This window comes from Aotus nancymaae, unplaced genomic scaffold, assembly GCF_030222135.1.
Source record: "Aotus nancymaae isolate 86718 unplaced genomic scaffold, 86718_ANA_hifiasm-v0.15.2.pri h1tg000064l_1, whole genome shotgun sequence".
Taxonomy (NCBI): domain Eukaryota; kingdom Metazoa; phylum Chordata; class Mammalia; order Primates; family Aotidae; genus Aotus; species Aotus nancymaae.
Window position 1 is genome coordinate 22991173 of NW_026988479.1, and position 144179 is coordinate 23135351.

The following is a 144179-nucleotide window of genomic DNA, read 5'->3' on the forward strand; positions in this document are numbered from 1 at the left end:
AATTTTTGTATAGAATATAAATAGTGCATTTATATTTCTGCTACTGGTGTTTTTGGCTAATGCTACACTTGTGAGATTTTGTCCATGACTGTTTATATATATATATATCACAGTTTTATTGCCATGTATTATTCTACTGTTTGAATAAATCACAATGTACTAATGTAAATCTTTTATTGACAAACATTTGTATTGATTTAATTTTTTTATTTTCCTCTTCTTTTGGAAAAAAATTTATTTAAATATTTTTATACACATTTCTCAGTGCAGAGGTGCAAGGATGTATTTGAGACGTATACATAGGATTTGCTTTTTTTTTTTTAGGTTGTGTGTACATTTTTGACTTCGATGGATAGTGTTGTTTCCCGTAGTGTTTTTGGAATGGCAATTAGTAAAGCTTAAACCTTTGTGTTTAGCAATACTATTGGGAAGTAAAGCTGTAAATGAAGGTTAGAATCAGACTGTACAGTAAGTTGACATGCCAAAGCATTTGGATTGCATTCCATAGATAAAGAGAAATGATCAGTTTGACACCCCATAGGTTACTTACTTTATCTGAATTTTAGTTTCTTCTTCAATAATTTTGGGACAATATCTTCCTCACAGACTTGTGAAGATCCTGGCATGTAATAATTGATACTAGTATTGTATGTTAGTATTAGAAAAAATTGTGAACTAGGTGTGACATAAACAGATTTGTATTTTAGAAAGCTAATGGCAACTGGGTATAGAATAGACGTTTGCAGAAAGACAGGAAGCTATTGTGGTCATCCAGCTGGCAGAAAATCTTCATTAACCTTTTAAGATCTAACTCCAGGTTTCTCATTCTTGGAACCATTGAAATTTTGAGCTGGATAACCTTCTGCTTTGAGGGTGTTGTCCTGTGGATTGAAGAAGATTTAGCATCATCTCTGGTCTCTATCACTTGATGCCAATAGCCACCTGTCCCCTACAATTGTGACAATTAAAAATGTCTACAGACATTGCCTGGGGGATAAAACCACACCCATTTGCGAATGGATGATCTAATTCCAGTGTCAACTCCTTTATGAAAGCTTTCTTGTCTCCTTTTAGAAAGATTGAATTGTTCCCTTCACAAATACCTTGTAATGGCATCTCCTCACATAGTGTTAGAATTATTTGCAGACTTTTCTACAAGACTAAAGTTCTCAAAAACAACAATTAATAATTTTTGTATTTAAATAATTTAGAATATGGTAGTAATTAATGTTGTGGTTTAAGATATAAATTGTCAAATAAATGATTCAACAATGATTTTGAGGTAATATGGGAAGAATCGGGTAAAAGAAGAGTTTTCCAGGCAAAGGAACTAACAAGAGCAAAGTCTCTGAGTTAGACAAGAGTTTTCTCTGTCTTAGAAACAGTGAAAGCAAGTGCAATCAGAGCCAAGTGTGCATTGAATGAAAGTAGCACATGATAAGAAATAAAGTAGATGAAAAAAGAATTGATCTTTAAACAGCTATGCTTAGTAACCTTCAGTAGAGTTGTGGGGAAGAAGCTAAACTGAATTCGTTGAATAGTAAATGAATAAATGAGAGGCAGGGAAGTGAAAAACATAAGTAGATGCTACTCTTGCCAAGAGCTTGGCAAGACAGGCAGGGGACAGACAGCTGAGGTAATACAATATAGGAGAAAGATAAAGCATGTTTGTGGGTTAAAGGGAAAACATCCTGTTGTGGTAAGAACACAATAAAGAAATTTGATAAGACAATGCATTGAAGATGTGGCAGTGGATGGAATGTAGAGAGGAGGTGGAAGATTAGCCTCGGAGAATTGTAGTTACTCTTCACCTGGGGTGTAATGGGTGGGGGGGAAAGTTGCCTGAAATTGTGAACATATTTTGAAATGAAAAAAGAGAACATAGCATGAAATTAGTAGCCTTCTCCATGAAGTTAAATAGGGTAGTGTTCATTTTCATTCAACAGATACTCATCTTGCATCGGTTTTTGTCAGGCAGTGTATTCTATGTGGAAGACAGGGCAGTTCATATGCCATGCATATAGAACTGAGTCACCGACAGGTTGAATTAATGATCTTAGGTCATAGACAGCTGATAAGTAGCAAAAATGGAATTCAAAATTAGATGTTCATGAATCCAGAGCGGAGTCTATTTTCTTAAAGACTGACCTTTGTTGACTAGGGTTAGAATTTTGCAAATGGAGTTGTAGAAGTCATGATCATGAGGGACCTAAGGTAATATCATGTGAAATATGCTTGAGCATTGAAATTATGTTGGGTTAAAGAGATAGCAAAGTTAGAAAGGGATATTTCACAGAATACAACATAGAAGTAAAGAAGGGACCTTAGGTGTGATTAATGAGAAGAGCAAGTTGAGTGGAAGTTGGAGACCGGGAAAGATAGAAAGAAGGTGATATGATCAGAGAGGATACTTTAAGTGTTGTATCTTGGGGTTGAGAAACTGTGCAATGATGTGGGCAATGATGGTGAGGCTATGCATATAGGTTGCTAAAGTAGAAAACTGAACAAAGAAAGGTTATGCGAGAACTCAAGATAAACTCAAGATATACTTCAATTTGGGGTTAAAATAGTGCATGGCAAACAAACTCATGTGCCTCAATAAAATCCAGAGGGTATAACTGTAATTTGCAAAATTTTTGAGGATAGATTAAATTATACAGATTATTTTTTATTCAGGGAGGCAAAATGTGTGTGTACAGATTTTTAGAATGTTTTCCTCCTGAACATGGATAAGCCATATAGCATGTAGGGAGCCAATTCTAAATTATTTAGAAATCTCGACCATATTAAATAACATATAATCTAAGTGTTTGCTTTACTGATACCACCTTCTTTAAAATTATTCCCATTCAATTTATGTGTATCTAATGTGTTAATCCCAATTGTTCAATTGAATCTTTTGTTACAGGTGTCCAAGTTGGCTGTATTATTTGTTGGGTAAGGTGCGGAAATCCTCAGATTCCCAAGAACCTTCTCTACTTAGTGGTCTCCTATTTGAGCTTCCCTTCCACTATGTCTGATAAACATTGACCTCCTCCAGATAACTTCTTGGGAAATACCCACCCACATTCCACCTGAGAATCTCAGCTTCTTCCTTCCTACTCAGATCTTTTTGATAGTTCCATAAACATCTCTTTATCATCTAGCTTTTCTATTTACAAGTAAAATTTCTGACATAATAAAAGCAATAACAAATATGTATATATACAGTTTTGAAAAGGTTCTACATGTACATATTTGGTTCTCATTCTAATAATGTGATAAAGCTGAATTATTTCCAATTTTCTGACTGATGAGAGTGGTCAGGAGACTTGTCCAAGGTCATTTCTCCTGGTAAGTAAAGGTGTCCATTTTAAGAACATAGTCCTTCTAAAGTAAAATATCACTCTCAAAAGCTTCATACTTTTATAAAAATACATATCTGAGAAGTGAAAGGAAAAAAACTTTGGCATCGTCTATTTTGACTTTCAATGTATTGCTAAAATTTCATCGACTGTATCTTTGCAGATGTAGGCAATACATTACCTCTTGTGACAGGTTAGTTTATTTTGGATGATTTGCTTTCTTTATAATGAGGTGATATTGGTCTCCATATAGCTTCTATTCATGAGTTCTAGTCCATCATCTGCAGCTATTCAGACTAAAGGAATAAGCACTCACTTTTCCTAGACAACCTTTCAGTATTTTCAGGTATTCCACTCTGGGTGCCATGTCACTATTTTATTATTATTATTATTGTTTTACAGTACATATTTTTCAGGCTCTTTTGTGGAAGTCACTCTCTTCTGGACCTGCCTTATTTCATTAATCATAACTCTAAAACATGAAATCTACACTTGAGCATGTCTTAGATGTGTTCTGTTTAGTGGAAAACACAATGTAATGATCACCTCCTTTGTTCCAATGATGTGCTAGTGTAAATATGTTCAAAGTTCATGTTTTTAATTTTGGGTAGCCAGTAATGATTAATATTGAACTTAGAAATCTGAATGATTGCGTTTCTTGTGATAATTCTATAGCGATCGTGCCTCTCAATCCATATATCTGGTAAAGGTCCACATGAACTTTCTAGTAATAATTACTGAGCATGGAATGATGACATCTATAGACTCTGAGTTTAAAAGTTAGAACATTATGTCTCATTCACATAAACTACAGTAATTCTAGGTGTTACACATTACCTATTTATTTTTGTTTTGCTAATTTGATTACAAGTTCAAAGTAATATTTTATATTCTCCGGTTTTTATTTTTAAAATAGTTTAAATTAAAAAAATTTATTATAGTCCAATGGAAAATTTCAGTGTTTGAGTGAGTCATTTACCATAACAATTATCCTTATAACGAGTCACTTCTCTGTTGTCCTTTGCACTTCTGAATGTAGCATAAATGCATCTATTCACTTTCTAAAAAGCATTTCACTAGAATTTTGAATGCTATTGAATTTACATATTAAATTCAAAGATACTTAAAATGTTTACAGTATCAAGGCTTTTTATTTGTGTGTTATATTTCTCAATTTATTTCACTCTAATTTATTTCAGATACTGTTTCATAGTTATCAGAGTAGAGGTTTTACATATCTTTTTTTTCTGACTTTAAGATTAGAAGTATATGCGCAAGATGTGCAGGTTTGTTACATAGGTAGACATGTACTATGGTGGTTTGCTGCACAGACCATCTCATCCCCTAGGTATTAAGCCCAGCGTCCATTAGCTATTCTTCCTGTTGCTTTCCCTCCTCCCATCCCCACAGCCTCCAACAGGCCCCAGTGTGTATCATTCCCCATCTTGTCCATTTTTTTTACATGTCTTTCATTATATTCATTCCTAAAACTTTGACTATTTCTGATGCTATTGTAAATGGCATTTACATCTCATTTTCTGCTTATTGCTATTTTTTACAGAGCAACAATTGATTTCATTAATTTTAATTTACAATTTGATGGTGTGTATTTGTTCTTTATGTATACCTCTATATTTTGCTATTTATAGACTATTTAGTGATATTCTCCCTTTAATTTCTGATAATGATAATTTGTGTTTTATTCTCCCTTTTTTGGTCTGTTTTGTTGCACAGGGGTTTATTCATTTTAGTGAACTAGTCAAAGAACTAATGTTTGACTTTGTTGTTTTATCCTACTGTACACTCATTTTCTATTTCACTGATTTCTGCTCTTTGTTATTCCTTTTCTTTTGGTATCCTTAGTATTTTCTGTTCATTTTCTAAAGTTTTTGAAATTGAAGCTTATATTGTTGATTTATTGCCTTATCTTTTTAAAAATAATTATCTGTTTAGGCTATAAATTTCTTTTAATTTCATGTTACTTGCATTCTCAAGCAGCTTTCTCTTCCTTATCATATGGTACAAATATTTCTATCTTTTTCTATGAATATTTTATTTGACCAATGTATTCTTTAGAAGTACATTTTTATTTCTAGGTAATTCAGTTTTGTCTAATTATTTTTATTTTTTTGGTGTACATAAATATTTGGGGGTACAACTTTGTTATATACAAATCATACACAAACATCTTGATGAATATACTTATTTTTAACTATTCTTGGACTTCATGTAAATAGAATAAGATAGCATATTTATTTTTTGATGTTTGGCTTCTTTCACTCAGTATAATGTTTTTGAAGTTTATTTATTTGAATATATATGTATGTTATTATTTATTGCTGAGTAGTACAGGTTGAGTATCTCTAATCCAAAAATTTTAAATTGAGAATGCTCCAAAATCCAAAGCTCCAAGATCCAAAATTCAAAGAATTTTGAGAATTCTCCAAAATCCCCAAAATTGAGAATGCTTCAAAATCCAAAATCCAAAGAGCACCAACATGACACTCAAAGGAAATGCTCGCTGGAGCAGTACAGGTTTCAAATTTTCAGGCTAGGGATGCTCAACTAGTATAATTCAAATATCCCCAAATACAAAATTGTCCAAAATTTGAAACGCTTCTGATTCTATGCATTTTGGATAAGAAACATTCAACCTGTATTACATTGTATGAATATACTACAATTTTTCCACTGTACTGTTGATAGACATTTGAGTTTTTCTGGTTTTGACCTGTTAGGAGCTAAGCTGCTAATGAAGACTCTTGAGTATGTTTTTTTTTTTTTTTTTATGGACATACACACCAATTTCTCTTGAGTTTATACGTAGGAGTACAATGGTTGGGGCATAGGGCAAGCAAGTGTTTAGCTTTAGGAGATATTGCCAAATAGTTTTCCAAAGTGGTTGAGTCAATTTATACTCCCAGCAGGAAGGTATGAGAGTTCAAGTTGCTCATTGTGCTCTCCAATACTTGACGTTGTCTGTCCTTTTAATTTTAGCTCTTTGAGTAGGTGTGTTATTCCATTTCAATATTAATTTGCATCTATTTGATTATAATTCTTTGTATTTTTTGATATGCGTATTGGCTTCATGGGTATTCTCTTTTTTGAAGTTTTGGTCAAGTCTTTTGCACTTATTAATATTCTTTTTTAATGAGTGCATATGTTATATATGACATATATAATATGTTAAATATGTTAGCTATGTCAGAATTTATGTATTGCAGGAGTGATATTCAGGCTGTGGATTACCTATTTACTTTCAGAATAATATTTTTTGACAAACAGAAAATTTTTAATTTGCTTTGTTGATTTTTTTCTTTTGTGATTTGTCCTTTATATGTTCCTCCTATTTTTTTCCTACCCCAAGCTCATAGAGGTATTTAACCATATTTTCTTCTGGAAGCTTACTTACTGGCTTTCACATTCAGGGTATGAGCCACCTCACATAAATTTTGGGTTATGCTGTAAGTTCAGAGTCAAAGTTCACCTTTTTTCTCATATATATATATCTAACTACTTCAGAATAAAGACCATACTGTGGCCACTGAAGAGAACTGGTGCTTTTACTGAAACCAAGTGACTGTTTATGTGTGATCTCTTTGTGGTTTAATTATTCTTTTCCATTAATATGTCTTTCTACCGTTGCACCAAATCCATACTGTCTTAATTACTGTAGCTTTCTAGAACACACTGGAATATCGTACTTTAAATCATCCATATTTCTTCCTCTTCTTTAACATCTTCCTGGTTATTTCTACATAAACTTTGGAATCACATGTCAATTTCCACGTGCAAAAAAAAAGGTCGACCTTTTTGATTGGGATACATTGTATTTATAGATAAGTTTTGAGATAATTGATATATTAAATATTTAATTTTTGACTCATAAAAGTGGAATACTTTTTTATTTATTTAGGTTTTAACATCTCTCAGCAGTGCTATGGTACTTGCACTACTTTCTTAAGGTTTACTGCTAAATGTGTGGTTGTCTAAAAGTGCTATTGTAAATAGTTTCCATTTTGACTTGTTTTTCAATTATTTACTGCTAGTATATAGAGATACAATTGTTTTTTGTTATTGACCTTGGTCCAATGACCTTTATCAATTGATTTATTGATTGTAATATTTTGTTTTATATTTTATTTGATGTTTTATCTTCACAATTACATCATATGTGAAAAAAAGGCAGTTTTACACACTCCTTTCCAAACACTGTAACCTTTTCTTGACTTATTGTGATGGTTAGAACTTACTTTATAATGATGCATAGAAATAACAGCAGCTGATGTTCTTTTTTATTTCTGACCTTTTGGGGCAAGTGCTAGCATTTCACTATTGACTGAAACAATTTCTCTCTCTCTCTCTTTTGTACTCATCTTTTCTAAAAATCAGAAAGAGTAAATTTCCTATAGTGCCATCTTCTAGTTTACCAATTCTTCATTCTATTGTGTCCAGAAGTTTCCTAACTTCATGCATTTATCTTTTTAAGTCCTGGAATGTCATTTGATTAATTTTAAAGCCTCTATTTATTTGTTTAAGTTCATGCTTTCATTAATTTGTTCATGTTTTCTTTCAAATAACAAATATATTAATCACAGTTAACCAAAATTCTTTTTCTACTAATTACAATATCTGGATCATTTTTACTTCTGTTCCTTTTGCATATTTTTTCTCTTGCTAATTGGTTTCATTTTGTTACCATGCTGCTTGTCTAGTATTTTGTAAAATAGTATTTTGGACACAGTATATGATGTAATTATATTCTCTATCTAGATGATACTATTTTCCACCAGTACTGTCGAATTCTTCCTCCATTTCATTTTTCTTTTTTTTAGACAGAGTGAGAGCCTAATCATATAGTTATAATCTGGGATTAAATTATCTAAAACTGGGCTGGGCAGGGTGGTGCACGCCTGTAATCCCAGCACTTTGGGAAGCCGAAATGGGTGGATCACCTGAGGTCCAGAGTTAGAAACCAGCTTGACTAACATGGTGAAACTCTGTTTCTACTAAATACAAAAAAAAAAAAATTAGCTGAGTGTGGTGGTGCATGCCCATAATCCCAGCCACTTGGGAGGCTGAGGCAGGAGAATAGCTTGCATCCAGGAGGGGAGGTTGCAGTGAGTGAGTTGAAATTGTGCCATTGCATTCTAGCCTGGGCAACAAGAGCAAAACTCTGTCTCAAAATGATAATAATAATAATAATAATAATAATCTATAACTAAACAGTTTCAGTGAAACCCATTCTACACTTGGATTGTATTATAGTCTTTCTGGACTTTTGATTGAGAGACCATTGGGTGTATGCCTTTAAAAACTAAGGGAAATCAAATTCTGTTTTTCAAAGATTATCAATGTAATCTTTTATGTGGTCAGAGAAAAATACTTTCCATGATGAAATCTTTTCAAATTTGTTGAAATTTGTTTTATAGTACATAACATGATCTATCTTAAAGTTGTTCCATGTGCACTTGTAAAAAATGTAACGGCCAAGTTGGTAATAGTAGTAGAATCTTCTATAGCCTTTCTGATTTTCATTTACTTGTTCTACTTATGACTAAGAAATGGCTGTTAAAATCTCCAAGTATAATTGTGATTTGTCTATTTTTTTCAGTTTTATCAAAATTTGCTTCGTGTATTTGATACTGTTAGATGCAAACACATTTAACATTATAATTTCTTTATGACTTAATTTGTTTTTCTTAATGTAATTTTCTCCTTTATCCCTGCTACTATTTCTGGATCTGAAATCTATTTTGTCTAACATCAATATAGCCACTGCAGATTTCTTTTGATTAAAATTTACATTGTAGATATTTTCCATCTTTTTACATTTCGTCTATGTTTTTATAGTTAAAGTGGATTGGCTTTAGATATTATACAGTTGTAGCTTTGCTTTTTTATTCAGTCAATTTCTGCTTTTTATTCAATAAATATGGCCTAAGTGAAATATTTAGACCAGTTACATTGAAGGTAGATACTCATCATAATGGATTTGTGTCTATGATTTTACCATACATTTTATAATTTTTTTTGTCTTTTTTTTGTTCCCTTCCCTGCTGTCTTTGGAATTTTTAAAAATGATTTTCCATTTTATCCCCACTATTGGCTTAATAGTTATATATCTTTTAAAAAATTTGTAAGTTTTATTTTAGTGTTTACAATATATATCTTTAACTTGTACAGTCTACTATTAAATATTATACCATTCCATTTAGTACGTAATAATTTTACAATAGCATACTTTCATTTTCTTCCATGCTTTGTGCCATAGTTGTTATATATTTCACTTCTCCCATTTGATGAACTTCAAAATGTATTTAACTACTTTTTCTTTAGAGTCTCACATCCTTTAAACTTATTAATAATAAAAACAATGTTTAAATTTGAGTTTGGGGGTTAGTAAAAGTGGAATCTCACTCATCTCATTTCATTTATTTTTACTCCAGTTATCCTTGGACAAACTTGATGCTTTCCCTCATCCTTGAAAAACAGATGGCTCTTCCTTTCTATTTATAGCAAGATGTTGAGATGATCACTGAGATCTACAAAAGATTTATGTTTCTCAATAAAAATATTTTCATAAATTAATGAACTTTTATTTATTGCTGCAATATGTAATTGATAGTTCTTGAAGTCTGTCTATGGATAAATTCCAATGAAGGAGGAAATGCCCCCTTTCAGAGGGCAACTTATGGTTTATTAACTCAATGAGAGTAACAAACTGAAATTTTATTAACACAGCATAGTTCCCAAAGGATATAGAAACATTCTATCTAATCTATATTTCTGCTTTGTGAGATTTTAGTAAACGTTCTAATCCGGAGAGGATTTAGTGATCAAATGGTTTTAGAAAATGCTACAAACCTTTATTTTCCTGTAGGAATTTCATTTAGCTGAATCCCTTTGGTCTAGAAATGTTTATTAGCACTTAAAAAGAAATTCTGTAGACAAGCAAAGTTACTTAATTTGCTTAAACTAAAATTGGCAAACACATTGGACTCTAGAAAGCCTTTTTCCTTTTTCTTTTTCCTGAGACAGGGTCTGGCTCTGTCACCAAGGCTGGAGTGCAGTGGCGTGATCTTGACTCACTGCAACCTCTGCCTTCAGGGTTTAAGCTATTCTCTTGCCTCAGCCTCCTGAGTAGTTAGAAATGCAGACATGTGTCACCACTTCCGGCTAATTTTTGTATTTTTATTAGAGATGGGATTTCGCCATATTGGCCAAGCTGGTGTTGAACTCCAGGCCTCAAGTGATTCACCCACCTTAGGCTCCCTAAGTGCTGGGATTACAGGCGTGTGCCACTGAGCCCAGCCTAGAAAGCTTTTTTCTAATGGTACAACTGTAAGTATCTCATTTTTTATTGAAATATTTTGAGAATTACTGATTAAAAATATTCAAATATTTTTCATTTTTATCATCCCTAGATTCAGAAAGGGTAAATAATGTGTTATATTTAATTCTGTCTATCCATTCACCCTCTTAAAAATCAATTGATTTTTAAGTCATTATGGCATGGAAATGTAAAATCTAATTCTAGCTTTTTCTGTATCACATGATCTTGAGTAAATTTGCTCTCTGCTCGTTACCTCAATTTTCCTTGTCTCCAATTCTAAATGTAATTTTAAATGTACCAGAAAAGCATCTCTAGGTATTAGTCAATAAAGAATGAAATTCAGACAGATGTCATAAAATATAGGCAGGTTTTTTTCTTTTCATTAAGGCAAACTCTATACATTAAAATTTGCATATCTTAAGTATACAATTTGATGATATTTATGTAGACATGCATCTGTATAATTGCCATTTAGATCCAAGTATAAAACTTTTCTATTGCCTCAAAGTTTTTCTTGTGCCTCGTTATGGTCATTGCCTCTTTCCCCCAGACATAGACATTGCTGCTGTTTGAGCTTCTATTACTATAGGTTTGTCTTGCCTGTCTGGGACTTCTTATAAAAGGAATTATATGCCATATAATCTTTTGTGTCTTGCTTCTTTCACTCCATTTAATGTTGTTGAGAGACATTCAAGTTGCTACTTACTGTTTTAATGCCAGTAGGGCTTCAGTTTCTTAACCTAGAAAATGAAAGGGATTGGACTAGATGAACTCTAAGGATTTTTTGAATTCTGAGAGTGAGAGGCTCTTTCTACTGTTTTGCAATAATTAACATGCAAGAATTCTGACCTGAATCAGTTGCCATGATACCATGACAATATTGGGAATGACAGCTTTGAATCATCTAGTGAGTGTCATCCAGTGAGAGGATGACATTGCATGTCTTGGCACGGAACATTTTATGCACCTCTGTTATGTAAGGTCAGAAACTACTGTAGCTCAAGATGCCCTTACTGACTTCTGAGCCCACCCACATCTAGCATTCTTCCTCAGTGACATATTAATTGAATTGTCTATATCACATTTCAAAGAGTCATTGATAAACAGGCTTAAAAGAAGACTTTATGCAAAGCTCCTGCCAAATTATGTTTTGGCAATCTATATGCGTAGTGTTTAGGCGTCGTCTATGGGATCAGACAGACTCATATTCAAATCCTGGTGCTTCACTTCTATCTATGAAACCTTGGGCAAGTTGCTTAAATTCACTGAAGCTGTTTCCTCACCTGGAAATGAGGGGAATGATAGTTACCTCACATCGTTATTACAAAGAACTGAATGAGATAATGCATGCAAAGTGTTCACAGTGCCTGGAACTTGAGTATTGCTCAGTCAAGGACAGCTATTAGTGCTGTGGCTTCTTCTCAGCAAAATCTGTTATCTTGTGCTCCTGCAATTCCTCACTGAAGTTCCCTTCCTGTGCCAGTCCTGTGTGTTGGCACTGACTGGGACAAAAGCAGGTGTGAGCATTGAGTAGTGAACAGCCACAGATTTTTAATCAATCCTGTGAAGAGGGAAACTTTCCATAGAGAATGAACTGGGGCAGTTAAATGAGAATGAGCAGTGACCTAGAGGATGGGAGCCTTAGGTTCTAACAACTTCCTTAGTAAGGAGACGTTTCATGATCTTGATTGTGGCACTAAATCTCTTTAGAATAAACTAAATAGTTTAACCATTTAGAGCACTGATCCCTAACCCTCAGGGCCACAGACTGGTACTGACCTATGGCCTGTTAGGAACTGGGCTGCACAGCATGGGGTGAGCAGGGGTTAAGCAAGTATATATAGGTTTATATACCAGTGTATAGATGTATATAGTGCTTAGAATGGTTCCTGGCCATCATAAACTCTCAATAAGTATACTTCTATATACACTTACTATATATGTAAATAAGTATATACATACTTAATTTTAATTATTTAATTATGACATAGCTATCATTAATATCCAGAATTTATATAAACTGAGGCAGGCAGAAGTAAAATAACTTGTTCAAATTTACACAGTTAGTGACAGATGCGAAGCTAGGCATTTACCTGCAGAATCTGTGCTTTTAATGATTATATGCTACTGACAACCTACAAGACATCTGGTTGGTGAATGTTTCATTTACATAAAAAAAACAGCATAAGACAGTATATGTGGTTCAGGTATTAGAGACTCTAGTAGTTCTGGAAAAATACACACAAGCTGAGTAAGTCAGTATTGATTTATTTAAGACTTGATTGAAATACTGAAAGGGAAAATTCTTCTCTATTCTCTGTATTTCTGTTCAGATGTCTTTATAATCAGAATATATATGCCTTAGCCAGAAAAACTGTCATCCTCATTATCACCATCACTACCAACTACTGAGTGCCTATTATGTTCTGGGCCCTTAGCTATAAGCACTGAAGATAGTATGACAGTCCTCGAATTACAATAACTTTTAAAAGAGGAATCTAGGTTAAGTGAAAAGATCCCATAGGTATGAAGTGGTTGAGTCTGTTTTCAAACCCAGTCTGCCTAACTTTAAAATCTTTACTCTTCCCAAAGTGGCAAATAAAGGAATAAGAAGACACATTCATAAGCCAAGATGGTATCAGAGACAAAGAATCACATAGGCTTACATATACTTAGACAATAAGCAATAGTAAAATTATCTGGACTTTGAAAAGCAGAGATGAGTAGAAAGATCTTGATTCTAAGGTTGGAAGGAGTCACTGGAGGATTTTTGTGGATAGAAGTCACAAAGTAGATTAGTGTTTTGAAGGAACTATTGATAGTTACCACTTATTGAATACCTATGGAATCCTAAGAATTTTCAAATATCATTTAATTAATGTAATAACTTTATGAAATAGTTTAATCTCACTTGAGGCTCAGAAATTTTAAGTAATTTGCTAATGCTTTCATGGTTGGTAAAGAGTGGATCTAGAACTTAGGATTCTGATCTAATTGTAAAGTTCCTGTTCTTGCCTTCCCTGCTTGTAAATGTTATAGGGATATAGATCAGACCACACTGCCAGATTTGAGAGTGATGGAGGCTGGGCAGTGTGACAGCAACTGGCAGTAACAGCCAATACCAATTTCATTTCACATCAGGGGAAATATAGAAACTCATAGTTTTCTGGTTGGCTTTTTCTTTATTTTCTTTAAAAGGCTATAGATGGCACATTCTGAAATTCTCTGAATTTTCTAGCAGTATGTTGGGAAGCTTGAACCCATCTTATTATTTTTTTTTAATGTGAGCTTGGTACATGATCAAGAAATTTGCTTTTTAAGTGTTTGGAGGAAGAAAATCTTGCATCAAAAAATTGGGAAGAAAATGATGGATCGACTAGTCTTTCTCCCTCATTCTACAACTATAGAAACTGAGGCTCAGAGAAGGCAATTTTCATACAATCTAACTTTTTAATGATAAAATCAGTACTCAATTCTAAAGATATCTGACTTCCAGATCATTGTGCCTCACCACTTCTTCCCTTTTCTGTAGGTAATTGTTTCCCTGGAAGATCACTGAAAAGTGAGCTGTATTTTGTTTATATCACAGTTTATGTCCATGCAATTTGATTTAAGATTTGACTTGTCTGTCTCAAATACCTTTTAGAACAAGATGGGGTGGAAATAAATTAGTAAGTGAGCATAAATAAACATGAGTAGTCCTGGATAAAATGACATTCTTTAAATCTAAGGAAATCCTATGGGATGAATCATACCTCATGCAATTCACAATTTAATTTGACCTGGGAGAGTTTGATGAATTTTAGGGACAATGTTATTTAATTTTTAAAAAGGAGATGATGGCACCTGGAATGAAGGGGAAAGAAGACAATTATTTATTGAATACTTTTTATTTGCCAGTTACTGGGCTAAATTTCATTTAACCTTAATTCTCAAATTATTGTATGACAACAATGCCATTATTTCTCCTTCCGTATCAGTGACATACCAAAGTTTGTGCACTTGTAAGTGGAGAAGGCAGGCTCTAGATCATGTGCCCCTCCCCTGCACTGGTTTTCTTTGTACAGTCTCCAGACTGGATGGGATGTTAGGTTTCCTCATCTATAAACAGTAATGATACCAACTTTCTCATCTGTTTCTCACATTAGAGCAAGTAAAGCAGCCTTATTATCCAAATGGGCTAAAGATAGAATATTTTGAAAAACGTTGTCCTATTGTTTTCAGTTAGTAATAGGGTATCACAGACCTTCAGGACTTTAAAGCTGAAACGGGGCATGATGGCAAGGCTCTGTGGGCAAACCTTTTGGGGTTTGAAGTGTGTTTGTGCTACTCCTTAGTTTCATGGTTTGGGGTAAGAATTTTATCCTTCTGAGCCTCAGTTTCTAATGTTAAAACGGGGACAACGATAATTCATAGGCTTTGCCATTGAAAGTAATGGCAAATAGCATAATTACTTTTGTACTAACTTAGTAGTGTGTTGGTTCCAAGGAGAAGAGATTTTACCCAAGCTACTTCCAGTAATGGGAATGTATCATGAGATAATACATGGCAATCAGAAAGAAAAATCCTAGAGGGAAAATGGGACACATACATTCATACAATGGAATACTATTCATCCATAAATAAGAAGGAAATTGTGTCATTTTACAACATGAATGGTCTTTGGGAGCTTTATACTAAGTGAAATAAGCCAATCACAGAGACAAATACTGCATTATCCTACTTACTTGAGGAATATAAAGTAGTCTCATGGAGACAGACAGTTGGGTGGTTGCCAGGAGCTAAGGGGATTGGGAAGCAGGAAGTTACTGTTCATTAGGTATAGCATTTCATGATACAAGTTGCAAAAGTTCTAGAGATGAGGCGTACAACACTGTTTAGAGTCAACAATACTGCACTGTGCACTTAAAATTTTGTTAAGAAGATAGATCCCATGTTATTTTTTTTTCTACAACAATGAAAAGAAGGAGGAGGAAGAGAAAGAAAAGGAGAAGGAAGAAGAAGAAGAGGAGAGGTAGAAATCCTGGGGCAACTCTGGAATGGCTTTACAAAAGTAGCTCAAATCAGTGTCGAATAGCTGATAATGTGCTTTAATTACTTGTAATTAAATATCAAAACCTACAAAGCTGAGGTATCAGAATTTTTTTTATAAAGGTTTTGATATTTCATTACAATTAAGGTAAAGTCATTAAAGAAAAAACAAGTGTGTTTAGGCTGCTGAACACATATTTTAGTGTTTAGTAATTCACAATTTTGAATTCCATATTCTATAGAGAGTGTGCCAATATAATCACAATATTTGGGATTTTTGCCTTCCTCTCTGGGAGCAATAGATATTTTTTTTCTATACCTTTTACTATCTCTTCTGACTCTACTAATCTCCTGGCCTTGGTTGGCTATCTTGTTTTCTTTTTTTTTTTTTTCAGACTGAGTCTTGTTCTGTTGCTCAGGCTGGAATGCAGTGGCATGATCTCAGCACACTGTAACCTCCGCCTCCCAGTTTCAAGCAATTCTTCTGCTTCAGGCTACCTAGTAGCTGGGATTACAGGCACCCACCACCATGCTGGGCTAAGTTTTGTATTTATAGTATAGATGGAGTTTTACCATGTTGGCCAGGCTCGTCTTAACTGCCTGACCTCAAGTGATCCACATGCTTCGGCCTCCCAAAGTGCTGGGATTACAGATGTGAGCAACTGCATCCTTGGCTATCTTTTTAAGTCTTATTTTATTTTCTTACTGCCCGTTTATTGATTTTCTCCATATTATATAACTCAAATTCTAGCAGGGTGGAGGGTGTTGTTTAGTTAAAATAATATCCATTGCCCTATTCATCAGAAGTCTTTGTGCACAGCATTTTCAGCCTGTGGATAGACTGCCCTTGGACTAGGTATCTACCCAAGTGCAATTAGTGGCTATTCATCCTCATGCTCAAAAAACAGCCCAGAACTTCTTTTCATCAAAGAAATCAGATGAAGTGAGGTAATTTCCCATAGACATGTCATCTCAGGCATCATAGAAGATAAAATTACTATTATTGTCATTAGAAGTCTTTTGGTTGATTTTCTATAGTGAATAAATAAAGCATCTCTGTCAAGAGAGGAATGTAATTAGTCTAAGACCAGATGACTTGCAGCCAAACTTATAGAACACATTCTCTGGATTTTCAATTTCAATGTTTCTCCTATACCAAGTGTTATGAGCATGATAATCAGCCTTGTTAAAAATAAAATAAAAACAAAAACAAAACTAGCCAGAGTCAAAGACTTTTTCTGAGCAGAACCAGAAAAAGTTACATTTCTTACAGCAACTGTTATCACCAGTGAATATTTGAGTAGACAGATAAAAAAGATAAGTATAGATGGATATAGACAGATACATAGATTTGTAGATAGGTTAAGAAGCACAAGCTTGCAGAATTCTTTATAAGCAACTTTGATAATTTTTCGTTTTACTTTTTTCAAATTATTATTTGTACAGCTGGACTAATTTCCAATAAAATTGTTTACTGCAGTTGCATTTTACAATGTAATTTGTGTTAACTTTGACCAAACTTTTAATAAAGACATATCCATACTGATGATGCACAATTGACAACTGTTTCCACTGATTGTATTTTCTAACTCTGGAGGTAAGTTATGAAGAGTTTACTCCTCAGTTTGGCATGCAAGAATTTGGCCACACTAAGTAAATATTCAAAGCAGAATAGTTAGCCAAGATGTTTGTTTCAGTATAACGTTAGCCCAGTATATTAACTTCCTATAAAGAAGAGATTTGCTAACAGAAAATATCAGACAGAAAAAGCCATGAGAAATAGGACAGAATCAGCCCCTATGATCCATGTATTGTTTCCTTTGCATTTTGGACTTAAATTTTTTTCTAAGCATATCCATCATTATTTTTATTCACCTTTCTTACTGTCTAATTAAACACTGCAATATCACTTTTCCCCCAAATATCCTCCTCCTGAGACTTACCCACATATCTGTGTGTTCAGATCATTCATCTCTTAAGGTTTGTGTCAAATTTTATTTCTCCTATCATTGTATCTTTCAGCTAATAGTAAATTCCCCAGTCTGAATTCCCATGGAACTTTATCTTTTGGCAGTTATAGCTTTTCGTTTCAAAGAAGTTATATTGGAGATATGCCTTCTCCATCTTATTGTAAGCTCCTTGAGGGCAAGGCTTGTATCTGATTGATGTCCAGTAATTCCCACAGGACTTTAAAATCGATGCTCAAAAATTACTGAATCAATGAATGAGTAAAGGTTTTTGTTAGAGAACATGAAAAATGAGAAGTGGATTTTTAAAATAAAGAAAGGGGCAACAGGTCTGAATAATGTGTTCAGTGTGGGAAGGTACAATTCTTCATAACATGAGAAATATTCAGCTAATATATGACATACCTCAGAGCATTTGAATACAGGAGAAAACGTGGCAGGGAGAAAGTGTTCACAGTTGTCATCACTGTGATTTTCAAACTGCTTACATGCCTTTTTCCTTTTTCATTTTCACCAGTTAATCAATATATCAATAAATATGTACATACCTCTTTGCATGTCCTTATTGTGCTAGATCCGGGATAAACACTGATGATTTAAAAAGTTATGTTCCCTGAACTTGTGATAAGGGAGGAGGCTGGATGAAACACCCTCTTCTCATCTCTGCTTGAAAACATAACACTTCTATTTATTATGTAAATTACGGTTGTATTTAAGGTGTTATTTGAGCACATTTTATTGTTTAAACATTAAATTAGATACTTTAAAGGCAGAAACATTGTAAGTCTCAGAAAAAGACCAGAAGACACCTAGAAATGTTCTAAATGAGCAAGCAGAGAGGAAGTTAGGAATGTAAGCCTTGGAACCCAAGTTTGAAATAGACCATGATTGTAAGAGTAAAGAGTTAGAAACACAAATAAAGCTCTAAAATGTGACACACTGTGGATCTCTGAGTAGCTTGTTAAAGTTTTAGCATAGGCGAGGATCCATTCAAAGAAGAAAAGAAAGGGTTTGGAAAGTAGATCTCAGAGAAGTTCAGCTGTAGAGATGCTAGAAGACACAGTAATGATCAGAAAACTTAGAAAAGACAGAAAGACCAAGGTGAAAAATCCAGTGCTCTATATCTTCTTTTGAAATGGTCCTATCTCTGGCTGAAAAGGGTAATTAATAGATTCAATATTTTTAAGGGGGCATTCTGCACTCACTAGAGTAAGGATTTGATTTTTAAAATCAGAGATGAGAAATTTACCAATTTGATAGATTATTCAAAAATAAGTGTTGCCTGGACACAGTGGCTCATGCCTGTAATCCTGGCACATTGAAGGCCAAGACGGGCAAATCATGAGGTAAGGAGTTTAAGACCAGCCTGGCCAACGTAATAAAACCTCCTGTCTACTAAAAATACAAAAATTAGCCAGGCATGGTGGCGGGCGCCTGTAATCCCAGCTACCTAGCAGGCTGAGGTGGGAGAATCGCTTAAATCGGGAGGCGGAGGTTGCAGTGAGCCAAGATGGTGTCACTGCACTCCAGCCTGGGCAGCAGAGTGAGACTCCATCTCAAAAAGAGAAAAAAAGTGTTACTTGGTCTTTTCTATGGGTGCCTATATCCCCTCTGAGTAATATATCAGAATCCCTTGTTACAGAATTGACTAATTACCAAGATAATTATCAAAGCTTTGAAGCTAATTCTGGTTCTTAAGCACAAGAAAGAATTTCTTTTCTCACCCCTCTATCAACATTTCAAATGGGATAATTATTTTTTTCTGGGATAAGGGGGTGTCCTGAGTATTTTAAGGTGTTTAGCAGCATCCCTGGCCACTATTCACCAGATGCCATAGCACCTCCCCTGTTGTGACAACCAAAAATGTCTCTAGACATCACCAGATGTCCCCTGAAGGGCAAAATTGCTGCTACTTGAGAGGCACTGGAATGGAGCAAAGCTAATAAAAATGCAGTCTGAAGATTAAACCCATGACATAAAATGCTTCATATGAGATGAGTGTGTTTGTCCCCTGGAATTGAGGGTGACGAAAGAAGAGTCAATCCCCAAAATCAGGCATCAGTGGAAGATTGAAAAAGAAGCTGTAGTTTGGGAAAAGCATCTACTAAGGCTCATTTTAGATCAAAGGCTGTGGTAACTTTGTGACTCTTCATAAATCTATACTTGGTTCTTTGGGTACCGAACTCTCTCTATAACCATACTCTCAAGAAGGCTGAGTGTGTTTGCCTGTCAGAGCCCAACTAACAGGTTTTCCTTGTTTCTTTTTTCCTTGTCTCACTAGACTCATTCCTGTATTCATCCTCACTGCTTAATGAGAAATGGAGGTAGAAAGCGTGATCTGGCGAAGGCAACTATTTTGCCCTAAAATGGTAGTCATTTTTCCCCTTGAAGAAGAGGCCTGAGGCCAAACGGTTTCCCTGGAGTAATCACTATTTTTTTTTTAGCTCAGAAATATAATCTAAACAGGCAAGGAATCAAGAGTAAACTTTCACGGGAATTACAGATCCCAGATCTCTATACATGCCTCTCTTAGAAAACAGACGTCAGAGAATATTCACTACTTCCTCCATAAGTAGGCTGCCATTTTCCCATTGCATCACAACTCTAAGATGAGAGATTACTTTGACTCCCAAGCTTTGTTTTCCAGTTCAGCTTCATGCATACCAGTTAATTAGGCAACATGGCAACAGGGTGGAGTGATACTTGTATTCTAGATGTCTCCACACCCACAGTGGATTTGGCTGGTGCCACTGCCAGGCACCCTCAGAGCAGTGGCATCTTACAATGCAACCACACCCAGACAATACAACAAATTGTATTTTTTAAAGATTCATGTTAATTAAAAATTGTATATTATCAATCAATCTATGGGCAAAAAAAGAAAAATTTTGGCTCATTCTTTCCTCTTCTCATGCTCTACCTGTTTTGAGATTTAGAGGTACAATAAGTTAGCCATGTAGGTGAGTATACCTGATGAAGGCAGGAGTTGTGGTGGCTTGACCCACACAACGCCGATTTGGACTAACCCAGGCTTTTGGAATATCAGGAATAGAGGCTAGCTTTTGCTTGGCACCTTAGAATTTGTGGAATACGTTCATTTACAGTTTGTTTTGTTTTGTTTTTGACATGGAGTTTAGCTCTTGTTGCCCAGGCTAGAGTGCAATGGCATGATCTCGGCTCACCACAACCTCCACCTCCCGAGTTCAAGCAATTCTCCTGCCTCAGCCTCTCGAGTAGCTGGGATTACAGGCATGCCCCCCTATGCCAGACTAATTTTATATTTTTAATAGAGACAGGGTTTCTCCATGTTGGTCAGCTGGTCTTGAATCCTGACCTCAGATGGTCCGCCAGCCTCAGCCTCCCAAAATGCTGAGATTAAAGGCGTGAGCCACTGTACCTGGCCTCATTTACAGTTTAATTACATTTTCATGACAAAACTTCTATATAGGTGGTACTATTATTTATATTTTATAAATAACAAAAGTGGGCTCAGATATAAATAAAAGTGTCAAAAATCACACACAAGTTGAGAGGCCCAGTTTTGGCCTCAACTTTCACTCTTTTGTCACTCTTTTCATAGCTATTTTCTATGTAACTTAATGGTGGAATGTTCTGGTCTAAGATGTCATCTATTAATTCAGTATATATTGAGTACTATTATGTTCCAGGTACTGCTACCCACAAAGGCAATGTTTTTATTACATTGGCTGATATACTTGACAAGTATGGTTTAATTTGTCTATCTCTTTTTTGTCTCCTTGCTCCATTTCCCAGTGTCCCTCACCTCATGAGTAATTTAGGAATGTAATCTGTACTCACAGTCTTGTGAGGGCTGAAATTAAAACACAGAGTTCCTAACTCTGTAACAAATATTATTTTGAACACAATCATGACCTTGCTAGAAAGTTAGAGAAATAAGAGGGATTGATAACAGCATGAAAAGACATATTTTTTTCAGTAAGACATTTCTTCTATTTAAATGTTTGAACATTTAAGAACTTAAAATGAGCTGTTTGATTTTCTGAACTATCTGAAAAGGTGTCATTTTTTCATGACTCAAGTGACCTGTCAATCTCTCCAGCCATGTGTGGCTATTTTTCATTGAAGGTGAACCAATTCCTTCCAAGGATGTCACCATTTGTAGTACAATAAACTCCAAAAGAAGGGGCACTAACAAGTAAATGATTTCTCTACCCTGAGGGCTACTAATTTGTACCCTTAAAATTAGGCATATTTTTTGGCACTTCCCACAAAATATTCAGCACTTCAAGAAACCTAGAGGTGAGCTGCCCCACTATGTTCTCTAGTTGAATGTAATCAATAGGCTAACAATTAAGAGACTTGTAATAATAGCTAACATTGAGCATTCCTCATGTGCCAAGTACCATCTAAAGGCATTATAACATGAATGAATGAACTTAATCCTCATGGCAATCACGATTACACCTCTCAGTTTAGTGGTGAAGAAATTGAGATAGAGGATTTAGGCAAATTGCCCATCCTCACCCAGAAAAGAAGGCACCATTTGACCCTGGCAGCATTGCTCCAAAGCCAAACATTCAGCTTCTGAATTATGCTTCCTTCTCAAGAAGGCTTGATTATGTACAACTTGACTGTTACCAGTAATAAGAGTTGTTTCAACTCTGTAATGTAATCATCCCAATCTGCTCAACAGTCCTATCAAGGGGATGATACTCAAGGTGATTTGCCTGAGGTCAAAGTTTTTAGCATTTCACATATTTACAAAATGTCATTGGCCTATATATGGTGCAGACTGGAGAAGTGATCTCTGTTGATGCACTGTCTGGGTGAGTCTGGAGAAGATGGTCCAGGAAAATCCTGAAATACAGTTATTCCTCAGAACAGGCCAGGATTGATTTCCAGGACCCCCACACATCTGCAGACTCTCAAGTCCTACAGCTACCCTACTGAATTTGATGTGTTAAGTAAGTCCTTGGTATAGGCCAATTTTGCATCCTTCAAATACTGTATTTTCAGAAATGCCTTTCAGTGAAAAAAACTCTGTGTATATATGGACTTGTGCAGTTCAAACCCAGGTTGCTCACAAGTCAAGTGTACTTTACTTTGGAATTATGGTGTGGGAGTTTTCAAAGGATAACTATCACCCTTACTCCCCGTCAAAATAAATCATGACGTTTGTGGTTGAATCATATCAGGGAAAGGTGGCATTGAGGGTGTAGGCTGCTTATTTTTAAACTTCAAATAATGAGGAAATGCACTCTATTTTTCTTAGTTCTCCTATACTCATCTGTAGACTAAAGGAAGGAGGTATACTATATGAATTTCAATATTCTATCCAGCCCAAAAAATATATATTCACTTAGTTAAAAGTAACATTTTTGTTCTTAAAAGTAGTACCCAATTTGTGCAAAAAATTTATCAGACAAGAAAAGTATGAAGAGAAACATAAAAAGTCATAAGTAATTCTACCCATCAGAGATAACAAATGTTACGATTTTTTAAAAAAATCCATTTCTGTCTCCCTTAATACACACCTATATAATGCTTTAAAATAGTATGAAATGAATATGAATATTTTTCTAAAGTTAGGTTTACTGAGATACATTTTATAAAAGCAAAATTCACAATTTGGGTGTGCAGTTACATGAATTTTGGTAAGCATAATCACTTATGCAACCACCAGCACAATAAACATATAGAGTAGTTTCATCACCCCAAAAGCTCCCATGTGTACCTTTGCAGTCCGTCCCCTCCCCTGATCTCCAGTCAATGTCATTGTTCTGATTTATGACCTTAAAATTTTGTCCATTTAAAAATGTCCTATAAACAGAATCCTAAAGTATGTAACATTTTGTGTCAGGCTTCTTTCACTTAGAATAATTCTTTTGAAGTTTATCCATGTTGCAACAGGTATAGTATTTGCTTTTTAAAATTCTTGAGTAGAAATTCATTGTATAGGTGTGCCAGTTGGTTGACCTATTCATCAGTTGATTTATATTTGTCTTGTTTACAGTGTTTAGTGATTATGATCCAGGTCATTATAAATATTCTCTTATGGGTTTTGTATGGACATATGTTTTAAATTCTCTTGAATAAGTAACTAGGAGTTAGGTTGCTAGGTCACATAGTAAGTGTATATAGGATTTTAAAATCTTCTTTTATAAAAACTTGTTTTTAAAAACGTAGATATACAGGAATTTGAAAGATGGTGTAGAAATGTTCTGTGTACTCTTTTCTGAGTTTCCTCCACCAGTTAAGTCTTTTCTTCTTTAGATTCCTTTATTTATAATACATTTCATTCACAAAATGTATGGATGTTAACTACAGCAGTTACAGTGATATTATTCATACTACACAGAAGAAACATTGGGTCATTAATTGATAACATCAAAGCCTCATTCACCTACACTGAATTCCTGAATCTTTTATGCCAACGGCCTAAAATGCTAAAAATGTAGACTACTACAAATTAAAAATAAATACCTTGATAGGCACAAATGACCAAAGTAAAACTAAGATTTATAGAGTCAGTTAATTAAAAATCTTCCAAAACGAGAAGCCCAGAGCCACATGGCTTAACTGACAAATCCTATTAAACATTTAGTGAAGGATTAATGCCAGCTCTTCACAAACCCTTCCAGAAAATAAAGTAACACTATTGGGAACACTTACCAATTACTTCTGTGAGGCTGGTATTACCCTAATACTAAAGCCAGAGAAAAGCATCACAAGTAGACAAGTATGGATAAATATCCTTGATAAATACACAAAGAGAAATCCTTTAAAATACTAGTGAAATGAGTCTAGCAACATATAAAAATGACTGTACACCATAACCAAAAGGATCATTTCATGAATGCAATGTTGACTTAACCTTCAAAAACCAATCAATGCAATACACAAAAATAGTAGGATAAAGAACAACAACAATAACAAAAAGATCTCTTCAATAGACACAAAAGAGTGTTTGACCAATCCAACACCCATTCATGATTAATTTCTCTGGAAATTAGGAATACAAGGAAACGTCTTACATCTGTTAAAGGGAGTTCATGAAAAACCTATAGCTAACACTATAATGGTGTAATACTGGTCATATTACCTTGACATTTGAGAACAAGACAATAATTTCTCCTCTACTATTATTTATCACAGAACTAGAAATTTTTTGAAATTATATAAGAAAAATAAACAAAATCCTCCACATTGGAAAGAAGAGGTTAGAATTGTTTTTATTGCAGATGATGTATAAAAGTTTTAAGAAATTCACTAAAACCCACTAGAACCCAGAAATGAGTATAACAGCATCACAAGATAAAAGACTGATATACAGAATTCAGTTGTACTTTTATACATTAATAACAAGCAAATCTGAAAATATTAAGAAAACAATTTTATTTGTAGTAGTAAAAAGTAAAATAGTTGAAAGAAAAACTGAGTAAATAGACATGAATGTTTGTTTAGTTTAAAGTATTTCATTGTCAAGTGTATCAGTTTAAACTCGAGAATAAATAAATATATATATATATAAGCATTATTTTTATTAGTAATAAACAGGGGTTAACAGAAAACCCATGAATAAAATGTAACTAATTTTATATCTTCCAGAGTATCCCATTCTATTTTTTTCAAAGTCACATCTACTGTAATTCAAATAGAACTTGTCTCATAATTCTATAATGGATCTCAAGATAAAATCATATTTGCTAAATATGCAAGATGAATTACAAACTCACCAAGGAGTTCTTTGCTCAATATGGGAATTCAGAGAGCATGAAGTTTCACAGGGAAAAGTAAAGTTTTCTTTACTTTTGACTATAGTAGAAAATAATGAGTCCTGTTTTTATCCATTGACACATATATTTGTACATCAGGACAAACTGTATCTAATTTTGGACTTTGATTCATATGAATCAGCAGTAAGTTCATATTTATGAGAACTGTTCATTCACTGCAGATGATTTTGTCTCCTGGCAGGTGCCATAATTTTTTCTTTCATAGGCTACTCCAAAAATTCTATAATGCTGGTAAAATTCAGTGAAGTGGAGCCCCCAGTCCACCCACTCCCTGCTTCTGCCAGCAGCTGGTGCCCACCTTGAGCATGATGAGGTAGGGCATCCCATTAGGGCCTGCCTTGGTGCTGTTCAGCTCCACATGCTAAGTCACTCTACAGCTTTCAGTGGAACTCCATCTTGTTGCCCAGCACTGCTGTCTGGTTGGCTGGCAGCCCAGCCTAGCATACCTGCCGAATGCCACCAAACTTGTTCTCCACCAGGCAGGTTTAGTGGTCATGGTTGAAGGGCATCATAATCTCCATGACCAGTTCTATTGCTGGTGTGGCAGCATCATGTGATGCTCTTCCTGGAACTCCTTGCAGTTTTCCAGACAGGAGATGGAATGAGTGAGGTGGCCAGGCAGTGGAAGCAAATGGATTGGTGGCTGACAAAACCAGCAGTTTCATGTTCATTCACTAAGGCTGAGCTCAATAAGGGGCCTCTGTGCCTTCAGCCTCATCCTCTCATTCTTCTCACCTCTGGAGGATGAAGCACGATTTTCTGTCTTTGGGGATGTTCCAGCATCCTGCCTACGGATGTCCCAATACCTGCAGGTCACAGGGCAACAGAGGCTGTGGCAGAGCCACATAAGGTCTCTCAGAGTGAATATAGAGCAAAGGAATCACTTTAGAGCCAAGCAAGCAAGTCAGAGAGCCAACAGTGATATCTTAATTAATTATAGTTCAGTATTAAAACTAAGAATCTGACTTTAGTAGAATTTATGCATGTATTCAACGTCATTTTATTGCATGAATACATATAATTACTCCTTCAATCAAGTTGATAGAGTTTGGATGTTTGTCCCCTCCAAATCTTATGTTGAAAGATAATGCCCAAAGTTGGAGGTGGGGTCTGACAGGAGGTATTTGGGTCATGCAGGAGGATCCCTCCTGAATGGCTTCGTACTGTCCTGTGGTAATGAATTCTCATTCAGTTCCTGTGAGATCTGGTTGTTTAAAAGAGTGTGACACCTCTCCCAGGCCTTCTTATTCCATTTCTCTTTCTTCTTCTCTTGCTGTGTTATACACCTGCTCCTCCTTTGCCTTTCACCATGACTGGAAGCTTCCTGAGGCCCTCACCAGAAGCAGATGCCATCATTATGATTTCTGTACAGCCTGCAGAACCATGAGCCAAAATGAAACCTCTTCTCTTTAGAATTTACCCAGCTTCAGGTATTTGTAGCAATTCAAGAACAGACTAACACACAAGTTATTTTCCATCACCACAAAGATCTTTCTCATTCTATCCCTGTATGGTCATCTCCACCCCTCTCTCCACCACCATCCTCAACCCCTGACAACCACTAATTTGTTTTTCATGTTTATAATTTTGTTACTTTGAGAACATTATATAAATTGAATAAATCATGTGACCCTTGGAGATGAGCTGTTAAAACTTAGCATAATGCTCTTGAGATATACCCAAGTTGTCTCATGTATACACAATTAATTCCTTTGTGTTGCTGAATAAGATTCCATTACACAGTGGAACATTTTGATGTTTCCAACTTTTAACTTTATTAAATAAAGCTACTATGAACAATTGTGTACAGGTTTTTGTGTGAATATAAGTTTTTTCATTTTTCTGGGATAAATACCTAAGAGTACAATCACTGAGTGGTATGATAACTGTATGTTTAGTTTTTTAACCAAGTGCCTACCTATTTTCCAGAGTGGCTGCAACATCTTACATTCCCACCAGCAATGGATGAGAGATTTGATTTCTCCAAATTCTTGCCAGGATTTGGCGTGGTCATTATTTCTTATTTTAGCCATTCTGACACTCTACACTTCAGGAATCATTTTTCACCATTTCCTTTCTTGTATATCTATTGCAGTTGAAAGATTCTACATATTCTCTCATGGAAGCTTCCCATCATTTTGTTCTTGGGTCTATGGTTATGTTGTTCTTCTGCTGAAATATCACCACACTCCTATCCCTCCTTGTTCAAACAGCCTCAAGCCACATATTTCTGAAAAGTAACTGCTAATCTCTCATGTAAAATTATCTTTCCTGGATACTTCATCTGTACTTCTTTTATGACATTATTATCTTCTATTGAATCATTTATTTTCTGATACAAGTATTATCTTCTATACTCAGTTGCTAGATTCTATATGATGGATTTGCCTTTTTACTTTAGTCTTTCTCTTTTTAACTTCCATATCCAGGATTTTCAAGCTTTCAATTAATTAAATTCCATATGATGCCTACTACAAATTGATTTTGATTTAAAATTTTTATTTAGCATTAATCTTTGCCAATTAAGGTATAAGAGAAAAATTCTTAAGTTTCAAATCTCTGCACAGAACATTTTTTTAACCCTGTACCATCTTCATCTTTACTTCTTCTAGTTAATTTCTATATAACATTCAAATTGCATAGTTTAGGCCAGATGTGGTAGCTCACATTTGTAATCCCAGCACTTTGGGAAGCTGAGGTGGGTGAATTGCTTTAAGGCCAGGAGTTTGAGACCAGCCTGGCCAATATGGTGAAACACTGTCTCTACTAAAAATACAAAAAATCGATGTGTGGTGTTATTTCTGAGGCCTCTGTTCTGTTCCATTGGTCTATGTATCTGATATGGAACCAGTACCATGCTGTTTTGGTTACTGCAGCCTTGTAGTATACTACAAGTCAGGTAGTGTGATGCCTCCAGTTTTGTTCATTTGCTTAGGATTGTCTTGTCTATACGGGCTCTTTTTTGGTTCCATATAAAATTTAAAGTAGTTTTTTCTAGTTCTGTGAAGAAATTAAATGGTAGCTTGATGAAAATAGCATTGAATCTATAAATTACTTTGGGCAGTAAGGCTATTTTCACAATATTGATTCTTCCTAGCCATGAGCATGAAATGCTTTTCCATCTGTTTGCATCCTCTCTTATTTCCTTGAGCAGTGGTTTGTAGTTCTCCTTGAAGAGGTCCTTCACATCTCTTGTAAGTTGTATTCCTAGGCGTTTTATTTTCTTTGTAGCAATTGCGAATAGGGGTTCACTCATGATTTGGCTCTCTGTCTATTATTGGTGTAAGAAATGCTTGTGATTTTTGCACTATGATATTGTATCCTGAGACTTTACTGAAGTTGTTTATAAGCTTAAGGAGTTTTGGGGCTGATGCAATGGGGTTTTTTAAATATATAATCATGTCAACTGCAAACAGAGACAATTTGACTTCCTCTCTTCCTATTTGAATACCCTTTATTTCTTTCTTTTGCCAGTCTTTGACAAATCTGACAAAAACAGAAAATGAGGAAAGGATTCCCTATTTAATAAATGGTGATGGGAAAACTGGCTAGCCATATGCAGGAAACTGAAACCGGACTCCTTCCTTACACCTTAAGCCAAAATTAACTCAAGATGGATTATAGACTTAAATGTAAAACCTAAAATCATAAAAACCCTGGGATAACACCTAGGCAATACCATTCAGGACATAGGCATGGGCAAAGACTTCATGACTAAGACACCAAAAGCAATGGCAACAAAAGCCAAAATTGACAAATGGATCTAATTAAACTAAAGAACTCCTGTACAGCAAAAGAAACTATCATCAGTGTGAACAGGCAACCTACAGAATGGGGAAAATTTTTGCAATCTATCCATCTGACAAAGAGCTAATATCCAGAATCTACAAGGAACTTAAACAAATTTACAAGAAAAAAACAAACAACCTCATCGAAAAGTGGACAAATGATATGAACAGACATTTTTCAAATGAAGACCTTTATGTGGCCAGCAAACATGAAAAAAAGCTCATCATCACTGGTTATTAGAGAAATGCAAATCAAAACCATAATGAGATACCATCTCACGTCAGTTAGAATGACAATCATTAAAAAGTCAGGAAACAACAGATGCTGGAGAGGGTATGGAGAAACAGGAACACTTTTACACTCTTGGTGGGAGTGTAAATTAATTAGTTCAACCATTGTGGAAGACAGTGTGGTGATTCTTCAAGGATCTAGAACTAGGAATGCCATTTGACCCAGCAATCCCATTACTTGGAATATACTGAAAGGTTTATAAATTATTTATTATAAAGACACATACACACGTATGTCTATTGCAGGGTTATTCACAATAGCAAAGACTTGGAACCAACCCAAATGCCCATCAATGATAGACTGGATATAGAAAATGTGCACATATACACCATGGAATACTATGCAGTCATGAAAAAAATTGAGTTCATGTCCTTTGCAGGAACATGGATTAAGCTGGAAACCATCATTCTCAGCAGACTAACACAGGAACAGAAAACCAAACACACATGTTCTCACTCATAGTGAGAGTTGAACAATGAGAACACATGGACACAGGGAGGGGATCAACACAAATCAGAGCTTGTCACGGGGTGGTGAGCAAGGGGAGGGAGAGCATCAAGACAAATACCTAATGTATGTGGGGCTTAAAACCTAGACGACAGGTTGACAGGTGCAGCAAACCACCATGGCACATATATGCCTATGTAACAAACCTGCACATTCTGCACATGTATTGCAGAACTTAAAGTTTAATATAAAAAATTTTTTAAAATACAAAAATTAGCTGGGTATGGTGGTGCACACCTGTGATCCCAGCTGAGACATGAGAATCACTTGAACCTAGGAGGCAGAGGTTGCAGGGAGCCAAGAACATGCCACTGCAGTCCAGCCTGGGCCACAACGTGAGAATCTGTCTCAAAAAAATTGTGTAGTTTAAAGTCCACTTATTCTATCATAGACCCAGATAGTAGCAGCTCATTTAAAGGATCCGTAAGTATAAGGTCTAATTTTTCTGCCATCTCCAGATACACACTTGCTTTATTTCTAGTCAGATTTTACTGTTAGAGAGCTGTCCCTTACAAAGGAGTCATACCTGTCTCCAATTTCAGTCAGGTTACAGCTGTGTATTCTTAGGTTGTACGAAATAGAACTAACTGTTGTTGTTTTCTGCTTAATCCTAAAGAATTTCAAGTGTTTCTAAGTATTAAAAATGCCAATGGTTAACAGTTTTGGACCAAAGTTGATTATAAACAGATTCTATAAATTCTCTATATGTTATGTGAATACTTTGTTTTCATCAAGGAAAACATTCTTTCCTCCAATTTTTGTAACTCTTGGCTGTCTCTCATTTATTGGGTATAAACCATTTAGAATTGGAAATGATTCTTTGCCATCACAAAATGATTCTCTTTATCCCTGGTGGTATTCTTTGCTCTGGAATCTATTTTGTCTGATATTAACATAGGCACTCAAGCTTTTTTTTTTTTTTTTGGATTTGTGTTAGCATCATATATTTTCTCCCATTCTTTTACTTTTAAACTATTTATCTCTTTATATTTAAAGTATTTCTCTTTAGGCAGCAAATAGTTTGGTATCCCTTTTTAAAAAGTCTAATCTGTCAATCGCTTTTAATTTACATACATCACCTATATTCATGTATAATACATTTACATAAAATATATGCTTACATTCAATATATACATAATTTACATAAACCAGATTTAAATGTTACATAATCCGTATGGTCAGATTTACATCTACCATCTTATTATTTTTACCAATTGTTTTCTATTTTTACCACCTTTTTTTCTAAGACAGGATCTCACTCTTTTGCCCAAGCTATAGTGCAGTGGCATGATGCTGGCTCACTGTAGCCTCGACCTCTCTAGGCTCAGGTGATCCTCCCACCTCAGCCTCCCAAGTAGCTGGGACTACAGGCAGGCACCACCATTCCTAGCTAATTTTTCTATCTTTTGTAGAGATGGGGTTTCACCACGATGCCCAGGCTGCTACTACCTGTTTTTTGATTCTCGTTTTCTTCTTTTCTGCTTTCTCTTGGATGAATCGAGTATCATTATGATATCATTGTATCTTCTTTTATTAATTTACTAACTACAAATCTTTGGTTTTTGTTATTGTTGTTGAAACAGTTTTTTTTATTTTCAAAAGAGATTTAAATAATAAAAAATAAATATTTATCTACATAGCTACTCTTTTTAGTGATTTCCTTTCTTTTGCATATTCATATTTCTATTTATTTTTTCTTATGCCTGAAAAATCATCCTTTAATATTTTTCTTAGTGCAGTTCTGCTGTAAGTGCTGAATTATTTTAATTCTTTTATGTAAAATAGTCTTTATTCCACCCTCATTTTCAAAAGTTGATTTCATGGGAGATAGAATTCTAGCTGGTAGTTTTTTCCTTCAGTCACTTAAAGATGTTGCTTTATTTCCTTTTCACTTAACATTGTTTTTAAAAAATCTGGTATTATCCTAATCTTTATTCCTTTGTATATAACAGGGCTCCTCTCTCACCCTCCTCATCCACCTACTAGCTGATTTTAAGACTTCTTACCTCACTATTTTTGAACAATTTGATAATGGTGTGCCTTGATATAGTTCACACACACACACACACACACACACACACACATTGTGCTTTGGGTTCTTTGAAATTCTTGGATCTGTTAATTTATAATTTGAACAAATTTTGGCTATTACTACTTCTAATATTTTTTCTACTTTCCTAGACCCACTTTCAGGGACTATAATTATATTAGTCTGCTTACAGTTATCCCACAGCTTGCTGTTGCTCTTATCTTTGTTTTTTCTGTTTTATTTTGGACAGCTACTATTGTATGCCTTCAAGTTATTAATCGTTTCTTCAATAAGGTCAAATTTATTGTTAGTTACATTTAGTATATTTTTAATCTCAAATTCAGTTTATGTTTTATTTTTATATCTTCCTTGTCCCTGCTTTACATTTTTGAATATATGAAACACGTTATAATAACTGTTTTAATGTTCTTGTCTATAATTCTAACATTCATAACAGTTTTGAGTCATTTTAATCCTACTTATGGATCATATTTCTTTGCTTCTTGGTATTCCTAGTAATTTTAGACTGAATGCCAGACATTGCTAATTTTACATTATTGAGTAGTGGATGCTTTTTGCATTTCTATAAATATTGAGTTTGTCCTGGGACACAAGTTACTTGGAAACCATATACTCTTTTTTGGGCTTGCTGTTAAATTTTTAAAGATAGAACCTATGGCTAATTATCCCCTACTACTGAGCCTTAGCCTGGTCTTTCAGGAATCAGAGCTGTCTCCTCAACACAGAGTCTGTGTGCCTGTGGCTGAGTTTCCTCTCTATGCTCTATGGCTTAGAAATTTTCTCAAGCCAGTAAACTGGAGCAATTTTACCATTTAGCCTGTTTGTTTACTATCTCGTGGATGACTTCTCTTTATTTCTTTATTTCAAAAGCCCACAATCTTGAAAATAATTGTTTAATATATTTTGTATTTGTATTTGTCGTTGTTTGTTTGCTGCTGACTGGAGGGTAACCTCAGTTCCTGTGACTTTATTTTGGCTAGAAGAATACATCAAGTCAGTTGCTTTCTATTGATCTTTCTTCTTATTATGGGATTCTTTTACCGTCTCTTTGTATGTCTGGTATTTTTAAATTTTCTGTTAGACATTGTGATTTACTTTGTGAGGTGATGGGTATTTTTTGTATTCCTGTAAATGTTCCTGAACTTTGTTCTGTGACACAATTAGGTTACTTGGAAATAGTTTATTCATGTTAAGCTTGCTTTTAAGCTCTATTAGGTGGAAGCAGAGTAAGTTTTGGGTTTAATTTTGCCCCACTACTGGGGCAACACATGTCTCACATCTGTAAGTAAATAGCAAGGCTTTTCTTTCTAACTCATGGGAGGGAACACAAGTTATTTCCTCTCATATGTAAGTTCTGGATATCATTCCCTCTAATCTTTAGAGTGATTCTTTCTGCAGCCTGGAGTGATTTTCTCACATACATTTATTTGTCAGTTCTCAGTTGAAGATTCTAAATGAACTATTTGCCACAAATCTCCAAAGATGGCTCTTTGAATCTTTCTCTTCTTGTTAACATGCCGTGGGGATTTTACCTCCTTTGGTCTCCCAAACCCTCAGCTTTGTATAATCATCTCTGGGAAGCTCTCGGGAGCTACTTGTGTTCTCCCTCTCTGTGGTGCAGCCTGACAACTTTCTATAGGCAGTGAACTGTGGCAATGTAGGGATAACTTCGTTTGTTTCCCCTCTCCCAAGAATCACTGCTCTGTACAATATCATGTCCAATGTCAGAAACAACTGCTTTTGCTGTTCTTTTTTCTCATTGTTTTCAAGAAAAACATTGTTTTTGAATTTTGTTGTGCTATTTCATTTATGCCAGAAGCAGAAATCATATTTGTAATTTAAAAATAAACTGGTGTATTCCTTAACCCACACCTCAATTTGTGTTTCTGTTTTCAGGATATAAAGCAGGCATATTAATATTCTTATTTGCCCAATTGAAGTCGTCACATTATTTGATTCCTAATAAAAATTATAAAAGCTATCTCTTCAAGCATTTTTAACATTGTTAGGAAAGGTGAAGGACATAGGAAAAAGAATCTTGATTTAATAGACTTCTATCTATTAAACAAATTGAATATCTAATACATGTCCAACCTATTCTGTATTCTACAGGTTGATCATGAGGACAAATGAGAATGCATACAGAAAAAACACTGATAATTTGTAAGCATTTTACAAATGTTAGTATTTACCATCATCACCAAGACTAGTTTAATTTTTCTCTTTCAATGCATTGATGTTTTTCAATTCTCTTTATTTTCCTGAAGGTATACCTCTTCTTTGTACTCATTCTATATTTTCCTTTTCTTTCATATCCAAATGTCACTGAGTTGGTGTTTAAAACTCTGTTGAATATGAATGACAAGGAAAAACTATATATCAGAACATGAGTCAGGAGGCCTGAGTTCCTGTCTTAACTTTTCCATTTATGGCTAATAGATTTGAGGCAAATTAGTCAATCATGCAGATATTTAAACTTCTCAGCCATAAAATGGATATAACACCTTCTCTGCTTAACTTAAAGGTGAGGATCAGCTATATAAAATAAACATAATATAAATATTTATATGTTAATACACATATTGTGTTCAAATTGGTATTGTAAAAGTTATTCTACATGCACTATTCTATGATAAATTATACATATAATTGCTCTATAATAATATAATAAACAAATGCCTTTATTAATGCTAATAACTGTAAGAAGTACTTAAATAATTTCCTATACAGTTTTTAAGTACTTTTCCCAACAGCGTAACTAGTATTTTTTATCAAAAAAAAACAGAAAAAATAATCCCTATGCTGTAGATAAAAGATAGTTATTACCTTTTTCAGGGTTATGTGGTTGGTAAATAAATGTTTACTATGTATAGCTTCTTGCTCACAAATATTAATATTAAAATTTGACCACTCAGTCAGAGATTGTATCTTTTTTTTTTTTTTCAGAATTTTAACATTGGACTCTCTAGCACAATGCTAGGCAAAGGCAGGCATTTAGTGAATATTTGTCATATTCATGTGGAGAGTATTATGGAGCTCATCTGAAATACCATAACAATTTTTTGACTTTGGGTTTAGATTTTTAAATTCTTCAATTGCATTTTCATAAGTTAGTCCCATGCCTGAGAATTCCCCTGATTTTAGAGTTATTACTCATTCCCTTCTTCCTTTCTTTTTTCTGTTTAATGAATCAAAGTTGTGGTGTGACACAATGATTAGTGCTGTTTAACTTGGCACATTCTTCATTTTTAAATCTTAAGACCTGGATTTGAGTCTCAGCTTGAACACTTATAAGCCATGTGGCCTGTTGTGAGTCACTAAGCCTCTCTATGTTTTTGTTACCTTCCTTTTAAACCAGCCTTCTTTCTTAAAGCAACTGAGATGAAATAAAACAGTAATGTGGAAATTTGGTGTAGACTACAAAGCTGAATTCAGCTTTTAGGGGTTTTTTTGTTTTACTCATTCATTTATTCATTTCATTAAAAATATCATATTTCTAATTGGAGAGATAGACAAGTCAACTTACAATTGCAAGACTGTGTCATGTGTGTAAAGTATGGAAGTAGTAATGGCATTGGGTACTGAGGGGCAAAGAGTAAGAACACTCTATGAATAGTCAGGAAAGGAGCCCCTGGGAACACACAGTCTAAGCTGAGTCCTGCAAGCAAAGATATACAAGTAAAGAAGAAGGAAAAGATCATCCCACAAAAGGAAGAAGCAATACATGAATGCTTTAGAAGTGGGAAACATTATCAAGTAAACATTTTTGGTGGGTGGTATTTGGTATTTAGATAAACTTGTCTTCATAATTCAGTCTGGAAGAGAGTGAATATCATTCATTTTTGGTAGATGGTATTCGGTATTTGGAAAGACTTACCCCCATGGTTCAGTCTGGAAGAGTCTTAAAGCAAGATGATTCTGGAAGTCTGTGTCACTCTGTTACACACATTGTTGAAGGACATCAAAATGTGTGAATTAAAGCACTTGGGAGTAGAAAAGATAAAATCTATACAAGAGCGTCAACTGGGTCATAACAAATGCAATACGTGACAACCTGAAAGTTTGTTAACATCAGTTTGTTTTCTATTTTATCTAATGACAAAGATTTTTTCCTTGAACAAACTTTGATCAGATTCCTCTGAACCCTCTTTTTGACTAGGCTTTAGCCTTGGCCAATGAGAATTGCAAATTTTTAGCCCAAAAGATGTGTCCACCTCTCTCTGTACTAAGAGACTTGAACAAATGCTAGTACAGTTTCTAATACCTCAAGAACATGTTCCTGATGACCCAGCCCCTGCTTAAGTTCCTGTCTGAAAAGCTCAATGCTACCTAAATAATTTACTGTTTACCTGACTGTAGACCCATGACCTCCCATTTCTTAGAGCATTTACTTTAGAAAACTTGCATTTGTAAATTAGCAAACACAAATAGCCTGACCACAATGACCAACCTCCTCTGCCAAGTCCTTTAGTATTTTTCCTTCAGCACATGATATTGTTTGGGTCTGTGTTCCCACCAAATCTCATCTTGTAACTCCTATTAATTCCCATGTGTTATGGGAGGGACCCCATGGAAGATGACCGAATCATGGGGGTGAGTCTTTTCAGTGCTGTCCTTGTGATAGTGAACGTGTCTCATGAGATCTGATGGTTGTAGAGTGAGAGTTTCCTTGCACAAGCTCTCTTGGTCTGCTACCATCCATGTAAGATGTGACTTACTACTCCTTGCCTTCCACTATGATTATAAAGCCTCCCTAGTCATGTGGAACTGTAAGTCCAATAAATCTCTTTCTTCTGTAAATTGCCCAGTCTTGGATATGTCTTTATCAGCAGGGTGAAAATGGACTAATACACTAAATTGGTACCAGGAGTTAGGTGTTGCTGAAAAGATGCGCCAAAATGTGGAAGCAACTTTGGAACTGGGTAACAGGCAGAGGCTGGAACAGTTTGGAAGGCTCAGAAGAGGACAGGAAAATGTTAGAAAGTTTGGAATTCTCTAAAGACCTGTTGAATGGCCTTGACAAAAATGCTGATAGTGGTGTGAACAATAAGGTTCAGGCTGAGGTGGTCTCAGATGGAGATGAGGAACTTGTTGGGAACCAGAGCAAAGATGACTCTTGTTACGTTTTAACAAAGAGGCTGGCAGCATTTTGCCCTGCCCTAGAGATTTGTGAAACTTTGAACTTCAGTGAGATAATATAGGGTGTCTGACAGAAGAAATTTATAAGCAGCAAAGCATTCAAGAGATAACTTGGGTGCTCCTTAAGGCATTCAGATTTTTAAGGGAAACAGAACATAAAAGTTTGGAACATTTGCATCCTGACAATGTGATAAAAAAAGAAAATCTATTTTCTGAGGAGAAATTCGAACCAGCTGCAGAAATTTGTATAAGTAGCAAGGAGCCTGATGTTAACCCCCAAGACAGCTTTGTGACAGCCCCTCCTACTACAGACCCAGAGGTTTAGGAGGAAAAAATGGTCCTCTGGGCCACTCTCAGGGTCCCTCTGTTGTGTGCAGTCTAGGGAATTGGTGCCCTTTATCACAGCCACTCCAGCATGGCTGAAAGGGGCCACGACTTCAGAGGGTGTAAGCCTCAAGACTTGACAGCTTCCATGTGGTGTCGAGCCTGTGAATGCACAGAAGTCAAGAACCTAGGTTGAGAAACCTCTGCCTAGATTTCAGAAGATGTGTAAAAACGGCTAGATGCCCAGGTAGAAGTTTTTTTGTAGGACCAGGGTCCTCATGGAGAACCTCTGTTAGGGCAGTACAGAAAAGAAATGTGGATTTGGAATCCCCACACAGAGTCCCTACTGGAGCACCCCTAGTGGAGCTGTGAGAAAAGAGCCAACATCCTCCAGACCCAAGAATGGTAGATCCACAGATGGCTTGCACCATGTGCCTGGGAAAGCCACAAACACTCAATGCCAGCCTGTGAAGGCAGCTGGGAGGGAGTCTGTATCCTGCAAATCCACAAAGGTGAAGCTGCCCAAGATCCTGGGAATCCACCTCTTGCATCAGGATTATGACCTGGATATGAGACATGGATTCAAAGGATAATTTTGGAACGTTAAGATTTGACTGCCCTGCTGAATTTTAAACTTGCGTGGGATCTGTAGTCCCTTTGTTTTGGCCAATATTTCCCATTTGGAACAGCTGTATTTACCCAATCCCTGTACCCCCATTGTATCTAGGAAGTAACTAATTTCCTTTTGATTTTACAGGCTCACAGGTGAAAGGGACTTGCTTTGTCTCAGATGAGATTTGGGCTATGGACTTTTGAGTTAATGGTGAAATGAGTTGAAACTCTGAGGCACTATTGGGAAGGCATGATCGGTTCTGAAATGTGAAGATATGACATTTGGGAGGGGCCAGGGGTGGAATGATGTAATTTGGCTCTGTGTTCCCACACAAATCTCATCTTGTAGCTTCCATAATTCCTATGTGTTGTGGGAGAAACCTGGTGGGAGATGATGGAATCATGGAGGTGGGTCTTTTCTGTGCTGTTCTCATGATAGTGAATGAGCCTCAAAAGATCTGATGGTTTTAAAAATGGGAGTTTATCTGCACAAACTCTCTTTGCCTGCTGCCATCCATGTAAGATGTGACTTGCTCCTCCTTGCCTTCTGCCATGATTGTGAGGCCTCCCCAGCCATGTGAAACTATAGATCCAATAAACCTCTTGCTTTTATAAATTGCCCAGTCTTGGGTATGTCTTAAGCAGCAGCAAGAAAACAGACTAATAAAGAACACCTCAGCATTAAAAAAAGCATCTTGCTTTGGTTGTAGCAGAATTGAGCTTGGTTTATACTGGAGTTTCTTTTCTCTACTGGAATAGCCCAGATAAAGTGGGTCTTGCCACTTTTAATAAATATTCAGCTCTGTTTCTCTTTGACACTATTCTACAGGAATATAATGGTTACTTAAAGAAAAAGGAGCTTGTATAAAACTGTATTCTCAACTGTATAACTGTTTCTATACACATTTACACAGTGTACATGTGACTAGGTCAATATATATGATGAGTGTATTGATTCCTAGAGCTTCCATCACAAAATACCCAGCCTGGGTGACTTAAACAACAGAAATTTATTAATTTTCACATTTCTGGAGGCTAGAGTTTCAAGATCAAAGTGATAGCCAGTTTGGTTTTCTCTGAAGCCTCCCTCTTTGGTTTGCAATGGGCGACTTCCCACTGTGTCCTCACGTAGTTTTTCCTCTGTGTGTGGATCACTAGTGTCTCTTTTGTGTGTCCAAATTTCCTCTTCTAATGACATCAGTCAGTTTGGTCTAAGGCCTAACCTTATAATCTCATTTTAATTTAACCACCACTTTAACAGCCTTGTCTCCAAATATAGGTACATCCTGAGGTAGTGGGGTTTAAGGCTTCAATATACACATTTTTGGTGGGACACAGTTTAGCACTTAACACTGAATATCTCAGATACATTAGCTACAGTTGTAGTTAATGTTGTTACTACAGTGTGTAGTGTTTAAGAGGCTGGGCTCTGGAGTATGAATGTCTTTATTACATTGACTATCATAATTTGCAAGATCACTGCTAACAAGCTGTATGACCTTGGAAAAGTTATAGAATCTCACCAAACCTCTATTTCTTTACCTGTAAGAATAAAATAATACTTAATCTTTATATTTATTGCTGTACCTAAGTGCATGAAAAGCATTAGCAAATTTTATGTCTTTATAAATTCTTTTACAAAGATAGATTATTTTTTCTAACTTTGTTTATAAATCTAACAGTTTCAGTCTTGCTTACTATAAACACACACACACACACACTACACATATAAAATTTGCATTTTTTGCCAAAGTTAGGTAGACTCTTAACTACTTCAGAATTAATTTGTTATGATTTATTGAAAGACTATAGCTCCTCAAACCTCTGTTTTCGTGATCATGGTATCTCCCCTGCCAGGTAAGTATACCTCTGTTTTCTATTGTCAAGATAAATCCCAGGAGACTTTAAAATGTACTAAATTTTTAAGTGATGTATAGTGCAGGGCCATGGGTCAGGGGTTCAAGTAATATTGACTATAGGGAAAAGCTGATTGTTGTTTAAAAAAATAAAATATAACCCCATATGAAAATATTAATACAGTTAAAAATTAGACATTGAAACTCCTGTCTTCTTAATTCTAATCTAATAAAAGCAAGAATTATATCTATAAATAGCAGGGTCTATATACTCAGTAAACAAACAATGCCCATCCCATTCTATTCTTAGATAAAATGAGATGCTTATCTCTATAGTTCCTTAGTCTTTCCAGACAAACAGAAAGGAATTCCCACAGAGGGAGTGAAGTTAGTTGATAATGGAACATTACCAGATAAGATGAGTAAAGGCTGTTTTCCAGCTAGAGTCTTTTACAAAGGAGACCTCAGACATGTTAAATAGATAGGGAAAAATATTAAAATTATATTAAAATTATAGGAAAGAAAATAAAAAATTGACAAAATAAAAAAGAAATTATTTCATCTTCTAAGATCTATTAGAATGTATAAATTATACTCATGGTACAACATACCTCTTTTTGCTCAAGTGACTGTGTGTGTGTGTGTGTGTGTGTGTGTGTATGTGTGTATGCTTGCATAGGGCTGTATCTAGTTTAAAGCACGATAATATCTGTATTATCTTTGAACTGTGTAAAAGTCTGTGAGATGGCCACAAAGAAACTCAGAGAAATTAAGGGTATAAAAAGTGAGAAAGTGTCAAGGCTGAGATGACCATGCCAGCTAGTTTCTACTGCAGGTTTTTTTTGTGACACCGATTTTGTCAGGTAAGGAAAAGATAATAACACCTAATTGGCTGCCTCACAACACTGTATAAACAAATAAAATGAGCTGATGAATGGCAGGTTGTTTTCAAAGCTGTGGAAGGCAATCTAATCATAAAGGACTATAGTTATTTATTAACTATTATCATCATCAAAGATCCCTCCGGAGAGAAAAACAAAAGACTTTAAGAATGATATGGTAACTTTATATTTTGGAAATAACCTTTTTTTGTACTAACATCATTGATCTACAATAATCTTCGCAATTTTCTCATTTCTTTCCCCTGTCTTAGTGTCCTTCAGATTCTGGCCAACTTTATAAATGTGTAAGATTGTAAAGTTTGTAGTTTTTATTATCTAAACCGACTCCTTTCTAATGAGAGGAAAGAAGTTTCTACGTGTTTGATGAATAATTCAAAGAGTTAAAAACAAAGATGACATTCTGAGTTAGAAGAACACCCTGATAACCTAACTCAGACCCAAACTCGAGTTCTCCAAAACTTCAATCCCATTCATTTGAATTTAATATCCACAGTGATTTTCAGGAATGAAGCCTGATTAACAGAGCATGTGATGAATCACCTCTGGATTTACAACATTCCTAAAATGAAATGAAGAAAAAGCCCTGATGAAATGAGCCAGCTGATGAGTACTTCCAGTTTTGGTGGTGCTCACTGAATCTTCTTTTGACTACTTTCTCTGTTTGGAAAAGGTATCAGTTTCAAACTTTTTATTCGTCATTTCAGAAAGGGCTGGCATCACTGAGGAGCTCCTTTGCAGTAAGAAGGAAACCAAAGTCTTCAACGTTTCCTCATAGAGAGATTCCTAAGACAGGCAATCATCTTTTGGTTCTCCTGTTCCACTCTAGAACCACTTCCACTCCTGGGAATATTCTCCATTTGGGCTAGACGAGGGGTCACTAGAGCATAATACACAATCATTGATTCTATTTTAAGGCATCAAACTTTTTTTTACCATCAATAACAGAAAATATGGTTAGGATACATTTCATATGGTCTGATGGCAGATGAAAGATAAAAAATTAGTATGGATATGTTAATATTTAGAAGACACTTTTAGAGACAGACACAAGAAATCAATGCTGACTGAAACCAAGCAATGTAAGTTTTAACAGGTAATGTTTTGATTTGTTTTGGCATTACAGTTTAAAATGCAATTAAAAGGGAAAAAGAGAACATACATGTTTACACTTTAATTTCACCTCAAAATGTGTTGGGGGAGTTATTCTATGCTGAGTAAATGTAAATGTATTGGTGAAATCCACAATCAAGAGATGTTGACTTTTCTTGGTATCTTAGAAATTATTTAGTACAACCACATTATTACAATGTTGTAAAAATGCAAGACCAACTATCATTATCTATCAAGCTTATCACATATCATATAGTTGATATTTGTTCTAAGCATCTCTCTTCTCTCTCTCTCTCTCACACACACACACAGATTTTATACATATATATATATATATATATATATATATATATATATATATATATATGATTTGTCTCTAAACCTCATAATGCTAGTACAATGTGGGTGTTATTATTTTTATTTTATGTATTAGGAAACTGAGGCTTAGAAAAAATAAGTGACTTGCCCAAGGCAACATGGCTAACATGTCCAGATTGGGACCCAGATCTACCTTGCTCCAAAGCTGGGTTCATTTCTAGCCCTAGACAATTGAAAAGACCATATAGAATAGAAACAGATTTCTAAACCCTGTCTCACTTCTCTTAAGCTGTGATGGAATTTGACTTTCTAACCTGTAATAGTAATGCAAGTTGAACTTGCTCTCTGTGGTCACAAATTTTACTATTCCATTGGAAAGGAGCAAAGCTACAATCACAGTGCAGACCATGATTTTATATACATATTAGACAGGGTCTTGCTCTGTCACCAGCCTGGAGTGCAGTGGCTCTGTCTTGGCTCACTGCAATCTCTGCCTTCTGGGTTCAAGTGATTCCCCAGCCTCAGCCTCCCGCTTAGCTGGGATCATAGGCAAGCACCACCATGCCCAGCTAATTTTTTATGTTTTAGTAGAGGCAGGGTTTCACCTTGTTGGCCAGGATGGTCTTGATCTCCTGACCTCATGATCCACCCGCCTCATCCTCTCAAAGTGCTGGGATTACAGGCATGAGCCACTGCACCCAGCTCAATGATTATGTTTTTATAGGAAATAAATTATCTCATGAGAAAAAAAAGGACATATTATCTCACTTAGATAAATCTCAGAATATTGGCATAGTCCCAAAGTTGACTAACCTTGATCAGTTTTTTGGAACCATCATAAAAAGGCCTTTGATTGCATAAAGTCTCAAACTTACCTTCTACTTTCCTTCTATGGATATGAAGACCCTGAGAAGTACTGGAATGAAACAATTTGGCTCTGGTTTCAGTCATCTTCACATGTTTCTTCAGGTACTTCCTTAGACTATTAGGGCAAAATAAGCTGGTAGAAAAAAGGTATTACTTGTAGGATGAAAGAAGAAACTAAGGAGAAGAAACTTTATTTAGAAAATGTTACATTTACGTATTTATAATTTTTAACAGCTTGTTTCTTCTTTACTTTTTAGGAGACTAAATAATGGGATGATACAGGAAGAAATCTAATTTAGGGAACACTGATTGAGCCAAAATTTTCAAACAGTAATATGGGTAAGCATGGGCTATGGAAAGTTAAACTGAGTCTCCAATGTTTATGATTATGATGCTTGGTTAGAATATAAAGTAAGGCTTCAAGATATAAAATATTGTTCAGATGGAGAATTTTTAAAAGCAGTTACATACAAGCTTTATTTTTCCAAAGTTTCTGCCTTTTTTAATGTATAAGGGTGAAGCAGTATACAGAGAGGAAAGAATGCTGTATGTGTGGTCTGCTTACAAGTGCTGGATGCCTCCTTTGCCTGTTCCATCTAAACTGTCTGCTTATGAGAAAGACATTGCTCCTCTGAGTTCCTGCCTCCCCATATATTCAACATGAGAATTTTGCTATGTTATATTTTAGAGTCGTTCAACTCTAACATACATATGAGTCTGTGACACTGAACTCAAAGACTTCAGAACATCTACAAATGAAAGCAATAGAAACCCTGCGTTTCTCTAGATATGGAAATCTTTAAATCTATACCTGACTGGTAGGACAACTAATCTGTCTTTCTTTCCTCTCCCCTCCCACTTATGAGGGGATCCTAAAAAATGGAAGCTAACTGGGTGCAGTGGCTCACACCTGTAATCTCAGCACTTTGGGAGGCTGAGGTGGGGGGATCACTTAAGGTCAGGAGTTCGAGACCAACCTGTCCAATATGTTGAAACCCTGTCTCTACTAAAAATACAAAAATTAGCCAGGCATGGCAGTGGGTGCTTGTAATCCCAGCTACTTGGGAGGCTGAGGCTGGAGAAACGCTTGAACCTAGGAGACAGTGGTTGCAATAACCCACAGTTGCCACACAGTGAGACTCCATCTCAAAAAAAAAAAAAAAAAAGGAAGTTAAAGTGGTGTGGTTATGTACATCCTATGACCTTGAACAACTGGTTTTATGTGGGTGTCATCAGTGCTTGAGTATTTATACAAGTAAATTTCATCTGGCCGAGTTCAGTCACATTGCACCCGCTGAGCAATGCACGGAGTGGACCTGTAGGCAACTTGCATTATCTTCAACATGAAGACAGCCACAGTGTCCGTGCTTCTGCCCTTGGCTCTTTGCCTTATACGAGGTGAGCAATTTGTGTGTAATCTAAGCCTCTTGCCATATGGCTCAAAGCCCTGGGGAAGGGACTTTTCTCCCCCTACTCCTGCCAAAAACTGTATTACGTATAGTCCTGAAATATCTTGCCAGACACAGAGTTTTGAAGATTTATGTATGTGCCTTTATAATTATGTTGTTATCTTTAGAAATGGCAAGTAGAGATCTGCATTTTTATCCACAAGAAATTCTTTCATTAATTCTTTATTAGTTCTGAAAACTTAATAGATTCTTCTTCATTTTCCTCTTCCCAGATGTATCAATTCATAGTGCATATACATATATATGTAATAGACATTTAAAACTTATTTGTAAATAATATATATATATATTTTAATACTATAGGTATAAATGAAATATTTTTAAAATTTTAATCATCTGTTTTTATTTTAAAGCAATAATATCTAGCTTATTTTAGTCTTGTGTTTTCAAATACTAAATAGATTGAAAGTATTTCTCCCAAAGAGTAAGGGACTTTCGTGGGAGCTGGAAGGTAGATTTTTACATTTGCTATTTAACCCTAGAAGAACACAAATTGCCTAGATTTAGGTTGCTCTGGAAGATTTAAATTTTAAAAAAGAGAACCTCAGAGATAGTCTGAGATCATATATAAATAATGCCCACTTTCCTAAAATAGGTGTGTAGGTACCTATAAGGAGGCAGAACTGCCAGGTTCAGAAAATTAAATTTTAAATATTCTATATTATAGTTTCAGGTGAATGCTATATTATAGTTTTCAAGTGAAACTATAATCTCAAAAAATATAATTATCATTTAATTTCAAAAATTAAATGATAATTATAATTTAATTTCAGAAATGTAATTTCAAAAATCAAAAATTAAATAATATAATTTCAAATTATATTATAATTGGTATAGTATTTTGCATGTATGTTATATTATAATTTTAAAAGGGAGGCTGCCATTTATTACTCCAAAGGGACCTTTTGAAAATGAGCTATTTTGATGGGGTTAGAATTCACATGAGCATTATTTTCTAAGGTAATTGGAACTTTCTGTGTGGTTAGACCTTTGTAAGTGTATATACTGATCTTCTGGTACAGTAATCTTCTTTTATTTACCGTGGTAAATCTTAATGTGCTCAAAAACAATTTGTGGTTTTACAACATATTGTCATTAAAGCAATCAAGACACTGCATTAAATTGTTTTATTTATTAAATATTTTACATTTCCTTAACTTTGGTTTCTACATTTTCATCCCAGATGCTGCCAGTGAGAATGAAGATCAGGTTAGTCCTGCTTTTTCTGTTCATTGAATTCATTCCAAGATTCCTAAAGAAAAATAATTTGTGGCCAACACCTTCACGTTAATAATACAAACATATTATACTGGTAGGTACTAATAGCTTTTGTTAAAAACACAGACAAGTTTTTATGAATCAAGACATGAATATCTCTCTCTCTCTCTCTCTCTCTCTCTCTCTCTTTCTTTCACACACACACACACACACACACACACACACACTCAATGTCTTAATGATGGATGTCTGCAAGAGGCAACTTATCATGTTAAAGAAGTACTTTAAAATTTCATAAACAAAAAATAAATCAACTGGCAAACTACTATTGTTCCCTTTAACATCTGAGCAAACCATGATGCAACACATGGGAAGCTAAAATAAATAGTCTAGTAACTATTATGCAAAAGAGTGTGGTCTGTATCTTGTATATAGTCAGTGTATATAGTTCATCTAATACATATTTATTGAGCATCTATTAGATGTCAGACCCAGTTTGAGGTGCTGGGGATATTTTTAAACAAACAAAATAGATGAAATTCCTGCCCTGAAACTTACATTTTAGTGGAGGAAAACAGTTAAATTAATAAGTAGCTTAGCAAAACATATGGTACATTAAATAATGATAAATGCTAGGAGAAAAATAATCAGGAGGCAGAACAGGATTCCTGAGAATGGAGGTGGTACCCATTCTCATAAGGATAATCAGGGAAGTTCTCTCTGGAGAGACAGTATTAGAATAGGGATCTGAAGGTCATAAGGGGAACAAACCATGGAGGTCTTTCCAGTTTACAGCAGACCAGAGAGAAGCACCTTCGAGCCCAGAGGCGAGAAAGGCTGTATCAAATCTTAAAACTCTTTTGTTTGATAAATTAAAAAATCATTTTCTAATAAAAGTTATCTTTCTTGAAAGATAAGATGACCAATTAATTTCTCACACACATATTTTATGTATTTATATATACACACACTGCTATGCATGCTATTAATTCAGCACTTAAACCACAATTTTAAATGTTTTGCTGAATATGAGGCAAAATTTGCTATTATCTCTGGCCATGAACATTAAAGAAATACAAAGGTGAAACAGTTCTTCCTTACACTGAAACTCTGAGAACCATGGTTAAAATACTGTTGCTGTATTTTGCTTCAATAATTTTTTAAAGAAGCTTCTTACATAAGTATTCTAGAGAATTTTATCATGTTTTCTATTATTTCATCTAAGTTTGATTAAGGAGAGGTCCAGAAAGTTTAGTAGAGTAAAAAAAGGCTAGACTTTTGGGAGGCAGAGAGCATGCTCACTTAAATGTTTTATACTGGAAAAAAGAAGGATATTATGTATAAATCTCACTGTGCATAAAGTCATTTTCTTTTTTCAGAGTTCATGGTGATGGTTGGTAATTTATGGCAGGTATTGTGAATTTTACACTGATATTTTTATAGCATTAACGTTTATTTCACTGAAAAATATTTAAAAAACAAATTTAGTTACTTCTTATATTGGTATTAAAGTCTAGGAGAACACAAAGAAGGAATTATTTAGTTGGAAACCTTTGTGTTCTTGTTTTTTGATACTGTGTCAGAAATGAAAACTATTGATGTAGTCTTTTTTATGATGCTGCAATTTTTGTTATTTTCCAAGTTTAGTAGCTTGGGTTCCTTTCAGAACCATAAAAACATGTTAAATGTCATAAACATGAACCTAGACCACAGGAAAAAGCACTACAGTAATCTGCAAGGATTTTAAGTATGCTTAAATTTATCATCACCAAAGAGTCATTCTGCAGGCAAAAGCAAACTGGTCAGTGTTTTATCTCTGAGCTAGGGCAATGCCAGCCAGCAATGGAGGGTCTTATTATAATATCTGGAAATGGACAACAGATTAGACCTCCACCAGTGAGGGAAACGGGAAGAACTTGGCTTCAGTTTTCCTGGGACATGATGAGAAAAAGAGAATAATAGCAACGGTAACAGAAAAAACAAAACAAACAAAACAAGCCAGGGACTGGAAGTTAGACTGCAAGTTAACAGTTGCTGAAAAGTCATCTACTCAACTCAGGATGACTTTTGGTCGTATGCTTCTGTTTCAACCCTCTCTATATGGTAATTGAAAGGGTATTCCATTTTGCTCAGAGAAAAACTCAACTGTGCCTTTCCATTTTTATGATGTTTTTCTGTTTCCTAAGAGAATACATTGGATAATTTCATAACTCAGAAAAATAGCATTGAATCTCATCTTAACTGATTAATCACTGTGAACAAGTTTCTTAACCTGTTATTTGGGCCTCTGATGCTCGGTTTGTAAGAGAAGGAGTCTTTCTAGGAATTAAGCTCTCATCTAATAGTGACATTGGAGAAGTCCAATTTAGGGATTATTCTGATTGATGCAACTCTTTTAATTTTTCTTTTATAAGTAGAGACAAGGTCTCAGCATATCGCCCAGGAGAATCTTGAACTCTGGCAATCTTCCTGCCTTGGCATCCAAAAGTGCTGAGATTACAGGCATGAGCCATTGCACCTGGCCTGATGCTACTCTTTTATGATAAACATTCAAAATTATTTAGAGCTTTATTCCAGGATTATCGTGAGTCTTTCTTCTGTACACTTTCTATAAGACTTCCTTCATAAGGGATATATTTTTATTACAAAGACATCAGGCCCTTCTCTGATTCTATTATGTGGATTTTCGGATCAATTATACTCAGCAAGGTAAGTATGACTTGCAAAGTTGGCATTTGATACTGTGAAGTCAGAGATCAGATAGATCTGAAGATGCTCAGTTATTAATCTGTGTCCTGAAATTACTATTGTGCTACTCCAGTAGAGTCACTGTGTAGTGATAATAATCTTAGAGCTATTTTAGCAGGCTGTTCTTAGCAAAATTTCCCAGGGCTAGTCTGTGATATTATTTAGTTATTCTTCTTCACCATTAATTATTTTGTAAGTGCTACCAACTGTCTACCATTTTTAAGAGACTAGATTAGGTACATTATTATCCATCCAGGCAAGTATACTCCTGTTCTACTTAATGCTGTACCTATGGCACCTAGCAAAGTATAGTAATATAATAATAAGTGACTGCTGACTCATTGAATGATGATAATAAAGATAGAGGAGGCTAACAGACTTCAAGACTGACCTGGGCAATGTAATGAGACCCTGACTCTCCAACAAAAGAAAGAAAAGAAAAGAAAAGAAAAAAAGAAGAAAAGAAAAGAAAAGAAAAAGAAGAAAAGAAAAGAACAAGTACAAAACACCCCAGATACAGATATAGGTGCCTAAATAGAATCCTTTAGTAAATTTTTTGGAAGAGGATGTGTTTGTCAGAGTTGAAGCAAAACTTTATTTGTTTCCTGATACAAGAAAAAGACTTTTTTTAAAAAAAAAATCAAAACAAAAAACAACAAAAATCCCCTTAGATTCCAAAGGCTTAATCTACAGACCTGGTGAATTTTCACTGGGTGCAGTGGCTCACCCTTGTAATCTCAGCACTTTGGAAAGCTGAGGCAAGTGGATCATTTAAGGTAAGGAGTTTGAGACCAGCCTGGCCAACATGATGAAACCCCATCTCTACTAAAAAATGCAAAAATTAGCCAGGTGTGGTAGCATGCACCTGTAGTCCCAGTTACTCAGGAGGCTCAGGCAGGAGAATCTCTTGAACCTGGGAGGCAGAGGTTGCAGTGAGCTGAGATCACACCACTGCACTCCAGCCTGGGTGATAGAGCAAGACTCCATCTATAAATAAATAAATAAATAGTGAATTTTCTAAATTGAAAAGGAATATAACATTTTAAAGTAGTACTTTACTAGGTAGCACAAATGTATCATATTTTAAGCTCCTAAAAAAGAATGAGTGATGTTTAGCAGGACTTTAATAAAATGTATTGAATGAATGAAAAGAAAGTATTCTTACTTTTGAAGGTCATTCTACTTTCTTTTCCCCCACCAATTCTATTATTCAAAATGTTTTCACTCTCCTCTTTAAATTTTGTATAATGCAGTTATTGGTATTTGCAAAACCAAAAGCCTAAAACAAATATAGCAGGATTTCAAGGATGTCTCACAGAATAGTAAAATAATAGCTCCAAAGGATATGCCAAAAAAATAAAAAAAAAAAGAAAAAGAAAAAGAAAGGAGGGGGCTTATGCAACTATTGGGAGTATGGGTACTTTTTAAAACATATAATACAAATTTGAAAATGCAAAATGGTTAGACCTCTCCCAGAACTTTGGAAGGGATGTGACGGTCCAGAGCCCTGAATCTTAAGCTTTATTAGCTTTAAGGTAAGTCTGCCTGTGCTTATAAGTCAAATGATATATCAAGGGACATCAAGTCCTTTTCAGAAAATAAACCAGCCTAGGAAATTGTTTTCCAAATATATATAATCAAGAAATCATTTTTTCATTTAACACTGTTAAAATTTTTAGGAGCTGATATGTTGCAGTACACCCATGGGGAAATGTAAGCAGACACTTTATAGTGTTCAATGCTCAAATACCTTGCCTCAGTCCTTCAGCAACATTTTCATATTTCTTTCACAGCAATTACTATTGGCCTACTGTGTGCTAGGTATTTTAGATGTGTCATCTTAGCATATTCCAGTAATAATGATAATCATCACCAACATCAAAATAATAATAATAATAATAATAATAAAGGAGGAAGAAGAAGGAAGGAGGATAATTTACTAATTGAATATCTACTATGTGTCAGGTACTCTCTGAGGGCTTTACATACTTATAGTTAATCTTCATAAAACCTTTGGATTTATATATATATATATGTAGACATATACATATATCTACATATATATGTCAAACCAAAACTTTGTTTTGATGTAGTTTCAGCTAACACAACCTTTTTTGGCTTTATCTTAGGAAATATGCAGTGGGCTTCAGGCATTTATGAAAAAGGGAAAATTGTTCTGTCCCCAGGATAAGAAATTTTTTCTAAGTCTTGAAGGAATAAAGCTCATCAATAAATGTGCCACGTGCAAAATGATACTGTGAGTAAAGATTTCTTTCTTTCTTTCCAATGTTTGAGTGAACAGCTAGCCTCTGAACTGGTAAACGTATTCTGTTTCTTTTCTTTCAAGTACATTTTTCTAAACCAAAATGGTTAAATAAAAGTGCTTAGCAGATCACTTGACATCTTCCATCAGGTAAAGTTGGATAATTGCCACTCACCTAGAAAGATTTTAATAATCATTCAAACGAGATTCCAAAAGCAGCAGAGGACCTGGTATCAATATCTTTTTTAGCATTCTATAGTCTTTTGAAGATGTAGTTCCACTTTGAACTTCCTGGTTTTGGAAAAAAAATGAATTTGAGAAAGAAAGTCAGATTCCTTGGACCTGTTAAGACCTGATTCTGTTGCAGCCTAGGGGCTGAGAAGATCCACTTAAGCATGATGCCAGACTCTCCTTGTGTCAGCCAACCAGCAGAAGGACTTAAGCAAGGTATACCCTGATTCTGTGAGCTGCCAGTGTCTTTAGACACCTAGCATTACTCCAGGATGAGATGAACTGAAGGGTAGATTATAGTTTCCAACTCCTTGCAGCTCAGAAAGGATTAGTATTCTGGAAGTTTACCAGTCGCTATCCAGTGCTTCTTAACTTGGTTTCCTTCTCTCCCTTGTCACTCCAAAGGTAAAAGAAGGCTTGAGTTATCAATTGCAAGTCCTCAAACCATAGTGTCCTAATTTGTTTTTGAAAAGGAAGGTTAGCTTCCATTTTTGACCACTGTCAAAACTTCAACAGTGGTAGCAAGCCAATACTGAGCTTACCCACTTAGGATGATTATGTTATGACTGGCTTTTTAAATGTCAGTTCGGTACGTGTCACAGGATTTAATTTGGGGATTGACATAGTCGATCATATTGGGGTAATGAAGCTCAGATCATTTGATCATGCATTGCTTCTAGTGAAGAGATTGTGAGACGATAAAGAAGTCAGGACAAGATTTAATAGAAGATGGGAGGCCCAGAGCAGGTTGAATAATTCTTTCTGCTTTTGAAAGTTGAATGTAAACCAGCAAGTATATTATTTACTATAAAATTTTCTTCTTGTTTCAGAAGACGTTTTAATATAAGACTGAAAGTATGAATATAATAAATGTACTGAAAAATAATGCAAAACAAAGATGAAATGCCTTAAGGGTCTGAAGACAGATCATCATTTTGAAGTCACTCATTCAATTATTATTTTCATTACTTGTGTAAACTATGTTGGAATAGAATTGGTATCTTTGCTTGGAAAGAAGGACGTTGTGCAAGGCATAAAAGCTGTCATTAGATTGCTAAAGTACTGCCTTATGGAAGAGAAAATTGATTGGCTCTGTGGGTCCCTAGATGTTGGAATTAGAACCAGTATAAGCAGTTTCGATGTGAATACTGTCTTTCAAAAACTGCATTCAAAGAATAGTTCAGATAGCTTTGAGAGCTGGTGACCACCTGGCTGTTGGAAGTAGTCCAGGAAGGTAGTCTGTTGCGCAGTTAAAGTTAGAGATTCTTGCCTGCAATAATACCATGTTCCTTTGGGAGGCCAAGGTGGGCAGATCACAATATCTAAAGATGGAGACCATTCTGGCTAACACGGTGAAACCCCGTCTCTACCAAAAATACAAAAATTAACTCATTGTGATGGTGCGTGCCTGTAGTCCCAGCTACGGGGGAGGCTGAGGCAAGAGAATTGCTTGAACCTGGGAGACGGAGGTTGCAGTGAGCTGAGATCGTGCCACTGCACTCCAGCCTTGTGACAGAGTGAGACTCCGTCTCAAATAACCATAATAATAATACCATGTTCAAGATATTTTTCAATGTTCAGGGGATATCTTGGGTACTGTGCCCATTTCTGAACTCCAATTTTGACATGCCGGACTAGGCTGAGGAGTAGTAAAATTAAGTTTACCATGTATGCTGTTATTTCTAAAACTTGAGCAAACAACAATGTTTAAACTATGCTGTTCTTTGTCCTCTTCCAGGGAAAAACAAGCAAAATCACAGAAAAGGGCCAGGGATTTAGCAAGAGCTACCAGGGCTACTGCCCCAACAGAGGTGAGACTATTTGGAGCCAACCTGTCATGTTTACTTTTGAGAGGAGGTTCGACTCTACTTAGAGCTATCTGTTTATTCCTTAATTACTAGGTCATACCTGTTTTAAAGCCAACTACTTAGAAGGGAGGGAACATGGGTTAGTCCAGGGGTGGGCTAAGTATCTGGTACATCTTGTCCATAGGCCCAACCCATGACCCAACTCTGAAAACATCTGAGGCACTGACAGAAACTAAGAGGTGGAGTGAGCCAGTGTGATGTCTGCCTTCCAAGGCCATCATTTCTCATTCCTTTTGTCCTGTCTTAGACCAAAGAAGAGTTTCCTTGGAACTGTAGAACTAAGTTCAAATCTTAGAATTCTTATTGCCTATGTAACTTGGAAAATGTATGTATCTCCGGATCTCAATTTTTTCATCTATAAAATGAGTTTTAGACCAAATGGAAACTAAGCTTTAAAAACCAGTCTCAGGGTATAACACGTTCTAGCAGGCATTTGACTCGTTCTATTTCCTTTTTCTTTTCCTCTTTTGCTTTTTACTGTATATGTTGTAGTACCCGGAGGGTACTTCTACTTCAACTTGAGTTGCTTGTTTATATCTATTTTGCAGCCAGGGACTCAGGCTAATTTTTTGTTTAAGAAAAATGTTCTTTGTTAGAAAAAAAAAAAAGTAATAAAACATTAAGAAGTAAAATAAAAGGAAAGAAACTGCAAATTGAGCCTAGTATACAAACCATTTCACTTTACACATTTTTAAAAGTATATAACATTTTAAAAATCTATACAAAAAAATAAAAATTAAATTAAAAAATAAAAATTTAGGGCCCAGATTGGTGGAAATACCTAGCCTACAATATCTCACAAATGAGTTATTGACAAAGCTGGGACTACCACCAGCTATTCTGACCATGACTCACATCACTCCAGGTCTCCTATGCAGTTTCTTCTCTACTTTCCTCTTTCTTTTCCTTCTCTGCTGGTCCCAACACATAATTAAAATAATCAGTCAGGGTTAGCACACCTTAATTACTTATAACATCCATGGTCTAACCACGCTGACATCTTCCTTGGCAGTGTTAGCCAAGAACATCTAAGAACCTCAGCCTCCACAGTAAACATAATCTACTAAATTCTTTGCCTGGGCTCAACAAGTCTCACTTTTAAAACAATAACAGACACCACAAAATTGATGAATAATTGCAAATTCTTTATCTGCTGCAAAAGAGAGCTACTTTCATATTCTACAAAATCTTTTAGTGACAACTTTGTATGTGCCTTATTTGTCACATTCAGAGAGCGGCTCACTCTGTAACATCCACTCTCCTTTTCCTCCTCTCTCTTCTTCATAAAAAAATGATATATCTATGGTGTTTAAAAATATAAAATATGAGAAAATGACAGAAAAGCAAAATACATACAAACACTGATTTTAACAAACCTGCTACCTAAAAAATAGAGCTAGTTAGATGTTTCCATATATACACAAATTTATTGAATTTTAATCAAGTATGAGTTTTAAAAAATAAAATTACAGCTTTTGTTTGTTTGTTTAGTTTTGTTTTGAGAAGGAGTTTCGCTCTTGTTGCCGTCTGGAGTGCAATGGTGCGATCTCAGCTCACTTCAGCCTCTGCCTCCCAGGTTCAAGCAATTCTGCCTCAGCCTCCCATGTAGCTGGGATTACAGGCATGTGCCACCATGCCTGGAATTTTGTATTTTTAGTTGAGACAGAGTTTCTCCATGTTGGTCAGGTTGGTCTGGAACTCCTGACCTCAGATGATCTGCCCGCCTCAGCCTCTCAAAGTGCTGGGATTACAGGTTTGAGCCACTGCACCCGGCCAAAATTACAGTTTTAAGATATAAAATTACTTTCTATTAATATTTTATGCCTGAGTGACCAAACAAACTGAAAAACACTCTCTAGATAAAACTTTGATAGTGACGTGGTTCACTACTTAGGAAACTACTTACATAAATAAGTAGTAACTTAAATTAACAAATTAAGGCAGTTAATATTTGGCTGTGTGCCTTTCAAATAAGTTCTGTCTAAATGTTTACTTGTTTCTGTATTTAAAAGGATTCATGCATATACCATGTGTTTTTTGTTATTGTTGTTTTTCTCTCCACTATAAAACAGAACAACGTACTCATTTTTTTCTTAGATTCCTCTCATCAAAAATCAACCCTGCTACTCACTCTCAGAATAAGGTGCTCTGCAGTTCAAAGAATTTCCTCCTACAGACATCTTCTCACTCTCTCTTTCATTACTAATTTTCTTTTCATTAATATGTCATCCTTTCACTTCCCAACTCTGGTATTCACTCCATCAACAAGTCTTGTTGGTACTGCCTCCAAAGTCTAACTCCTTTTCTCCATTTCCATCTCTACCATCTCAGGCCAGTCACCCATAATTTCTGATTTCTGATGTTTCTGGTACATGTGAAGACTTTTCTTTCAATTGATGAATTCATTCATTCAATGTTTCTCATAATTTAGGTTGCTAACGTTGTACAATATTTTCACACGAGTGTAAGTGTGTGTTTCTGAGGTCCCTCTTTTTTCAGATTCATTTATTGCTTTAATAACTACTGTGGTAAGTCCTCCTACCTAGTTCACGTTGTTAAAAGTTAATGGACCTATGCATGGATATATGATTTTCATATATGTGTCAGAGATAAAAATAATTGAATTTATAAAAATTTCATCTTGAATTTGGTAACCCAATGTATTTAGGGATACAAGGAATTTATAAATTAATTTGGGCAAAACTGACTTTTTACAACATTAATTTTCTCAACTCAAGAGCACAGAATATGATTAATTAATATAATTTTGATCTACTTTATAAAATTTAAAAAATATTCACCGATTTTTATAATTTTTGTTAATACTTTAAAAATGTGTAAATTTATTACTATTTTGAAGATATTTGGTTTTTTATTGCATTTGATCTGTTTATTATTGATACAGACAAATTCTATTGATTTCTTCAGGTTAATCTTATGTGAGTCAACTCGTTTTTGCTCTTGGTAGTTGATCATATTATCTACATACAAAAAATGTTTTATAATATTCTTTTCAATCTTAGCACATCTTTCTTTCTTTCTTTTCTTATGTAATTGGTAAAGGATCCAGAGTTCAATGATTAAACACTAGTGATGATAATGAACATCAAATATCCCTTTGTCTCTTCATATTAAAGGGACTACCTCTAAAGTTTCTCCATTAAGTGTAATATTTATCATGGGGTTTTTATCTATACACTTTAGAAAGTTTTGAAAATTTCTATTTTTAATTTGCTGAATATGTGTTTCTTGTTATTAAATGTCTTTTTTGCAATAATTTAAATAATTTTATGTTTAGTTTATTAATGTAAATAAATTTCTGAATGTATTTCATAATGTTAAGCTATTCCTGTTTTCCTAGAGTAAATCATACTTTATATTTTAAATAGATTGGATAGTAATATTTTATATAGAAAATTTGCAATTATGTCCTTAAGTAAAATGAATCTACACATTCTCTCTTAAATTATTCTTATCTGGCTTGGGAATCTACATAAAATTCTCCTAAGGTGTGACACTTCAGACTATGACTTAATGAGGTGGTTGGCAGATCCTCTTCTCAAAAACAACTATAAAGCTAGACAAAATTGACCAAGAAAACCATTTTAGCAATCTGAAAATTGATCAGCGGTCTATGCCTATCTGAGAAACATTTATCTTGAAAAAATCCTGACTTTAGGAATAAAAAGAGAGATCTGTGATATTCTTGCTCAGGGATACTCCCATTTCAACCCTTGCTTGGTTGGCATGGAGGTTTTATACAGGACACAGTACAAATGTCAGCAACTGCATTGCCATTGTTGAAGAAGGCTAACCTAATTTGGAGTAATGAGCAAAAGCCATACCCAGAGGTGTTTTCAGTGTAAGTGATAATCTTCACCAAGGGTAAGGAAAATGGCCTGAGATTGCAGTCATAATTGAAGCAAGTATATTCCTGGCTGAGTCTTCACACAGAGATGAAAGAGCCCAAAGAGGGCCAAGATATTCCCAAACTCTTAATTGACCATAAAGCTGTGCATATTCACTTAATAAACACAAAATGTCTCAGTGAGAAGCAAATGCTGGAGCAGATGTAAAAGTGGCCTGAACTTTGCATGCCCTGCCCTATGCACAAAGGTGTATCTGAGAGGATGAAAGCCTTGTTAGCTTCAGGTATTTGAACACAAACTGTGTTAAATACCTAACTGTCCCAAAAACTACAAAGACATAGAAGAAAAACATAGGAAGCAAGGCTTAAAAAGTAACTATAATAAAAACTATTATCATCTTCTTAGCAGCACATCAGCAGCTGTAATTATGAGAGAGGAAAATTTCTAAAGTTTAATTCAGCCACAGAAGCGAAAAAGAATAAAAAAGCAGTGAAAATAATCTTTAAAGAAATAACTATAAACCTGAGTACCTATATTATCTAAAATGTTCAATTTTTATAATCCAGGTAAGTTAGGTTAAAAAATATTCAATTTTCACCAAAAGTCATAAAATATTCAAAGTAATGAGAATATATAACCCATACTCAAGAAAAAAAAAATTAATGGAATTTGTCTTTAACTGTGTACTGATGTTAGATTTGGCAGACAAAAACTTGAAGCAGCTATTAAAAATGTATGCAGAATACTAAAAAAAATTATGTTTGAGGATTCACAGGGAAGTATAATAACAATGAATAAGCCAATAAAAACTTTCAATGAAAAAGAGAAATAATTTTTTTAAAGACCAAATGAAAATTCTGGAGTTGAAGGGCATAATAACTCAATTGAAAAGTTCAATAGAGAGTCTAAAAAGCAGATTTGTGAATGCTTAAAAAAATGAATTAGCAAACCTGAAGAAAGCTTCATAAAAACTAACAATGGAAATACAGAGACAAACAATGTAGAAGAAAAATGAACAAAATTATACACTTTTTGAGACAGCAACAAGCAAACCAACATATGTATAATGAGAATACCAGAAATAGAGGTGAGAGAAAAAGAAATACAAAAATTATTTGAAGAAACAATGGCCTAAGATGCCTTAAATTTGATGAAAAAATTAATTTCACCATTTAAGAAACTCAATATACTCCAAATAGAATAAATATGAAGAGATCCACATGTGGCTCATCATGATTAAAATGTTGAAATAAAAAAAGAGAAAATTTAGAAAGTGGAAAGAGAAAAATGACACATCCTATATACAGGCTGTATACAATTAAAGGCTGGCACCTCATGTAAAATAATGAAGGCCAGAAGGCAGTATAATGACATGTTCAAAACGCTGAAAGAAAAAAAAGTTTAAGCAATATTCTACATCCTTTAAAACTGTTCTACAAAAATTAAAGCAAAATAAAGATATTTCCTTACTGATGAAATCTGAGAGACTTTACTGTTAACACAACTACCTTAAAAATAGTAATGAAGGAAGTCATTTAGCTGAAAGGAAATAACTACCAAGTGGTAGCTTGTATGTACAGACAGAAATGAAAAGCAAGAGAAATAGTGAAAATATGAGTTATTCTCCCAGCCAAAGAAATAATCTTAATAAATAAAGCAATAATTAATTATAATGTTGTTTTAGCAGGTACATGCATGTATGTATGTGTATATTATATATATAATATATATGACAACAATAGAGGGCAATGGAGAAAATAAAGCTTTATTAAGTCAAAGTTTCTATATTTTGCCAGGATTAAGTATTATTCTGAAGTAATTTGTAATAAGTTAAGGTGCCTATTGTAATTACTAGAGTAGCCACTAAGAAAATAACATATATAATAAATATACAACATCAGCAAATAAATTATAAAGGTATACTAGAAATATTTAACCCCCAAGAAGGTAGTAATAGAACAATAGAGAAGTAAAAAAGACCAAAAGCATATTAAAAACAAATAGAAAAATAGAAATGTAAATGCAGCCATATTAGTAATTATATTAAACATCAATGGTTTAAAAATCCCAATCAAAAGGCAGAAATTGTCAAATGGTAACAAAAAAATTACAAGCTATCTCCAGTAGATGCTCCCTAGGTTCAAAGACACAAATAGTTGAAATGATAAAAGATCAGTACCATGCTAAGTTTAACCATAAGATAGCTGGATTGGCTATATTAGTATGTGAGAAAATAGACATTAATACATTATTAGAGATAAATAGGGATATTTTATAACTTTAAAAGTATCAATACATTAAGAAATAAAACAATAATAAAAGTAGACACTCCTAATAGAGACTCAAATTTTATAAAACACAAAAAAGTATAATTAAAAGAAATGGAAAGAAATTAAGAATTCCAAAATAATAGCTAGGAATTCCAATACTCCACTTAAAATACTGATAAAACAGCTAGAGAAAATATGACCAAACAGAATACTTCAAACAGAATATTATCAATTATTTCAACCTAAACTGATACATAGATAGTGCTTCTCCACTGATTGTAGAATATGTATTATTTTAAAGCTATAGAGGAACATTTTCAGGATATACTATATACTAATATACAAACATAATAAATTTAAAATATTAAAATAGCAAATAATAAAAAATAATAAATTAAAAAATACTAAAATACTATATAGTATGTTTTTTGACCACAACAGAATTGAATTCAAACCCAACAACAAGAATAAATCATGATAATCCCCAAATATTTGGAAATTAAGCAACATACTTCTGGAAAATTGGTGGGTCAAATAAACAATCTCAAGAGAAACTGAAAAATAATTTGAATTGAATGAAAACAAAAACAACAATCTAAAGACTTATTAGATTAATGTAAAGCACTTTCTAGAGTTTGAAATGGCTTACTCAGAAAGAAAAAAGATAGGACTCAATAATTTAAGCCTCTACCTTGAGAAACTTAGAAAACAAAGTTTAGCAAACCAAACCCAAAGCAAGCAGAAGGGATGTGTAAGGATTGAAGAGGAAATTAGTAAAATACAAAACATACAAATAATAGAAAAAAATAATAAAACCAATGTTGATTCCTTGAAAAGATCAAGAAACCTGACAAACTCTAAGTTTTGTTTTCCTTTCAAAAAAGAACAGAAGACAAAGATTACCAAAATCAAGACTGAAATATGAGACATCAATATGTGCCCTGGAGAAACTATAAGGCTTATGATGAATATTATGAAAAATATTATGTCAACACATTAAATAACTTAGATGGAAAATTCCTAGAAAGAATCAAGTTATTGAAAATTCACCTAAGAACAAACAGAAAATCAGAATAGAATTATAGTGTAAGTAAAGACATTGAATCAGTAATTTAAAAAAAAAAAAAAGCCTAAGAGCAGATTACTTCATTGGCAATTTCCATTGTATACTGAAAGGAGAAACTACAGATTCATTCAGGAAGAAAAGGAGATACTTCACAGCTCATTATATCAGTTCAGCATTATTCTGATACAAAATCTAGAAGATATCGCAAAAGCAGAAAACTACTGACAAATATTCCACATAAACATAGACAGAAAAATTCTTAACAAAACATTGCCAAAGTGAATCTACAATATGAAAAGAATAAAATCATTATCAAATAAGAATTATTCCAGGAAAGCAACATTGGTTTAAGAACAGAAAATCTATTAGTCTAATACACCATATTAGTAGAATAAAGGGCAAAACCACATGATCATCTTAATAGGTGCTGAAATTCACTTATTAAAATTCAGCATCATTCAAGATGAAAACTCACACAAAATTTATCAATAGAAGTAAGCTTTTCCAGTCTGATAAAGATGTCTGTGAAAAACCTACACGTTATATTAATGGTTAGAGAATGAATGCTTTGCCCTTAAGATTGAGAAGAAAGCAAATGGTGGTTTACTGTCACCACTGCCAGTAAAAGGCGAAATTAATTAATTAATTAAAGACATTCCTAATGGAAATGAAGCAACTGTCTTTAATTCTAAAACATGATACCATATATGGAAAGTTCTAAGGATCCACAAAAAGAAAAATTACTAGAACTAATAAATGAGTTTCATAAGATTTCAGTGTGCAAGATTAATAATACAAACAGTTGTATTTCTATATGCTAGCAATGAAAAATTCAAAATTTAAAATATTAATTTCATTCACATAGCATAAAATGTAGACATAAATTTAACAAAATGAGTACAAGACTTATACACTAAAAACTAAAATGGTGCTTAGAGAAATGAAAGATCCAAATAACTAGTGAGATAAATAGTTCATGTTCGTAGATGAGAAAACTCAATATTGTTGAGATGGTAATTCTTCCAGTATTAATCTATAAATTCAACATATTCCCAATCAAAATCTTGTCAGACTTTCTTTTTAGTAGAAATTGAGCAGTTGATCCTACTATTTGTATAAAAAATATTGGGACACAAGAGTAACTGAATTTAAATTTTGTTACAAAGCAATGGTGATCATAACAGTGTGCCGTTATTTCAAGATAGGGATAAAGAATAGGGGAATATAATTGAGATTCCTTACTTTTATGATCAGTTAATATTTAACCAACATATCAAGATAATGCTGAGAAAATTGAATATAATTAATTTTAAAAAGAGTTTTACCTTACACACAAAAATTAACTCAAATTTGATTTTAGTACTAATTGTAAAAGCTAAAAATATAAAATTTCTCAAGTAAATCATAGAAGGAAAAATTTCATGAACTTGGGTTAGGTAGAGCAATTTTAGCTATAAAATCAAAAGCAGAATCCATGAATACAGAATTAATAAATTGAACTTCATAAAAATTGCAAATTTATGCTTCAAATGACAGCAAGAAGTCAATGAAAAAGCAAGTCATAGACTGGGAGAAAAACAGTCATAACTTATATTGCAGGTAAGGACTTATATCCACAAAATATAAGAAACCCTTACAACCCAATTATAAGGAGACAAACAACTCAATTAGGTATAGATATTACACCAAAGATATATAAATGGCTAATGAGCACATAACAAATGCCCAATACCATTATTATGTAGGAAAATGCTAATTAAAATCCCAATGAGGTATTACTACACACCCAGTAGAATGACTACAATCACAAAGAGAGAAAATATAAGATGTTAAGGATGTGGAGAAACTGGAACACATATAGATAGGTGAGGGTAATGTACAAGGTTACTACCACATTGGAATACAGTTTGAGAACTTAAAAATTTAAACAGATTTACCATATAATCCAGAAAATTCAGTCCTAGGAATTCAGTGAAATGAAAATGTATGTCCATACAAAGTCGGGCATGTGAATATTCATAGTAACATTATTTTTAATAGTTCTAAACTAAAAACAATCCAAATGTCCAAATGTCCACTGGTGTATGGATAAACAAAATGAACTCTATTTATACAACAAAATATTATTCAACAATAAGGAATGTGCTGCTGACAATTTTGCAATATGGATGAACCTCAAAAACACTATGCAATGTGAAAAAAGCTAGAATTAAACGATTACAGATTTATAATTCCATTTATAGGAAATATTCAAAGAAAAATTATATACAGTCAGATAAACATTTAATGATGGCTTGAAGCTGAAGCTGGGAATGGGGACATACCATACAAGAGCACAGGGGAATCTCGTGGGGTGACGAAAATATTTTAAGACCAAATTCTGATGATGATTGTACAATTCTATTCATTTAATAAAAATCATTAAATCACTTTAAATCACTTTAAATTGGTGAATTTTATAGTATTTAAGTAATGCCTCAATAAATCTTTTTAGAATTTTATTTTCCAGTTTATATGCTTGTAACTGCTTTGGAATGACTTGTAAACAATTATTAATACAAGTTTTCCTAGAATTTCAGAAAAACAGATTATAAAGCCATTGGGACTGAGTTATTTTGGGGTGGGAATATCTCAGACCAAAATATCGATTGGATTAATGTTTATTGACCTGTGTAACAAATGTAGTTATTTTATACTTTTTTTGTAGTCACATATCCAATTTGGTTTTCAAATGTATTAACGTAGTGATACTCATAAAATGCTTTTCATTGTATTAATGTCTCAATATCTATGTGGTTATTTTTAATTATCATTCTATATATTTTTACTTTTCATATTACTTTTCTCTTTGCTAAGTCCTACTAGAAATCTTTTATATCAGCTTTTTTGATAATATTCTCAATTGTTTCTGTTTTCTATGGTATTAATTCCTGTTTCTTTATGTTTATTCCTGCTCATTTTACAATGGGATTGAGGAATACATTATTCTTTAAATTTAATTGTTAAAAAATTTCTGACAAATATATTTAAAGATATTAATAATCATCTCAAAATTTGTACTTTAAGTGTTTCTATTTATCATTATTTTCCAAACATTTCTTAATTTCTCTAACCCCAAAGTTATTTAGTAATAAATTATCTAATTTTCAAATATGTGGAACTTTTAAATATTTTATATTAGCTTTTAATTTTATTAAATTTTGGTCAGAGAATATAAATGATGTAGTATCAATTATATATTGTCTCTTAAGACTTTGTTATCTAACAAATACTCTGCTTTTATTAACGTTTAATATATTATTTTTAAAAAAGTTTATTTTCTTTTTCTTGGCTGTAGTTTTCTATAAAAATGTAATGGCTTAAGATTCTTTTTTTCTCTACTTTATATATAAATTTCTGAGAAGTGTTTGGTTAAATCTCTAACTCTAGTTATTGATTTTCTTTTCTTTTCTTTTTTCTTTTTTTTTGAGATGGAGTTTCGCTCTGTCCCCCAGGCTGGAGTGCAGTGGCATGATCTTGGCTCACTGCAACTTCCACCTCCTGAGATCAAGCGATTCTCATGCCTCAATCGCCTGAGTAGCTAGGATAACAGGTGCACACCACCATGCCTGGCCAATTTTTGTATTTTTAGTAGAAACCGGGTTTCATCACGTTCGTCAGGCTGGTCTCAAACTCCTGACCTCATGATCTGCTTGCCGTGGCCTCTCAAGGTGCTGGGATTACAGGCGTGAGCCACTGTGCCAGGCCTTAATTCTATTACATTTTATTGGTTATTGTTTGACATATTTAAAGTCTTTATTATTAGGTGAATATATGCTCATGATTGTTATACTTTCCTGTTCTTGTTCTTGACTTTTTAAAAAATTCATATATTGTCATTCTTTGTCACTTATAATGCATTTTTGGACTTAATTATAATTTTTAAGTGTTAATATTGCTGCATATGCTCTCTTCTTATTCATTTTGGTATTGTATATTTTTATTATCTTATTATTTTGATACTAGCATGCCTTTACTTTTAATTTTTCTCAATATATGGTTTGATTTGTTTTTTGAAACATCCAATTACCAATTGTCTCTTAATTTGTATGTTTAGCCCATTTAAATTTATTGTTATTTCTGTTATAGTAGGACTTGGTTCTTCCATTTTAAAAATATTTTCAGTTACTATACTTAGTAGTTTCTTCTTTCTAGCTTTTTTTGGGTGGTGACTTGTTTTCGTTCTTACTATGACTATCCTTAGCCAAATCATCCATACTTTCAATTATTTATTCCATTGCTAATATCTGTGTCTATTGTCAGTATCTTTGTCTTCTCTCTGAATGTACGTTAATTTACTCTCCATTTATTTTCTGTAAACACAATTTTGTTATTAACTAGATTTTAAATTCTTATTGCTTTTCTCTCTTTTATTCTTTTATTTTTTGTTAATTATAGAAATTGTTCCTTTCTTCAAATATTTATTTCTATATTTATTTCCTTCTTTTGGAGACTTCTAATACTATCTTAAATGTTCTTTGACTTTTCCTTTTTTAGAAAAATTGTTCCTTACTTCCTTTGCCTTCTAAGATAATTCCTTGACCTGATCATCTGGTTCACAAGTGCATTATTTATTTGTACCTATCCCATCTTTATTATTTATACTGTCAGATTTATTATCATTTGAATATTTTCCACATTCAAAATTCCTACTTTGTCCTTCCTTTATAACTTCTTTTTTGTTATTGTTTCATATTTGTTTATGCAGATATCTTCTCTTATTTTTCTATAGCATAGACTTGATAAAATATTTTTCTACCCATTCCAATGCTTCTACTTCAATTGATACATGTTGTTTAGTATATTCTATTTTTTTTACCTCTCAGATACACAGATATTTTTATTGTAAGATTTCATAATGGCTTTATTTATTTTTTCTGCTAAATTTAGTTAGGTAATGTTCAAGGTGAAGCTTCAGTCTGTAACCCTTTTGGTGAGTGTAAGGATAGAAAAAGAGACAAGACCCAGAGCTGGAGGTTCTGAATCCACTCTTTCCCACTCCAGTTTGCTGCCACTCACCAGGTCAGGAATCCATCTGTAAGCTCTCAGGCATTGTCAACATTAGGAAGAGGTGTTTTCTGTAGGTTGTGATCCTCCTCCTTGGGGTTTGGAGGGGAAGGAGATGGAGTTGTAAATCCTTGCACCTGCTTTCATCATCTCCCAGCTGGCCTTTTGACTTGCTCTGTCATTCCCCTGTCTACACCTGTGACCTAGTTATTATGTTGCTGTTGATTTTCTGGTGAAGGGGGATAGCAGTGATTGTTATGAGTTAATTAGTTTGATCTATAATTTCCGTATGCTTCTGCAGTTTCGGTAGAACAATTTTTGAGAGAAAACCGGTAACCTGCTTTTTCTTTATGCTTCAGTCAGACTTCCCTTCTTTCTGTCCATTCCTTAAAAAGGAGAGTCTGGTTTCTACCACCCCTGTGGTAGCTTCACAGTCCAGAAGAATGCTGAAACATAGATAATGTGTAGTAAATTTTGTGGAATAAATGAACAAATGAATGAATGAATTAAATAACATATATGGGCACTACTTACCTTAGTTTTAATCTATTTTTAACTTTTTCTAAACATACGAATATCGTAGTATGTTCTTTAGCTTTTCTCTTCTATTTTCAGTTGTTTTCCTTCTAGATAAGAGTTTCTCAACTTGATCTTCTGTATCTGCCTTTTATTCTTTATATTGTGTGAAATACTGATTCACCATAGGTCTACATTCTAAGCGCTTCATATTTACCATTAAAATGTCTTTATTTTGACAATGACATGAAATTGTATTTTTCAATGTGATATTTTAATGAAAAATTATTCAGTTTTCTTCAGATAAAAAGTTTTAGATAAAAGTTAAAGTCAAGTTAACTCTATATCTTTTTTAGTAGCTTTAGTAGTCACAATAATATGTTGCCAGATAATGTTTCATAAGAATTCATTTGATCCTTACTGCAAATCTGAAATGTGGGTAGGGTGTGAATTTCCATTTATTTGATTAGGAAAGTGAGGTGCAAAGAGGTGAAGTGCGTGGGTGGCAGGTCTGAGACTTGAACACTACTCTTCAGTTACTATCTTGTGCATTTGATTTTCTTTACCATTCAGGTTTGTTCCCAATTATATGTCATATTATTAGTATACAGACTTGGGCTTTCTCCTGCTCTACCTAAACATGTTTAGTTTTCTTGGCTTGTCAATAGAAAAAACATTGAAAATTACAACAACAATAACAATAAATGGTTCTGTGCCAGGCACTGTTTCAAGTGCTATACATTTAAATCCGTATATAATGCTGAGAGGTTGATGAAATTACAACCATTTTGCAAATGAGGACACTAGAGCATAAGGTTTTTTTAAATAACTTGTCCAAGTCATACAGCTTAAGTGGCAGACTTAGGAATACGAAACAAGCAATCCAGCTGTTAATTACTATCCTTATTTGTAATAATAGAAACTTTACTGTAGTTTGTAGTTTGTAAACTATAAAGAAAGAGCTTTCATATTCATAACCTGCTGAGCATCACTCCTCCTCTGTGGAGAAGGCAGGCAGATTGGGCAGACAAGCAGTATGCCAAGTTTCAGAGAAGTGACTTGGCCTACTTCACCCAGACAGCCTAAGTGATATTGAAATCCTTTCTTTTGAAATCTAATTTTATCTCTGTTCTTGGATCATGTTTTATTTCCCATAAATTTATTAACTTACTATAGTCTCCATGACATGTTTTTCTTCTGCAGCAATTTACGTTATTGTGGGCGTAAAATGTTAATCTAGTTATACATCTAAGGACTATTTTGTCTCTTATATTTTGATGTTCCTTGATCATGTCTTTCGCAGCTGAATTGTGATGATTTTAAAAAAGGAGAACGAGATGGGAATTTTATCTGTCCCGATATTTCTGAAGCTGTTTGTGGCACAGATGGGAAAACATATGGCAACAGATGTGAACTGTGTGCTGAGAATGTGTGAGTATTCTCTGAAGTAGGCTTTCTCCCTAAAATATGTTCTCTCTGTAATTACATGACACAACTTTCCCTATAGTCTTTAAGATAACAATTTATTGTGTGGGAGTTAGCCATTCCTAAATTATTAGTACCACTTCTTTTACTATCTTCAGACCATAACACTTTATATTTTACAAAGCATTTTTATGTATGATTTATCAGATGGTTATCACTTTATGAAGTAGACAGGATAAAGGGATTATAGATTGTATGTTTTAATCTATAAAATGTTATATATTTCACATTTAAAATCTATAAGAAAATATACATTTAATATTATAATAGACTATAGATTTAATATTTTATAATCTATAAAATATAAATTATGTTATTATAATATATATTATAGATTATATCTATATAGCTACACATACATATATACATATACACACCTGTATATCTTCTTCCTATTCATTGTGTATCGTCTATTTATCTGCGAGTATACCCTTTTTCACAGAGAATTACTTCATCATCAAATTATGTTTACTAAGTGCTTAATAATTTATAATATCAGAGTAGATAATGGGACTTTCAATATTAAACTTCTTTCCATCTCTCAACATTTACCAAATAGCTAAGGCATTTTACTGTCCTATATCTTGTCCCTGTTTTGTTCTTTCTCCACCCTCAATGCTACGTTTGGTTATCAATTGTCTTCACCAACAAGATGACACACTGGCTTTGCAGGTTCTGTCTTATGACCTCAATCTTGAATTGTCTGGTCTTCAGGCTTTGCAAATATAAAAACCAATGTTTGTATAGGCTAATGAGGGACATTACAATTATTCACTTTTTGAGATTCTGCAAACTTTAGCTCTCTTTGCAATAAATAGTTTCAGCAAAATAAAACTGCATTAAACTACTCTCATCCTTTGCATGATGGTACTTTCAGAAATTCACTTTAAAATTATGTCCTGCAAGGAAAATGTGGCACATATACACCATGGAATACTATGCAGCCATAAGAAATGATGAGTTCGTGTTCTTTGTAGGGACATGGATAAATCCGGAAACAATCATTCTCAGCAAACTGACACAGAAACAGAAAATCACACACCGCATGTTCTCACTCATAGGCGGATGTTGAACAATGAGAACACATGGACACAGGGAGGGGAGCATCACACACTGGGGCCTTTTAGGGAGGGCCAAGGGAGGGATAGCAAGGGGGGTGAGGAGGTCAAGGAGGGATAACATGGGGAGAAATGCCAGATGTAGGTGACGGGGGGTTGGAGGCAGCAAACAACATCGCCATGTGTGTACCTATGCAACAATTCTGCATGATCTGCACATGTACCTAAAGTACAAAAAGAAAAATTATGTCCTGAACTCTTGCCAAGGATCAACAGAGAGAATCAGAAAACCAACATAAATATATGAAGAATATACAGATTTTTATCAGATACATATTTTGTAGCACAAGTATTAACATGTTATATATTTAATTCTTACTGTGTCTTATGTGGGGAGTCCCATTGTAAATCTTTAAATCTCTGGTCCAGGTGAACGTTTCTCTCCGCTAATTTCTGGTATATTTCTTTGTACTATGCAATGAGAATCATATTTCTCCTAGTGTTGTTTTCCTTGCAGCTCTGGCTGGTAGGAGGCTTTACAATAAAACTGAAATTTTAATTTTTATAGTGTTCCTCAGCTGATATCATTTGAAACAACTTTTTTCTTATCACTTTTAAATATTTAGTCTTGTTCTTTATATTGTTTTTATTAAATTTTTATTGTTTTACAGACGCTATCATTGTAATCTGCTTTAACTTTTTAGAAATTAGGAAATATCTCTTACATTTGCAGATCCGTGTTTTCAGATATACCTTAAAGGTCGACTAGACTGAACAAAATTAATTACCAAAACTTTATGTACTTTCTATGAAAAATAAAATACTAGTCTGCATAACCCAAATAAAGAGTAGTATAGTGGGATATTAGATAATACAGATTTGACTTTGTTTATTGAAAACAACAAAAGCAACAACAACAAAGTTTCTTGGGGGCTAAGGGGTATCTACTATCCAGTTATAAGCTTTACTTGTCCTCATCTTCTGATGTGGATCCTTCCTGTAAACACAGGTCAAAAATAGATTTCTATAAATAATATTTATAAGTCTGAATCTTTACCATCTCTTCCATGTTAACTACATTTCTTTGACTTCAAGTTATAAACGGGGGCTCTTATTAGAAAAAGTAAGAAAATAATACAATGTGGCAGCTGTTTTGGGGAGCAAAAGAGAATGGCAATGCCATGTGGAGCAGTTAGTTTTGCATGGTGGGAAGTTGTAATGTTAAACTGCTGTGTCTGCTAACTTTCGATTCTAGGAAAACCGGGTCCAAAGTTGGTGTAAAAAGTGAAGGGGAATGTAAAAGCAGTAATCCAGAGAAGGTGAGGTCAAACATCAGCATGGTGCAAAATACAGGAGGCTAACTTCAAATAGGAAGTAGGTGTTTTTCTCTTCCTTCTTGGATGGGAACCTTGGAAGGAAGTAATTCTTTCTTTATGTGAAATGGAATACCCAATACTGCCCACTAATATGAAAAAGCTATTTATAGTTTCTTAAACTGAATCAAATTACCTTGGTGGTTAGACCTTTTGATTCTATTTCTGCTTTCTATTAAAAAAAAAAGAAAGAAAGAAAGAAAAGAAAAACAAGAAGAAATAAAAAAGGAAACTACATGTGTGGTAGAAAGGGCACAACACTTCAGTCCCTTTGCCTGAGTTAAAACCCTAGCATTGTTACTTGCTGTTAGGAGACCTTGGACAAATTACTTAACCTAAAATGAGATTTGAATTAAGTAGTTTTTTTTCTATGATGCAGTTTTGTGAGCCTGTGATGGTAGGGGAAGGGGAAGGATGAAAGGATCTCACACATATCACACTTGTCTTTTTCTAGGTGAATGATTTTCCTACTTTTCAAGGTCTGATGCTCTTTTTATAAGCTGCCAGAGCACCTGAGGTTACTTCCACCAAGTCATTTAGCATCATGCTATTTGTAATGTCTCTTTTGATCCCTTAGGAGACTGGGAGCAAGTTGAGGGGAAATGACTGTGCTCTGTCTGAGTTCTGGCACATAGTAGGTTATCTGTTTACTAAATAAATGAATAAACATTAGCGTTAGGAGAAATACCTAATGTTGATGATGGAGTGATGGATGCAGCAAACCACTATGGCACATGTATACCTATGTAACAAACGTGCACGTTCTGTACATGTATCCCAGAACTTAAAGTATAATAAAAAAAATTAAAATTAAGAAAATTTAAAAAGTAAATGAAATAAATAAAAAGTTATCTTCCCAAATAAAAGAAAGTAAAAGAGTTTTATATTTAACCATATGAATTATTCAGTACTTACTGAGCTACCTCTACACAGCTGGTACTGCTCTAAGTGACCCGCAGCAATGTCAGAGGGACTGAGTTCTATAAAATTTCTGAAACTACTGTTGTAAGCATTACAATCTTGGTAAGTCTCAAGTTCCTTTCCCTGATCTTCAGGATGTATGCAGTGCTTTTCGGCCCTATGTAGTGGATGGAAGACTTGGATGCACAAGGGAAAATGATCCTGTTCTCGGTCCTGATGGGAAGACACATGGCAATAAGTGTGCGATGTGTGCTGAGCTGTTGTAAGTACCATCATCTCCAGGTGGACTTTATGACGATGCAATTGGTTGCTGTCCTGAGAATCACTCCTTAGGGAGATAAAATCCTGTTCATGAAGCATGCAATTCTTTGTCCTTACAATGTGAATTAGTCTTTCTCACAGAACGACTTCTTTTCTTTTTCTTCATATTGATTGAAGTTTCTTAAAAGGAGAGAATAAGGTGGTCATGTTAGTTATTAAATTCAAGACTTTCGTGTCTTTTAAATTACAATAATTTGAAAATGCATCGTGTTTTATAAGGCCAAATACTTTAAAATTTAGAAACCACATTCATATGGAATGATCTAGGTCAGTCATTTGACATCCATTGCTTCATTTGGGCATGTGTAGAGACCCTTACTAAGTAATGTGAGTCTAAATAAAATAATAATAGTAATAATGCCATGTGTCTGCACCTATTATTAGCTTAAAAAGTGGAACATGGAACATTATGAAAGGAAGAACTATTGGGTTAATCTTTATTTGAGTGCCTGGCAGTGCTTGGGCATTGAAGGTGCAGAAGTGAGTAAGATCTAATCAGTCTCTCATATTCTGGTTGTTAAGGTTTAGACTCTCTAATTCGTGTGCCAGCAAGCCTTAAATTGCTATATTTACATCACTGGAACTTTACAATCAGGACAGAGATTTAACAGATTAGTAAACTTCACACCTGCCTTTGAAAACTACAGTTAATCCTTGTAGAATTCAAGGACATGTCCAATCAGGCTTACGAAAGGGTGATGATAACTGGTTTCCAGACAGGAAATCAGTCTGATTTTCACTTTCTTATCTAGGAGACATGTACTCTCAGTGTTCAAATCTGCCCTAATTCTGTGGTTTTCTTTCTTTTCATACATTAGGTGAAAAGGGAAACTTGACCTCTCTAACTCCTGGTTTCTTCCTCTGTGGAACTGAAATAGCCATGTCTATCTCCAGGATGAGACTCTAATCAAATGATATATGTGAAAGGGTTTAAAGCTCAATTTAAATGTAGCTTTCATTAACAACCTAGTACTTTTACATGAAAGCAAACAAATACTTTACGAGGTATACAAAGTTATACTTAAGGGTGTGGATGGCCATGCCTCAAATGCTCAGTTTGGTTTCACCCATGTCACAGCATTATTTTAAAGTTCTTCGTTCTACCTGTTAAAGGGAATTTTCCTGACAGTCTTCTGTTTGTCAATCAAGGTGTCACACCCATTCACTTTTATAGAACAAAGCTTCTAATTGACTGTCAGTGAGTCAGTTTCACACCCTTCCTTATCTTTGGCAATTTCTTTGGCTCAGGCATTGAAGACAGGGAAATGCTTGTCTCTTGTAAGTGGATCATTTCAGCAAGTTGTAGCAGAAGATATGAAAGTGTGTAACACAGGACTGAGGATACTGAAAATATGATTGAGTCATAAACTGACCAACTGTTTACTTTTCTTCACAGTTTAAAAGAAGTTGAAAATGCCAAGCGAGAGGGCGAAACTAGAATTCGACGGAATGCTGAGAAGGTAAAATGACTCGCCAGCACAATTTGGTTCTTGTGGCCATAAATATCAACAAATTTATGCTTAAACCTTTGAGTAATGAAATAAAGTCATTGTCTTTTATTATTACATATTTTTCTTAATATCAAAATTCCCCAAATTGACTTCCTAGAATATCAATCATTAGATACAGATTTAAAGCAGCATTTCCTACCTAAGGCTCAAAATGTGCAATTTCCATCTATGTTTCCCCAGTCCTCCAGCCCCTAAAAGAAGGTATAAGATAGAAAGTTTATACAAACCAAGTTCTGCTTAATTTCTACCAGCTTTCTTTTTGGTTTAGTTGTAAAACCATTTTACCCTGAATAAATTGTTTAAAAATTTCAATATAATATAAATTAAACAGGAATAACTTTAAAAGAGTGTCACAGTCTTTTAAACACTATATTCACTGGTGCATTTTATGTGTAATTACATTGACACAAGTTGAAGTTATTCACTTTGCCATTATGATTCTTCTATTCAGAGAAACCTGTATTTATAAAGGTCTTGGTTCTGCTTAAAAAAAAAATCAGACGAATTTTTAGATTGTGTTTTAAAAAATACCCTTAAAATAATTTGAATTACTTGATAATTTAATTATTCAATCTCGTATAAAAAAATTTTGAATAAGCACTTTAGGTAATGTGCCTGGATTTCTTAAATCACCTGTTTCAATGAGAGGGATAGCATTTTCTTTGCTAAATGGCTAAACTTTTGTTGAGAAGTCAGAACACCTGACTTTTAGCCTTAGTTTTTCTCATGCTCTGGGTGTGGGAAACTAAGCAAATAATCATCCTGGGCCTTAATTTTCTTGTCAGCAAAATAAAGAGGTTGGATATATGACCTGAATTTTACCTTCCTGTTGGACTGTGTTTCTATATCCTGCAGATTACTTTGGTGCTAATACAAGTGTACTCTTTTTTTGCAGATTGTAGGGTTTATGTTTTCCTAAAGGAAGAAACAAGCCCACTTTTGGTAGTCAAGAGCTGGCCCTTCAGTTCATAATGCTATTTAATGAAGCAAAGCTCTCATCCTAAATAGGGTGTTAAAGGTTTACATTTGGGAAAACTAAGTATTCAGAACCATCTACAGTTTATGCCACACTTGCTAAGAATTGAAAAGCAATTCTTTTGTGGTGGTTGCTAAATTTCAGTCTAAAACTTTGGGTCGTCCTGTGATATTTAACATTTTATTACTTCATAGACATAGAGAGTTCTTTTCTTTTGTTGTGTATCAGGTCTCTCTGTACTTACCTCTTCCTCTCAGTGGCTAGGGTCATTGTTTTGGTGGGGTCATTGTGCATGATGGTGTGAATGGCACTGCTTTATTGTGATGGCTCAATATGTTCCCTATAATTAACTTGTCACTAAGTTGTATACAGAATGTTTCTTCAGAATCTCCCTGGATGAATCACAGCTTATAAACTGAAATTATCATTGTTTCTTTTATGAGAATCATTAAGCATTAATTTTTTTATACTATGCTATGATTATCAGGTGACTGTCTTCTGTGTCTCTATTTCTAGATTGTTACAACCATGAAGTTTGGAGCACACCCATTGCTCCTCCAAAAATAAATATCTTCTTAATAGGAAGCAGTTAGATTCTCTGTTAAAGCATCCCAATGGAATTTGAATTATTTTTTAAAAAATCAAATAATGCAAGATCTAGAAAAGGTCCTAGAGAACATCTGTTCCAAAAACCTCATTGGTGAAGTGTTAAGACTGTGGTTCCAAAGGCAAGGGGACTTTGCTGTGGTCTCCCAGTTGGATGAGAGGCACAATGTGGCGGCCCAGGTCATTTGACTCCCAGCATGTTCTTTATGCCCATATTTTCTTGTCTGAAATAGGATGACTAAGGTCACACAGTTGAAAAAAATGTTATAGACCAGGATTTTTTTATAGGTCATATTATAGTACTATATCCCACCACAAATGTTTAATGATGTAGAGATCTCCAAGCCTAGAGGAGCTTAGAGTATCGTTTTTTGTAAAGTTTGGCCCTCACCACATAGTAGAATTTTCAAAACACAGAAAGTAGCCTGAAAGTATTGGACAACGCATCAGGAAATCTGAAAACAAATCTCTCTCGGATTTTTTTTTGGGGGAAGTCACTTCCTTTTAGGTTTTCTAAACCAGTATCAGTCTTGATGGTCTACCCCTCTAAGGTGAGGGTGAAAGGAAATTAGATCCACTCTCTTTGAGGTTTCCACCTATGATGTCAGAAATGATCGTGGATAAGGACCAGGCGCGGTGGCTCACACCTGTAATCCCAGCACTTTGGGAGGCCGAGGCGGGTGGATCACGAGGTCAAGAGATCGAGACCATCCTGGTCAACATGGTGAAACCCCGTTTTTACTAAAAATACAAAAAATTAGCTGGGCACGGTGGCACGTGCCTGTAATCCCAGCTACTCGGGAGGCTGAGGCAGGAGAATTGCCTGAACCCAGGAGGCGGAGGTTGCAGTGAGCCGAGATCGCGCCATTGCACTCCAGCCTGGATAATAAGAGCAAAACTTCGTCTCAAAAAAAGAAAAAAAGAAATGATCATGGATAAAGAAGGCAAAATACATAAAAAAATAGCCATAGATCCATAGAGAAAATCACCTAAAGTAAGCATAACACTGTGGGATAGCATCGTGTTTCTTTTTACTTACAAACTAGGTTGGATTATTCTTGACTAGATCCATATTAGGTCACCTTTAGACATCTCATTTCACAATGTGTGTGTGTGTGTGTGTGTGTGTGTGTGTGTGTGTATATATGTATGTATATTTGTCTTGCTGCTACATTTTGTTGTGTTTGTGCTGGAACCTCATGAAAGATATCCCTCTGACTCCCATTAATTTGAAAGGTGAAAAGAAATATCTAGTTTTAATCCAAGAAAATTATTAGTCAGCCTTATTTTTTCTGAGGCTATTTTACCTTTTAATAAATATACCACATAATAGATACAAGTGCCAATTAGTTGACATTATAATTACTATTTTTTAGTAATTCTCATTAATATGTTGTATGTATTTGCCAACTTCTAGACATGATGTTTTGTCACAATAAATCTATTATAAAGTTTCTAGATTAACAAGTAGAAAAATGGTAAGTAAAATTACTGTTGGCTGGGTATGGTGGTTCATGCCTATAATTCCAACCCTTTGGGAGGCCAAGGCAGGAAAATCACTTGAGCCAAGGAATTCAAGACCAGCCTGAGCAACATGATGAGACCCAGTCTCTAAAAAAAAAAAAAGAAAGCTGAATGTGGTGGTGGTGCATGTCTGCAGTCCCATTTAGTCAGGAAGCTGAGGTGAGAGAATCTCTGAGCCTAGAGGTTAGAGTCTTCAGTGAGCTATAATCATTCTCCTGCACTCCAGCCTCGGCAATAGAGCAGAATCCTGTCTCAAAAAGTAAAATAACCTGAAATGAAATGAAGTAAAATATAATTGTCTTTTCAAAGGATTTTTGCAAGGAATATGAAAAACAAGTGAGAAATGGAAGACTTTTTTGTACACGGGAGAGTGATCCAGTCCGTGGCCCTGATGGCAGGATGCATGGCAACAAATGTGCCTTGTGTGCTGAAATTTTGTGAGTATAGAAGAAAGTTTTTTGGAGTGGTTCAAAAGATGGAAGTGGAGATTGATTTGATTGATGAGTAAAAATAACTTTGAAAGCAAGCTTTGTCATTGAAAACCATTGGAGCAATTTTATGTCCTCCACAAATCGTAATACCACCTAGAGAGTAGGCACTACTGATGTGTGTCTGTTTTTGAGGACAAATGGAGTCCATTTGCCAGTTGGAATACTGACTTACATCATACTTCTTAACATTGCCCTGTGACCTTTGTGAACCTCTTTGTGAACTAATTCTAGTATAGAATGGGGGTAAAAGCAGGTATCAAGACTTCGATTGCTTTTCTTCAGTAATGATCCCATAGTAACAGTGTTCATTAAACGCTCTTCAATATTTCAACCTTATACATTAATTGGGTTACTCTTATCTTTTATCTGGGACATGTGACCTTGGGAGAAGGGCAAACATCACAACATACAAATTGTTACATTTGTGATGTCTTAGATGACGTCTCATGACACTTTCAGCTTCTCAAGCTCTACGAGCCCTTTCCTGTGTGCTGTCCTACACCAGTTCCTCCTAGTCTTGGCCAGCTGATGTCCCCTCTTGTAGATCATATTTCCGGTTATCTTTCCTTGGATAAGAACTCCAAAAATCCCTCCCTTATTGAAATTAAATCCTCATAATCTTCTAACTGTCTTTCCTAATCACCATCACAGTTGGAAATTATACAATTATTTTTCCATCTATTTGTTGACTTTCAGTCTTTTCTACCACCCTGAAGAATTCCGAGAGGGCAGGGTATGTGTTTATGTTGTGTACTATTACATGCCCAGGGCCCAGTCAACGTTTGCCCAAAAAACCGTAATTACTCACTAAATGATAAGTGAATGAACGAATGAAGATATGAATGATGATTCCCCAGTCTCAAGAAGCTTAAGTTCAGTAGCAGAAATAAGCCTTGGACATGTGCACATATTTATATATTGCAAAATAGAATAAAAACTATTGTATAAGAAAAAAACATTCAGATACTAAAACACAGCAATAGGCATAGAGCTTATTGTATTTGGGAACTGGAATGTCTTCTTCAAAAAGGTAGAATGTAAGCTGAAGAGTTTTAAATTTCTTTTAAGAAAGGGAACTGAGAAAAAAGATCATTTAGTAGAAAGAAATGGTATAAAGGTGAAATTAAAGGGTCTTTTGGGGTATTTGAGGTGTTTTTAAAGTGTTTGTACTAAAACTCAGGGAAACTTAGATATTTTTTCATCTGTACCTAATGACTGTTTTATAACATAAAGATCGAAAGCATCTCTACTGATTTATTCTTCTTTTTCCAGCAAGCAGCGTTTTTCAGAGGAAAATGGTAAAACAGATCAAAACTTGGGAAAAGCTGATAAAAAAACTAAAGTTAAAAGAGAAATTGCGGTGAGAATCAATTTGATCAATCTAGTTATAACTTGTATGTGAGGGTGTGTGTGTGTGAGTGCATATGATGTAGTATGCATTTTCAGTATTCTTTAATATTTTCCCCACTGCTAGTAGGTTTGCTGGAAACTATAGTCATTGTTTTAAGAAGCTTAGATTAAAAAATTATGGCAATACAATCTCTAGCTGTATTTGGAGGAAATTAATCAAGTCACACTAATAATATAGTTTGGTACTCCTAAATGAAGGTAATATATCAAAACATTGTCTGATTTCAAAGTGATATGTATTCTTCGATGTGTGGTAGGTATTGTGAAGGTATTTACTTCAAAACCAATATCAATATCAAATTTTAATGTGCATCCTTTTAAATTATACTGTGCTCTGCTTTCTAAACATCTCTTAACTAGTCATCTCTCTGTTTTTCTACTGCTACCATCTTAGCTCAGACATTTAATAGTTTTGTTTTGTATTGATGTATTGGCGTCATGTCTGGTCTATATATTGTTGGTCTCCATCTTTCTCAGCCTTCAAGATTTAATTTATCCTCCATGTTGTTTTTATATTTCATAGACTATGAAAACAAATATTTTGGTTCCATGAGTCAGCGATGCTATAAAATTCCATTGTTGGAGATATTCAGATCATTTCACTTCCTAACTTATTTCTTATAGTTTTCCAGACTTCCACGATGCACAGTCCACAGTCCTAAGTAAGCCACCCCATCAGGCCACCTTCTGCCTGTGTAACTCCATTTTCTTTCTTTTTTTTTTTTCCTGTCACCCAGGCTGGAGCATAGTGGTAGGATCGTGATTCACTGCAGCCTTGACCTCCCACTCTCAAGCTATCCTCACACCCCAGCTTTCCAAAGTGCTAAGATTACTCAGCCACGAGCCACTATACTTAGCCTAAGCCTCATTTTGAACTGCTTTCTTCACCTCAGTCCTAGGTTACCAAGTCCTTTTAATTTTAATACTCAAATGTCCTTCAACTACTCTTTTATCATTTATTTCCAATTTTCTCCTGCCTTCCTTTTCTTTCTCCCTTTCCTTTCTCCATTCTCTTTTTCTCCCTCTCTATTCTTTTTTTTCTTTTCCTCCCTCTCTCCTTTCTCTTTTATTATAATATAATTAGCATCTCTGACTTCAGTCTCTAGCCAATCAAATCCTCCACACATCGGTTGATAAACTTTGTGAAACAAAGATTTGATTTTGCCATTTTCTGCTATAAACATTTATAATTTTCTCATTGCCTAAAAGTAATATCCAAATTCATTTCAAAGTTTAGTGGTCTTCGATTTTCAAGGTCTCCTTTTGACCATTTCCTGAATAATCTCTTTATCCAACTAATTATTTAGCCACTATATTCATAAATATGTTAGATTACCACAAAATAACATGTTCTTTCATGCCTCTGTGTGTTTGTCTATTTAATTCCTCTTGGATGACCTTTTTGCCACATTATGTTCCTGAACATATTCTCAAGATAGAATTTAGACATAAGTTCTCTGAGCATCCATGAATTATTCTTTCCTTTGTACTTGTATACACTTAATTCAGACTAGTATTATATTTCTCAGCTTTTTATATTTCAATTACTTATCCTTTCCATTTGAATGATAAAGAACATAAATATATCACATTTATGTTTATATATTCCTAACTTAAACATTTGTTGAAGATGCAAATGGATATTACAAAGAGAGAAATATCACAATTTTTGGATGGTCCTAAATCCTAACCGTTTTTTTTTTCATCCTTTGATGACTCTTTTTCAGTTAATTTCTTTGTAAAAATAACATGTAACATTAATAAATAGGAAACAGAACTATATCTAAACTATCTCATATTCATTATTCAGAAACTCTGCAGTGAATATCAAGATCAAGCAAAGAATGGAATACTTTTCTGTACTAGAGAAAATGACCCTATTCGTGGTCCAGATGGGAAAATGCATGGCAACTTGTGTTCCATGTGTCAAGCCTACTTGTGAGTATAGAGTTTTAGAATGTCAAAGAAAGAAGGGATCTTGCAGGTTATTTAATAGAAGCATCTTGTTTCATAGATGGGGAAACTGTGGCTCAAGACAGGGAAGTGAGTTGAGTAAGTTACATGGAAAATATCAGTAATAGAGCTAGGAGTAAGTATCTAGAGTTATTTGTTTCAAGACGTCTTGTTTCTTGGACACTCCCTCTTTTAGCACTGGAATGTCCTGACAAACATGAACTTGTATAAATATTAGTTGCTCCCTCACTTCTGAAACTTCACATGTGAGCCTGTTTTAGAAATTTATAGGCATCTCATCTTCTATGGGAGTCAAGAGTCTAAAGGTGGAGCTTAATGTAGAAATGGAATAAAATCAAACTGCTCATGAAACAACACTAAACTCTTATAAAATTACACTGGGCTTTATTTTGTTTAATGTGACATGTCTTAATAAGTTAGAATGGACAATTTTCTTTCAAAATTTAAGATAGCTTTCACTTTATTTGGCTGAGCTCAAATTAAGTATTTAACTTAATATAGAACCTATGGCTTTTTTTGTTTTGACTGACAACTACATATGGTTGAAATATCATCAGTTAGCTGTACATACTGTGCAATTCCATTGTACAAAGTAAATTTAAGCTTATTTAAAAGTATATGGAAATTATGTTATTTTTTCCCTCACATCTTGTCCTTTAGATAAAACAGCTGTGAGTAAGCAAAATATTTACATTTAAAGGAAAGCTAGGGTATGCATGGTGTGGTAGATAGACCATGGACTTGAAGAAGGAGACCTTGGTTGTAGTCATATCCTGAGATGTAGCCAAGGCCCCCTCTACCTCTCATGTTCTCTGAGAAACAAGGGGATGAGTAGACTAGACATGCTTTGTTAAGGCCACTTTCAGTCTTCAGGTGTTATGTCACCATAATTTTAGTTTTGGTGCCTGTTATGAACATCGATGATGCTCCTTTTCTCACTATAGGCAAGAAAGCTATTTTACAGAAAGCAAGTTTCCCAGATCCACTATTGTCTTTTTTTCAACATTAAACAGACATTATGAAGAAATCATAGTATCATACTATACTGGAGGATATTTTGTTGCTTCTCATTGATACATAGTGATAAAGGGACAAAATTGTTCCACCCTAAGGAGGAAGAACAGTTAACAGTGCAATTATGTGGAGAATCCATGGCATATGTTTGTTCCTAATGGATCCTCTTCATTTTCTCTCTTATTCAGCCAAGCAGAAAGCGAAGAAAAGAAAAAGGCTGAAGCACAAGCTAGAAATAAAAGACAATCTGGAAAAGCAACCTCATATGCAGTGAGTAGAATCCATGCAATAAAACCTACTTGGTGCTATAATTTGAACAAACTTTAAAAGCTAAAGGCTGAGATTTTGCCCTGTAGAAATCCCCAGAATATCTTAACTCTTCAACCTGGGGAAGGTATTGAGATGAATTATATGGGAAGATTGGTCCCTTCTTGTTGATTCAAAACTAACTCTGCAAAATTTAAAAAAAAATCATTTAAAAGCTAAAAAACTGAGTTCTAATTTTATCACTTATAGACTATTAGCTTTTGCTAACTACTTTCCAGAAAAACTCTACATATATGCATTCTACGTATGAATTTCTGATATTTCACATCTAATTTGAGATAAAAATACCTTGATTCCCCCCCAAAGCAGGATTTTTATCCCCGAAATATTACTAATAGTTTCCAAAGCCTTAGCTCAGTTATCATCACCTATGGTTTTGATGATAAAAATCTCGTAATTTTTCCTCTGGATTCTATCTTTTCCCTTGTCCAACCAGTCTCCCTAACACAGCTTGAGTAATGTTTCAAAATGTAAATCAAATCATAATACTGCTCTGCTTAAAACCCACAAGCAGCTCATCATCAAATACAGGATATACTTTAATCTCATGATGTCTCTTCTTATTTGTACCTTTATCTCCATTCAGAAAATCATGCTCTGCTATGTGCCATGTCGTTTCCTATCTATGTTTTTCAGCTTATTCTATTTTCATAATGTTGTGTGCATATTTCCCAATTCATTTTGTTCACCCAGTCAAATCCTATTTACACTTTCGGGGTCTCACCTAAATTATTCTTGCTCCCTGACATCTTCCCTGGTTTCCACTGTCAGATTTCATGGTTCCAAACTTTGAGTTCTCAGATTTTCTTGTATCCTGTATGTATGTTTGTACTTATTTTATTATGTTTGGATTATAGTGGAATTTGCTTGTGTATTTCTTGTATTATATCAGGTCATCATACTATGTTTTATTTTTTTCCTCTCTCTTAGCATATGATGTTTTTCTTGTTGTTGAATTGAACTTTACATTTGAGAAAAACATAATTAAAATCCTCAGCTCAAGGAGACTTAACATTAGTTTCTGCCAATGTAGATGTTTGAATCTTCTGCTTAAAGTAGAAATGAAAACTATGGCCAACTTACTTGTTCTATCTTGACAGGAGCTTTGCAGTGAATACCGAAAGCTTGTGAGGAATGGAAAACTTGCTTGCACCAGAGAGAACGATCCTATCCAGGGCCCAGATGGGAAAGTGCATGGCAACACCTGCTCCATGTGTGAGATCTTCTTGTGAGTAGTCCTGCAGCTGGGAACATGAGGGATGATTTTGTTCTTTCTACCTTATTTCCCTGTTCAATTATGAGAGGGCTACTTCAACATAAAAATGAAAGAATTAAAGTATATTTAGAGAAACTGTCTGATTGGAGACATGTATTTAAAAATCCATGTCCTTGGAAGATTGTTAAGACTTCATATTTAAGCAAGGGGAAAGTCACAATCTTGAACTATTCAAGTAGTTTTTGTTTTTAAGTGTGGAAACAGGATAAGTTCTAGCTTATCTCCATGAATAAAAGTGAGGCCAATGGGCCAATGGATGAAAGCCCTGGAAGACAGATTCCCACTGGATTCCAGGAAGAACTTCCTAACAGCTTGAGGATTTCAAAGATGGATAATTTACCACAGAGTGCCAAGGATGATATAAGTAGACTTTACAGGCAGATTAAAGCAAAGGCTTGAGAATCATTAGAGATACAGTAGTGAGTACTGGAAATTTAGAAAACCACCTCTGGACTAGGGTTTAAATCCCTCCACTATACTTATTACCTCTATGTCTTTGGGTGAGTTATGCATTCTTTGTTTTTTAATTTGTAATTTGGAGATATAATACTAGTTTTGTAATATAATTGTGTGGATTTCACAGTGTAAGCACAGGGTTAGGCATATCACATTATAAGAATTTAATCACTGTTAAGTGTAAAATTAAATTACATTTGAGATCACTTCTAATATGGAGATTCTATGATTTTTACTCATCTCTTCTTAACCATACCCTTTTAGCCAAGCAGAAGAAGAAAAGAAAAAGAAGGAAGGCAAATCAAGAAATAAAAGACAATCTGAGAGTAAAGCTTCCTTTGAGGTGAGTGAATCTCCTTCAATAACTCTGAGGGACATGGCACTGAGGATCCACAGATCATGTTCAGGGAACACATGCATTCCTTAAAACTGTATGAAACAATTGCACGGTTTGTGTTTTCATGTGTGTTTGTATGTGTGCAGTTATGCATGTGCATATCTGACTATTTCTTGGTTGAGGGGTTCATTGCTTTTATCACTTAAAAAAGCCATGCCTTCAAAGTTAACCATTATAAAATAAGCCAATTGCTGATTCTCATTTAAGAAAATGTGTATAAGCTTCAGCTATTTTTGCTATCTGTTCAACCTATGTTCAACACTATCAACTTCCCTTCTCAATTTCACAGGAGTTGTGTAGTGAATACCGCAAATCCAGGAAAAACGGACCACTTCTTTGCACTAGAGAAAATGACCCTATCCAGGGCCCAGATGGGAAAATGCATGGCAACATCTGCTCCATGTGTGAGGTCCTCTTGTGAGTAGAGCCGTAGACCCATAGATTCTGAGGACTGAACAGTGGGAATTTCCATGGGAAGTTTTCAAGCAATTGTGAATAATGCATTTTCTTCTTCAGTGTAGCATTCAGTTTTGGGTGTCATATTTAAACGGACTTAAAACAAACAACAGCAACAAAAAACAAGTGGAGGGCTTTCTGATTATAACTGTTATGATATAAAAAGATGCAGAATACGCCAGACACAGAAAAACACATAATGTGTGATCTATCTTATATGTGGGATCTGAAAAAGCTGACTTATAGTAGAGAGTAGGATGGTGCTTACCAGAGAATAGGGGTAGATAAGGATGGGGTTTGGGAAGGAGGAGATGTTGATCAAAGGGTACAAAGTTTTAAACAGGAGGAATACATTTATGGAATGTACTGGACAACAGCATAGTGACTATAGTTGATTAGAATGTATCATATATTTCAAAATTATTTAAAGAGTAAATTATAAATGTCCTTACACCTTTCAAAAAAAGATCAGTATTGTGGGGACAACTCTAAATTGCTTGATTTAATCATCACAATGTATACATCTACGAAAACATCACATTGAATTACATTAAAAGGTACAATTACTATTTGTCAAGTAAGACCACAAGTTAAAAAAATGAGGTGCAGAATAATTTCTTCTGTGGCATTTTAGAAGTAACCTAGAATCATTCACCCAGAGAAAAGAATACTTCATGATAATTATACTAATTGCTTTTGGTTTTATGAAAACATTATAAGATGAAATAGGAAATACATATGATTACATGTAAAATATTATAATGCATGGAAAATTTATGAGTCTTTTTGTTCACTACCTTATTCTATGTGTGCTATTCTATGTGATTTTAAGGAATATAATTAAAATGGAAAAGAGCTATGGGAAGAAATATTTGGGCTCATAATGAAGACTGACTTTGTAATAAAGCAGAGAAAGACAAGAATGGGAGTTTTATTATGTAGGAGTTGGGTGACTGTTTATAGGGTGCCTAAAATAGGTCTTTAGAATGAATGGCATGGTACAGCCTTTCAAAGGTATGACTAGGATTTTCTTAAACACTTGATTTTTTGGCTAAAGAAATATCCCATTTTATTTTCTATGTGCCAAGAATCTTAGAAAGGACTTAATTTATTTAGACTTCCCTGATAGAAAGCAATATAATCCAGCATATTTTCCCATAGCATTTGAGGCTTGGAGTACTGTAGATCTACTAGAAGGAAAGTTAAGATGATGAGCATATAATTATCACAACAAACATTTGTTGAATGTGTATAATTATATGGCATTTGCTAAGAGCTTTGCTACCTAATCTCATTTAATCTTCACAACAACCACATGAAACAGATGAAACCAGATAAAAAGCGAAAACAAAAAACAAAACTAAGGACCAGAACAGTTGAGAATGATGGAGAAGTAAGGACAGGATATAGGACTTCTAAATGAAGAAAAAGATAATGTGTTTCTTGATTTGGGGTATAGACAGTATATAACCACTTAGCAAGGCCTTTCAGCCTGTTTTTTCCTTCTCCTTTACATTACTCTTTCAGTAACAGGCAACTAATTCTGCCTCTAAGTAGTCATCTTTGCTGCTTCCTCTGACAATTGCCTCCTGGGGAAAGAAAATGCTGCTTAAATATTTTAGTCAACTTAGACTCATGGTAAAGGTTAGATCAGTTTTCATATAAAGAAGTATGAAAAATCCCATAATTTTGGATCTATTTTAGTCAGTTTATCCCATAAATATATAAATTCTTCATCATAAAGAAATATACCTTTATCACCTCATGTTTTATGGACACGTTAACAAAGGTGACTGATTTTTTTGAGAATTATTCTACCCTCCATAGTTAGTTTTTCTGCACTTTCATACCATGTGAAAACAAGTCTTTTCAATTTTTAAAAAAGTTTTAGTTTGATCTATAAGCAAGTCTTTTGTTGATTGGAACACTTTAAAACATTTTCACAAATTATGTCATTTTTTCTACATTTTGAACTATTTGTGTTATATATCCAATTATGCTGTAGATCCTATCCAGGAAGCTCAAGTTGCAACACTATTAGCTATCCAAAATGTATCATCCATCACTTTCACTTCATTTCCATCATATGCCTAATTTTGGAAGGAAAGTTTCCTTTCAATAATTACAATAATGGTGATGTCAATCCCTTATGGCAATTATACCAATTATTATATTATGTACCAGGTACTGTTCTAATTGCTTTACATGTCGTCACTCATTTAATGCTCATAACATTCCAATAAGAAAGGTACTTTTATTACCTCTTCTATTTCTCCTTCACACACATTTAAAGATGAGGAAGGCACAGAAACGTTAAGGTACTTCTTGTTTTCCTTACAGAATTTGGCTCCAGAGTCCTTCCTCTTAACCACCATGCTATACTGCCTCTCAGAAGATAAATATTACCTCTAAATAAAGAGTAATCACACATGCAAAAGAATCGGCAAATAAGAAAGTACTATTGCAATGCATATACTGGGAGGTTAAACAGGTTTACTCCCTAATTCAGGGGCTTTTTCTTGCACACCATATTCCTGAGGTAGAGTGAACCATGATTGTTTATTGTCTAATAAAATTATAAACTATTATGGGTGGATGTTTGGCATTGTTTGAGAACAGTCAAAGCAATAAATAATCAAGTTATGAAAGTTAAGGATCTATTCTAGTAAGATCCATTTCTTCTCTCTTTTTCTTTTTTGGTGTCTTACAGTCAACAAGAAGAAAGAGCAAGAGCAAAGGCTAAAAGAGAAACTACAAAGGTAATATTCTCAGGAATGCTGATGCTGTGCCCTGACGTTTTTCTTTTCTTTACAATGGTACTCTATTTATCTCATTAGAATAAATGTTTTCTGTTTAATTTTCATGCCTAAAACGAATGAAGAACACTTTTAACCCGAACAAAAAGGGTTTTGATTAGAAATGTCCAGAATATCAATTTTATCTTATAATTATTCAAATTTAGAGGTTTATTTCATAAAAAGTGGATTGTTAACTTTTTGCAAGGAATTTTCCCCATATTTTGCTTTTATTAGATTTCCGTTGTTAGAGTATTAATATTAACTTATGCCATTTACTCATTTCAGTTTACATTATTCATATCTCTACTATTTCAGATAGAGACCATAAGATCTCAATCATCCAAATTTACAAAACAAAAGCACATATATTATCATATTTGAGCTTTGAAACCACCCAGCTATGGATCAAGTAGTAGTTTTCTTGCACCCAGTTAAGATCATTAAGCAGGGTCTCTGACTTTCCAGTTATTTTTAGTCCACTCACCATGCATTTATAATTTTAAAATTTTATACCTAGCAGAGCCAAATCTATCTTGTGTGGAGATGTTGAATTATTCTCATATAATAGCTACATACAAGATTTACCTTTCTTTATTCTGTTTCTTTTTGTTTGTTTTTCTTTTGAGATGGCGTCTCGCTTTGTTGCCCGGTCTGGAGTGCCGTGGCCTGATCTTGGCTTGCTGCAAGCTCCACCTCCTGGGTTCAAGTGATTCTCCTGCCTCAGGCTCACTAGTAGCTGGGACTACAGGCATACGCCACAATGCCCGGCTATGGTTTTTTTTTTTTTTTTTGGTATTATTAGTAGAAACAGGATTTCATCCTGTTGACCAGGCTGGTCTCAAACTCCTGACCTCAAGTGATTCTCCCAGCTTGGCCTCCCAAAGTGCTGGAATTACAGGTGTGAGCCACGGCACCTGACCTGTTTATTGTATTTCTTAACAATAGCCACAACAGTACCAGCCTCATCATTATTTGGGGAAAAGTTGACACAGTTTAAAATTTACCTTCTTACTGACTCATTTTTTAAAAATAAGCGTTTCTGTTAGGTGAAACTATCTTTTCACTGATCAATTAGAATTGAAAATTTGTTTTCATCCATCATATTTGATCATCTGCCAAATCCTCTTAGATTTTCCAGTGGTATTAACATATTTCTCCTTCTTGCCACTTCTATTGTTACCCCCTTGCTTCAAATCCATATCTTCCATTTCTATTATTTAATTTTTTTAAATCAACTTACTCCCAGAAATATGTCAGTTTCTCCAGGGATAAGACTTGTTCTCTTCTCTATTTATAAAGATACGTCTTTTAAAATTTATTTATTTATTTTTGAGTCGGGGTCTCACTTTGTTGCCCAGGCTGTAGTGCAGTGGTGCGGTCATGGCTCATTATAACTGCAAACTCCTGGGCTCAGGTTATCCTCCCACCTAAGCCTCCTGAGTAGCTGGGGCTACAGGCACACACCACCATACCTGGTAATTTATCATTATTATTATTTGAATTTTTCTGTAGACTCAGAGTTTTTCCTATCACGCTCAGGCTTGTCTTGAGCTCCTGGGCTCAAGCACTCCTGCTGTGGCCTTCCAAAGTGTTGGAATTACAGGTGTGAGCCACCATATCTAGACAAGGTATATATTTATTTCTTAAGTTAAGCATGTTTTTTCTCTTCTTTCTCAGCCTCCTAAAGACAAACCATGGGTGAGCAATATTCTCATTTCTTCCAGGAAGGCTTTTCATTTAGGCCTGCCTATGGAATCTTCCCACCTCTGATCTTTCCTAGCTTTTATAGACCGTGGTATGCAACAGAACATATATCTATTTTCAGATCTGCTATAGTGCCAGGGTAATTCTGAGTTTATGATGGAAGTTTTTAAAGTACTTACTGATTTACTACTACATGTTTATCACTTTTCCTTTTACATTTTACTCTGCATTACGTACTTCTCATAATAGGAAAAGATGCAGGAAGGACAGAAAACTACTCTGAGAAAATATTTTCTTCATTTTCTAGGAAATCTGCAGTGAATTTAGGGACCAAGTGAGGAATGGAACACTCATATGCACCAGGGAGCATAATCCTGTCCGCGGCCCTGATGGCAAAATACATGGAAACAAGTGTGCCATGTGTGCCAGCGTGTTGTGAGTGTCTACCCCATCTCTCTCACTGAATTTCTTCATCAGTGATCGCCCCTGGTCTCAGATCCTTCTTGCATGTGTAGAGTATAGACCATAAGTTGTATGCTAGAAAGATTTAAAAGCAGATGGATAGGACATTAAGTAGTATTGAATCATATGGTGACAGTACTATTCTTTATTCAATTATCCTTCTATTTTCTAATTAAATTAAGGGAAAAGGCTCAATTTAATGCTAATTTTTTTTAACACTTGATAATCCTTATTTGTAAAAAGAGAGATCAGAAGTTTCATGATTTGGATTGGATGATCTTTTGATCTCTTTCCCATTCCTGACATTTTATGATTTATTAGGCTATTTAGATAGGAGCTAAGGAAAAACCAGCTGGATGGAGGTCAGTATATAAGGACTATTAAAATAGGCTGAACAAGAAATGGAATAGGGAGAATTGTTATTTATCCTTTTAAGGTCATTACTGTATAATGCACACATTCTTAAGTGGCTTAGTGTGGAGTAAAACCTTTAGGAAACAGGCTCATGGGCTAAATGTTTACTAAATGTCTCCTTGTTAAGCCAGGTTCAGGGCCTTTGTTTTGCTGAGTGGTGTAGGTAAGCCTGTGACTAGAGCTCCATCGTGTGGGACAATATAGAAGTCAATTATTATCACTTCTAATACTCCTCCTTTTTTAGGCTCTTAATCTGCTCCTGAACTTAATCCTAAAATAAATGTTGAGAAAAATATTTATTTAAATAATCCCTGTTGAGGTGCAAAGTTAACGTCTCCTAACTTTCACATGTCTTGATCCAAGTTAGATCTAAGTCAGACCTTAAGTGAATGCATACAATTCCTGAAGAGGAGAGGTTGACAGAGGAGAGCACTAGAAGAAACAGTGGCCTGAAATTCAAGAAGCCAGGGTTTTTCACCCACCTGTTCAATTTGCTGGTGTTGTGGTAATGACTAAATGTAGTACATGCTAAGGATTTTCCAGCATTAACATGCTATATGTCAGTAGGAAATGACAAGAATACCAGAATATTAGACTTGTGTTCAACTTCAAAAAATTAGCAGTTGAATCTTACTGGACTTGAATCACTACTGCAATCCAAACCTTGAATTTCAACTGAAATATTAGCTCTACTGAAATAATATTTAAAATTTTTAGTTTAAAATGAAACATGGTTTATTATGACTTCGAGCCCATCATCTGACTTAGCATCAGCCTTGTCTTTTGTCACTGATATGGTAGCTATTTGGAGAGGAAAAGTTTAACAAGTAAGATAAAATCAAGACAGTTGTAGCTTTAATCAGAAAGCTAATTAAAGCTAGTGACGTATAGAAAATCAGATCGTCTGAGGGCCACAGACTAATAAAGATTCATGCTTATTTTATGATTATTCCTCTTTAGAGGGAGGAATGTAAACAACTAAATTTATCTGCACTATTGTTCAAAGCAAAAGCATCTCTCAGACCAGATAAATTTGCATTGAAGACTGAATCTGACTATTGGTTTGCAAGATCCTCATTCCTTTTAAAAACTTACTTCCGAAAAGAGTAGGGAATCATATTCAGCCTATATCTTCTTTTTCTATTGCAGCAAACTTGAAGAAGAAGAGAAGAAAAATCATAAAGAAGAAATAAACAATGTTGAGGCTGAAAAAGTCAAGAGAGAAGCAGTACAGGTAGTTGTTTGAGATCATCAGAGCCACATAAATATTAAATGGCAGGGCTCCTACGCCCTTCTCCTCATCCCAGCATTCTTAGTGACTTTGCAAACTGAGAAATTGTGTTTGGATCCTCATATACAAGAGTATACTCATATACTCCTCTTTCCTTCTTCAATTTATTCACACTAAATCTATTAATTCCTCGTGCATTAGAGAGATCAGTCACTATTTTCTCCCCTGATTGTGTCCATAATATTACACAAGAAAGAAGTATATATAGCTTGTCATCTTACTGTCTGAATGCACGCTAATAGAGACAGATGTTCAGATTTTTCTCAAGTGCATATTTGAATATGAGTATTTAGCTTAAAAACAGCACAACAACTAGGTTTTCATCCCACTTAATTCTCTGTGAGATTTTGAGGAGATAAAAGCGTCTCTGAGTCTTCAGTTTGCATTCTTCAACATCTCACATGATGACGATAACAATGACAGTTGTACATTAGTTACTACTATTTGCATCATGGCATAAAAGTTTTATGACTGATTTTTGTAGTAGCCACTCAAGTTATATATTATTATCTGTATTTTATAGAAGAGGACTTGGAAGCTGAGATAAGAAGTTAAGAAATATATTTAATTAGTAATATGTATATAATGTAATTATATACTAATAATATATTATTTACTATGTATTAACATATTATAAATGTTATAATATATGACACAAATAATATCATGTATAATTATAATTATCTGTAGTTAGTAATTTGAGAACAAAGAATTGAATCACAAGTTCTAGCTTTAAGGCTTATGATGCACTTTAGATTTTACACCCTTCTCCCATTTGTATTATTCCTGAAGTTTATGCCTTAGGTCCTCATTATTCTTTTCTTTATCCTTTTCTGATTTAGAAGATCTCATTTCTACTGCTCTTTCCTTTGCTCTAATCTACTCTCGACTCTTAAGCCAAAGTAATTATTTAAAAACATAAGGCAGGTCATACCACCCAGTGGCTTCTCGTCTCACTCAAAGTAAAAATCAAGGTGCTTGTAGTGGCTGGAAGTGCCACACGTGGTCTGATTCCCTGCCACTTATCATAGGTCACATTTTCTATTATTCTACTTTGTTCTCCGTGTGCCAATTATACTGGCCACTTTCTGATTTCTTGGACATGCCAAGCATTGATTCATGGCTTCCCATCTTGTGGTTACAAAACCAATGTGGTTAAAAAATTGGACCCTAGACTCAGACTGCCAGGATTCAAATCCTTGCTTCATTTCCCTACCAGTAAGATTCCCACATTTAACATCTTTGTGTATTAGCTTTCTCACTTATAAGATAAGGATATTGTTGGTATGTGTATTATTTCTATGAAGTCTCTGAAACTTACTCATGTATAACAGCACAACGTCATACATATCTTAAGTACTCACTCTGCAATATTATATTCATTATTGTTAATGCCACTATTGGTCTATCTCATTGTCCAGTGGGGTGTTCCACATTGGACAATTCAATTCTTCAACATACAATGATCTTTGCCTTCTACATAGTATTACTCACAGTCAGAATATCCGTCTTGTCTACCAAATTCTGACCATTTTTCATGGATCAGACTGTGTGTTAACTTCTCCCTACAGATTTTCCCATCCATACAATATGCTGAATAACCTATCATCTATTATGCCAACAATTTTTTCAAAATTAGTTATATCATTTGTTTTATTATAATTTGCAGTTGCTTCTATGTGTTTTCTTCAAAGAAATTAAAAACTCTGTATTAGTTTTCTATGGTTGCTGTAACAATTAGCACACTTTAGTGGTTTAAAACAACATAAACTTCTCATTGTTCAACTCCCACTTAAGAGAAGACATGGACACAAGGAGCGGAACATCACACACTGGAGCCTGTGGGGGCTTGGCAGAAAGGGGTGGGAGAGCATTAGGACAAATACCTAATGCATGAGGGGCTTAAAACCTAGGTGATGGGTTGATAGGTGCAGCAAACCACCATGGCACATGTATACCTATGTAACAAACCTGCACATTCTGCACATGTATCCCAGAACTTAAAGTAAAATAAAATATAAATAAAAAATAAAACAACAACAACAACAACATAAACTTCGTATCTTATAATTCCATAGGCTAGAAGTCTAAAAAGGATTTCACTGGGCTAAAATCAAAGGGTTGGCAGAGCTGTATTCCTTTTCTGGAGTCTCCAGGGGAAAATCCATGTCTCTTTCTTCAGATCTAGAGGCTGTCCATGTTCCTTGGTGCTTGGACCCCTTTATCTACAAAGCCAACAATGCTATATCTCTCTGACTGTTCTTCTATAGTTACAGCTCCCTCTCACTCTGTCTTTTGCCTCACTCTTGCAGTTTTAAGCACTGATCTTTGTGATTGAGCTTTGCATTGAGCTCATTATGGCAATACAGGATGATGTCTTCATTTCAAGGTCATTGACCTAATTATATCTGCAAAGCCCTTTTTGCCATGTAAGGTAGCATATGCTCAGGTCCCAGGTATTAACACTTACATGTATTTGGTAAAAGGGTATTTATTCTGCGTGCCACAAATTCCCTCACTTATTTAAGAGACCATACATTATTCTTCTTTGTATCTTTCACGGTGCCTAGTGTGGAATGATATTTGACTTGAAGGTTTTCTAATGAGATAAATAACGGCAATCCACATTCCAAATAATGTGTGACCTAGGTCTCTGAAAAGCATTTTAGCTAATAACCTTCAACATCACCTTTTTCCATGCAATCATTATGTTTTAGTTTTTAAAGGGGTAATGTGGATGAATATTTCTAGTGTTCAGTTATTGGATTCTCAACTCCTCCTTCATTTGGCAGGAGCTGTGCAGTGAATATCGTCAGTATGTGAGGAATGGACGACTCCCCTGTACCAGAGAGAATGATCCTATTGAGGGTCCAGATGGGAGAATCCACGGCAACACCTGCTCCATGTGTGAAGCCTTCTTGTGAGTGGGTGGTGGCCACTGCTGCTACTGAGTGTAGGAGAAGATCAGCATCGGGTGGGCAAGAGGGGTGGCATTGGAAGTTTTCTCAGAAGGTAGAAAATAAAGCCTGTCTTTGCATTGAGTTTAGAAATTTAATATTATAAAGAAATTTACTACTATAAAACACTATAAAAATTTACTATTATAATTTACTATTACTCAGCACATTTATTTTTAGTGTTCTTCAGTATTGAATACTTGAATCACCAATAAGAAAGAACCATGTGCTAAAAGCAAAATTACCCTGGAGCTAATGGCATAAAAGGACTAGGACTTCTGTTCTCTGCAAGCATAGGTCACTATCAAATAATCCAAAAGTGTAATCATTAGGTACTAATAAATTGAAAATGTATTAACATCTAATTTATATCTTAGATGCTTTCTGGGGAAAAGAACAACATCTTTATTTTTCAAAAGAAATATGTAGTAAAAATTTATTCACCGGTTTGCTATGGCATGTGTGTCTTATTCTTTAAACAACATTAACAAGAACATGGTATAGAAGGGTATGTGTTTACCTTTCTACTCGAAAGCTAGGTTGGTGGAGGTATAGAAGTAATGAACCTGCCAGGCGTGGTGGCGCGCGCCTGTAATCTCAGCTACTCAGGAGACTAAGGCAGGAGAATCACTTGAACCCTGGAGGCAGAGGTTGCAGTGAGCCAAGATCGCACCATTGCACTCCAGCCTGTGTGACAGAACAAGACTCCGTCAAAAAAAAAAAAAAAAGTTGGGCGCGGTGTCTCATGCTTGTAATCCCAGCACTTTGGGAGGCCGAGGTGGACGGATCACCTGAGGTCGGGAGTTTGAGACCAGCCTGACTAACATGGAGAACCCCGTTTCTACTAAAAGTACAAAAAATTAGCCGGGCGTAGTGGCGCATGCCTGTAATCCCAGCTACTCGGGAGGCTGAGGCAGGAGAATCCCTTGAACCTGGGATGTGGAGGTTGCAGTGAGCCAAGATCACGCCACTGCGATCTCGGGGGCGGGGGGCGGGGGTGGGGAGAGAGAGAGATAATGGACCAATTTTATGCAGAGACGTTTCTCCTTTAGAATATTATGTATTGGGTGCTAGGAGTGATTGTTTTGTCCTCCCTTCTCTTATAGCCAGCAAGAAGCAAAAGAAAAAGAAGGCGCTAAACCCAGACCAAAAACTAAAAGAGAAGCTGGAAAGGTAGTGATCCTGGAATGTTTATATTGCAATGAAAGGATAAGGTTTTGCAGTATCTCTGTAAAAATAACGACGGAATTACTGAAGCCCCCAGCTTTGAGGGAACTAGAGGTTCATTCAGTTCAAAAGTTGAGAGACTTTTTCTTAACAGAACAGGTAGCAGATATTTCCATCTTTGTGGCCATGTAATCTCTGTCGCAATACTCAACTTGGCTGTGTGGCTCTGAAACAGCCATGGACTGTATACAAACATATGAGCATGGCTGATGCCAATACAATTTTATTTATAAAAAGAGATGGCTGGTCAGATTTTGCTCACAGGTCACAGTTTGCAAACCCCTGATTTGTTCTGTTCCCATATATTAATATTAAGGTTTAAAATTCAGAGATAAACAAGAACTTGCTTATAAAGTTAATGGGAGTACAAGTATCAGTACCCATATCTTCATATTTCAAACTTCTGGAAAGAATGGAATTCAGACCTAGACTTCCTGATACATCCTTTCTAGCACACTGTGTGTTTTGGATTACCACATTTGGTCAATCCATGTGCTTCTTGCTTTACCTCTGCTTATATGTTAGTCCCAGCATTTGGGGAAAAGATTAAAAAGTAGCATCCCCATATAATATTTCCTTGGGTTCCAAAAGGCTGGCTCCAGGTAGGTTATTGCAAGTTGTGGTCATTTCCCTGACCCCATCAAAGACTATTGATATTAAAATAACCTCTAAAGAAGTATCGCCCTGGAATTCTGTATGTTTGGCTTGTTTACAGGTGCATTTCACAGTTGAAATTCTAAATTTAAAAATAATAGCAGTTCATATGAAAAATAGATTTACTCTTCAACATCTACAAGAGAAAATTCTTCAGTATGAGATAATTTCTGTTTTCACATTACTACTGTAGACAAACTCTCTTCTCGTATCATTTTTCTTTTGCTAAACATGACTAGTTAGGGGACCTGGCAACAAATGTTTAAGCGGAGCTAGGAGAAAAAGTCCCTCTTTCATCCTCATGAATTTCAATTTGAACTAAAGAATTCAGAATAAAATACAAACTCAGTTATAATTGCCATTAGTGATTTTTTGATCTTCAGTGATTGCTTATTCTCTCTCAATTCCTCATGTAACCCTAAACAAGGACTGTGCCCAGTCATCAGAGAACCCAGTTTATTAAGAGTCTTGTGTGTCCGCCTGTTTTCACTCATAGGCGGGTGTTGAACAATGAGAATACATGGACACAGGGAGGGGAGCACTACACACTAGGGTCTGTTGGGGGAAAATAGGGGAGGGACAGCAGGGGGTGGGGAGTTGGGGAGAGATAACATGGGGAGAAATGCCACATATAGGTGAAGGGGAGGAAGGCAGCAAATCACACTGCCACATATGCACCTATGCAACAATCTTGCATATTCTTCATGTGTACCCCAAAACCTAAAATGCATTAAAAAAAAAAAGAGTCTTGTGTGTGGTTGCAGGTTTAGTCTGGACTTTGGGACTATCAAGGAAAAAGAAATAGAGGCTTCTTCTTAAGTCCTGTGTGCTTAATAGAAATTAAGCTCTATAATTGCCAAAAACAAAAATCCTCAGGTTATTTTCTCTTTTTTCCCATAAAGCACTTAGTAGGAACTCAATAAATTAACTTCTAAGAAGAAACTCAAGCTTTTTCCTTTTCTTTTCCTTATAGGAGACATGCAATGAATTTCGGAGTCTTTTGCAAAATGGAAAACTTTTCTGCACGAGAGAAAATGATCCTGTGCGTGGCCCAGATGGCAAGACTCATGGCAACAAGTGTGCCATGTGTAAGGCAGTCTTGTGAGTGCACACAAAAAACTCCTACTGTGGGATGGCGAAATTGGGAAAGCAATGAGCCAGATAATATACATTGTGTTTGTCCTTTCCTTACATGCAAAAGAAACAAAAGGTTATCTATAAAGTATTTGAAATAGTTCTTTCTTTATAATGGCCAAGATTCACAGTTCCAGAAATTAAAAATATACGACTAAATTACTACATTCTCTGTTAATTCTGGGGTAGAGCCTACCGGTCAATTACACTTTCTTGATAAAATTCTTAAGTTATTTGCTATCAAGTGGATCCTTTCTCTGGATTATCTCTCAATTCACATTGGAAAGAAAACACACAGATTTTAATGTAAAAGTCCTCACCTATATTGTTGAAAATAACACGTTTTCAGGAAATGAAAAGTAGGTCTTTACACAAAGTTTGTAAGTACATGTAGAATATTCAAGTCACTCAATAGCATTTACTGAACATCTACAATGTACAATGTGTATAATGATTATACAAAGGTGAATGAAATAGATGATCTTCTCAGAAATCATATAGTCCACTGAGATTAGATGTGGACATAATATATAATAAATATATAATTAAGTGTGGACATAATATAATATAAAGGTGGAATTGTTAAATGAAAAAATTTGTCTGTAGTATGTTATGGTACTTCAAGAAAGGAACAGTTAATGGAAAGTTTTATGGTGGGTTGGAGCTGGACCTTATAATTCAGGTGAAATGTGGACATGACAGAAAGTGATGAGAGGAGAAGAGGGGAACAGCACAGGTAAAGATATAAAATTAGGAAAACTGTAGTATATACAGTAGAAAGCAAGTCATTTTGTTTAGTCAGAACTTACCAACTTTATCAACCTTGAATGCGCACCAAAGATTTTGAGGTCAATTCTATATGTAATGGGAAGCTGCAAAACTTGTTCAGAAAAGACAGTAAGTGGCATAAATATTGTGCAAAATGGAAATCTGCACTGTTGGCCAGACTGGTCTCGAACACCTGACCTCAGGGATCTACCGGCCTGGGCCTCCCAAAGGGCTAGGATTACTGGTGTGAGCCACCACACCCATCTTTACTCACCTTGTCTTGTTTGTGGTGATGTATATGTGGTGTTCTTTTACTGTAATGAGAGTCCTTCCTGGCAAAGGACTCCATATAATTCATATTTTTATTTTCAGAGAAGGCCTGTAGCATAGTAGATGTTAAATCAATACTTGATAAGTCTATACATATGTGATTTGTTCATATAATGAGAAACTCATAGAAATGCACACCACTCTCTGTAATCTATTATTTCCTACCTCCCACTTTCTAATTTCCAGCCAGAAAGAAGATGAGGAAAGAAAGAAAAAAGAAGAGGAAGATCAGAGAAATGCTGCAGGACACGGTTCCAGCGGCAGTGGAGGAGGGAGCACTCAGGTGAGAGCAACTTCTAATTTCAATAACTGGAGTGGGCTTAACTCCTTGACAATAGGACTACAACATAGCATATATATATATAGTCTATGGTAAAGGCGATTTTATGCAGAGCTGAGTCCTTGGGAGAACAGAGAAGTTTCTCCTTAAGGATGCAGAGTAAGATATCAGCACATTTTCACTGCTCTGGGGTTCATTTTGACTTTTTTACACTTTGAAATAATTAACAATATGTAATGACATTTTCCCAGTCTCCTGAGCCCTCTGTGGTAATCTAGACCTTATGTCAATAATTGTTCTCATCAGCATCACATGCTCTTCATTTTCTTTCATTATTCTTTCTTGCCTTGGACAGAGCCACTTTTTGGAGGTATCTTTTCTATTGATCCAAGGCAGCATGATAGGACGAAAGAGCACAGGCTTTGGAGTCACACTGGGGTACGATCCTGCCCCTACCACCTGGACTCATGAGACATTGAGGAAATTACTTCTGCTCACTGAATTCTACTTTCCCTGGTTTAGCAGTACTCTTACAGGGATAAAAGAAAATAATTTAGGCAAAGGTTTAGCATGTTTCTTGAGCCATTTTAAAGTGTCAGCATGGTAATGTTGTATATAAGGGTCACCCCTTGGGTCTCCGAACACAATTTCATAAAATTGCAGTCACCTTATTTACCTTTTTACAACCTTAGAATATCAAAACCGTGTCTTCACTTCCAGATCTGACAAAGACCCAATATTTACCTTTGATAAACTCTGGCTGCTCTGTTTTTTCCCCATCTTTTTTGCTTTAGGAGGCTGAGTTCTCCTTTTTAAGGAATGGTCCTGTTGATTAGACTTGTCTGATAGACATTTTGTCTGTCCGTAACTTGGTCAAACCTACCTTCCTTGATATTTTGCAGAACTTTGAGTTTTCCTCCAGCATTTTTCTCTCTCCTCTATCTGCACCAGAGATCTGCACTTTTTTTTTTTCTGTATAAGGCCAGAGAATAAATATTTTAAGCATTGTGGGCATTGAGGGTCATATGTTGTCTGCTGCAACTATTTTACTCACCATTGTTGTGGGAAAGAAGCGAAAAATAATATCTGAATAAATGAGTGAGGATGTGTTTCAGTAAAACTTTATGTGTAAGAACAGGCAGCAGGGAAGATTTTGACTGTGGGTTGTACAATTGATCCTTCAACAACATGGGTTTGAATTGCCCAGGTCCACTTGTACATAATTTTTTTTCAACCAAACTTGGATAAAAAAATACAGCATTTGTGGGATGTGAAACCTGCATATATGGAGGGCAAATTTTTTGTACAGGTGGGTTGTACAAGGCCAACTGGCAGACTTGAGTATGCATGGGTTTTGATCCTGGAACCAATCCCCCAAGTGTACCAAGGGGCAACTGTAGTTTACTGACATTTGATAAATGTTATTAAATCCAGTCATATTTAGAATTTCCTTGTGTAGATCCTTAAAAGCAACAGTAGTAACCATGACAATTCATCTCTTATAATTAGAACATGGGTAATTCTGGTCCCTTTTTCTCTGTGGATACCAGACCTAGATCTTATGTTTCTTAGAAAGAGAGGTGAAAGAACTTCTCTTACTCAGATGGTTAAAAACATTTACTAAGAATACAGTAGACTAAATAATCCAAGGGGCCTTTGTTCTCTGTTTTCAGGACCAATGTGCTGAGTATCGGGAACAAATGAAAAATGGAAAACTCAGCTGTACTCGGGAGAGTGAGCCTGTACGTGATGCTGATGGCAAATCATACAACAATAAGTGTACCATGTGTAAAGCAAAACTGTAAGTATTTCTCTCAACAGGCACGTCTAAAACATAGTCACATTTCTCCTGAATGAATGGCTATTTCTCATTTGCTATGGCTCCTTCCATGAAAATTATTCTTTTTGTTAATTTTCAAATATTACATTTTTCTCTTGCATTCCCTAAGGAACAATGAGCTTCAGCAAGGGCAGCTAACCAAGTGGCTGATTCCTGTTATATTTTCTATTACAATTCTGTGAACTCTAAGTGCTATCATGATAGACCTTTGTTCTTCATGGTACCAGAATCCTAGGAAGACTTTGTAATGGCCATTCGAATTGTTGGCCAGCACAGTTGAAGAGAGTTGACCTCTTGTCATTTACAGAGAACACTTACTGCATAATCCAGGGTTAATATGTGTTCACAAGATGATTATTGACTTTTTTTCTCCTCCAGGGAAAGAGAAGCAGAGAGAAAAAATGATTATTCCGGTTCCAGATCAAATGAGAATGGATCAGTATCAGGGAAGGTGAGTTATTATTTGAGTTTTGGCAAATCAAAACTATGGAAGAAGGTGTCAATGTGATCAAGCTAGAGCTTGCCCTTAGAAGGCCATGAGTCACCAAGTTATCAGTGACTATCACTGATAACTTGTTCAGTGAAGAAACCTAAGATCAAGCCTGACACTTTAAAAGGAACTTTTATAAATTATAGTTTATTTAATTATCTCAGTAGCCTGGTTGAATATGGCCTTTTAACCTTATTTTGTAGATAGGGAAAATGAGGATTTGCAAATATATTGGATTTATCTTTGTTTTTGTATTATTTCGCTGCTACTATAAGTTACTACAAGCAGTTGCTTGAAATAACACAAATTTATTATCTTGTATTTCTGAGTTCCATAAGTTCTAAATGAGTCTGAATGTGCTAAAACCAAGGTATCGGTAATGCTGCATTCCTCTGTGGAGGCTCTAAGTGAGGATCTGTTTCTTTGCTTTGTCTAACTTCTAGAAGCTAGCTGTATCCCTCGGCTTGTGGCCACCCTTAAGCCAGTGATGGCCAGTCGAGCGCTTCTCATGCTATGTCATTCTCACACTGACTCACCTGCCTCCCTCTTTCATGAATAAGAACTTTCGTGATTAATGGGTCTCACTTGGATAATCCAGGGTAACTTCCCCATTTTAAATTCAGCTGATTAGCAATCTGAATTCCATATTCTCACCATAATTCCTCCTTGCCATGTAAAGTAGCATATTTGGAGGTTCCAGGAATTAGAACATGGATGTCTCTCTCTGTGGGCCATTATTTTGCCTACCACAGTAAGGTTACATGGCTGCCTGCCTCTTGGAAAGAAATTCTCTGATTCTCAAATTCAATCAAATACTATGTAAAAACAGCACTTGGAATACACTTTTTCCACTTTTTCAGGATACATGTGATGAGTTTAGAAGCCAAATGAAAAATGGAAAACTTATCTGCACTCGAGAAAGTGACCCTGTCCGGGGTCCAGATGGCAAGACACATGGCAATAAGTGTGCTATGTGTAAGGAAAAATTGTGAGTATTCTTCAAAATGACTTTTTGACTGTGAGTCTTAAAGTATAATAATCATTTCTTACCAGTTTGGGAAAATGACAATTGTTTTAGAAGCAGATCTAGTAATTAATGAGGTGTTTACCCACTTTGATTGAAATGTTTCATTCCCCTCTTCACCTCCACAGGGAAAGGGAAGCAGCTGAAAAAAAAAAGAAAGAGGATGAAGACAGGAGCAATACAGGAGAAAAGAGCAATGACAAGGAGGTAATAGATGTTGACACACTAATACCTGAATTCAGCTAGTTCATGAATGTTTATTCAACAAATATTCATGAAATGCTGACTCTGTCCCAATCATTGGTGATATAATGGTAAACAATGAAGTCATGGCCACATCTTGCAAATAAATAGCATGCTCTTCAATTCCCCAAGAGTGATTCTGATGGAATTGTAGAACCAGTGGCAATTGTCAAATTATTGTAGTTACCCAGTTAATTTCATTTTTGAATTTTTTCTTTCCTTTGTGACAGGGTCTTGCTGCTGCTCAGGCTAGTCTTAAACTCCTGAGCACATGCAATCCACCTGTCTCAGCCTCCCAAACTGCTGGGATTACATGAGCCACCACACCCAGTTGTTTCTGGATTTTTTTTTAAACAATAAATATCAAGCAATCAGATGCCAAAGATTACAAAGAAAATTAGTATCAAAAGTTTGGAGTTTGAGGTGATAAATTCTTGACCTGGCATTTCATTGCCACCTAGTGTTTAATTTTGATCTTTATAAATAGTACTCTACACTAAAATACCAACATGTAGAATATTACACAGCACAGTCTCTTTTAATCCACTGATAGCCTCCCATTAGAAAAGCAAAACAGTAAAATTTCTCTAGGAAGGTTTTTTCTACTAGCAGAGCAACTTTTCATTAAGCCTGTAGTGACTAAAGAAAATGAAACATTAATATTAATTATCATTTTTAAAAATATTTTGGGAATATCTGTTGTGTATTTTGGTAGATGAATGGCTTTGATAAAATACCTTATTGCACAACTTCACATGATCTCTAAAGGGCATCTATTTAAAATCTTGGTAAAATTTTAACTTTATGATACTTATTTTAAAAATTTCAAACAGAAAAATACTATATATATGTATATGTAGAAAATATTGAGTGAAACAACAGCAACAACCATAAAAAAAATATTAGGCAGAGTGTGGTGACTCACTCTTTTAATTCCAGTGTTTTGGGAGACCAGAGCAGAAGAATTGCTTGTGCCTAGGAGTTCAAAACCAGCTTTGGCAACATAGTGAGACTCTGTCTCTACAAATAATAATTTAAAAAAATAGCCAGGCATGATGGTGCACACCTGTAACTCTAGCTACTTGGGAGGTTAAAGTGGGAGGATCACTTGAGGTCAGGAATTCCAGGCAGCAGTGAGCTATGATCACACTATTGCACTCCAGCCTGGGCAACAGCGTGAGAACCTGTCTTTAAAAAAAAAAACAAACAAAAAGAAAATACTGAGATGGGGCGGAGAGAGAGAGAGAGTCAAATAGAGAGCTACAGTTTTATCTACAAATGCAAAGTTAAATAAGGTTTACCAGTAATTATATTTAAACCTCCCCCAAATCTATGCAGTGGGTAATATTGTTCCAATTTTACAATTCAGAAAAACTTAAGAGAAGTAACTACACATAAGTAATGAATAGAAGAGCCAAAGACTGAATTGCAGAGTTGCAATACAGGCAGATGAGTGCTATTATAGGCACATGTGGTATTGTGAGCACCTGGAAAAAAAATACTTCCAGTCATTTGTGAAAATGGTGGTTGTGAGACATTTAATATGTTGATAGGTATTTAATTCCAGAGAATTTTTTTAAATGCTACAGTTAAAATTAAGGCCTGGAATTGTATATGGCCATCACAATTTAAAGAAAGAAGGGCAAATACAATCTAGGTTACTGTGGTATTCTTTATGGTAATGTTCCCATACCTCCACTTTGGCTCTTTGGGCTTAAAGGAAGTTCCAGAGACTTCTATAGCTCTCTGAAGATTTTAATACAGTCTAGATTCCGTCTGTACACTTGGTTCCATTGGCTTCTTTTCAAGCTCGTTATGTTTCAATGAACATAAAAGGCAGCTGTATACATACATATCCACAGATAGGAGTTTTATTCTCTGCCTTGTAAAAGATTCCGTCTGTACACTTGGTTCCATTGGCTTCTTTTCAAGCTCGTTATGTTTCAATGAACATAAAAGGCAGCTGTATACATACATATCCACAGATAGGAGTTTTATTCTCTGCCTTGTAAAAGCAAGTAAGTAAAAATGTATAATCTGGTGGTTAACAGGTTTCTGATCACAAATTGAACACCGACTTTATTTAATACCTCTGAGATTTACTTTTCTCATCTGTAAATGGGGCTGATGAATATTTATCTTATATGATTTTTACGACCACTAAAGGAAATATATTAAACCACATGATAAAGCACCTCACACAATAATAATACTTTTCTTTTTCTTGGTAAATTGTTGTTGAGGAATAAAGCTGAAAATTTACATGTTTGTATGTTTTGTCAGAAAAGTATCTTTTAGTTCATTCCAGGACTTTTGAAGTAGACTTTTTATGTGTGGAATACAGACAGCACTCGCAGGAAGACAGGTTTAGGACTCTGCCTTAGAGAAAATTGTATTAAAATGAGGTGAGGCAGGGCATCGGGGCTCATGCCTATAATCTCAGTGCTTTGGGAGGCCAATGTGAGAGGATCACTTGAGGCCAAGAGTTCAAGACCAACTCGAGCAACACAGAGAGACTCCCATCTCTACAAAAAAATTGAAAATATTAGCCAGGCATGGTGACACATGTCTGTAGTTCCAGCTATTTAGGAGGCTGAGGTGGGAGTGTTGCTTGAACCCAGGAGCTGGAGGCTGCAATGAGTTCTGATTGAACCACTGCACTCCAGGCGGACAACACAGCAAGATCATATATATATATATATATGTGGTGGGTCATATATATATATATATATGTATATATATATGGATCATATATATGTATATATATGTGTATATATATACATTTATATATGTGTATATATATATACATATATATATGGATCATATATATATATATGGTGCTCACAATACCACATATGTTATACATATATAAATACATATACATATACATATAGTTTTTAAAGGGATGGGCTGCTTTAGGCAGTAGAGAATTTCCATTAGAGCAAGACAATCATTTGAGAGAGATGCAATGGAGAAGATTCAAAATTCTTAGGTAGAGATTGAAATTTTACTTTCTCTGGTTTTGTTTCCTGTGTTATGAGTTTATGTCTAATCAGTCAATCATGTTCTCAGGTTTTAAATATTTTGCCATCACAGTAACATCTTTTTATTGCTGCTGTTGGTAGGATCAGTGTCGTGAATTTCGAAGCATGCAGAGAAATGGGAAGCTTATCTGCACCAGAGAAAATAACCCTGTTCGAGGCCCGTATGGCAAGATGCACATCAATAAATGTGCTATGTGTCAGAGCATCTTGTACGTAAAAAGATTTATCAATGAATTTGATAGTTGTGCCTGTTTCCCAGAAAATAGTTCTTGTTACTTTTAAAACCTGAGGTACTTGGCATCAGACATTAATGATTAAATAGCTCCTCTCTTTTGAAGAGACAGTTTCCAAAGCACTTTCACAAGATTTTTTTTTATTTTGATGTTGTGAAGCATAATCATACCTGGAACCTCTGGGGTAGGAAGAGGTAGCTTATCAGCTAAGTAACCTGTGACAGGCCAGTTCATCTTGCAGAGCCCCAGTTCCTCCTGAGGGAACAATAACTGCACAATATAGTTTTGTGGAGATTCGAGGACATTTAAAAAATGTTTATGAACTTCAAAGCATTATACTTATGTAAATAACAAGCAAAAGTGTGAGTTTAGTTATAATTTAATTAGAAAAGTAAACATGAGAAATATAGTAACTTTCAAGATGAGAGTCTTAAGTCTGTTTTATGTAAGAAAAATAAGGGCCTTTTATGTTCATATTGTTTTAGGTTCATATCATAGGATAAGAGTATAGTAACAAAATCTATGAAAGCTGATAGCATTTCTGCAAACATATTGTCATGAAAATTCCAACAATCAGAATTGATTAGCTTATAAAAAAGTATTCTTAGTTGTTTTTTTTTTTTTAGGTATTAGAAAATAGTGTTAGATTTGCCAATGTTTGGAATTGAAGAAATGCGTGATTAAAGACAACTCAGTAACAACCCTAGAAAAAACACCCTATCTTTTTTTTTATTCTGCAGTGATAGAGAAGCTAATGAAAGAAAAAAGAATAATGAAGAGAAATCAACTGCCAAGGCCTCAAATGATGCAAAGGTTATTTCTTAAAGGATACCAAAATAACTATTTGACTTTTCACCTTCAGATTTTCACATTCTTCTCCAGTTTTGGGAATAATACAGATACTAATCTCTTAACTTCAAAGAAAATTGATTTTGCTAATATTGTCACTTCGGATCATAGCAAGATTTTTTTGGGGCTTCGGGGTTTAGTACCTTTTTTGATTTTGTGGAAAATTCTCTAACAGTGTGTGTCAATTATTGTTTTAGTCTTTCCTCCTTAGGAAAAACATGGATTGAAAAGTAGAGGGTAGAATTCTTTACCACTTCAACTGCATGCTTATGTTTGACACTTTAAATGTAAAGCAAAGCTTTGGGTAGATTGTTGACATTTATGTTAATAATTCAGGCAATATAAACTAAGCTTCCCTTTTAGCTTCTTTTCCATTTTCTCCAGATGATTTTATCAGCATTAAAAAATTAGTAGTGTGCATGCATGATGTTTTTTTTTTCTATTTGCTTTTCAAGACTGCAGAGAAGACATCTTCATTCAGTTCTTTAACAGTAACAATCACATTTATACAGAAAGATCCCTGAGCAATTATCCTTTTGTCAAAAGCATGCTTCATGTGGAAAATAGGGGAAAGGAAGGATGGATGAAAGGGGGAGGAAAACAGGAAGGTCTGTCCAGTGTTGTTTTATGTTTCCCTACGTTTTCAGGACCAGTGCAGAGAGATTCAGAATGAAGCAGAGGATGCAAAGTTTAGGCAACCTGTGGGTTCCTTGGCCTCTATTGCCAGGATAAGTACAGTGAGTCTGAGCACAGAGCTAATTGTGGACTTTCTAAAACCAAGTTTGAAAAAATCACTAAGCCAAAAAAGGAACAAAGCCATGTTCACTTTCCCTTTCTCATTTTCTAGGATGAGTGCAGTGAATTTCGAAACTATATAAGGAACAATGAGCTCATCTGCCCTAGAGAGAGTGACCCAGTCCGTGGTGCTGATGGAAAGTTCTATACAAACAAGTGCTTCATGTGCAAAGCTGTCTTGTGAGTAAGAGGATTCTGCTCCCCCTGCAGCTAGCAAGGGAACTGCATTTTTAGAAACTGCTGATTGAATAAATTTGTATGTTTATGAACCCCATAGGATTTTTAAAATGTCTTTAGAATTAAGGCCCTCAAGCTGAGAACACCTAACATAGTAGAAAGAACCTTTAGACTTGGAGACAGAAATTCTACATCAAAGATCTAACCACGATGTATACTAGCTGTGTCATTAAACAACTTTTTTCAACTTTCAACATCATAATTAGAAGAAATTCTTTGAGATATTTATTTCGTAACTAGATCAGATTCAATTGAGATGCCTTTTAAAAATAAATACAATTTTTTACACGCCAAACTATATTAAATCAGAATCTTAAGGCTATGGAATTTATTTTCTGGGTTATTCTAAAAAACGACTAGAAATGGGGACCCATGGACATTATAGATGATGATGATGATGATGATGATGGTTGTAAAGCGCACTGTGAACACAGCAATAATCAAATTTATTTAGCTTTTCACAGTGAGTGTTCTTTGAGGAAGGAATTACCAATACTACCCTCATTTTATGTTCTAGAAATCAAAACTTAAGAACATGAAGCCACTTGTCCTCTGTTAAGTGATGAAGCTCTAAACCAGCTCCTAATTGTGTACTTTTCTTAATGTATCATCCTGGTCACTATCTCAATGTTCTGTGATTCTGTTTTATTTATTTATGTCTGTATTTATTTACTTACTTTTTGAGACAGAGTCTCGCTCTGTTGCCCAGGCTGGAGTGCAGTGGTGCAATCTCAGCTCACTGCAACCTCTGCCTCCCAGGTTCAAGCAATTCTCCTGCCTCAGCCTTCTGAGTAGCTGAGATAACAGGTGTGCACCACCACGTCCAGCTAATTTTTGTATTTTTAGTAGAAACGGAGTTTTATTATGTTGGCCAGGCTGGTCTCTAACTCCTGATCTCAGGTGATCTGCCTACCTAGGCCTCCCAAAGTGCTGGAGTTACAGTCATGAGCCACCACACCCGGCCTCTGTCATATTTTATGAGGATTGCTTAACTTCTCACTGGAAATTATAGGAACTGCTCCCTGTGAATATTATTTTAAATTACTTTTTGTTTTTTTTCTCTAGTCTAACAGAAGCTTTGGAAAGGGCAAAGCTTCAAGAAAAGCCATCCCATGTTAGAGCTTCTCAAGAGGAAGACAGCCTAGATTCTCTCAGTTCTCTGGTAAGGAGGACTATTTCTGAAAAGCTACTTATTAATTTAATTTTCTTGATTTTTTAAAACCTATTGCCATTGACTGTTTTCATAGAAGGCTCTGAGATTTGTTTATTCAGTGCGGCCTGAAGTCCTTTGAGGACTAAATGCAGTTTATGCTTGGTGAGAGTTCTGGGATTTCTCCTTAGTGGATTATTTTGTGCCCTTTAAGATTATTAGAACATTTAAAATTTTTCAATGTGAGTATGGAATAATTGTGACTTATCTCAAATGTGGTAATACGTAGTCAGGTGCTTCAATTCTGTAATTATAGCAGACCAAGAAGCTTCTGCTTACTTCCCTCCCCCAACCAAATCCATTTCTACATCCTAGAACTCTATGCTGAGCATGCTCACAGGTGTAGATTTCCACAAATCAGCAATTCGCAGTAGCTAAAACTTCTTATTTAAAATATAGGCTGGGCTTGGTGTGGTGACTCATGCCTACAACCCCAGTGCTGTGGGAGGCCAAGGCGGGTGGATGCCTTGGCCCCAGGAGTTTGAGACCACCCTTGGCAACATGGTGAAACTCTGTCTCTACAAAAAATACACACACAAAAAAAGTTAGCTGGGCATGGTGCCTTGTGCCTATAGTCCCAGCTACTTAGGAGGCCAAGGTGGAAGGATGGCTTGAGCCAAGGAGGTCGAGGCTACCATGAGCCATGATCGCACCACTGTACTCCAGCCTGGGTGACAGAACAAGGCCCCATCTCTCTCTCTTTCTTTCTCTCGGCTGATGGCCATCACTAATGTAAGTATTGGTGTACATTAGCATGATAGGATTTACTTTGTAGAGCCTTGGCAAGATGAGGAGTAGAAAGAAGCAAAGAGGATATGAGATCATCAAGCAGATTCTCAGATTGGGCCCTAAAAGGAAGATTTTAGCACCTAGGCTGATGACCCAGAAAAGGAGAAAGAGAGGTATCAAACATGAATTTTACCTAATTGTTCATCCAATTCAACTAGGGTAATAGATGAGTTGCATACATGAAATAAGCATTAATTACATATTTCTGGTAAGTTGGGCTCTGCATCAGGGATCCAAAGACATGGAGAAGAGCTATTCACAAAATATGTTTCTTTTTTTAATTATTGAAGTATAGTAGTCACATAGAAGAAATGCACACATCCAAGTAAATAGCTAAATGAAATATCACAAAGTGATCATATCTGTGATAGCAGCAAGAAATAAGATATGACCAGTAGACTGGTAGTCCTCTCATTCTCCCTCCTAATCTACAATCTGTTTTAAAGCTGAGATTTCTTTTGGAGAAATAAATCTTTCATTAGTCATCAATTCATCAAGGCAGCAGTCCCTTTGTCAGTCTACAAATACTTATTGAGTACCTGCTATTTTTCCAGGCATTACTTATGTATGCTAGGTTATAACTATAAACAAAACAGATAGCACTCACTACATGGAGTTCATAGTATCTTGGAAAAGCAGATAGAATAAATAATATGAATAAATAAAAAGATAATGTCAAGGAGGAAATAAGGCAGAAAAATATGGTACAGTAAACTCTGAGATGGGGAGTGGAGGGGATACAATTTTAAGTCGCATATACAAGGAAGAACTCTTTCAGAAGGCAACATTTGCAGCAAGACGTAAAGGTATTGATTCTTTAGGTATATCTGAGGAAAACATATTCCAGGCAGAAAACATAGCAAAGCACTTAGTATTGTTGAAATACAGCTACCTCAGTTGTAGAGGAGGAAGTCAGGAAGCTAATGGGAGGGCGTGTTATAAAGGATTTTGTAGACAATTTAAAGACTTCACCTAGTATTCTGAATGAAGGTTTTGAGAAGAGTAATATAATTTGATTTACATTTTAAAGGAATAACTTTGACTGCTATCTATTGAAAACACTGCAGGGAGGCAAGGGCTGGACAGCTAGTTAGCTACTGCAGTAGTCCACAGAAGAGATGATGCTAGTTTACAGCATCTTAGTAGTGGTGGAGCTCTTGAGAGCTGGTTAGATACTGGGTCTGTTTTGAAGGTGGAGTCAGCAGAATTTGTTGAGTTGATATGTTATGTTAAAAAAAAGAAAGAGACTGAGAAACATAGTAGTACCTTTTGAACATTACAGCACCAGCTACCTGAAAAATATGATTGATATATACCTGGTTGAGTTTAACCTTTGCCAGAGATTCATATAAGTTACTGATCTAAATCCTCCATGAATATTTATATCAATATGGAGAACTCACCACAACCTAAAGCAATTCATTTAGATGTTTGAATCATTTATCAAAAGAAAGGAACAAACAAACAAATACTGCTTGACTCCTCTGAAATGAATATTAACAGATATAATCCTATCAAATTTTCTATATCTTCTTTGTGCCTGTTTTCAGTAAGCAGTTTTCAAGGAATTTATTAATTTCATCTATGTTGTCAATTTTTTTGGCATATAGTTATTCATAACATTTTTAAATTATCCTTTTAATATCTATAGTTCATATAGTGATGACCTTTTATCTCTAATATTGGTAATATATGTTTTCTTGACTTTGGTCAATTTTTCAAATAGCTTATCAGTTTATTAATCTTTTCAAGCAGCTAACTTTTGGCCTTGTTCTATTTTCTATTTCATCAATTTCTCTTCTTTATTATTTATTTTAAAATTTTTTCCATTCTCATCATTTGCTAGCTTCTTCAGATGAAAGTTTAGATAATTCATTTGAGAATGTTCTTCTTTTCTAATATATGTGTTAAAGTTATAAATTTCCCCCAAATTACTGCTTTGGTGCTGGGATTTGATAGGTTGTATTTTCCTTGTGATTCAATTCATTTCTAAATTTTATGATTACTTTGAGTTGTGAGTTATTTAGAACTCATCCTTTTACTTATAAATATATTTCCTATAAATATTATATAGTTGATTCTTTTCTTTCTTCTAGTTTGATAATTTCTGTCTTTTAACTGAAGTACTTAGTTATTAATATTGTATGTAATTACTGTTACCATTGGATTTAAGTCTTCCATCATCCTATTTGCTTTTTAATCCATTTATTTATATTTTAGCTCTACCTTTTGCCTTTTTAAAAAATTAATCAAGTTCTTGTTATTATCATTAATCACTAAACCCATACTTCAAAAAACTACAAAGAACAAATATGTTTCCTCTTTTACATGGAAAATACACATATATATTCTACCATGGAAAACATACTGACAACTAAAATTTACTGAACACTTTGTATGTGACAGATACTGTGGTAAGCATGAACTTACATGCATTACCTGTTTTAATCCCCTAAAGCAGTAATATGAAGTAAGAACTACTATTATTTATGATTTTCAGGTGAGAAAATAAAGACTGCGAAAAGTTAGATAAGTCATTTCTTTAGTTAGTAGTAGAGCTGGGACACAAAAACTCATGCAATTTTTGAGTATTTACCTCTGAGTCTTTCCTTTCTAGGCTGTATATAACCAGTACCTTCACTTAAAAAGGCAAATATTATTTCTAGCATGCTATCATCCTGGTTTTCTTCTTTTGGGCAGATAATTGTGTCACATATTATAAAGGGGTTTTGCTTTACTAAAGTTTTGTTATTCCTGGTTTCTTTGTTTACTTACCTTGTCTAGTTAAAAATTGCCAAATTCAGAAAGTTAAATCCAACAAATATGATGCAAAATCAATCTTTTAGTTTGTATAACCTATATCACACTCCGTTTACAACCATTTATTCAAGTTGGGTTAAGGAACTCAAGAAGTTTTCTCAAGCCCATCACTCTCCTTGAATGTCAACAAGTAAGTCTGCTTCATGTTTTGCTTGTTCAGGATTCTGAGATGTGCAAAGACTACCGAGTATTGCCCAGGATAGGTTATCTTTGTCCAAAGGATTTAAAGCCTGTCTGTGGTGATGATGGTCAGACCTACAACAATCCCTGTATGCTCTGTCATGAAAACCTGTAAGTATTCAAGTTGCCCCATCGTATCTTCCAGTTTAGAATTTCTCAGCTAGAGTGTTAAGCCATAGTAATGCACTGATATAAATTTGGTGTGTGTCGCAAGTAATCTATTCATCATAGAACTTAAAAATTCAAAATTTGTGAATTATGTTACTTTTATGTAAAACAGAAAAGATTTGATGTTATTCCCCAAATTGCTTACCTACATTGCTTAGCTACATTGCTGTATGCTTTACTGAGTAGAAGAGAAAAAAAAATAGTGGGGTTACAATTGCAGAATACTGGTATAAGCTTGTGTACACTCATGGGAGTGTGAACATCATTTGTTCTGTGTGTAGTGGAGAAAAACAGTAGAGAACTACTGCTATATAAAGTCAGCCCAGCATATGATATCTAAAATGTCTTGTGACTATAAGATAACCACAGATTTCTCATTTCTTTAAGCCTACCTCTTGAAAGAAGTAGTACCTTGCAAAAGGAAAGTGCACTGTATAAAAGGAAGCACAATAAATAAATGATTGATCTGATGTCTGCTCTCATATTTATGACTATCTGGAGGCATATTATCTCATTCTGAATCTCACTCCCTTCATTGGAGAAATGGAGACAGTTCTCTGAGCTTCTGACTTCACAGATGATTGAGAAGAACTGCTAGATATAAAAATATTTTTATTTTATGTTCAGCACAAGGGATTCATTTTAATACTTTTATCATTGGCTTTAGTTTTGTTGTTTCTTCTGTGCTCAAATGCTCTCTGAAATTTTTAAGTAATTTCTCCCTGCCTCTATGTGCATCCCTTTCCTCTGGCCTCCATTTGACCAGTTTTCAAGGAGAGGATGGTGACAAAGCTTGGTTTTTCCATCTCGCCTGGACCCAGACCTACACTGCAGTTCATGTATTACTTTATCCTTCTTAGGATCCTGTAAGCAAGGGCCAGAACATGAGGATAGGACTCCCTGATATCCTGCTTTTTAATCCTGGAAAAATATTTAAAAAGAAAAAGGCACTCCTCAGGTCATATGCTTAAAAGCATAAAATCTGAATATAATCCTTCATTTATAGATAAAGGGGGCATCTTCACATTCCAGTCACTGAATCCCTGCAACCTGCTATGGAATGTTGTTATCTTTATTGTACAGAAGGTTAATCTGAGGGTCAGAGAATCCAGATAATTTGTTCAAAGTTATAAAGCTAGGAAGTAGATCAGACAGGATTTTGACTTTATTGATTTGGGCCTAAATACAGTTATTTTTTTTCTTCACTATCCTACTGTTATTTCTAAGACAGTAGTTCCTTAAATTTTCAAAGACCAAAGATTCCTTAGATAAAGGTACCCTTTTCAAGAACATTTAAAAAAAATTATGTGATATGAACAATTAATACACGTAATATTCGTTGGTACCTGGAGTACTTGAAATCCATCCATAGACCTTATAGGGTTTTAAGAATTAAGAAATTCTTGTTTAAGGAATAAATATAACTGTCCAGGAATTCCATTTCTATATATACCTTATTTTCAGCCCAGAAATCCTGCAATTCCGAATCTTTCTTGTAAATGTCAGGGCCTAAATTAGCCATATAATTTTCTTCAACATGTTCATCAACTTTATAGACCCATAAAAAATGATCTATTTAAGGGAACTTTAGAGTAAGAAACTGAAATAATGAAAATATTAAGAAAGCATTCCTCAGGATAGTTTGTTTGGCTAAGGGAGTTGGGAGTATATATTATAAAGAAGGATCAGGTTATCTGAGACAAGAAGAAACAATATTCATTTCTAAGGCTTTAGAGAAAATTATAGGAGAGCAATTTCAACTTAAGCAATGCCAAAATACAAATCGCACTGCCTTAATAGATAATGAGTTTCCCATCACCAGAGGAAAACAAGTACATGTCCGATTCATAATATTTCTCCAGTGAGAGGCATTAGAATTCGTACTTCTTAAGATTCATTCCAACTATAAAGTTCAGACTGTATCATTTTTGTCTTGTTATATTTTATATTCCCCAAATCATGTTATTAGTACTCAATGTAGTTAAACATGTGTCTGGGATCTGATTCTCTCATCTATAAATGTAAGATCGCCTTTAGACCAGATGATCTGCAAGTTTATTTCCAATATTTTCTATGAATATATAAGTATACGAAATGTGACAGAATAGGTCCAGAGCTAGGGAATAAATCTGGAGCAGAAGAGAGACAGCCTGAACGATGTCTACTGAAAATGAAAATAGTTGAATGCAGATCCCAGATTCTCCCTCTAAATGCAGCTTGGTTTGATGTCCAAATGTCCTGCACATTGGTCCTTATTTATTTTCTTATTATAACTGAGAATTTTCTCACTGTTGAAGCATCCTCTGATCTGTTTTAGGATACGCCAAACAAATACACACATCCGCAGTAAAGGGAAGTGTGAGGAGAGCAGTACCCCAGGAACAACCACTGCCAGCATGCCCACATCTGTAAGTACATAAGTAGACTGGGCTCTGTGGTTACGTTGTGAGGAGCAGTGGGTTCTGCTTTTGTTCCCTTCCATTGAGTAATGGATATTTCTCTGGCCAGAAAGGTGACACTAAGTCAGGTGACTCAGAATTGGTCACATTTTTCACTGGAATGATAACTAATTACTGAAATAAGTAAAAATAATGTAGCAGTTAATATTTTAAACTATTTACTGGGTTCATTAATAGACTGTTTATGAGCAGTGTCTCCAACATAACATTACTTAGTTGAGGATAGGTTTTATTTTCTGTGATTTACAATAAAAAGGTGAGACAGAGACCAAGAGAGGTCAGAGAGTGACAGAGCTGGATTTAAACAATTTCTATATAATGCCCATATACTTTTTTTTGTCCACATTTTTTTATTGTATTTTAGGTTTTGGGGTACATGTGGAGAACATGCAAAATTGTTGCATAGGTACACACATGGCAGTGTGATTTGCTGCCTTCCTCCCCTTCACCTATATCTGGTATTTTTCCCCATGCTATCTCTCCCTGCCTCCCCACCCCCCGCTGTCCCTCCCCTATTTCTCCCCAACAGACTTGAACTTTACATTGTATTAAATTACTTCCCAGAATTAAAAGTTGACCAATTTTATTTAAACCCCTGAAAGGATGTTTCAACATATGTTACTGAGTTTAAGATTCTCCCTGATGACTGTATATGAATAGTCATCCTCAGAGAGATGGTATATAAAGTGAAAAAATAGAAATTTTCAAATAAGAGAAAATGTTTTGTTATGAGATAAATATGACTTCAAATTTCAAATTTTGCTGTGCTTCATATATGAGATTTTTGGCAAATCACATAAATACTCTAAACCAAAGACCCCAATGAACTATGAAAGTATTCAATGAAGACTGACTTCTATACATTTGACCCAGTGTCTGAAAAATGAATGGCACCATTATTATTATGCCTAAGACCAAAGTATGAATTTAGAGAAAGAGAATGAGTCCAAACGATGAACTTAAAAAAAAAGACCATGGTATAGTGCTTATTTATTTTTAATAAATTATTTTCAGTGATATTTTGATATAATTATATTTATTAAATAATATTTTAATGCATTACACTTAATAATACTATTTATTATTATTCACACTGTCTTTGCTCTGTTCCACTGCCACAAAAAGCTCTGGGAGTAATGGAATCAGAAACTATTCAGCCAGGTTTGGAGATCTTAGTCAAGCAATACTAGATAAGTCCATATTAAAAACACTTACTAATCAATCTTTACTATGGGAAACTGTGAAAACAAGAATAATAAGCTAGAGTCTTCTAGTTTCACATTAGCAGCTGAAAGCAGTGTAGGGGAAGCCAAGGATAGGAATGAAATCCAAAGACCCTATCTTTCTCATGGACCTGACAAAGTTATTACTGCCCACTTAAAGACCTTTATTCTGGTTATTTACCAGAATCCATAAAAAGAGAGTTTAAACTTTTACTCTATTCCCTATATTGTGTTCTAGTCCCTATATTATATAGAAATTCTTAGTAGTTTGCTCCCCGTTTTATTTACAGAATATACTGTGACATTTCCTCACAAACTCACCTAGTTACATATACCTCAGGATAGAAAAGTCAAAATAGCTTTATGCCAGTCCAACAGACCACACCATAGACCACATTTCCCTGTAACTCTCGCTCTGTGTAAGCAACTTGAAAAAAACTACTTTATAAAGAACTTGCCATAGGTTTATACTAGTAAGATGTATTTCTTTAAACAAAGAAGAATCTTGCCGGAACTCAGCACATAAGGTGTTGTAAAAGAGTGCCATTCTTCCATTTCTGGGTGTATACTTTCCACTGGAGTTGCATAGCAGGCATTAATAATGACAGAAATTATTATGGTATTAGTTAATGAAACAAAAATTAAAAGTGTCCTGGACACAGATGGAATTTCAGGTCCCTGTGTAAGATTCAAGGGTGTGATCTTGGGTACAGGTGGTACAGATTGGTCATGGCCTAACATTGTTCTGATGACTAGTAAGGATGTATATACTGGGGTTGAAGACTATTGTCTGAACTTTATTTCTGGGTTAAAGTTTCTCTAAGAAAGTCAAATCTCAAAAATAGGATAAGAGTCCAGGCAGTCACAACTTTCCTGGGAAAGTAGGTTGAGTATCCTGGCACCCACACTTTGATTACTAAGTACATAATACTTTCTATTATGCAATAACTATTATACGGTAACTACTAAGATTTACATAGCTCTTTAGAGGTTTATGTGCATTTTCTGTTTGTGCCCTTACAATAGTCATTTGATTAGGGCAGGGATCACTGTCTTTCCCATTTTACAGAACGTCAGCCTGGGGGAAAATGTCACTTAATAAAGTCACTCAGTATAATAACTTGAGTTCAATGTAGATATTCTGACTTCATTTCCAGTGCTCTACTACCATTCCTTACAAAGCACTCTCAAGAAGGCATTATCTCAATTAAAACACTATTTGCTATATTGGAAGGAAATTCCTATATTAAGAAAAATACCAATATTATTTTATGAGATAAATAAATGACTGCTTTTATCTATATCTATCAATTTCATGATGGATTTTCAAGGATTCAGGAACACCAAAGCTTGCTACTTTCAAACCAAAGAAAACCTCCTGGCGTGGATGTAGGCAATAAAGTGGAGGTTTGAGTTTGTAATGACAGTGCTGCTCATGCCCCAGGTGGTACTAGTTGAAGATGTGCAGTTATGTGGAAGAAAACTTCCCGAGGCCCTCACCCCCTATAAGAATATTTTAAAATATTGATTTAATGTTTTAAAGGTTGATTTCAAATGCCTGAATGAGTCAGGCAAAGGAAGACAGCTAATTTTATTCTAGTGGCCTACAATAAACTACAGTAGAAAAACATTCACGTTACAGGAATTGGATTCAAGTCATGACCTAACATGACAGTGACAAGTTACTAATCTCTGAAGCTCAATTTTCTCATCTGCAAAATGGTGCTAATGACACCTACCTCTTTTTATTGGCATGAAGCCTGCATGTAATCAAAGGCAGAGTTAACTCACATTCATTTTTGTGTCCACCTCAACACGTAGTACATGCTAGGTGCTCAATACTTGTTGTATCAAAGTGATAAAATGTGAAAGTGATTTTAAGTTGTTACTTCTTTGTAGAGTGCAGGAATCTATGGATTTCTTTGATTAATATGCAGCTGTAAATATACAGCCTACATTTCTGTAATATCTCTGGGTTCTAGCATCTAACCTACCCATCTTCTCTTCTAGGATGAATGACAGGAAGATTGTTGAAAGCCATGAGGGAAAAAATAAACTCCTGATTCTGAATCACCTACCTTCACATCTGTATATACAAGGAATTCTTCAGAGCTTGTCTTATTTGCTATAGAAAACAATACAGAGCTGTTGGGAATGGACTCACTGACTTTCAGTCTTTTCCATCTCTTTTCTCCTAGATGTTGTGATCTGAGGGTACAAAGACATCTCCACCAAGTCTGTGCCCTTGAAGAGTCTTGATCACAATGCTATCTGTCCGATCTGAGGGTACAAAGACATCTCCACCAAGTCTGTGCCCTTGAAGAGTCTTGATTACAATGCTATCTGTCCAACTGCCTGTTCAATAAAAGTAAACTCAGCAGAATACCCTTCCTGGGATTTCTTTGTCACTGTATGGATAATAGAAATGTGTTTTTATAGAAACTGAATAAACTCTACCCTTTTGTCTTGCTAAACCCATTGGTGGACAGAGAATGCTCACTTTTTTCCTACTTAAGTTGCTGTCATAGTTGAGAAGAACTGTCTAGAAGAGAGTTGGGGAGATATGACTTCCCAGCAGCCAACGGCTATACAAAGTTAAACTAGCTGTAAATCAGCTTCATCTTAACTATTCATTACCATGCCAGCTCTCCTTTCTAAATTTTCATGAATGGAATAACTGTCTCTCAGTTATTTAGGTCCCATCCAAAGACACAAACCAGTAAGTTCTCATGTCTATTCATTAAGCTACCTCTTGACAATTAACTATATCACAGACTTGTATCCATAATCTGGGAAGTAAGAAAATTAATTACCAATGTGTGCAAGTCTCTAAAGTGGCACTCTCCAACAGAAATGTAATTTAAGCCATATATGCAATTTTAAGTTTTCTAGAGGTTAAAAATAATCATTAAACATTGTTAATTTTAATAATATATTTCATTTAGCTTAATATATCAAAACTATTAATGTAATCAACATGAACTTTTAAATGTACTAAGTCTTTGATACTGGTGTATATTTTACACTTACAACACATCTCAATTTGGACCTGCCACATTTCAAGTGCTCAATAGATAACATGTGAATAGAGGTCACCATATTAGGCAATGCAGTGGTGCCATGAGCTAATGGACATGGGAAATCAGAGGAGGAATGCAGGCATTATATAGGGGTGGATGAAATGCTTGTAATTGCCTGCCTCTATGCTGAAAGTCTATAAATCCCTAGTCTACCTAGTCTCTTTGTTCACTTGAAGATTCTGGGCTGGTGCTGAATACACTCCATAGGAAGAAATTATATGGAAAATCCATTATGGGGCAAGGCGTTCTCAGCTCCAGAAGAACTAGCCTGATGTGACAGACTTACTTGGATTTGGGAAGTTAATTTTTTATTTTTCCTCTCTAACTTTTTTCTAAGTCTCTACTAGCTCTACGATAGTAGAATTTGATGATCTTTGTCCTTTGTAACTGAGCGAAAATAAATTACCCCTTATGGTGCATTCTTTTCTATGCTACATTAAGAAAAAAAAAGAAGGGCCTATAAATAATTTTTTCAAGCATGAAAAATATGAAGTAATTCCTGTTGAATTCTTCTTATTATTATTTGGCAATTTTAGGATGTTGAGCATGGGTTCAGAGAGCTCATGATATATGGGATTCTGTCTTCTTCCTGTTCACTTCTAGGAAATCTAGAAACTCTCTTCTGGCTAAAACATATGCTTTTCTGAAAAGGTGTTTTGTTATGTCATTTTGAATATTTGATTAGAATATAAACACAAATCTTTCATATTTATTTTATCATTATTAATATGCTCAAAAGACATTTTTATCCCATCCTTAAGACAACCAATTCTTGGCAATCACTCAGTACAGAGAAAGAGTTCAACTTAGGGATAGAGTGGGGTAGAGGATATAATAGTCTAGAATGGGATGAGACAAGGGAATGAGGAGAGGCCCAGTGACCTCAGGAGTAAGAATCAAAGGTGAGGGGTGGGGAGGATGCAGAGGTCAGGAATAGAAAAAGGTCAAGGAAAACAAAGTTAAAAATAGAGTGAGGCTCAAGGATTGGGGTTGAGAGTGTGAATGTGTAGAACACATTACTCGGGATTTAAAAAGCTGAAAGTTGATTTTTTTGAAGGTATGCAAACTAGGAGTATATATAAATTTTCATCTATGTCAAAACGGTAACAAATAGATGGCTGCATTAAATATCAAGTAAATTAATCTTTGAGTTACTTAAGTTATATCCTGATGGGCAAGAGGTAAATGGAAACCAGAACCATCTCATTGAAGCTTCTAAACCAAATCTAAAATTCTAAACCAGGAGGTGACGAATAATCCTGAGATGGAATTAAAGAAAGCAAAAATATTTCTGTCAGCCTCAGCTGTCCACCACCACCATGTGCTTATGCATTTCTCTATATAATTTGATCTTCAGATTCCATTTTGTGTTAGGGGTTTTCAGAGATCTATCTTTTTCAAACTCCTTTTTCTCAAACAGAAGACTGGAAATGAAACCGTTTTCATTTCTTCTATAAAATGGGGGCTACTAATTTCAATCTTACAGGTTACAATGAAGATTAAGTTATATAGCTTATGAATGTCACAAACTGAAGATCTCATACATATTAAGTTCTCAGTAAATGCTTGTCATCATTATTTATTATAAAACAGTAATTTGTCAGAATTTGCTTATTCAATAAGCTCTCTAATTCAATTAAATTAATTTTCTTGTGATTTTTTTTTCTATTTTAACCTCAAAAATATTTTTGCCAATATATTTGTCCTCCTGAAGCCTTCCTATTTCTTTCAGGTTTCAGAAATATCTAAGGATGTGGAAAAAAGTGAATATTTACATACTCTTGCTGAAAATAGAAATTATTTTAACCTCCATGGAAAACGATATGGAGACATCTCAAAGAACTAAAAGTAGAACTATCATTTGACCCAGCAACTCCACTACTAAGTGTCTACCAAAGGAAAATAAATCATTCTATTAAAAAGACATCTGCACTAGGATGTTTTTCACAGTGCAATTCACAGCAGCAAAATCATGGAACCAATCTAAGTATTCATCAACAGTTGATTGGATCAAAAATGTGGTATATATACACCATGGAATCTTATGCAGCCATTAAAAGGAAGGAATGTTCTTTGCAGCAACATGGATGGAGTTGGAGGCCATTACCCTAAGTGAATTACCTCAAAAACTGAAAATCAAATATTGCATATTCTCAGCTATAAGTGGCACTCATGGACATAAAGACAGATAATAAACTCTGAGGACTCCAGAAGGAGGATGAGAGAGAGGTGAGGGTTGAAAAATTACCTATTTGACATAATGTTCACTATTTGTGTGATGGGTACACTAGAAGCCTACAATATACCCCTGTAATAACATGCACATGCACTCCTTGAATCTAAAATTAAAAATGAAACAAAACATCAAGTTACCTCTGGAACCAACAGCAAAGAATTCTGTAGTTGATTGGTAATTCCTGCCATAAGCATAGGGCAGAAGTAGCAAAGGCAGGAACACCAGGTATTTTCCATCCCACAATAGGGCAGATACTTTGGAACTGAACAGATCTAAGCTCAAATCCTGACTTTGTCACTCACTAACTCTATGACAATGAAAACGATACTTTGTCTCTCTGGGTCTTTGTTTCTTCTATAAAATGGGGACTAATAATTTCTATCTTACAGGTTACAATGAGAATTAAGTTATGAGAATGAAACCAAGTTGGAAAACACTCTTCAGGATACTTATCCAGAACTTATCCAGGAGAACTTCCCCAACCTAGTAAGGCAGGCTAACAGTCAAATTCAGGAAATACAGAGAACACCACAGTGATACTCCACAAGAAGAGCAACTCCTAGACACATAATCATCAGATTCGCCAAGGCTGAAATGAAGGAATAATCTTAAGTGCAGCCAGAGAGAAAGGCCGGGTTACCCACAAAGGGAAGCCCATTTGACTAACAGCGGATCTCTCAGCAGAAACCCTACAAGCCAGAAGAGAGTGAGAGCTAATATTCAACATTCTTAAATAAAATAATTTTCAGTCCAGAATTTTATATCCAGCCAAACTAAGCTTCATAAGTGAAGGAGAAATAAAATCCTTTACAGACAAGCAAATGCTGAGTGACTTTGTCATCACCATGTCTGCCTTACAAGAGGCCTGAAGGAAACACTAAACATGAAAACGAACAACGGGTACCAGCCACTGCAAAAACATACCAAATTGTAGAGACCATTGATGCTATGAAGAAACTGCATCAACTAATGGGTAAAATAATAACCAGTGAGCATCATAATGACAGGATCAAATTCACACATAACTCTCTCTCTCTCTCTCTCTCTCTCTCTCTCTCTCTCTCTCTCTCTCTATATATATATATATATATATATATTTTTTTTTTTTTCCCGAGATGGAGTCTTGCTCTGTCATCCAGGCTGGAGTGCAGTGGTGCAATCTCAGCTCACTGCAACCTCCCCATCCTGGGTTCAAGCAATTCTCCTGCCTCAGTCTCCCAAGTAGCCGGGATTACAGGCACCTGCCACAACGCCTGGCTAATTTTGGTATTCTTAGTAGAGATAGGATTTCACTATTTTGCCCAGGCTGATCTCAAATTCCTGACCTCATAATCCACCTGCTTTGGCTTTCGAAATTACTGGGATCACAGGCATGAGCCAGTGCAATATAAATGGACTAAATGCCCCAATTAAAAGACACAGACTGGAAAATAGGATAAAGTGTCAAGACCTCTTGGTGTGCTATATTCAGGAGACCCATCTCACATGCAAAGACACACATAGACTCAAAATAAAGGGATGGAAGAATATTTACCAAGCAAATAGAAAGGAAAAACAAACAAACAAAACAGGTTTTTTTTTTTTTTTTTTTTGCTATTCTAGTCTCTGATAAAAAAGACTTTAAACCAACAAAGATCGAAAGAGACAAAGAAAGGCATTACGTAGTGGTAAAGGGATCAATGCAACAAAAAGAGTTAACTATCCTAAATATGTATACACCCAATACAGGAGCACCCAGATTCATAAAACAAGTTCTTAATGACCTACAAAGAGACTTAGACTCCCACACAATAATAGTGGGAGGCTTTAACAGCCCACTGTCAATATTAGACAGATCAATGAGACAGAAAATTAACAGGGATATCCAGGACTTGAACCTGCTCTGGACCAACTGTACCTAATAGACATCTACAGAACTCTCCACCCCAAATCAAAAGAATATACTGTCTTCTCAGCACCACATTACACTTATTCTAAAGTTGACCACATAATTGGAAGTAAAACACTCCTTGGCAAATGCAAAAGAACAGAAATCATAGCAAACAGTCTCTTAGACCACAGAGCAATCAAATTAGAACTCAAGATTAAGAAACTCACTCAAAACTGCATAACTACATGCAAACTGAACAACTTCCTTCTGAATGACTTGGGTAAATAATGAAATTAAGGCATAAATAAAGGTGTTCTTTGAAACTAATGAGAACAAAGACACAACATGCCAGAATCTCTGGGACACGTTTAAAGCAATGTCTAGAGGAAAATTTATAGCACTAAATGCCCACAAGACAAAGCAAATACCCTAACTTGTCGATCATCATTGAAAAGATCAATCTTGAATGTGGGAGGGACCCTGCCTTGTGTGTGTATTTATACCTGGAAGGGATAGACTCTTCTTCTCTCTCTGGACTCCTTGACTCAGAGCAGCATATCTCCATCATTGGCATTCACCATCACTATGAAGGGCTTCACTGTTTTGCCATCCTTGCTCCAGCAGCCACAGCCTGGGCTACCTCTCCGCCTGGTGAGTCAGGATTTCTTGCCGATAGTCACACATTTCTGTTAACTGTAATATATTCAGCCTTCATTAAATTATAAATGTCAACATCTAAAGAAAATTTAGAAGGCATCTGTTTGAATTGACCTGAAACCAAACTTTGCATAACGTTTTAAATTTTCTGAGTATTTTCTACATTTCTTATTCCTTTAGACTTTCATTAGAACCCTTAAAGGAGAGATTTATATTTCCCTGTTAAACAAAAAATTCTCTTATGTTTTAGAGCATGTTCTGGTCTGTTTATTTCTGTAGCGCAACACCTGGCCCATAGAAGATCTTCCAGATGTGTTTGTTGAAAAGCTGAAGAGGCTAGTTCTCTTTCCACTTCATTCCCCTTCACCATCTTGATATAAGAATAAAATTTAAGAATTAGAATACAGGGCAATATTTTTTGTTCCAACTATAGGTGGACTGTCTCAGAAACATGAAAGGTTTGAAAATTGCATGCCCAAGAAACTGGAAACCAATATGTGACACAGATCAGAAAACTTACAGTAATGAGTGCATGTTTTGCATGCAAAACCTGTAAATGTTATACTCAATTTGATGCCTCAACTCTTCTTTTATTATGATTATAAAGCCCACGTTGGCCAAAATCGTTTTCTTGGTCTTTTAAAACATGGTTTAACAAATGCTACTTTTTTGTGTTCTCCTTCAATACCCCATGGACATTGCTCTGTTAAAGTTATGAAAAAGAAAATCTTAGCTATATCTCTAAAGAAATATACATATATGCATATTGTGGATTTACATATGTAAATATATATATGTGTGTATGTTTGTGTATTAATTAGAAGTAATGGCAAAAACTGCAATTACTTTTGTATCAACCATATACATGTATATGTTATTCAACCAAATTCTCATTTACATTATACACTACCTTTAGGGTATTAACTGTTACCTATATGCATTTGATACCCACATTACATTTAAGAAATGGAGTCTTAAGCAGGAAATATATATTGGTCACATTTTCATGAATCTCCTGTAGCTTTCTTTCTGCATATAAGAACTTTGAGGATAGCTATCTCTATTTAGGCTGTTAACCGTAGACACATAAAACCTTGTGAACTTATATGGAAATATATGACTTTGACCTATCCTTTAGAATTTAGAATTTCTCTTTTCTCTCATGATAATTTAGAAAAGTTGAGGGAATAGAATGGTAGTACAAAGGAATAGTTGGAATCAGTATATCCTCACCACTACCAGCCCTACAAATTTAATATTAAGTCTTTACTTTTAACAAGATCTGAGCCTTTACAAGAATGAAACAGTGATTATTACCAGCCTTCTGGCAGTATGATTTCAATACTTTATGATTCATGGTTAAAATCATGGGCTTTAGTGTCAAACATTCAGATTAGAATCTAGACTCCACTTCGTAGATTATGCAAATACCCAAGTCACTACTAGTTCTCGTCTCTAAGGCAGATATTATAATAGCATTTAGGATTCACTGTGATAAAGCATGCCAAATCTTAGCTAAGCAGCCAACACAGAGTAAATATTTACAGAAGTAAGCTCCTTTTTTCTTATCATTTTCTTCCCTCCTTTCTTCTATTTTCTAGTCCTTTTGAAAATTTAAAGTCAAGTGTAACAGCAAGTGCTATTCAAAATAAGTCCTCTCAGTACATGTTAGCTCATACACTAATGCAACCAGAAGAGATTAAAGTTATATTATCTCATATTCTGTTTTTAGAGAGCAGAAATCTAATATTTAGAAGAAAGTGACTATACTAAAAGTACACAGACTTTAAGTGGCAGAGAAAGATTTAGGTGTATTTTCTTTTGCTTAATTGCAAAGTTACAAATGTTTTTACACTATATTATGCACTAGATTTTCATCTGAATATTCACAGGAGTTAAAAAAAATGCTCAATCTACTTTTAGTGTTGATCTTATGTTCTTATATTCTAACTTGATTCAAAATATTCATATATTAAAGATGTTTACTGTCAGTACTAACCAACTGGGATAGTAGTTCAGCAAGAACTTCTCATTCTCAGTCTAGGTAAGATGGCAAAGAAATAAAATGATTATTTTACTCGATAGACTATGAAATCTCAAATTATCACATTAGATATTCAAAAAAATATTCTCTTCCAGAGGTCAAGAATTTCAACCCAGAAAACTTCATGAAGTTGAATGTGTAAGTATATACAGAAATTTTATTAATTCTTAATGTAAAATATTACAATAATGCCTCACTTTCACAGAAAATAGCTATTTAAAAATACATATTCTAAAAATTACTTATGATGATTTATATTCATAGATAAGGCATCTGGCCAGCCTAAGCAGATCTGAAATATATAGCAGAATAAGGGTTCACAGAGGTTACTCATAGCCCTTAATTGGAATATATTGCTATCATACAGTTATTTTCTAACATTGCAATTAATTAGAAGGTTAAGGTGACAATGTCAAATTAAAAACTCAAAGACACTCTCATAGCAATAAAAAAGTTAAAAATAAAGTATGAAAAAATTTAAAAACAAGTGTAGACACAATTCAGGGGTAAAAAGCTACGTGAGTGGAATGTCATCAATTCTAATACAGTTTAAAATGTGATATAAGAGAATTGTAAACATGGGGTTGTGACAATAAAGACAGTTCATTTTTAGGACAGTCACGTAACCAAATTTGATGGGTGAGAAAGAGAAGTATCACTGTAAAACTGTTCTAAAAGTAGTTAAAATGGCATTTAAAGAAATAGTGGGAGTTGTCCTGATTAATACAGTTGGTAAAGGTCAGACAAGATAGGAAAACAGAAAGAACAAAGGCATTAAGAAACCCAGGGGCAGGAAATAGTTGGGAACTCAGTCCTGAGGTTTAATTAGAGTAAGATGCAGGAGACATTGCAGCCGAACCTGAAGAGATAAGCATGAGTCAGGAAAGGATTATCTCCTAATGGGGAATCAGTTAAGTATTTGAAGAGCAATGTCTATTTTGGTTTTTAAAAGATCAGTCTGGCATCAGTGTGGAGAGTGATTGAAACTTCAGATAGAAGGGAGAATTGGCAGAGAATTGGCAGACAGTTGGGGCTATTTGAACAAGACATATTGAGGGCCTGAATAAAGTGGATGACAGTATGATGAGGAGAGGACTGACTCAGAAATGAAGTACCAGATAGAACCCACAAGGTGTATTTATCACTTAGATATAGGGAGTTAGTGAGAGGGAGGGCCTAAACTGAGCTGAGCTGTCCCTTGCTGTGACAAGACTCCCACCATTGTTGAGACAAAGTATGTAAGCGACAGGGGCTGTGTTTTTTTTTTTGCATATGAAATTTTGGAATGAATAATCTTTTAAGACCTTTTAAAAGTTTGTTTTCTATAATTTAATGATTTGAAAGATAAAACATGTTTGTTTGTTTGTTTGTGTTTGTTTATGATGGGGCAGATTCAGTGTACCGGGTATTCTGAGGCGTGTACCATGGACTACACATCTCACTATGGATCTGATGGAAATGTATATTCCAACAAATGCGCCTTTTGCAATGCTGTTGCGTAAGTGCTGAATTTAATGTATTACTTGAAGAAATAGCCTCTCTCAGAAATAACTAGAAACAATCTTAGTACCTAACAGGCTAGATGCTACTATAAAGCATAAAACTGTGTTTATTATCATAATATTTTGCAAAAAAACAAAAAAGAAAAGAAAGAGAGGAAAAGAGGAAGAAAATATATAAGGAAAAATTGATGTAAAGAAAATGAAAAATTTGATTGATATCACTAAGTGGCAGCTAAGAGAAAAATTTACAGATTCTTTGGCTTCTGACTCTGGCTTTTACTAACATGAAATGCTTATTTTCTACTGTGTTAAAGCTTAGTAATTAATTACTCATTTTTTAATGCCATGCACTCATCTAGCTGGCTTAATCTAGAAATATGAAACTTTTCATTTAAGATTGCCAAAGGCTTCCATTTAAAAAAAATAATAACTTTTCTTGTAGGATGAGCCTTGGAGCAATTTGGTTGAGAAATTATGGAGTTTGCTGAATCTCCCTGATCTTAAGGATATCCAGTCTCCTTTGGCAGATTCCACTTAGATAACCAGTTTTTCTTGGATGGCTGAGGAGGCAAGCAACAATCTGGTACAAACACGGATTTGAGTCTTCAATAAAATATTCTCAGCAAGAAACTGACTGTCAGGCCTGTCTGTGGATGTGATTCTTCTCTTAAGGAGAATATCTATGGTCATTTTCCTAAGCTAAAAGTCATATGGAAAGATTTTCTCTATTTCTATACACATTGGGAAGTAGACATTATACACATAATGGTGAGAGGAGAATCTGCTTATACCATTTTAAAAGACTCGTTTTTTTTTTAAGTAAACATGTGTCAGAGGATGGATCTGTCCATTGGTCTCATATGATCTTCGGCACACTAATGAAGAGTGAAAAATTCAGATTTGGAGAAAGTGAGAACCCAAAATACTATACATTAATCAAAACAGACCAGTAAAAATATATATATTAAGTACCATCATTTAAAGAGTACCCCATCACACATGGGCACATGCAAAAGAAGGCACTATATTGGAGGGACAGGGACATTAAAAACAAGACCTGATTGATTAAATGTTGAAGTCACTAAAAAGGCCTCAGGAAAATCTAATGGAGGTGGGAAAGATGAGAATATATTCAAAACCATCATGAGAGGAAAAACTCCAGAATTTTCTCATCTAGCATGCCATAGAAAGCACATGGAGCATTAATTCAACTTGCTCAGATAGATATTTCACGTTGAAAAGAAAAGAATTTTCTAATAGTAAGTTTGGAACACAATAATGCCCTATAAATTTACCTGTGGAGAGCACACGGTTTTTAAACATAGGTTGGTTAAATATTTGCCAGATATGCTGTAGAGATGTATGTGTGCGTGTGCACGTGTGTATGCATGTGTGTGTGCGTGTGTGTGTGTGTGTTTTCCAAGAAACACATATAGAAAAGTTTTGAAGCATAAAGCAATGTTTTCTGTTGGGAAAAACAATATTAATGAGCAAAAGACGAATCCATTTCATGAAGAAATTTTCAGACTAGTGAGAAACATGCTTTTAAAGAGTTAATTACTATACAATGTAACAAGGGCTATAATTTAGTGTTAGAAGTTTAATTAAGACAAAAAGAAAAATATGAGGTGTTAGAGACATAGTGTATCAATCAGTCTACTTGTTACTCAGTTATAATAAAATACCACAGACTGCATGGCTTAAACAATGTAAATTTATTTTCCCAAAGTTCTGGAGGTTGAAAAGTCCAAGATCAAGGTGCTGGTTAATTCATTCCTTGTGAAACCTGTCCTCCTGTCTTGCAGATTTCTTCCTTCTCAGTGTGTCCTCACATAATGTGGGTCCAGGTGGGAAAAGGGCAAGAAAGGGAGAGAGGAAAAGATGGAGAGGGTTATCTGTCTTTTCTTAATAAGGCCATCAGTCCTATTGGATTGAGGCCCCACCATTATGACCTCATTTAACCTTAATTACCTCCTAAAAGCCCTATCTCCAAATACAGTCACATTAGGGATTAGAATTTCAACATACAAATTTTGAGGAACACAATTTAGTTAATTGCAGCTAGATTCCTAGAGTTTTATTTTTATCTTTTTTATGTGCATAAAGGATGGGACAGGAGAAATGAAAGTATTCTATTGTGAATTTCCTATACTATAAGTAAAGTGATATTGTAATATTTAGAGTTACAAAGTGAGAAACTAAGGTTGTATATTTTTAAACCCCAAAACAACATTAAATAGCCAATAAGGGAAAGAAAATGAAATAATAATAAAAACTAAAAAAAAAAAAAAAAACCTCAGTCCAAAGAAGGAAAAAAAGAAGGAAGTAAAAAGAAGAAAAATAGTTTGGACTAATGGAAAACAAGTGGCAAGATAACAGAATTAATGTAGTCACGGCTCTCCAGAGAAGCAGAACTGATAAAGTGTGTGTGTGTGTGTGTGTGTGTGTGTGTGTGTGTAAACAGAGAGAGAGAAAATAAAGAGGTGGAGAGAGAGCAAGAGAGTGAGAAATTTAAGTCCCTGGCTCACATGATGGTAGGGCTGGAAAGTCCAAAATATGCAGGACAGAGCAGCAGGCTGGAAAACCAGAGAGGTATTGATATTGCTGCTCAAATCTGAACGTGGTGTGGAGGCAGAATTTCCTCTTCTGTGAGGGCTATAATTAGTCCATTTGCTGTTGCTTATAACAGAATACCTCAAATTGGGTAATTTATAAAGAAAAAAAATTATTGGGAACCCTGCACAGGACTACCGCACAGCACACTGAGATTCATTCCTGGCCCCCAACTACTCTGGGGGAATGGTTGAGTTGAACTGTCAAGGAGCAACCTGTTCTCACCATGGGCTTCTGGAATCCTGGCAGGACCAGACCCCTCAACCACCATGGACACTTGAGTTGGCAGGGAGAGGTGCTTAGTGAAGTGGTAGGGTCAGCCCTCCACTTGGTGTAGAACCCAGAGCGTTTGGTGCAGGAGTATCTGTTGCAGAACTTGTTCAGGGATGTCTATCCCCCTAGGCTCAACTTGCCCCTATAGAAACCTTTAGCTCTGGGGGATCTGTCAGACCTAAACTCTGAAGGGAGCTCTTGCTCATCAGACAGGGCCAGTCTGACCTGAGTACCTTTTAGTCTGCTGGCTTCTCCTGGGGTCCCAGCCTTGTGTCTGCTTGCAGAGCAGCAACCATTGGTTGGAGACCCTCATCATGGCTCTTGCACTGGCAGACTGCACCTGACCAGCAGAGCTCCATGAGAGCAGTCACTGCGGACATGCACCAGCCTGCCTGCTTCCTTCCCCCACTGCAGTTTCCCCAAGGTCCACAGCCATACCCCACGTTGCTTTGTTGGCACCCCCTAACACCAAGCAGCAGTTGATGAACATGCACCCTGTCATGTTGCTGCTGGCATGTGAGAACAAGGACAGATTCTGCCTCCCCCACCTTACAAAATGCTTCGGTTATCACCGCCCATCAGGGTGTGGTGACCAGTGTTCTGGAAACACCTTGACCCCCATCCCCAGCATAATGGATTTCTAACCTCAAGGACTCAGAAAACAAAGTTGAGGCCTGATAGCAGTCACGCAAAATTAGAGCACAAAATCCAGCAATTGGTAGCTTAGCCTTTGCTCCCTAAAATCTTCCAATAATGAAGCCAGGAGACGGAATCCAACATATACACACAATCGAACCCTCAAGGACATAAAATAGAATTAAAAAAAACTCCAAGGTGTAATCAGGTTTTTTTGGGGTGTTAGTGAGGCATGGCTCCCCTGAGTCTATGCTGTGGGTTCTTGGTCTCCGCTCTCTTAAGAATAAGAGAAGGGACCACTGCAGGTGCACTGTACACTTGTAAAAGTAAATAGCGGACCCAAGAAGTGTTGCAGAATGGTGATTTTATTTAGGTAGAGAAAAGAGGAGGAAAGGAGAAGAAGAGAAATACTTCCACGAAGAGTGTGGAAGGAGGATTGCAGAGGGGAAATCCAAGAGGGGAAAGAGAGGTCCCCCTATGTGGGAGGGGATCCCAGAGAGCTGGAAATCTGGTGTGGATGAAGGAGCAGGGGAATTTATCCTGGGAGAAATTCCCACCTTCCCAAGTTTCTCTGGCCAATGAAAGGAGTTCCTTTAAACTTCCACTGGAGTGACTGACTCTTAGTTTCTTCCCGTTCCTGCGAAATTCAAACGTAAACCGTTAAATCTCCCACATGGAGAATGATGGGAGGGGGCATGACACTGGGAATTTCTTGCCCTTAAAACTACGCCCCCTTGTGGACCTGGTAAGAGAATACATTCCGTCAAAGGGACTGCAGCTTCAAAGATTGAAGAAACATCAGCCCATAAAGATAAGAAAGAATGAGCACAAGAACTCTGACAACTCAAAAAGCCAGATTGCCTTCTTCCCTTCAAATGACAGAATCAGCTCTATAGCAAAAGTTTGTAACCAGGTAGAGACAGCTGAAATGACAGACATAAAATTCAGAATATGGATAAGAAGGAAGATCATTGAGATGCAGAAGTATGTTGAAACTCAATCCAGGAAAGCTAAGAAGCACAATAAAACAATACAGCAGCTGGCAGACAAAATATCCAGTATAGGAAAGAATATAACCAATCTCATAGAGTTGAAAAATATGCTACAAGAATTTCATAATACAATCACAAGTATTAATAGCAGACTAGACCAAGATGAAGCAAGACTCTCAGAGCTTCAAGACTGGCTTTCTGAAATAAGACAGACAAAAATATAAAAACAAGAATAAAATTGAATTTAAAAAAACCTCTGAGAAATATGGGATTATGTAAAGACCAAATCTACAACACATTGGTGCCCCTGAAATAAATGGAGAAAATGGAAACAACTTGGAAAACATATTTCAGTATACCATCCATAGGAAGTTCTCAAACCTGGCTAGAGAGGCCAATATTTTATTTCAAGAAATTCAGAGAACATCAGTGAGATACTTTGCAAGAATGTTATCCTCAAGACAGATAATAATCAGATTTTCCCAAGTCAAAATAAAGGAAAAAATATTAAAGGAAGCTAGAAAGAAAGGGAAGGCCACTTACAAAGGAAAGCCCATCAGACTAACAGCAGACCTTTCAGCAGAAACCCTGTAAGACAGAAGAGATTGTGGGCCAATATTCAACATTCTTAAAGAACGGAAATTCCAACCAAGAATTTCATATTTGGCCCAACTAAGCTTCATAAGCAAAAAAATGAGATCCTTTTCACACAATTGATGAAGGAATTTGTTTCCACCAGACCTGCATTGCAAGTGCTTCTGAAGGAAGCACTAAATATAGAAAGGAAAGACCATTACGAGCCACAACAAAAAGATACCTAAGTACACAGACCAATGACACTGTAAAACAACCACAGAAACAAGTCTGCAAAATAACCAGCTAACATCATGACAACAGGATAAAATCCCCACATGTCAATACTAGCATTGACTTTAAATGAGCTAAATGCCCCAATTAAAAACACAACAAGTTGGATAAGGAACCAAGGCACAATGGTATTCTTTCATACAGAGACCTATCTCACTTGCAATGACACCAATAGGCTCAAAATAAAAGGGTGGAGGAAAATCTGTGAAGCAAATGGAAAACAGAAAAAAGCAGGGGTTGCCATCCTAATTTCAGACAAAATAAACTTTAAACAGACAAATTTAAAAAAGAAAATTACATAATGCTAAACAGTTCAATTAAACAAAAAGACCTAGCTATCCTAAGTATTTATGAATCCAACATAGGAGCACCATGATTCATAAAGCCCATTCCTAGAGACCTTAAAAGAGACTCAGACTTCCACATAATAATAATGAAAGACTTCAACACCCCACGAATGGTATTAGACAGATCCTCAAGGCTGAAAAGTAACGGAGATATTCAAAACCTGAACTTAACACTAGACCAAGTGGACCTGAGAGACCTCTATAGAGCTCTTAACAAAAAACAGCAGAATACACATTCTTCTCCACATTACATGGCACATACTCTGAAATTCACCACAAAGTCGGACATAAAACAATCCTTAGCAAATGCAAAATAACTGATATTATACCAACCACTCTCTCGGACCAAAGTGCAACAAAATAAGAGATCAAGACTAAGAAAATTACACAACACCATACAATTACATAGAAATTAAACAACTTACTCCAGAATGACTATTGGGTAAATAATGAGATTAAGGCAGAGATCAAGACATTCTTTGAAACTAATGAGAACAAAGATACAACATACTAGAATCTCTGTGACACAGCTAAGGCAGTATTAAAAGGGAAATTCATAGCACTAAATGCTCACATCAAAAAGTTATAAAGATCTCAATTTAACAACCTAACATCAAAACTAATAAAACTAGGGAACCAAGAAGAAACCAATCCCAAACCTAGCAGAAGACAAGAAATAATCAAAATCAGAGTTGAACTGAAAGAGATTGAGACACAAAAAAATCACTTAAAATATAAATGAATCCAGAAGTTGCTTTCTTTAAAAAAATTAGTAAAATAGACCACTAGCTAGAATAGTAAAGAAGAAAAGAGAGAACATCCAAATAAACACAATTAGAAACAATTATAAAGGAGTATTACCACTGACCCACAAAAATTTAAATAACCAATGCAAAAATCCTCAACAAAATACTGGCAAATCGAATTCAGCAGCACATCAAAAACAAAAATGTATTCAAAATGATTAAGTAGGTTTTATCCCTGGGATGCAAGACTGATTTAATATATGCAAATCAATAAATGTAATTTATCACATAACGATGCTAAAAAAAAAAACGTGATTATCTCAATAGATGCAGAGAAGACTTTTAACAGAATTCAACACGTATTCATGGTAAAAACTCTCAATATACTTGGTATTAAAGAAACATACCTCAAAATAATAAGCCATCTATGACAAACCCACAGCCAACATCATACTGCATGTGAAAAAGCTGGAAAGGACATGATTTCATTAACTTTTTTGACTGCATAGTATTCTATAATGTCTGTGTACCACATTTTCTTTATCCAGTCTATTATTGATAGGCATTTGGGTTGATTCCATGTCTTTGCTATTGTAAATAGTGCTGCAGTGAAAATACATATGCATGTATCTTTATAATAGAATGATTTATATTCCTTTGGGTATATACCCAGTAATGGGATTGCTGAGTTAAATGGTATTTCTGGTTCTAGAATCACCACACTGTCTTCCACAGTGGTTGAAGTAATTTACATTCCCACCAACAGTGTAAAAGCATTCCTTTTTCTCCACAGCCTTGCCAGCATCTGTTGTTTCTTGACTTTTTAATAATTGCCATTCTGATTGTCATGTGATGGTATCTCACTGTGATTTTGATTTGCATTTCTCTAATGATCAGTGATGTTGAGTTTTTTTCATGTCTTCTTTTGCATACATATCTTCTTTTGAGAAATATCTGTTCATGTCCTTTGCCCACTTTTTAATGGGATTGTTTGATTTTTCTTGTAAATTTGAACATACTATTTCAAATATTAAGAGCTTTCACTGCTCAGAGTCTCAGTGATATTCCTTCTTCTGTCTTTGGGATTGTGTGCCAATCCCCTTGTCTGCTTCTCCTAGCCCTGGCCCCAGATAAGCATATTCAGCCTACACAGTGTCCCTTCTCTGACATAGTACCCTCTGACCCCAAATTGTTATTCTCCTCATTTATTGTTTTATCTCTTCCAGGATGTGAATCCCTTTCTGTTTTCTCCTTCTTTCCATCAGTATTTTCTGTTTATGGTGATAGGTTATTTTCCCTATGCCAGCCTCCCTGTCTGTCAATATGAGTGATTTCATTTTTTTCCTAACCCTGTGAGTATTTTGTCTTGTCCAGCCTCCAACTTCAATGCCCTACAAAAACATGTAAACAGAGCTCTGTAGTTGACTAACCTAAGGAAGACATTTGAAGGTATTATTACTTAAAATTAAAAATATTCCACTAAAAAATTGTTCTACTTCCTATGTCTTGTTGATAGTTGTGTTAAGCTCAATAAGCTTAATGCTAGTCACAGTACTATAGACTTTTGATATGTTTCTAGCAATAAAATTGAAGCTTACAATTTGAATTAGACATGCAAAGGAAATTTAATTTGACCTCTTCAATTGGCTGAAGTGATTGCTAATAACAATTTACTAGTGATTGCTAATAACTCCTTTTGAGATTTTTAAAATTCTCAAGTTATAAAATATTTTTGAAAAGTATTACATTTTTCTCTAAATCATGAAGATCTCAGTTGGTCAAGAATGGACTCATTAACTTTCTCCAAATCCGTTAATGATCAATTAATAAAAATGAGTGATATTCCTAGTTGTTTAATTTTTTTCAATAATTTATTATTAAATATCAGAAAATACAAAGAAGTTGAAAGAATTTTATGTCAAAACCCATATACCCACCTCCAAGATTTTGCCATTAATATTTTGCTCTTCCTGTTTTACCATATATATAATTTAAGTTTGAAATTCAAAAACAGATTTACCATTTCTCTGTCAAACTTATGGTTCAATGCAATTTACAAGTGCTTCAGAAAAGTCAAAGGAGATATTTAAAAACATGTTCAACTGTTTGTGAATCTAAGTGTTCTAAATATGCAACTGTATTAATTTTTAAGGGCTGTCATAATAAAGTACTACAGACTAGATGGCTTAAGCAACAAAAATTTGCTCCCAGCTCTGGAAGCTAGAAGTCTGAGATGAAGGTGTCAGCAGGGTTGACTTATCTCTGGCTTATAGATGGCAATGTTCTTTGTGAGCCTTCTTATGGTATTTATTCTTTGCTTGTCTTCATCCTAATTTTTTCTTCTTATAAGAACACTAGTCATACTGAATTAGGGCCCACCCCAATGACCTAATTTAACCTTAATTACTTCCGTGACTACCCTATCTCCAAATACTGACTCATTCTGATGTACTGGGTATAGGGATCACAACATATAATCCCCTTGCCCAGTTTCAGGTATGTCTTTATCAGTAGCATGAAAACAAATTAACATGCCTTCTAAAGGAGTTATAGGAAATGTAAAAATTAAACAAAACAAAAATGTTTTGCTTTTTCGTTTTGTTAGTGATACTATCCAAAGAGAAAAGATAATAAAACCTGTTATTTGGTATGTGGTATTCTTCTGAAGCAAACATAAAGCTGACAAAATTACACAGGCAAGAAATATTATATTTAAGGTTATTGCAATCAGGAAGAGAGGCCAGAATTCAGTCTGAACTCAACTCACTGAAACAAAGGAAATGAGAAGGTTTCTAAGGGCTGGGGTGAGCTAATGCAAAGTACTGGAGGATAATATGGGGAAATCATAGGCCATCTGTGTTTGCTAATTGGCTTCATCCAAAGCAAAAATAAACTCATATCTTTATGAGAGGAGGTGTTTTTGCAACTTGGAGCAAGGTGCTTATCACCCTGGAAGGTAGATCTGTACCCTTCCACAGAAACTAGTAGATACGAGCACTATTTGTCTTGATGATTACATTTCCAAGGGATGGCTCCCAGGCCACTGAGAAAGACAGTCCTGGGTTGTTAAACTGGCAAGAGGCTTCTAAAAGGATTTACAACTCAGAGGGATATATAAAGAAATTAGAGTTACACATTCTAAAGTAAATCCTCCACAAAAAACGAAGATCAGATGTCTAGAGTTAAGAAGCTTATCTACAGTTCAATTGAGCCAAAGAGAAGGTTAAGGCCATAAAGCCATCTTGGTCAGTCCAAATAACTGGTTCTCCAAACCACTGGTCCAGACCAGTGCAGGAGAATGTACAAGTCTAGTTAATGCTGTCCTAGAGCTTCCCTAAAATCCTTCAGAAGGGAAAGGCTTAATCCTACAACCTGGATGGGAATGATTATTTGCGTGGTATCTAGCGGTTTTACTGTGATAGATAAAGCATTGTTGGCACCTCATCAGTACTGTGTTGGAAGTATAATTGGTCATCAGAATGAGGTAAACTATGAAAGTGCTATCCATTGGCAGTAGAGCTGAGACTTTCTGCAGGAAGACAGTAGTAGAGCCTTACATCAATCCAGTGACAGTAGAAGGGTTTTTGCATCCCTGAAAAGTGATAAGAATCTGCTTTGGACAATAGGAGGAGACAATGGTTTTTGAAGATGTGGATTTGAGGTGAAACTGAAACATGTAAATTGAATTACTTCACAACTAAGGAGGCTGGAATTCAGTGAGAAAGCCCTAAGCTGTAGCTTTTGGAATTAGACTAGGTGTGATAGATGATGACAAAATCATAGACTAAGGATTCTCTGAGGGGCATATGATCTTTTAATCTCACTTATTCTCTTCTCCCAATATTAGTTCAACTGAAATCTGGGGGAGTTTGGAAAAGGTAAAAATATTCTAGCCTTAATTATTCCCTGTAGCACTTGCTTTTCCTCTGTGTGCTTCAGGTTTAAACAATGTTTATAGACCTCTCTCTGTTATCTTATTTTTGTATCTATTAAATAGAGCCTTGTGATCATAATATGCAATCCCCTTTGTCTTAAAGTATTTTGTTTCAGTTTTTCATAGTTAAAATATTGAATTTGTGGCATTTTATTGTTTGATTTATCAATGCTAATATGAATGAGAAACACAGGGGTCATCATTAATATCTAAAAGTCACAAGATTCAGAAAACTCAAATATTGGAAATTTCCTCCTCAAGTCTACCTTCCTTGAGTAATTATTTGTGTAATGACTTTCCCCTAATGTGGGCTAAGCTGCATTAGGGTAAGGATGATGCCAATAGTTTTCACAACTGTATTTCCAGGGCCCCTCACAGTTCCTGAGAAATTAGAATTCCAAACTGTAGAAGGCCTATGAGAAATCACCTATGTGTGATGCTCTGATAATAAAATTTGCAACAAAACTAAGTAAAAAAATGTAGATTATTTATTCTCAGATGGGAAGTAATTTCACACTTATTTTTGAATGCCATAAAATGAGTCTGTGCCTCTGTATTTACAACATTTGCATCCATATAGTGGCTGAGAAGAAGACAAATTAAAATAGCATTTATTGGTGACTTGTCTCAGTTTTCAAAGCTGTTTTGTTTGTTCAATTAAACCTCCAAAGAGCACTTGATAGAATGTGCGATTCCCAACAGTGCAAATGGGAAAATTCTGTGGTCCAGATAGAAGAAATTATTTTCCAAGTTGACAAAACATTATAACTTGATGTTCTGTTTCTGCATTCAGAATGCTTTCTAAACAATAAAGTACCTCTGCCTTTCCAAACTGGGGAATAAATGATTTACTCAGGAAGATAACAGGGTGTTTTCAAAGTATTTTATGTAAGATTACAAGTATGGAGCTCACAAATTGAATGAAAACCGCCTCTCTCATATTCTAGGTGATCTAAGTTCTTTCTGGAAGTTTCCAGGTGGCTTATTTACAGGCATTTATTGAAATGAAATATTAAAAGACAAATTAACTGAGGTAAATAAAAATCTGCCTATGCTAGCACCATTAACAACAATAAAAAATGAACATCACCCTAATTGAGCAACAATTAAAGAATATTAATATAATTAAAATCCATATATGTGATCGAATATGACACCAGGCATCTAAATTCATGTTCAATATAACTATATTTAGAGAGCAAGAAAATGGTATAGCCCATTTCTAAGTGAAAAAACAATATATATTATAAAAGTTGAATATTATAAAAAACATATGTACATGTGTGATTATGTGTATATATATATCTCTTAAAACTAGAATTAATTTTATATTTATTTAATAAGTACTTCTGGGCTGTGAGATTTTACACCTTTTGTTTCATTTGCATATTTTTTATTTTGTGTATTTCTATTTCATTTTGTATATTTCTATTTTGTATATTTCTATTTGGCCATTTCTTTGTATGTTTTTACTTGCTGCCCCTCCCTTTCCTGTATGTTTCTATTTTATAAAGTTTCTAAGTGAGCATGTATTGATTTTATGTAAGAAAAATAACTTTTTACAGAAGAAATGGTAGAGGCCAGAAGTTCAGATAACAGGAGGAACTTAGCTATAACAAAATATCTTCCCTGTTAAAATGGCAGAGGCCCTGGGTTACTACGGGCACAAGGCTGGACCTACAGCAAATGGTATCCAAGAATCTCATCTGTTGCTGAAACCTCCTCTACCAGCCTTCTCTTTCTTAGGCGTTTCCACACATTTTTAATTCTGGTTCTAAGTACTAATTATTGTTGTGGAACATGTTATATTTTTCTTCTTGCTGTCTCCTACTGTGGTGTGTTTTCTCACGCTATTGCCTCTCTTGAATTGCCTAATGGCTGCCCTTTCCAGTGATCTGTTCTTACCTCCTCATGTCTCCCCTGCTGAGGTTTGACCTTGATGCATTCTGAATGATGGGCCTCCAGGCCCTGCTCAATCCAGCACACAATGCCTCAGTGACTTTTCTCTCCTACGCAGCAGTTATTCCATCCCCTCCTGAGGCCCTAACACATGCCTCTTAAAAGCGGCACATTACATTCCTCTTCCTTTTCTCTTCTTTCTGAGGTGGGTCAGCTGTGGCATGAGGGATGGAGAAAGTGAGCCTCTGTGTTTTGCTTTAGTCTTCTGGCTGCAGGTGAACTTTTACTGCTTCTGCTCCATTTCTGGAGGAATCCAGGGAAAATATCAGGATGAGATAGGGGTGTGTTTAGCAAAAACATGGTGTCCCAGACTGCCAGGAGTAGGCACAGTAGGCAACCTTGCACAGTGGGCAAAGGACTTCCAATCATCCTGGCTACATTTTAATGTCTTAAATAACAATAACACCTGCCACACTGTAGCGTATCAGTAGAGTTTATATAATTACCCACTGACGTGTGTTGCAGACAGAGATAAAAGCCTAGAGAACATATGGAAGACCAGGCCACTTTTGTAGGATTAGGAATTGAGGTAGAGTTAAATGTGGTCCTTGGTCAACCCTGGAATCTGCCGATACCATTCTCGGGGATCAGAAATGTTGCTACAAGGAAAGTCCATCCTTAGGGAGAATTTGCTCACTGACTTTCCCCTTTCTATATATGGATTAAAATAGCTGTGGGACCCCAGTGAGATGGCAGGGAATGATTTTTCTCCTGTGAATGTCCTCAAAGTGTCTAGGATTCAACATCAGAAGAGTCTCAGTATAGTCAAGCATGCCTGAGTTATCAGAAATATTTGTCTTAATCCAAAGAGGTATTCATTGCTTGAGGAGCAAGTATAGACCTACTCCATTTATTGAGAAGTTCATATTGTCTAGGGAACTCAGTAGCCCCATATTCTTTCGTCACCCTCTCAAAAATAAATTTAGGTGAAGCTTCAGAGAAGGAGTTGCTATTTCATGACCTGTAAAATACCTTCCCACTAAAATAATACAATTATGCCCCTAGAGTAGTCTATGATTTACTTCTGAGGATTCGAAGATCTGTTACTGAGCTCTATACTTTTAATCAGGATTGTTATTCAAAGTTTATTTTTTTAAACATTTGTTTCTGAGGAAGAGTGGAATAGGCTTTCCAAATACAAAGTACTGAGGGTACAGTGGGCAGACTGGAGATGGATCTTCATTGCAATAGTTGTCTTAAATCCCGATTGTCTGCACTTCAGTGATTGTGTTAGAGGGCAACAACCTGAGACAATATCACATCATTCCAAGGACACACCAGGAGGAAAAATGGCCAAATCTTTTCCAGCATTCTCACTTTTGTCCTTTATCTTGATACATTCGGTGTTATCTTCTGGTGAGTAGTTTAGCTGGTCTTGACCAGCAGTTGAAATTGATTTGTGGGCTTTTACATCATAATCTGAGAAAGAATGCTTTAAAATTGTTCTTAGAATCATCTAAAAAATATGAGGATTGGGCCCAAAATCACTTTAAAGTTACAGCATACTTTACATATATACTTTGAAAAGTAAAATTATATGCATATACACTTTGAGAGATGATATTCAGAGTATATAAATATATATATATGTATGTGTGTGTGTGTGTATATGTATACACTCTCAAAATGTGTATTTTGAGAGATGATGGGGTGTACTCTAATAGACTCAGATTCAATGGGCAGAGACCTTCGTTTTGTCATCTTTTGCATGCAGATTATTATGAGATTTAATTCATGGGGGCAAAGAGGCTTGAGTGACTGAATGAGGTAACATGTACAAATGACTAGCAATATGATATGCATACATCAGAGCACATCTTGAAAATTTAGAATGTTTGAAAATGCTTTGCTGTGTATTTGAGTGGACCATTATCTTTTTTGTTGTTGTTGTTGTTGCATTTTAGGTTTTGAGGTGTATGTGAAAAACATGTAAGATTGTTGCATGGGTACACACATGACACTGTGGTTTGCTGCCTTCCTCCCCATCACCTATATATGGGATTCCTTCACATGTTATCCCTCCCCAACTCCCCACCCCCCGCTGTCCCTCCCCTATTCCCCCCCACAGACCCCAGTGTGTGATGCTCCCCTCCCTGTGTCCATGTGTTCTCATTGTTCAACACCCACCTATGAGTGAGAACATGCGGTGTTTGATTTTCTGTTCTTGTGTCAGTTTGCTGAGAATGATGGTTTCCAGGTTCATCCATGTCCCTACAAACGACCATTATCTTTTATCCTCTTCTAGAGAAGAAATCATGTAGGGAGTCATAAGGAGACCTAGCCTCAAGGGCTGGAGAGCTTGCTTTTTCACATACCTACCAAGAATTCCTGAGTATTACCCAGGTGTCGTTTCACTCTAAAAAATATGTCGATTGGGCCCAAAATCACTTTAAAGTCACAGCATTGCTTGTTTCTTTCATACAAGCTCTGAATCCTCTCAAGTCCAAACTAATTAGAAAAATTATTTAGTACACTGGACCGCCAGCCTTCATGAAAAGAGTGATGCATCTATGTAATACCCTGCTGATATCAATCAGGAGAAAAAGAGTTATTACACATTTAAAAAAACATGAATGAATACATGTATAAATGAGATAATGTTTTCCATTGCTGCAAGCTTCCTTGATAATAAATTAGAACTCTTTTATTCTGCCAACAGATTAAGCTACGATTCACCGGGAATTAGATTCTGTAACTATTTTCATGTATTCTCTAGTTTCATGCCCTAGACACTGGTGGCCACCACATGGAGTTATTAAGGTAATCTTCCATTAAATTTCCTCACAGGACTGACATTATAATATGAGGTCTTTTTTGGAATTGTCACTGTGGAAACTTAATGCATCAAGGTCATCCATAATATTCTTCAAGATTTATTTGTATGAGGGTGGTGAATACACTGCTGAAACAGTACCCCAGAGTAGAGACAGAAACTTGGAACCAAGACAACATTCAGTCACATATACACCAGAGAACTCTCTGTAGTGCCTGAAAAATATTTAAGAGTATTGACAATTGCCAGGAGCATGGCAGGTTCTTAAGAGCCTATGGACTTGGGCATAACATGGTCCTGGCTCTCAAGGGGCTCACAGTTTGATGGAAAGAATGACTGAAAAGAATGCTCCTTAATGTCTTGAGATGTACAGAGAATGCCTATGCAAGTTGTGAATGGAGAAGGCAACTTCTGGATATGGATGGAAGAAAATGTGAAGGCATAGTAGATAATCTGAACAGAGCCTCAAATTATGTTTGCAACTTGTATGAGGGCAAAATGGAGAAAACTTTTTCATTTTTGTCTACTTTTCTGAGCATTGCATATAATGTGAGGTCAACTGATATTTGATAAGTGAGGGAAAAGGTGAATGAGGGATTAAACTTTTCATTTTGATTCATATTTGCATCACTGTATTCCTTCCCTTTAGAATTATTAGCACCTTAAGCTTTTGTCTCATTCTTAAATTTTAAATTTACAAATTTTAAAGTTATGAATTAAATTTGCAAATTCTTTTTTTTTCTGTTTTAATCTTTTTTTTTTTGCATTTTAGGTTTTGGGGTACATGTGAAAAACATGCAAGATTGTTGCATAGGTGCATACGTGGCAGTGTGATTTGCTGCCTTCCTCCCCTTCACCTATATGTGGCATTTCTCCCCATGCTATCTCTCCCCAACTCCCCACCCCGCCGCTGTCCCCCCCTCCCCCACAACAGACCCCCGTGTATAGTGCTCCCCTCCCTGTGTCCATGTGTTCTCCTTGTTCAACACCCGCCTATGAGTGAGAACATGTGGTGTTTGATTTTGTGTTCTTGTGTCAGTTTGCTGAGAATGATGGTTTCCAGGTTCATCCATGTCCCTACAAAGGACGCGAACTCATTGTTTTTGATGGCTGCATAAAATTCCATGGTGTAATGTGCCACATTTTCCCTGTCCAGTCTATCATCGATGGGCATTTGGGTTGGTTCCAGGTCTTTGCTATTATAAACTGTGCTGCAATGAACATTCGTGTGCATGTGTTCTTATAGTAGAACGATTTATACTTTTTTGGATATATACCCAGTAATGGGATTGCTGGGTCAAATGGAATTTCTATTTCTAGGTCCTTGAGGAATCGCCTCACTGTCTTCCACAATGGTTGAACTAATTTACACTCCCACCAACAGTGTAAAAGTGTTCCTATTTCTCCACATCCTCTCCAGCATCTGTTGTCTCCAGATTTTTTAATGATCGCCATTCTAACTGGCGTGAGATGGTATCTCAATGTAGTTTTGATCTGCATTTCTCTAATGACCAGTGATGATGAGCATTTTTTCATATGCTTGTTGGCCTCATGTATGTCTTCTTTTGTAAAGTATCTGTTCATATCCTTTGCCTACTTTTGAATGGGATTGTTTGTTTTTTCTTGTAAATCTGTTATAGTTCTTTGTAAATTCTGGATATCAGCCCTTTGTCAGATGGGTAGGCTGCAAAAATTTTTTCCCATTCTGTTGGTTGCCAATTCACTCTAATGACTGTTTCTTTTGCCATACAGAAGCTGTGGAGTTTGATTAGGTCCCATTTGTCTATTTTGGCTTTTGTTGCAAAAATCACAAGCATTCCTATACACCAATAACAGACCTAAAGAGAGCCAAATCAAGAATGAACTGCCATTCACAATTGCTACAAAGAGAATAAAATACCTAGGAATACAACTAACAAGGAACGTAAAGGACCTCTTCAAGGAGAACTACAAACCACTGTTCAACGAAATAAGAGAGGACACAAACAGATGGAGAAACATTCCATGTTCATGGTTAGGAAGAATTAATATCGTGAAAATGGCCATACTGCCCAAAGTAATTTACAGATTCAACACTATCCCCATCAAGCAAATTCTTCTATGTAAAAAAGTCAGTCATGAGTTGACTGTTGAGAAAGATATTTTGAGGGCAGCTCTACCTTCAAGAGACTCAGGGATCAGAGTGTAAAACGTGTCAGAGGCTACTACCCCAGGAAAAGGATCTGCACAATTTTTCCAGGATTTATACTCTGGTCTCATAAAGTTCAGTTCTAGAATTTTCTTCTCCAGAAGATTACCTGCAGGATGAGTCCTCCTCATGCCTATAATCCATAAATAATAATAAATACACTCATTTTTACTTATTTCTTTAACAAATATTTATTAATCATCTGTGCTGTGCCCTAAGATGCAATATTGAGGAAAGCAGTTATATTCCTTTTTCTTATGAAGCTTACAGATAGCCAAAAAATGAAGAAAACAACAATGATTTATGGTAAGTTTTATAAATACAAGAAATAAAATGGTATGATAGAGAATATCTGTTGAGCATAGAGATATAAACAGTGGGTTCAGGCAAGGTTTTTCTGTCACGGGGATATCTAAGGTGAGACCTAAAGGATAAAAAGGAGCCACCCAGGTGGAGAGTGGGGAGAAAGACCTCACCA

The 144179-nt window shown here is 35.2% G+C and overlaps 2 protein-coding genes across 4 annotated transcripts in view; both read left to right on the top strand.

Moving 5' to 3' along the window:
- The first annotated feature begins 41560 nt into the window (after positions 1-41560).
- Positions 41561-117255, top strand: SPINK5 (serine peptidase inhibitor Kazal type 5). 3 transcript variants are annotated; one of them, XM_021664936.2, is made up of 35 exons: positions 41561-41596; positions 43479-43560; positions 45874-45899; positions 50786-50913; positions 52889-52961; positions 67089-67216; positions 69584-69647; positions 70757-70884; positions 72340-72403; positions 75870-75997; positions 77324-77411; positions 79272-79399; positions 80638-80719; positions 81877-82004; positions 82773-82851; positions 83195-83322; positions 86072-86120; positions 88171-88298; positions 89889-89973; positions 92823-92950; positions 94094-94160; positions 95842-95969; positions 97287-97383; positions 99054-99181; positions 99599-99671; positions 100571-100698; positions 100863-100941; positions 104103-104230; positions 104995-105067; positions 105751-105840; positions 105951-106078; positions 107201-107297; positions 111115-111245; positions 113620-113710; positions 116995-117255. In XM_021664936.2, exons 2-35 carry the CDS (start codon positions 43557-43559, stop codon positions 117001-117003), a joined length of 3213 nt encoding a protein of 1070 aa, XP_021520611.2. In that variant the 5' UTR covers positions 41561-41596; positions 43479-43556; the 3' UTR covers positions 117004-117255. The 3 variants fall into 3 exon arrangements, with proteins under 3 accessions (XP_021520611.2, XP_021520610.2, XP_021520612.2); XM_021664935.2 differs by lacking the exons at positions 41561-41596; positions 43479-43560 and adding an exon at positions 44495-44619; XM_021664937.2 differs by lacking the exons at positions 41561-41596; positions 43479-43560; positions 105751-105840 and adding an exon at positions 44497-44619.
- Positions 117256-138863: 21608 nt separating this feature from the next.
- The window catches only part of SPINK14 (serine peptidase inhibitor Kazal type 14 (putative)), an 8664-nt gene continuing 3348 nt past the window's right edge, over positions 138864-144179 (top strand). The window contains exons 1-3 of the mRNA XM_012450573.2: positions 138864-138885; positions 139963-140096; positions 141457-141500. Coding sequence (XP_012305996.1) covers positions 140030-140096; positions 141457-141500 — 111 coding nt within the window. The 5' untranslated portion in view covers positions 138864-138885; positions 139963-140029. The remainder of the gene's footprint in view (positions 138886-139962; positions 140097-141456; positions 141501-144179) is intronic.

Bases quoted from the DNA above. Each gene is read 5' to 3' on its own strand.
- SPINK5 (XM_021664935.2), top strand. From the start codon at position 44,565: ATGAAGACAGCCACAGTGTCCGTGCTTCTGCCCTTGGCTCTTTGCCTT. The intron at 72,404-75,869 runs GTAAAATGACTC...GTCTTTTCAAAG, and splicing joins TTCGACGGAATGCTGAGAAG to GATTTTTGCAAGGAATATGA. The intron at 99,182-99,598 runs GTAAGTATTTCT...TTTCTCCTCCAG, and splicing joins ACCATGTGTAAAGCAAAACT to GGAAAGAGAAGCAGAGAGAA.